This window comes from Channa argus, chromosome 3 (genome assembly GCF_033026475.1).
Source record: "Channa argus isolate prfri chromosome 3, Channa argus male v1.0, whole genome shotgun sequence".
Taxonomy (NCBI): Eukaryota; Metazoa; Chordata; class Actinopteri; order Anabantiformes; family Channidae; genus Channa; species Channa argus.
Window position 1 is genome coordinate 28,594,432 of NC_090199.1, and position 122,038 is coordinate 28,716,469.

Genomic DNA, 122,038 nt, shown 5'->3' on the forward strand with positions numbered 1-122,038 from the left:
ATCTGAGGACACAAGGTAGAAATGGCATCATGAGAAGGTGGTAAGGTGAAACTGGGTGTTAACTCAGAGGGACAATAAGTCTTGTCTAATGTATATTGATGTGTGCTCTTATCTTGAAAGTTCTGATGATCGTGTTTAGTAAAGTGGGAACTGTTTTTCGGAGGAACCCACAATTTTCCAGCACCTACAATGACAAACTCTCCATACTGTATAGGACAGAAGCCCATCATTTATTCATTTATTACATTATTCATATTCCTCTGTACTCCACAATTTGAGATTTGTATTAATAGAAATGTTCCCTTCGGCACACCTGTGGTTTTCTAACAGTGATTTAATAATGCAGAAAGATAAACAATTTTATCCAGAAAACAATGACAATAGGAATGTCCTGGATCAACCTTCATTTGTGAAGCAATTGGCCAAGACATTTGATTCCTGTAATCACAATGTACTGCACCATGACCAGTCTTTAAAACAAGAAGATTGTATTGTTTTCTTAACCTTCATCATCTGATGTTGACCCTATACAGTACATATAGAGCTGTAAAACAGCAAGAGGTAGTCCTACCAGGCGGGACATTTGCCCTTGTGGATGCAGATTTATAGCTTTTACTGTTCAGTAGAAATCCATAGAGTTCAATTGATTCACCTGATTGTTGATGGTCAGTCAATTCTACAGGGCACAAAATCCCCCCCGAAGGAGATTTGACAGTACAGCTGTTCTTCCATAGCTGTCATCTGTGCCTCTGTCCTTCACCTGCTCAACCCAAAAAATAAGAGAATCAAGTATTTACACAAATGTTTTTGTTATGTCCTGTGTGGACTAATGTATAATGAACAAGTCCACTAATCGTGAACTGCCCTCCTCATGCCTGCAACCAGACTGCACCTCTGTGTGTGTCTCAGGTAGGGCTCATATTTCAAGTATTACTCACTGTGGGCATGTCCCAACTCTACTCATGATAGGGAAAAAAAGAGAGACAAGCTCATAAGTCTTTGTATAATCCAAAGGTCAGTACTGCAGCGTATTTATTTCTCACATGGACACTCAAACCAAAACCGGGAAGGTTTATCTCCAACCACGCAAAGCTGGCAAAGTGAGTATGCCAATGTCAGGATCTGTTCTCCTGGTTTTCAGTTGAGCATTTTAACAATGTAAAGCTGAACAAAACAACCTTTTTTCCTAAATTGCTAAATAATGACTTGATATGCTCTGCTATAACTTCATAGGAATGATGTCAAAAACACTATCATCTTTCTGAGCCTCTGGCTCTGGAGTTTACTGTCTTGGTACATGTAGATAGCTGTGTACTTTATAAAGTTAATATGTGGGCTTTAACACACATACTATGAGTATTGTATTCAGATTGTGTGAGGGATTGAGACATGAGCAGTGTTTAGGAGATAAAGCTCCTTTGTGTGTGTGTGTGTGTGTGTGTGTGTGTGTGTGTGTGTATGTGCTCAGATGAAACCCCAGAGCAGGAATCTAAATGAACAAGTTAAAACACAGCACAGTTTCCACACTGCACATTCCTGTGCACCTCTGACAGACATCACATACTTATGGTACACCATGTCAACTGGGACAGAAATGTTGGACATGCAAACTGCAATGAATCTGATTTAATGCATTACATGAGATATGATATAATGTGTGGTTTACAGTATGTTGTTCATATTGACAGGCATGCATCTGTCTTTTATTTTGAAGAAAGCACCATGTCAGAGGTGTCAAAGGTTTTTCCTTTATGTCTCCTAACACTCATCTGTCTTCCAAGGTGTGTCTTTGTGTCACATGTGGGAGGATAAAACTGTGTATCCCATTTATGTGGAGCTGCCATACTGTAAACTATAGCTGCTGACACACACAAGTCACTTTCTCATTCCACTGTCATTAACCAGCTTTTTCTCATCTTAGAAATGGAAGCCAGTGTGGCTGTCTCTGTTTCCCCACAGCAGCAGTGCAGTGGGTCGATTGGAGATCCAAGATGTGGGAGGTACAGTGTAGTCTTTGTTTCAAACATTATTTGTCCTACAGTGGGTTAAACATGTAGTGTGTAACAGTTTGATGACTCCATTAGAAGTTGGAGGTAGTATTAACCTTTTAATGCATTAATTATGATGACCTGAGTTTGGATTATTTCCTACTGTATGTATTTGTGCACTCCTTTACATACATGTTTCAGAAATTAGATGTTACTTTATGTTAACATTTGCAGCCTTCTGTATCCCAACCTAGAGCTCTACCAGTGAACCACTAGGCCCTGTTGTTTTTCAGAATAGAAGGGTTGGCAAAATATCCCTGCAGTGACCTACTTTTCTGACTGTCTCATGGCCATTTTGGCTGAAAGTAATTTTAGTTGCAGCTATAAATATTGGCATCTAAATAAAGACCTAAAATCCTAAAATCATGTAGCATTTTTGAAAATTTTTTTGAGTAGATGAGTCTATAGAGGTTGTGCAGAACAATATAAGTCATCATGCTAAACACTGAGACTCATCTGTTCGGCCTCATTCAGTTGAAAAGTTGAGGACGTGCTAACTTCATGAATCTGCCCGTTGACATATTCACAGAAAACACAAACACTGAGACAGCTGAGAATGTTTCAAAGAAGATCTAGTTTGTTTCTTTTCTTTTTCTTATTTTATTTTTTTTTATATTGTTTTTTTTCCCACTAATTAAACACCCTTCAGCGCAGTGATTTTAGGTTTACCCCAGAAGACAGGATGTCAGTGTGAATCTGTTATAAGAGGAAGGGTGAACAGGATTTAAACAGACACCTATTAACCTCAACAAGAACAAAATGCCAAACCTACAGCAGCTCTGTGGAGATGTGCTCACCTGTTAATTATCACTGAAACTAATGCAAAATAACCTGCTGCTGTTAAAGAGCTGAATGTGAAGATGCTTTAACTGCTGTGTAACTACATATAAGAAGAGGGTATGAGGCTCTACTTTAAATTACAGCCCTCATTTGTTGTACTTATAGTGGAACTACAGGCAACAAAGGGGTTATGGGATTTTTGACAAAATAAATAGCAATTCTGGTTTTCTTTTTATTGCCTCAAAGCATGGAAAACCAATTTAAATCAGTTGAACTTTGGTGTTCTAAAAAACATATTGATAAATAATTCAATATTACATGATACAGTAGGTGCGATAGGTTGAAAGTGGAGCTTCTTACCCTCTTTGTTGTGGCACAGGAAGTAGAGCGGTCAGCCGCCAATCCCACAGTTGTTTGTTCAATCCCCAGCTTCTCCGGTCATGAAGTGAATTGTGGAAGTCTCCTTGAGCAAGACACTAAACCCCAACTTAGTTGCTCCCAGACAGTGTTAGCCAGCTGCATAGCAGCTCCCCGATTGGTGTGTGAATGGATGGATGAGAAGCAGTGTAAAGTGCTTTGAGTACCAATAAGTAAAAAGTACAATATAAGTGAAGACCATTTACCATTTCATCTAAAGTGTTACCATTGATTTTGTCCCTCAGGGGCCTTTCAGCATTATTGTAGTTCTGACTTAATGGCTTTCCCTTTTAAATCCAGCGGTATAGTCATATTTTCTAAAACAATTTCTTTTGAATGTAAAACAAACCAAAAAATAATAATTCAACAATAACCTTAAACCTAGGTTTACCTAGGTTTGGCAGATTAAAGTTAAATCACAGAGATTTTCCATAAATGGTGATAGTGTCGTGATGTGTAATGTTTACCTTTGTTGATTTCTTTTCATTTGTTATGTTATCTGCAGATACAGAATTATTAGTGATAGAAATTAATTTATTCTTGATTAATGATTCATTTAACAAAGTGATTGCTGACTGCATTTTTTTCTGATCAAGCCCAATCTAGGACTGACAATAATACACATCTTTTTTTACAATCTTTTTTTAGGATTTAAATCAACAAATCAAATCTTCTTCTTTTTTTCCTTTTGGCTGTTCCCTTTCCGGGGTTGCCACAAATCAACAAATGAAATATTTATGCGTATTTTTCCAATTTGTAATCTGTTACACAGAGCATACAGACAGGCTCATATAGGCAACATTTCCAGTCTGTGTTAACTAACTACCTCACTGACGTCCACTAAATATCACATGACCCTGTTGTAAAATAATTCGAATGAAACCATAAATATGAAAATGTCGACCTCTAGTGTTTAGTTTTAAAATGGATTAAAATTAGATTCCAAAGCACGTTATTTAGGTTCATGTATGTACTACATTGTTTGAATTTTACTCTTATAAATATTTGCTGTTATCCACTTTTTACTGAGAACTTACTGTAGCTGAATAATGCAGAAACATTTCTATTAGTGGTGTCAGCTCACTGTTGGTGGTCTACCATTGAGGCTTTCTTTTCTTGGTGTTTTATAAAGTATTCTTCACATCAATTCCTGCTCTTAACCTGTTTTTACTGTGTTTAGGAGAAGTTATTAGGAGAGGAAAGTTATTGCACTCAAAATTTTACTTTGTACCTCTATCAGAGAAAAGGGCTCAGCCAGAGCATCCAACAAATCTAAAATTAACAGCAGAACTCAGTAAGATCTGACAAGCTGAAACCCACCTTCTACCAAGATGGACTGGTAAGAGTGATGTTTGTCAAAAGCTTTTCAGACATTAAAGTGTTCATTATGTGTGTCTAAAGTCCACAGGGTGACAGACTTAGAGTATGATGTTTGTCAAGTAGGTGTGTGAGGAGCAGTATTGTTTGCATCACAGCAAAGTGAAAGATTTGTTCACTGATGTTGTGTAGTTTACAGCTTCCATTAGTTGGAACTCAAACCAATAGTTTCCAACTGGTGGATCGTGCTCCAAAAATGGATTCTTACTCAGTTGACCACATGTGTATGGCAAGTTTGTTTGTGTCTGACTGCAGGCTGCAGACTACAGAGCACAGCAGAAAGTAGCGTTGTAATTTTGGCAGAAAAAGCACCATGAGACAAAAGTGATTAGTGTTCGGCTATAATGTCAGGGAAAGCTACTGGTCTAGCTGCTAAGCCAAAGAAAGTAGAAGTTAAAATACTAATTTCTGAAAAAAGTTGACACATTCAGCTGAGGTTGAAAGTCAACCATTTTGTCGGCACTTTGTCCACAGCAAGGTGCTTCTCAAAAAAGAACAAATATTTTATTTAGAAACATTTTATGCACTGAATTTCTGAAAATAGTGTTTCCTGCGGTTGTGCTGCCAACAGATTTTCTTATTTGCCTGCGATGTTATGTTTTCTCTTTACCTTGTACAAAAGTATTTTTGCCCTATTCCTTCTTTCTTTTTTGACCTTCCTTGTTTTTGAATAGGCTGCGGTGCTGTTAATTTACACAGCGCAATAAAGAATCTTTCACTACCAAAACCTTTTCATCATTGAAGACTTTTTATTATTTTGTTCTTGAATGACCAGAACATGGAAACACATACTAGATAGTACACCTTTACATATACACATAGAAAACACCCCATAGATAGTACTTATTTAGCACGTTTCTACCTATTGGCACTCAAAGTACAACACTCACCAGCAGCAACTAAGTCGGGGTTCACTATCTTGCTCAAGGACACTTCAACATGTGACTGGAGAAGCCATCAACTGTGGGATTGGTGGACAACCACTCCTCATTTGCTCCGTGGACAAATGACTATGTCCCGCTACATATGTCATGTGGGACTAAATTTGATGTGTGTGCAGATATATTTGCTGCATTTGGATCTCACTATTTTGGCCATGGCTCACATCCTTTCATCTCTGAAGTACAATAAATGTTCAGGATTTTAATCTTTTGTTTTAATTTAACCCTCCTTCACACAGTCACTCATACAATTACTTCTAACATCATCTCCCATCTCCACAAAGTTCATCTGTCAAACTCTCAGAGAAGACACATGGCAACAAACAATAAAATCTAACAAATCTACAGTGATTATCCTGGTCTGTTTTTGTATCCAGGCTACCGTGTAAATTTTACACTGAGTTAATTCATATTTTAGTTAACGTTTTTATGAATAATCATAAAAGCAGTGGCATAAGTATAGACAGGCCTTTGGTAGCAAATTAACTAGAATCTTTAACTAGAATTTTCCTGATGTAAATGTTTGCAGATGAGCTCTGTTCTGCATTTTGAAATACACTTACAACAATGAAATAAAACATCATGTTAGACATCTTCTTTGGGCTAAGTTACCATAGTAACTGACTCCATAGATTAGGTTATGTTAGCTGTATTAAGAGTTAATAGATGAGTGCATGCACATTACAGTACATCATGCATTTACATGCATGCTTTGTCTCATAGTCTATGAGCTCTTAATACAGCATCCCATTGAGCTTTGAGGTTCATTTTGGTTGGTCCTCCTTGTCGCCCCACAGGTTTAAACATTTGTACTTGCTCATTTATAATTGGCTATACTTCTTTTTACATTTACATTTAGTTATTTAACAGATGCTTTTATCCAATGCAACTAACAAGTGAGGTGAAACTGGGGCGACTGTGCAGTGTATATCGCTTTGAGTGCCAATAGGTAGAGAAGCACTGTATAAGTGCCATTTAGAAGGCAAGGAGAAAACATCAAAGGAAAGTCCTATCAGAAGAAGTGTTTACATTTCATGAGATGCAAGTGCAAGAAAGATAATGAACAATGTTTTTTTTAATTTTTTTATAGAAAACACTGCTTACCTGCCTTTAAACAAGACTACAGTGGGTAGATATGGCCAGTGCCTCAGTCTGTTTGTAAAAGTATGAAGGAATAATGGGAAGTGATCTTTATTCTGTGTTTTTTCCTATAAATCATCTTCATACACAAGTTTCCAGATCAATTAGACTAATCTATGTCTGTGTGCGGATGGGTTCCTAATCCAACCTGACAGACCTGTCTCTGTCTGTCTATGATTTATACTCCAGGAGGTGGTGCAGGAGGTGATTATGGCACAGTGGTCAGGCGACACCACCTGTCTCATGGGGACAAGAAGGTGAAGATTGTCCGACTGTCTGAGCTGATCAGTGTCCTCAGGCTCCCTCCGAATGCTGAGGCCTGCCCCATGGTCAGTCTTTCTGGATGTCTTTATAATCTTGTTATGTATCAGGAGCAAGTAAGTACCTAGTTTGTGCTGCTTACAGGAGAACATGTCTGCATTTTGTGTGGAGACACACGACGGAATTATGGTTTTTGCTGCACTCAAAGATGAATGTGTGGAGTGGGTAGAAAAACTGTGTCACTGCACGTTTCAGGTGAGAGGGAAAAAGAAATGACACAAATTGTTCATATTGAAGCTAGACTATAGAAAACTTACTTTCCTGTCCCCTTGTTGCTGTGTTTGTCAGAAAGGACATGGCTCCCGCTCGACCCAGCTTCACATGGAGGAAAACCAGATATACGCCTCAACAGATGCAGGTAAATCTGATGGAGATAGGTGGTGGAATGTCAAAGGTATCAACATAGTGTCTACTTCTGTCAAAAGCCAAGTCTGCTGCATCTTGCAGGTGAGCTGCACTCAGGGACAATACAAAGTGTAGGTCATCAGTGCTTCATCAGAAAGTTGCTCTGTGTAAGGTTTCAGGCAGTTCAGGGACACACAGAGGATAATATTATATAATGCTTTATTGATAGCATGTAGAACAGAAGAAGAGAGTCTGATTTGTGCTTGGGATAACCAATTTTAAAATACCACAAAAATGTGTCTGGTGTTGCTAGTTTGGAAAACCCCTAGCCACAGAGCCTGGTGAGCAAAAAAGTTAATGTCAAGCCATGTTCACAAATACATAATTTACTACATAAAGAACACAAGATTCCAGTGAGTGAAATTACTGTCTAAAGGAGACTGAGCAGTAGTATTTTCAGAGGACAAGTATCAGTCTATAAAGCATTATGTTTTTTTGCTCTAGCCTCAGAGTTCTGGGTTGTGGTTCAGAAGACGGAGGCAGCAACACGATGTGGTCTGCAAGGATCATATTGGCTGCAGGTAGGACCAGAAGCACTGTTACTGAGAGAACAACAGAAGAAGAACATCGTTCAAGAATGGCCCTATGAACTTCTGAGAAGATATGGGAAAGATGAAGTAAGGTTTCATGCAGATTCTCTGCTTTCTTTTAACTGCTTATATCTTCTCCCTCACACCTGATTTATACAAGTTTCTTAAGTGTTAAACTGCTTTTGATGATTACAATATGAGCACGTGTCTCTTTGTGTTTTCTTACCAGCTCACTTTAACTATTGAAGCAGGCAGACGCTGCGAGTCTGGTCCTGGAACATTCATCTTTGAGACACAGCAGGCTGAGAAAGTCTTCTCTTTCATTCAGAGTACCATCAAAAGGAAGACTTCAACTGTTACTTTAGGGAGCCAGAACCAGACGAATAGGGCTCATTCCCCTCTCCCCAAAATACCCGACAAGATCGGCCTGGTTGCATTTGTAGAGAACAACTCACCAATACACGAGAAGAAATGTGCTGCCTCAGACGAGGGTGAACATCTTCAAGGAGATCAGATAAGTCAGTCAGATTGTGTTTCAGCACATCCTGCCCCTATCACCCTCATGCCTCTGCCATCAGTGCCCAGAATCAACAGCCTCTTTGGAAGCCATCATAGTGAGCCGTCAGATGTCATATATTCTAACCCAGCCGAGTGCATTCAATCTGTGCCAGTGCTGCATAAGACCACTTCTCTGTATGTAGACCCTGCAAGTGTTCTTCCACTCAAACCCCCCACTTCAAGAGAAGCTGCTACTCCAACACCTAGCTCCTCAACTTTACATCCCTGCTTCAACATTGATCATCCAGATTCGGGCTACTCAGAGGTGTACGACAAAATTAGTCCAGTGCAAAATAAAAAAATTCTTGAGAGCTTAGGAAAGACAAAGTGTTTTGCAGAAGGTGAACCCATTTATAGTGAACCACTTCATAAAAGAGAAGAGTTGATCCATAAAATTGAAACCAATTCTGACCCATTTGCCCACCTTTACGCTCAAGTCTGCAAGACAGGACCATCATCTAGTGCCTCTACGTCCTCCTGTGCCAACACATTGTCCTCTGCTACTGTTACCGCGACTACAACCACAACAAAAAACACTAAACAACCTCTGGGGGATGTCATCTATGAAAACCTAGGTACTATTTAGTGATGTGTTACCACAGTCTACATATGTACAATATGTTTGTTATTCGCTCAAAAAATATAAGAATAGCCAATTCGTTTGCTGTTGTTGTACAGTTTCAGGCCATCAACACATTAAAAAACTATGCCAATGCATAAAAAAATTTATAACTTTATTGTAATGGTATTTATTCCTGAATAAATTGAACAACATAAAACAATATACTTTCTGAATTGGACTAACAGCTGTTTCTTGTTGCCCGTGTGTGACCTGTGAGAGTAATTTACTATAAATAAAAAATAATAATAAAGATTTTAGCCATACATTTTATCTAAGAGGACCTTTACCGAGCAAGATACAGAGCCATTTAAGAGCTGTGAGGAAAAACAACTGTCAGCAACAACCTCCACAGGGCTGAGGTAAAGGTCTCACAATCCACCATTTGATAAAAACTTCATGAGCAGGCAAACAGAGGCCAAAACACTCATCAGTAAGAATCTGATAGGAATTTTCTAAAAAGTATAGAGATGATCCATTGTGTGAAGTTGTGAAGCTTTATGGTCTGATGAGAATTTTTTTTTTTCACAGGAGTCACAGGATTGATTCAGCTATTGCAAACAAGGGATTTGCAATTTTCAAATATAAATTTTTGATATAATTAACTTTTGTTGTCTATCACAATACTTTTGGATACAAAAGATGTTGGGCTTTAACTGGTTTAGCGGATCTTGGTGTAATGACTATCAAATAAAGATTCGAAACTCTTTATTCAACATTGATCTAAAACCCAAATGTCTCCAGTGTACAGCAAACACAAATGAATTGGCCTTTTAAAGGGGAGTGTAACAAACATTTTGTGCCCATATGTTGCTTATACCTTTAATAAACTTTATTTAATGAAATAACCATTTAGCTCATATTTACCAGAACTTTAAAAATTCCACCATTGGGGAAAAGGAAACACATCAAACAGCTTTGTTACATACTTTGCTCTAGTTTTATAAATTATAAATGAATAAATAGTTTTGTGTAAATCATGTGTGAATATTGTCACAAGATAAAAACATGCATAATCAAAGAACAACTTACTAAAGTTGCTCTTTGTTTCTCAGTCTATAACTGAGCTCCCTGCAAAAGTTGTTGTACAGTGATATTTTGGTGTTTATACAGTTATATATGTTTGTTTTTTTATGTAATACAGCATTTTACTGGCTCTTTTCGCAGTACATGCATGAGTTTTGATACGTTAAACATTTAAAGGTGTAAAATAAGAGCTCAAAAGTGTTCAAAAGTCTGTGAGCACTAGTTTTGCCAGTTTTTAACTTAATACACTTTAATTACAAACAAGTTATTGATTGTAACAGATTGAATGAAAAGCTGAATTTTTGAAAAATTGACATAAAATTTTGAATATTACTACAATTATATTTGTCCCCTTTTTTCTTATGCACTGAAGATGGTCAAGGTGACTCACATTAATCATCTGATAATATTCCAAAGATTATTTTGTGAATGTCTGGTTTATTTATACAACATAACTCTAACCATTTATCCTGCAGTTTCTGTCAGAAGTAACCTTTACAGGAAATACAAAGTCCTCGACTCCCTGAGGTGGTATGATTTTCGATCATGAGCATCATTTTTCTTCTGACTCTTCTTTTGCTCAAACTCATCTTTTTCTATTCTCATCTGCTGAAGTCTTCACAGATTCTTTACACCAAACTCCTGAACTGTCATCTTGGTCTCACTAATGGTAGTAAAGGGGCTTTTAGTCACCAGGGAAAGAATTCTTTGGGTAAGGCACTGCTGTTGCAGTTATTTTCCATTTGAAAAGCTGATTTGGCCAGACTTTCTAAGTGGTTTGTTTCGACTTTTCTACTACTGATGTCTGGGATGATGATGATGATTTATAAATTCACTAACAGCTTCAATCACTTTATCACCTTTATGTTCCTGTCACCTATTGTTTTTGTTATCACACTTTTCAATGCGCATTATCTGTTGAATTTATCAACACCAAAGCTATGGTCCAGTAGGTAGCTGCTTCACATGCTAGAATACCCATTCCAGCCCTATCTCAGTTAAACTCCAGTCCAAAACATCATAATTTAATGATAATTGTCCCACTATGTTACACACAAGTTTATTAGGAAGTACATGTGTCATGTTTTCACTTTATGTTTGTAATTTTTTTTAACATAACCTTAACCTTAACCTATTGTTGCTGCAACAAGCAGTGCCTTACCCAAATCTAACATACGCCTGATGTTCTTATGCTTAAACCTAACGCAAAAGGATTGCAGATTACTGCTTCTGGTGTTGGTATTTCACCAAAATGGGACAAGTAAACAAGCTGTGTGGGGATTAAAGGGAGGATTGTTGCTTGCTAAGCACCATTATCTGGTAGCCACCTTAATGTTACTCCTGCACAAGTTGATTATCTTGTTGACAATTCTGCAGCCTCATTACGTACAATATTCGAAACTGTAGCCCCTCTGAAAAAGAAAGCAGTAAACCAGAAGAGGCGATTTCCATGGTATATTTTACAACACGAAAGTTAGAAAGGAAGTGGCGCTCCACTAATTTAGAAGAATCTCATTTAGCCTGGAAAAACAGTTTAATAATATATAAAAAGTCCTCCGTAATACCACCGGTTTCTTTTCAGCACTGTAGCCAACCTAACTAGGAGCCATAGTTCTGTTGAGCCTAGTATTCCAACTCTGAGCAGCAATGACTTCATGACTTTCTTTATGAACAAAATTGTAGCTGTTAGAGAAAGAATTCATCACATCCTCCCCCCAAATGTTACAGAAGTGCTAGAACCATCAATAAGCCCCCAATCCCTTCTAGACTGCTTTTTACCCTTAGATCTCGCTGCGCTAACTTCGATTATTACCTCATCTAAACTAACAACCTGTCTTCTAGACCCTTTTCCAACTAGACTGTTCAAGGAAGCTTTAACCTTAATAGATACGTTCATATTAGATATAATTAATCTATTGTTAGAAACAGGCTATGTACCACAGGCCTATAAGGTAGCTGTATCCTGTCTTGATCCAGGGGTTTTAGCCAATTACAGACCAATAACTAATCTCCCCTTTATTTCTAAAATCCTTGAAAAAGTAGTTGCAAAGCAACTATGCAACCACCTGTACACGAATAATTTGTAAAAGACTTTCAGTCAGGATTTAGAGTTCATCATAGTACAATAACAACACTGCTAAAAATCACTAATGATCTTCTCTTGGCATCAGATAATGGACTCATCTCTATACTTGTTCTGTTAGATCTTAGTGTTGCATTCGATACCATTGATCACAACATTTTATTACAGAGACTGGAACATGAAATTAAGATTAAAGGAACTGCACTAGGTTGGTTTAAATCTTATCTAATAGATTTCAATGTGTTCATGTTAATGATTAATTCTCCATGCACACATAGGTCAGCTATGTTCCACAAGGCTCAATACTTTTTACTTTATATATGTCTCCTTTAGGCAACATTATTAGAAAACACTATATAAATACTTTAATACAATATAAATTTATATCGCTATGCTGATGATACCCAGCTATATCTATCTATGGAACCAGATGAAATAAATCAGTTAATCAAGCTTCAAGCATGCCTACGAGACATGGAGGCCCGAATGTCCCACAATTTCTAACTTCTAAACAAAACTAAAGTCATGACATGACTGTATCCTCCTGTACTACTGCAAGGAACCTTGGTGTTATTTTTGATCTGGATTTGTCATTTATCTCACATATACCTCACATATTTATGGGAAGCCAATGCCTTGACCACCTTGATCTCAGAATGCAGGCCTACTTGTGGTTCCCAGAATTTCCAAAGGTAGAATGGGAGGCAAAACCTTTTGCTATCAAGCTCCTTTCCTGTGGAACCAGCTCCCATTTCAGATTTGGGAAGCAGACACCCTTTGTACTTTAAGTCTAGGCTTAACACCTTCCTCTTTGATAAAGATTATAGTTAGTTGGTTATGCTGCTATAGGTTTAGACTGCTGGGGGACCCGCCTCCCAATGCACTGAGCTCCTTTCCTGCTCTTGTCCCTCTCTCTCCTCTCATCTCACAATTGTCACCACTGTATGACATTAACTTTGTGTGTTTTCTCCCGTAGTTGTCTTTCTCCTTCTCTGTCTCCCTCTTTCTGTCCCTTTCCCACTTTTTCCCACTTTGGAGCTGTGTGTCTTCCAGTGTGCAGCTACTAGTCCAACCAACCTGCCCGATGTTTTGTTGTTGCTTTTGTTGCTCTTTCCTTTTCTCTCTCGACTTTCCACTAACCCCACCCGGTAAAGGCAGATGGCCGCCCACCCTGAGTGTGGTTCTGCTGGAAATTTCTTCCAATAATGAGTTTTTTACTCTCTACTGTTGCCTAGGGTTTGCTCAAGGGTGAATTGTTAGGTTTTCTCTATACATCTTTAGTCTTGACTTTATATGGTAAAGTGCTTGAGATGACTTAGTTGTGAATTGGCGCAATATAAATAAAGTTGAACTGAATTAAATTGAATTGTACATTTCAAAGTAAGGGGATGTAAAGTTTTGCACTCAACTCTTCTAATTACATTAATCAAACAACATAATTCTATAAAATGTTCACAGGATCTACAAAGACAACTGAAAAGTGTTCATATTATTGTGAAAAGACGACACAAACTCAAATGTTCCCTTATTAACAAGTACACAAGTGTATTATTTTGTTTTATTTATATCTGCAAGCAAGTTTATGTCTTTACAAATAAAAAAGCCACTGTCTGCCCAAGCTGTTGGCACAGATATGTACAAAAATGGAGGAGTGAGTCAAATAAAGCCTGTTACTAAGCAACAAGAGTGAATTACAAAAACTCAACTACCAAGGGAAAACTGAAAAAAAAAACAAAAAAAAAAAAAAACAAAGAAACTACTCCCAACGTCCAAAATGTCCAATCTGACATAAAGCATATGGCTCTGAAACATGTGATGATCAGTTTAAGGTCACAGACAGAATTAGATCAGATCATCAGATCTATGGTTCAGCTCACGATGGACCAGAGCTGAATTTGTTCAGGCACAGAGGATCTGATTTTTCATTCTGTGATACAGAGCTGAGGTTTTGTAGCTGAAAACCAACAACAACAACAACAAAAGTAATCAGATCTTTCTCACAGAAGGTTAGAAACCAGATTTTATGTTATTGTTATATTCATGCGTTAATATGCTGACATGGTCCCTTTTATGGATCCTGCATATATGGTCAGGATCATGGAATGGTAAAGTGAGCCTATGTTCAGCCGTGTTCAGATGGTTGACAAGAAGGACGCAGGATTAGTAGGTGTCAATCCACATAATCACTTTTACAAGGAGGTTTGGGTTAGAGAGCAAATGAGGAGACTTAAACCAATGGAGCGTGAGCAGCTCACTTCCTCTTCGTCTCATGGCTGCCTAAACAGTGAATGCTGCAAAATCCTTTTTTTTCTCCACATTTGTATGTAAAGATAAATTTTATTGGGAATCTGATCTCCTCCCCTTATTTCTTGCATCCCTATGAACCAAGCTCGAATCAGTCATCAGCCGTCTTCACCTTCAAATGTGACTCTGCAGCTTTAAATTGACTTTGGCAAAAGCTTGAATGTTTGGTTTTGCCAATTTAGCAGTAACGTGTCATCCTTTAGAGAGGAAGAGGATGTGAGCAGAGGCGGGCGAAGGAAGATGGGTAGCCAGAGCAATACATTAGCCCACATCTGCAAATCTGCTTTATTAGGATAAACAATAGAGAACACCAAGATAATATCACTTAAGACTTGCAATCATAGATTCATGCACTTGAATGCCATCAATTTATGGGAAAAAATTTCATGTTAATATCTTGATTTCATCAAACTGCTACAATATATTGCTCTGGTAATCAACAACTGAGCAAGCAAGCTAGCTTAGCAACACCATTAGCAAGAGGAATTGCAATACTGCACACTGACAAGTGGGAAACAAAACAAAAAAAAAAAAGAATAAAAACAGCAGAACAGCGCCAGTGGGAATGATTTTTTTTGTATCATTTTAATAATTAAAATAATGACCATTGAATGCATAACCATGCCACGAACAACAACTAGAGTCACTGTCTTTTTTTTTTTTTTACCTAGTATAAGATAATCTTCATTATTATGAATTCATTCAATTCTTCAGGTTATAACCAATGCTGCAAGACTGTACACAGGTCCCACAATGGGGATCGCTATGCACTTACACACCAAGAAGAAGAGAGAGAGAGAGCTCACAATGGTCAATAAGTGCACAAAACTATTTTTTCCCTTTTATCTGAGGTTAAAAACACTGACAAGACATCCATTGTCAGGCAATGAAATGATAGAATACCGTTACTGTAAAACTAGACCCTTAAAAATACTGACTGTATGCAGCTGAGACACACCTGAACAGGACATGAGTCTGGTGGAGTCTCCTCATGTTGAAAACTGGTGGTTTTGTTTGGTGAAGTTCAGCTGCATTTACACAACACAGAGAAACAGATTTACACCGTTTGGTTTCTTTACCTGACAGAAATGAGTTTCCATTTGGTTTCTGGAAAATCGCAGACAAGCTCAACTTTAGGCATATCATATATTAACATTTATTCCTTTCATGCAACTGACAGCTTGTATAGTTTACATTATTGCCAAACCATTTTCCAACCATCACGTTTAGATATTTAAATGTTTAAAGTCACCCAATTTTTCCACTGATATCTTAAAATCATCTCACTGTGGCACACATCTGTCTCTGTGTTCCAAAGACTCATTTGTGTGTTTTCATAGGTGTGTAAATGCAGCTCTCACCGGACGTAGGAGTTCAGAACAGTGGCCCTGAACCACCTCCTCCAGACTCAGTAAGCAATAGGAAATCATTCTCCTGGCTGCTCAACCTCAACTGTTTCACATATATGTATATCTTTATACAGCGGTAATGTGGGTGCAGTGCTTATTACTGCCCACACAAAAAGAAAAAAGAAACAAAAAAAGTTTTTTTCTAATTCAATGATTTCACATTTACAAAGATTAAAAGTCAATAATAAAATAGTGAAATGATATTGGTGAAAAGTAAAAGAGAAAGAATTATGGCTCAGAGTGATGGCGGTGGTGGAGTGTGTATGTGTGCGTGTGTGTGTGTGTATATGTGTGTGTGTGTGTGTATGTGCTGGTAGTCTTATCAAATCAAACCAGTGTCATCACCACTATCACCATCATCAGTACAGTGACTCACTCTGAAGATGACCTGAATTCCCTCTCAGTCATCTCTACTGGCAGATAGAGAATAGAGAATCATCACTTTCCTTCACAGCTAAGAACAGGACATCACATACACTTATCTTATTCTAATGGCTGGCTCAACACAAGCTAACATATAATACAAAAATAACAGCCCTGAACACTGGTCACAGTGAAATTTCATTGGAACAATTTTTGAATATCAGTGTTTTTACACTGCATAAGAGCAAATTCATCCAGTGGGAACAACGTTACCCCAACTTTTGGTATCATAACTACAGATTCAATAGTAAATTGAAAACTAGCAGCAGCAAATTAACAGAAATTATATTTTAAAAATCAAAATCACAATCTGAACTATCTCAACTTTAAGATCAGGTCTATGCATTATGAAAAGCTTCAGCCACATAGTTCTGCTGACTCAAATGGGTACAGTATCCAGCAACGGAAATATAAGGACCTAAGAAAATGAACTGAGACACCAAATCTGATCTAGGGTCAGCCTTCGAAACCACAAACCTATTCAGTTAAACACGTCAATCTACATCCATGAGCTGGGGCATCATTCATGTTGGACTACATTCCTAATAGTGCTCTACTGTATCTGGTTGCTACAGCACCATCACATATTTTTTAATCCTGTAACCCACTGCTTTTATGACTGCAATTCATCACACCCATCAGTTTCATCTTTCTGTGCAAAGTCAGCCTATTTCACTGTTATCACACCATTTGATGAGGCAGCATCAGTTGTTTTCAGTCCATAGTTATGCTTCAGTGGGTGAACTTCTACCTCCCAGTCATCTAATAATAAGGGGCCCTCTAGTAGCAAGAGTGAAGGACTGCTGGTGAAATTTAAAGACAGAAAAAGGCAGTGTAGGTAAGACGATGAGGCAGATTGCTGGATGTTTCCTAACTGTAACCAAGATGAAAAAAGGGTTATTTGTGCCTAAAGTTAAGGATTTAGGTGAACATTTATAAATGCAATAAGTACAACAATGGTTTAGTGCAGCATAGCACATGATACGAACCTACTGAACCCACTCGGAAGTAGAAGATTGCCTAGTGAACCATGACTATGCACTGACAGGGACTGAAAACATCCCATTGACTGGTGTGATCATGTTCTTATCAGGTAAAAAAAGTCAACCACTCTCCAGACGATGTTACACAAAATCACACCATAAACTGCTTTTAAGAACTGAATCCTTGTTAAGCACTTTTTTTGGAACCTTCAATGATACCACTCCTGCAAATCCAAGACCCAAAACAGAATTCACAGTAATCATCAGTTCAGTTTCCCAAAGTTACATTTTAGGATTACATTTTTGTTTAATTCCACATACAAATCATTTTTGGTCTCATTAGGGCGTGTTGGAAGAAAAAAGAAAACATGAGAATGAAACTTGATAATCATAACTCTCAGGATTACTGGTGTATACGCTTGTGTATGTGTTTTTGTGTGTATTTGTGTGTGTGCAGAAGCACTGAAATACTGAATTCATCACATGAAAATGTGAGTGAGAAGAACCCAACCACCCCCCCCCCCCCCCAACCCCAAACCTACCCCATTTAAATACCCTGATGATAAAATCACACATAAATAATACTGATAAAAGTGTGGCAAAAAGTGAGAAGAAACATTATTTAACAGATCGATGAGACTAAAACACACGTTAAAAAGACTTTGTGCTGCTAAGATGTGCTGTTTCTGAGGACAAACCACAAGTTTGTACAAACTGGGGATGAAGGGGGAAGGAGACAATGCCCCATTTCAGTAGTTGTTTTTATTGGCCTCATTTAAATCCCCAATGCCATTTTAAGTGCTTTTACTCTTATGACAGAAGCCTGATATGTACAAATAAAGCAATATTAGCAGAATTTAGACTTAATAATTTAGACATAATTTATATGCATATTTTATCAGTCAACACACTATTTAATTATTAAAACTAAAAAGCTTCCTTAAGAAAATTTAGCTTAAAAAACCCGACACCCCACGTTCTGCGACATACTATACAGTATGTGTAACCACAATCTGTGCAACAACTAATGAAACTGGGCTCTGGATAAAGAGGTCACAGAGTGTCGAAAGAAGAGGCGGGTGGGGTTGTAAGGAAAAGGAGGGTAAAGAGAGGGGAGGGGCAGGAAAGTTAGCAGAGCTACTCATTTGTACCCAGGAGGTACATCTTTCCTCAGGGACCTTATTTCTCTGCAATACCAGTCATTATAAAGTGGCGAAACAACACGATACAGCATGATACCACCATACAACACTGCCTTCACAACACCGACCATTCAGCCACATCGATGTGTGTGTGTTTGAATGCATATGTAGATGAATTGTGTGTGCTGTGTGTTGCAGGTATTGAGGCTGTTGGGGCCTGTCCATATGGACAGCCACCACATAAAATAAAACATCAACCAAATCCCCCTTTCCACTGTACATCATTGACTTCAATCTCTAATGCTGACAGCTAATAGTAGTTGTGCTTTGATGATCCCAAATATGTAGAGCTGGTAGCACTGACCCAGTCAAGGTTTCTCATCCTTTTTTTTTTTATTTTATATTTTATATTTAGGTAATATTGACTTGTGAAATATTTCCATTGTGCTGTTTGAAACATGTAATAAACAACGTCAAGTCCAGTTAGACCAAATGGGACCCGTTGGTGCCTGTCGGTTCAGGTTGGGTTCAGACAGAAATTTAAAAAATGGGTTTGGGTTTAAGTTAGGACTTGGGTTAGGTTAATCAGGTGTTTACAATTAAAAACACTAAAATGAAGAGCCTACAGCCAATGCTCTATTTTAAACATATGGGTTTTGCAAATGTTTAGCTACTTTATGCAATTAATTGCTGTGCCTCTTCACACATTACAAAACTACCTTTAAAACAGCTGACTGAATGTATTTCAGGGTGTTGAAAAAAAAAAAAGAAATGCTTGTAGAGCCAAAATGGCTGACGTGTTGTCTTTAAAAAAATTAACATCACAAACTTAGTGCAAATGATTATTTTTATAAAGTACTTGAAGTGACTAATCATATATGTAGCTGTCATCCTGTGGAACAATTTCTCTGATGAAGGAATTTTTCTCTCTTTGTCGTTTTGGGATCCATTTTCACTGAGCCAATGATCTACTGCTGATACGAGGATCTGGATGGTGTTTACATCCTAAGTTTTTTGTTTTCAGCTAATTTCTGCCTGCTCGTGTCTGTGTGTTTGAATGTATGTTTGTGCTGTTTTTGTCTCCTGCATAAAGTGTATGTTTTTAATACAGTATCAGGCTCTCTCTCTGTGTGTGTGTTTGTGTGTGTGTGTGTGTGTGTGTGTGTGTGTGTGTGTGTGTGTGTGTGTCTGACAGGTTAGTGTGTATGTGCCGTTTCTTGCAAGGGTGTCTTTATGTGTAGGCATTGAGGCGTTCTTTGGAGCGTGTTGAGTGGATGTCATGCAGCTCCTGCTCCTCTTTTGACTTGATGTCCTCATACTTCTGCATCCGACTTGCGTCCTTCAGGTAGCCCCAGTTAGCAGCTAGAGCCATCAGGAAATGAACCTGATGGGCGAAGGAGAAGAGTACAAGTTAAGGAAAGTGCACCCAGAGGAAACCAGACAATACTGTAGTACCTAAATCTGATAGATGGACATTGAACACTGTGTACTTCGCACTAAGTTCCGATAAAGATTTAGTGTACCAAATGCTACTGAATCTCTAGTGGTATAAAGTAGTATAACTATACTGCTTTGCAGAAGTAGGAAATTATGTACATATGTCAATTGCAGCCTGTCAACCTGAGACCATTACATTAAATGTTTCTCTGTGATGGAGGTAGAGAGTGTTATTGGGATGGATGGAAATCAATGAATGTCTTTTAACAATCTGCTCATCATGCTGATGGTGGACAGGCGTGATGGCCAGACATAACATCAAGAAACATTTTGGGCACTAGGTTATTGAATACTATAGACATGAGTATCTGACAGAAGTGATCCGACGCCTGAGCAGCTTAGGGACTCACTGTACTGTCATCGTACTAGAGCAGATTTTCTCGCTTCTCTTTCTCTCTCCATTTTTTTTGCCTCCCTCTAGATGGGTTTAAAATGATACTTACTGTATTGCATCAAAAAACAAACTAAACTAAAATATTTTAAGTGAAACATCCTGTATGCATTTGAAAGAGCTAATTTTTTTAAGGTGAGATTACTGTTGTCACATTTTCACAACCTTAAATTTCTCTGTTGTATTTATTTGAACAGCAATCAGATTTACTGGTTAAAACCATGTAACCCTGATGTCTGAAAAAGATCAAGTAACTGTTCTGTAACATTCATTATTTGTTTCCTTCTTCTGCTTATTAGCTGTAATTAATAGGTTCTAAAAGTCTAAGATGGATTTCATTGCTAATGCCCTGATATTAGTACTGGCAGCACTAGACTTCCGGAAGAATGTAATCCGACTTCCCTTGTTAACAAATGCCAGCAGACGGTGCACCATAGGGCAGGTGGAGATAAAAAGGTTGATGGTCTTGGGTTCCTAACTGTTCCAGGCTGGTGAGACACCGGGTGTTTTCTTTTCAGGAGACTAAGCACAGCTCAGTGCATTGCTGCCTCCCACTGGCACAGTAGTGTTATTGCACCATCTCTTGGTCTATGATAATTTTATTGGTTTTATCACCCTATATTTAAGTCTGAGTTGATAAAAAAGCAGCGTTTTTGACAGTGGTGACATTCTGGTGAGCTTTGGTTCAGTTCTTACCAACTGGTACGAACTACAGCACTCTACTCACGTGCCAAACAGAAATGAGAATTCTGGTTCTCACCATGGCAATAACAGCAGCTCCTGCTCCAGCCAGTGCACACACAAACAGATGGAAGGTCAAGTCCAGCTGAAACACAAAAAAGACAACTGTCATTAGATGGAGACATAGTGTATTGACACAGGTATACACAGTACGTAGCACTTCAAATACAGGAAGACACAAAATGGAAACTGTGAACCTCCCTCGTCTTCTGTTGTTTTCTTACCTCATTGGATTCACACATCTTCAAGAACTTATCAGATTCTGTACACAACTTCTTCCCCTCAGAGATGGTCACCGCTCCTGGAAAAACAAAGACACACACATTAACACATACTATCTAACATAATCTATCCATCCAAGGCATGAAGGCTAATGATTACTTGCTCTCAGCTCTGAAAACCTTTTTCTTTGATTAAACTTAATTGAGATGACTGCTTCACTGCTCTTGAAACATGTTTAATCAAAACTTTTTAAACCAGCAATTATCCTTAAGTGAAATCTTGTAATTGTTCTCCTTGACAAATGTTCATTAGATACAGTAATGAGTTTCCTGACAGGAGACCTATTTTCACTTTCCAAGACTGGAAAGAAGCAAAAAGTGGGCCTGCTGGAGGACAGCATGATGTGCAGTGACTACATTATGTTAAATAATACAGTATTTATTAGTCACTGTTAATATTGCAACTACCGCAGCACATTTCATTCACCAAAGAAAAATAAATTAGAGACCTTATCTCAATTACAAGATAAGGGTCACGTAATTATGAGATAAGCTCTCTAATTTATGTTTCTTTGGTGAATGCAGTGTGCCCCCATTTGCAACAGATCCTAAGCTTATATCAATATAATTCCATTTAGATGTCAGTGTATTTAGTTGTGCATTTACAAATGGTTCACTTAAAATGCACTGAGTAATTATTGTGGTTTAATGATAGATTCATATTTTAATTTGGTTGAAATATTTCCAAAACAGCCATTAGCCTGCTATTGTACAGTCTCTGATTTGCTAACTTAATCTGCCTACTGACCCTTCTGTCATCTCTTACGTCATTTTTAGATTTTTGCCTTGAGTTTGAACTGAATCAGAAAATATCCCTGATCACACTACAGTCCACTATGATACATGTCATGTTAGTTAAAAAATGATCCATTAACCTATTGGATCTCTTTTTAAAAAGTAAAATAAATGCATAAAAGGATAAAAGTGTTACCTATGACCCTATGACCCCACAAACATGGAACACTACATATCCTTCTCTTTACATGAGGTGTTTGCTGAATAGTTCCCCTAGAGGAAAAAAACTGTTAAGACAGGCATTTTCTGTCACTAAACCACTAACAGTGTTGTAGATCAGGTTCATTCTGAGTACAGCACATGGTACACTGTAGGCATTCTACTGGCAATTTGGCAGTTCTGTCATGCACACACAGGTTTTCCATTGTCTGTGCCAGTTTGGTATTTTGATGAGCCGCCTGCACTAAGGAGGAGGAAATGTGCAGTGTGACAAATATAATTCTCCAGGATTGTGAGGCCCTGTATTTCACTTTGGGTCTATTTTAGGCAGGTTTGTATCTGAGTTTTGTCACTGTGAACCTTTGTTGAATAGTTTTAGGTAATCTTTCATAATTTGTGAGTCATTTTAAATCTTTTTGTGGTTGCTGTGTATTCATTTTAGTTTTTTTGTCTGAGCTATTACAAAGAAGGTAACTTTAGAGGCTCTGGCCGTTGGGTCATTGAGAAATCCATCTGTGGTTGAAGAGATACAAAAGTCTATTACTAGAGAAATTGTTTCTCACTTTTCTACTCAATGCTGGATTTGTGAAATTGTTTAGCATTCCATAGGTGAAACTTTAAGAACCAACCCCAAGACATTACAGAGATGGGCAATTTACTATTTTGTTCACAAGAAAAATACTGTGACAATGGATGTACATGCCACATGCATTTATCAAATTAATATCAATACCCATACCAAACTGACGCAGGTCCACGCAAAAGCTGGCCCCCGTAATCAAACTGGTGTTCTGACACATGGACCAAACGTTAAAGTACACGAAGACTGGCAGGCTGGTGAATGCTGTCACTCCAAGCCACACCAGGAAGAAGAGGTAGGCCAGAAACATCAGCTGTAAACACAGGAACAGGAGATACTGAGTCAACATGTGATTTAACCCTAAATTCATTTACTGAGCCACATGACAATGTGACATTAAAACACTTCATTCAAGTTCAAGCAGTTTTTCACTCTTTTGCCTTTTAGCTTTTTCTCACGAGGCACTAACCTGTGTGTGCGTGTGTGTATGTGTGTGTTTGTGCGTGCGTGTGCTTGTGTCTGCATATGTGTGTCTTTGTGTCTGTGTGCTTTCTCCAGGGGTCTGCACCAGGCAACAGTCCTTATCCACTGCACAAAGAACTACAGATGAGATGATTGGAAAGAGCCTAATCTGTCTGTCTGTCTGTCTCCTTCCTCCATTGGATCAGAAGTGACTAACAGAGAGATTTTGCAGTGATGATTGTAAAGAGTTAGATTTGAGGGAATAACTACACAAAGATCTGTCATGTTGATAGAGTAGTGAGATACAGATACATTCTCAGATTTGTTCCAAAGTAGCATCTATTTCTCATATACAGTCCCCATTTTTGTTTGTTCTGGTATATCTGGTAATGCTCTTTCACATTTCAATTTATGATATAATACACTGTACAGCAGGGTAAATCATTTCATACCTAATGTCAGTGAGCTAAGACTTCAAACTTTAGTACCTAAATAACATGTATGTTAAATGAATAATTGATACTGTAGCCCTACAGTGACACGTGAAGTGCAAAGTAAATTATTTGGAATTACAGCACCTGTAAAAATATATACACTCATTTAGAAGCTGCTGTTCACACAATCATCTGCTGATGTGAACCCTCCCTTGCTAAACACATTTCAGATAACTTAGGATCAGGTGTTGTATATTTTTATAAATCTACAAACTGGTTACAAAGTTTTCTCAGAGTCAGAGGCCAGTTAGCCTAATGTCAGACCAATTGTCTGTAACAGGAAATAATTTAGTTCTTGAGCTACTCTCCCTCAAAATGGGCAGTAAAATCAGCACATACTGTGGTGTTACATGATAAAGACCTACTGAGCCTGCTACATGTGGGGCAGGTACCTACTGGACCATAGCTATGCTCTGTTAACAACAGATACAACCAATAAATGATAACATTAGAACTAGATGGCCCATCAACTGAAGTGCAGTGGAAGTTAGAAGGTGCAGCAGGACAAGGACCGTAAAACTGGGGACACACCTGAGGACTAGTAAAGACTGTCAAAGAATGGGCAGTTCATACAGTACATAGCGACTGTTTCATTCTACTATCACAGATTTCTAGTATCAGACAGGGGGTAACACACTTAATGACTGATCCTGAATGACGTGACATTGTGGAGAGAGACAGACCCTCTAAATCCTGCAAGAGTAGGAAATGATTGCGTATTGTGCCCAATACAGTGGAAAATGGGAACTTTGACTTTGTAACTTAGCAAGAACAGAAGCAAAATCATGGATTTAAAGTTGAAGACAATGCGGACTATAGAGCCTACAAATGGAAATTAATGATTGTTTTACGCTAATGTTTAGGTACAGCTTTAGTCACAGAAGGTCTCCCTCAGTTGTGATGTCACTGGTTGCTGATACTGGTCATAATTATTTTACATGTTTAAATTTTGTAACCATGTCTAGCAGATGCTGGTTTAAGATAACACACACTTAACGATTGTCTCTGCCGACTAGCAGCACCGACCACGCCAAACTGGCACTGACTAGTATCAGCTACGTTTAACTAGTTGTCACGAACAAATCACAATTATAATCAGCCGTACAGTCCTTATAGGGCAACATCAACAAATTTCAACATGCTCTCTGTGGGTTTAGTTTAGGGTGTAAATGTACTTTAATGCTTTTAAACCTCCCTCTGACTTCCCTGTATTAAAATACTTCTGAAAAACTCCTCCAGATGACATCACCGGGAGAAGAATTACATCATTACGAGTTTAGATGATGTCATCTGGTGGAGCTCTGGAAAAGCAGGTTGACCATGATTACAAACTCTATAGTGCGAGCCACAAGATGACAAAATAACAAATTCTGAACTGAAGATTCCTCTAAATGATGTCATCTGGATGAATTTTTCAGCTAAAAGCAGATAGATATATTTTAATATAGGAAAGTCAACGGGACTTCTAATGGCATTTATGTACATGTACTACCCAAACTGGAACCATAAGAAGCAAGTTCAAAATCAGTGAAGGCGTCCCTCTAAGTGTGTCCCCATCTTAAAGTACATCTACTATGGAAGGTTTTCCAAAAGTTCTCAGTGGAGCTGCTGGGCAATGCAATGGTGCAGAAATCCTCATCAATGTTGGCCAGGTCTAAACCACAGCTACGGCTAAACCAGCTGGGCGCTGTCATTTCAAACACACGAAACCGGTAGAAATAGTGAATTTGTTGTGGACTGTTGTAGAGTATTAATACTCGTCAGTCAGTACAATTGTGTGGCTTACTGATGGGGTCGTAAGTTGTTAAGCCACCTTGAGCTCTATGGACTGACAAACAAGGTAAGACTTAGTCTGGTGAGATCAATTTATTAGTCATTTTTATCAACAGAAAAATTGAGAACATCACCAGACTTTTCCTTAACTACATAATGTGTACTACGATCTACTGTACCCAGCGGTCAGGAGAGGAAAATTAAACCCATGTTTGATCCCCCTCCAAAACAAACTTTGGTCAAAGGTGCAACTCATATTGGCACATTTTGCAATGACAAATCAACCCCCCTTAAACTGGATTCATGATTGCTATGGAAAACCCCACACGGTATGGCTACTTAGTGTGTGAAACTCTGTGTAGCCCTATTGTTGATAATTGGCAAAGTGGTCAGAGGGAACCCCAATCAACCACTTCCTTTCCCCCAATAGTAAAATAGCTGAAATAAAAGTGTTTGTACAGTATGGACCAAAAATTCTGCCCCAACTCCCCCTGAGTAGGGCCTCTTTTAGGTACCAAGGGGGTCTCATTGAGCGATGTCTGAGTCTAGAATCACCAACGACTGCCAGAACCCTATTTACTTCAAAGACTAATAATGTGTTTTTAAATATCAACATATCACATTAATTCTGTTATTCTGGAAGTTTTCTTACGAATGCAGTCAGACAGCGTCCACAGGCATTGATCTTGAACTCTCCATAGAGATCTCTAATTGCTCCAGTGGTGAAAAAGCCCTCCACCAGCAACAGCACTCCAAACACGAAGAATCCAGCTGCAAGGCCGTAGATGATATACTTCAGGATGTCAATACTGAGGAGAGAAGACACAGAGACACACAAACACACCACATTGTTAGTGATTGTATTTGTTTATTTTCCTGTATCTTGAAATGTCATTTATGGATTCTCTGCTAAAATCACTATGTGTTACTCCCATAAACAAGACAGAGTTAATCAGGAAAAGGAGTTTGGCTGCAGCTTGGGCAGCAGCACATGCTTTCAACTCATGGCCTGAATGTCACATAATCATGGGATTATTATTATAATTATTAAACAAGAAAAAAAATTGAAATGGGGATTCTATCTTTTATATTCTATCATATTGGTGACAAGTCGGCAAAGGAGTTGGGTCTGAACTGTCAATGTACTGACTAGATCACATTTACAAGTAAGTATGACTTAAGTATGTCACACCTTTTTAATGTCAACATGTTTGGAATTGTTAGAAACACTGTACATTAAGATGTAATGTTTAAAGTATAGATGGTACATGTATGATATGTGGTTTCTGACTAAATTAGCATGTTGATTGTTGTTTTGCTTCACTACTGAGCAATTTCAGGCATTTGTCAAAATTTCTGTACCTTTGGACAATTTCCACTATGTTTTTTCTCACTCACCAAACTTTATAACACAGGGCTAACTCAGGCAAAGCATTGAAGTTGGACCTGTATTTGCTCCAACTGTTGTCAACAGAGCTAACAGTATAAAACAGGACTTTGGCACAAGAGATGAAATAATCAGTGTTTCTAATTTGATTAGTGTCTTTTGTGTATTTTTACACACACCATCTTTTTCAAGGACACTTGTTACTGGTTATTGTGATAACCAGTCAATCTGTGTGACAAATGGAAGTGAAATCCCATCACTCACATGGTAAAAACATCCAGCGTTTCTCCAGGGGCTCTGATGACTTCAAAGTAGTTTTGGAGGATGGTGACGGTGCCACTTAAAGCCTCGTGGCCACACCCGCAGAACAAGGCCACACCCATGTAAAGGAGGATCGTAGCGATGAGGGAGGCCCAGGGCAGACTGCCCACACAGCGCTCACAGCACTCCTTACAGCCTGAGCATGCACAAACACACAGAATTAAGTACATTTAACGTTCTAACTACAGCAGGCGACAGAATATTCACATGTGCAATTCAGATGATCCAGTCCATCAGATTAAGCTGTGTTTCAGTAAAACAACCAAGAACAGCCAAAGCTACAAATTTAGCCACAGTCACAAGGAAAAGGTGAAGTTGAGATGAGCTTTGTGGTGAAGCATTTTGCAGCTTCATCACAAAGTGTGTTCATTTAGTTAAGAAATGATAAATTATTCATTTGTTTCTTTTTTGTTTTATAAAATTAACATACAAAAAATATTTCATACAGAGACTTAGGCACTGCTGACAGATGGTACTATGCTAGTCTGTAGTGGTGAACCTACAAGTGTAAAATATTCCTAATTTCTACCTTAAATATGTGTGGGAAAGCTGTATGTGAACCTTTAGGATGGTCAATTAATTTGAAGGAGAAATTAAAAGTTAGATATTTCAGTCAGTAGAATGACAGTCAGGTGTGAGTCTATAAGATGTAAAGATATAAAGAAAAATATGTTTTTCAAGTCTGATTTTGACAACACAGGTTTGTAAACGTGGGTCATGGGTCAAATAAAGATTTGTGAAGCCCTTTGAAGAAGAGTTTTTGATGCTCACCAAGCTGGAAAGGGGTACAGAAGAATTTGGACTTGTCAACTGTCAAGCAGATTGTGCACTAATACAGAACGTTCAACACCACTGTTGTCCTCCCCAGAGCTGGTCAACCAACAAAAATCACACCATAAGCAGAGTGTGGATTAGTCAGGTCACAAGAACCCACAGGGTAAATTGGAAAACAAAAGGTCTCTCTTGCAGTAGCTAATATCAGGAGTCCATGTTCAGGAGGACACTGAACAGTAAGAAGTCCCTTCTGGATCGTTTTTGTGATTGTTTCAGCCTAAAATTCACAATTTTGAAACAGCTTTTCCTAAAACATTTTGAAGCATTTTGCAGTGTTTTATTTTAAATCTTTTTATTTAACATTTTTTAAAATTGCAAGATGTATCAGAATTCACAGGGGATTTTTTAAAATAATTGTTGGAATCGCAACATTACAAATTCTTGGAGGGACTAGTGCACATGGCAGAGCTGCAAAAGGGAAACCACGACTCTCTCAAAAGAACCTTGCCACTACCAGTTTGATCAAGGGCCATGTGGATAAACCAGAAGATTGTTGGAGGAATGTTCTGTGGAGGAATGTTCTGTTGACAGATTAGACTTAGGTAGAAGTTTATGGCTCGAATAAGTAGAGCTGGTGACAACCAAAACTTTGCATTCAAGCATAAGAACATTATTACATCTGTGGAACACGGTTATGGCAGAATCAAGATTTGGTCCTGGTTTGCTACATTTGGACCAGGACAGCTTATAATCATTTATAGTTATGAATTCTAAGATGTGCAAGCAAATTCTACAGGAAGCTTTTAAGGTAGATCATTTATGGAGCCAACCAACTTGAGCTTTCAAGTTTGGCACTAACTAAACTAAAAAAGTACGGAATAAAATTGTACTGGCATTAAAGAGTATTAGTATTGAAAAAAGCTGCATTGAGTAATTAGACAGGTGGTTATAAAAAAACAAAGTGTTGAATAAACAAAGCATACTTGTTCATTTTATTAATTATACATTAATACTACATGGTAAAGGCAGTCGTCCAAGGACCACAGGGTGAGTGGTTCGATCCCCGGCCCTGGCTATATGTCAAAGTGTCCCTGGGCAAGAAACTGAACCCCTAACAGCCCATTCCCCTCCCCAGCTGTGCAAAGCCGGTCCAAGCCCGGTAGAAATTGGGGAGGGTTGCGTCAGGAAGGGCATCGGGCGTAAAAACTGTGCCAAATCAACATGCGGACAATGTTCCGCTGTGGCGACCCCGAACTCATGGGATAAGCCGAAAGGACAAAAAAACAACAACAAAAAAAAAAACTACATTTTAAATTGTATTATTAGAAAAAGGCAGTTAGTGAAAAACACACACATTTTAAAATACATGAAAGGAAAAGAAAATAAGACTAAGTACTTAATCAGAAACTTAAGAATGTCTTGTTTTATTCAAGGCTTATATTATTTTAGCATCTGTGTTTTTATTTTTGTAGTTTCATTCATCAGGGTGTCTCTGATGCTTTTCTTTGATGCCATAGCATCTTTTTACTGACACTGTTTTAGTTTTAAATGTCAAATATTAAAGGCTGCTATTGTGGTTCCATAATAAATGTTTACCTTAGGTCTATTTATTAAACTGTTGTAATATACAATATTATTTAGGCTTCCTTTAATTTAATGACATGAATATCTGATCAATTTAGGTCATATTATTGCAAAGTAAAGAAAATTTCTAAAAGGTTCACAAACTTTCAGCCACCAATGTACATTTATTTACTTGTGAGAACATTATTAGTCATAGTGTGACAGTCATCTCACATTACAAGAAAGGATTTGGGAACATAAATTAATTTGCAATCTAACCCAGAATCCGTGGTAATCACTTCTGTCTCCAGTCCATCCTCATTCATCCAGTGTAAATGTAGCTGTGCTTAAAAATTGAAATCACAGGAAAACTGCTGCCACCTTCCTGTTGCATCTATGCTCACTTATTATAGGCACTTATTATATCAGAGTTAAAGACATTGTCCAATGCCATTTTTTGTGACGATCAAAACTGGCTTTTTTTCCTATGCCATCAGTGTACCCAATCAATTCCACTTCTCTACCTGCCACATTACATAATTGTGCTGTGGCAACCTAGCCATTTTCAGATGACTCACTTGCGTGGCTGCTTTTGTAACTGTGATTTATTGTAGTTTCCTCTTTTTACAGAGCAAAGGAAGGAATTCATGACAGGGTGTTCTATTTAGAAACACCGCGAAGATCAATGGAAGTATACATGGAAGGCAGAACTACACCTACCGTCATAGGTCTGCACACAAAACAAAATGAATATTTTATGCCATTATTTAACATCAACATTTACATTTTGTCTCTTGTACAATTGGAGCAATAGGTGTGAAGGAATAATACCTTTTCTGTGGCGTATTTTATCATGTCATGTTTAAGTGATTTGTCTTGCAGGTGCACGGTTAGGACACAGTCGGGTTCACCAAGTTTAATCGAGTGGCAGCTGCTGTATGTGACTGGTAAGATCACTGTTCTGCATTTGTTTTATCTACGGCCAGATGCTGAATCACCACAACTCATAACTGTGCAGAAACTTTTCAAAAACAACTTTTACAACTTTTACATAAAAAGTGAAAAAGCGCACTTGAAAAAGTATGAACTGCATATCTTGTGATTTTTTTGAGGATCAATAGGAAGATGTTATGGCTAAAACTGAGGCCTGCTTATCTACTTGACTGATGGGTGTTTCAGCCAACCACAGCCATCTTTGCTGTTTGTTTCTTCATCCCACCTCAGCTACACCGTATTGTGCCAGCTTTTAATTCAGACTCCATTATGGACTATTATGGAAAAATCCGCCTTACCACACACACACACACACACACACACACAAACACATCAAATAGACACGCAGCCCTTCTGGCTCGCTGACTCCTATGTGTAGACAGAGGAAAGATCAAGGGACTTACACACATCCCTTCCCTTCTTCACCTCGCTGTTGCACTGAAAGAGGTTTGTGTGAGTCATTGTGCTGCTGAGGTTTAATTGACCAGTCTTGTTACCATGCCAACAGGGGTGTGGCAGGAGCCTGCTGACCCACTTTGCCTGTAGCGTTGTCATGGCAACAGTGCAGCTCTGAACGTTACAGTCACACTAATGCACATTTTCCAACAAGGCGTCGAACGCACACACTCAACCAGCCGCGCACATTTGCATAAGGACACAAAGTCAGACATCGTTTCATCAGTGTCTCCGTTCATGGACCCGATCTATGTGCAGGTTCATCGTGTTTCTCTCTACGAATATAGGCCAGGAACAAAAATGGCTGCTATGCCCAGTAGGAAGGTACCATTTTGCACTGAGTGACTCCATTTAATAAAACATTGATGGGCAATGTGCTTCTTTTGGTTCTTTATACACACATCTGAATCTAATCATGTTCATCTGAACCTTGTTTTTACACAAAAAAATAAAAAATCCTTCCACATTAGTCCAACGGTTCTGAGGCAGATGGACAGGCACAGGGAGAGGGTGTGTGAGAATGTGCAAAAAAAATGCTATAAGCATGTGTGAAGGTGTTTCTGTGAGGGTGTGTGTGGGTTATACAGTCTGTTTGTGTCTTGCATCTAAATATTTTCCTATACGTATGTGCAAATATCTGCATGTGTGTGACTGTTCACTTGTTCACTGTTCTGACAGCGTGTGTGTGTGTGTGTGTGTGTTTGTGTTGTGCTTCTTGAATTTCAGCCATGTTATAATCTTCGTCATATTACCATATTTGGGCTTTAAACCCAGGAAAGACCTAGTGACCTGGTAAAAACTGGGACAAGCTAAACACAAATGCTACTGCATTTTTATTCTGCATCAGTGGCTGTTATTTCTATAAACATTCTATTGATCTATTTTTTATTGCACTTTTCATCTTGCACTTTTTTTAAAGACAAATTTTAATATTTTACTAGCTACGGCTTCTCAAATACTTGTTTTTTTTTTTTTTTTTTATTGAATCTCTCAGTGGGCTGTCAGTCCAGGACAAGACAAAAGGTTGTGGGAGATTATTATGAGAATTTGGCTATTATCTAACAAATCAATTAGTCTAACAAATTAAACAGTAGATTAATGTACAATATAACTAGAATCAGAAGTAATGATTCTATAGTTATAGTGATTTTTGACCATTTAGTATGGTTTAAACAGAAAATGTTTTTTTTTCTGGCTTTTCAAACACACATTCATACTTTCACATGGAGGCTTGGTTGTTATTTGGCATCAATTTGGGCAAAGCTCTCAAGCCTGATTGTCTAACAGACAACAAAACTGAAGTATGTGTATTTGTGTGTGTGTGTGTGTGTGTGTGTGTGTGTGCTTGTTTGTGTGTGGATCACTGTGATTTAGCTCTGAGAGAGGATTAGTAAGGTCTTTCTCCCACAGACACACAAATAACGCACTCAAGAGTCAAAGTCCTGTTGTAATGGAAAATGACATAAATTCATACATACATATACTATATATGTGTGTGTGTGTGTGTGTGTGTACATATAATATATATACATATACATTGTATATGTATATATACAATATATATGCATACATATTGTCCTTTCAGCTTATCCCGTGAGGTCAGAGTCTATAGTCGATAATTTTGTTTTGTTCAGGTAAGAAGCAGATTTAAAAGTAGATTGTATATAGATTATATGGACACACACACACACACACACACACACACAAAAGCTGCCAATCAAACTGTTCATGCACAAATCTCTCCACACCCCTGCATCCCTCTGTCCTTTGCAGGAGCAGGAGCTGTGTGTGTTGCTGTTATACCAGAAATGACAGGAGAAAAGCAATGTCTTTCTCAAGTACTGTCCTACTGTGGGGGTGTTACATGGCATGACTTTTGTGATGATTTGACTGTTATCATGCTGTTTAAATAGTTGTCACTTGTTGTGGCCATAGTTATGCTTCAGCAGGCTACCAAAAAGTCAACTTATGTGGTACATTTTAGTGGTAGAAGAGGTACTCAGATCATTTACTTAAATAAATATTTCATTACTACAGTGAAGGTCAACACCGTCTTATCATTAATATGGTGTTTTCTTCGTCTGATATAAAAAGTAACTATAGTTATCAAATAAAGCTAGTGGAGTTAAAGTACAATAGATGTCTCTAAAATCTACTGAAGTATAAAATGCATAAAATGGAAGTACGGTACTTAAGTAAATGTACTTCAAGTAAATGTTACCTTACACTACTACTTATTATGCATCATCTTGCAGCCTTAGTATAATGACAGAAGTAGTTAGTTGCAGTTGGTGACGTCTTTTATAAGCAAGTTCGTATGTGGACAGGTGGAAGATAAAATAAACACCAGTCAAACCTCGATCTTTTCCCTGACTGTAATTAAATCATTACTGTGCCTATATTTAACAAAGTTGTAGCTCTGTGTTTTGTCTTATAACCATGACTACAAAGGTCCTGCACATGACAATGTCCCACCTTAGCAGGTGGAGAAGGGATCTACTATACCACTGTATATGGGCTAACAAATAACTGAATAACTGAATAACTTCATATCAATAAATCAGATCCCAAAACCTGTGAAACTGCAATCATGCATGAGCAAGTCAATAACAGAATAATGCTTAGCATCAGTGCTTTAGCTTTCAAATGCTCCACGTTCCGTATTGCTCCTAAATATTCACTGTGTACTGCTACACTGTTTGCAGGGCTTTTCGTGCCTTTGTCGCAGGTTGTGTCAGTGAAGATACTATTGTGACATAAGTATCCCAGAAGCCCACATATCATCACTTGTACAAACACATCCAGAGTCATAGTGCACCTGTAACACTCTGTAATGAGGAAGATAAGACCACAGCAATAAAAACTGAAGGAGGAGGAGGCCCCAGTGAGACCAATCACATCTGACTGATGAATGTCTTTTAGTCAAAGAGACACAGGCAGGCTGTAAACAGGGGAATTATTTTTATAGTTATTCAACAGATAAAGTTGTGACAGACTTCACTGTTGGACAAATCATTTGCAAGTGAATAAACGTATATTTATTTAAACCAGATATTTATTCAGACTGGAGCTGGAAGAATTGTAGCTGATAATTCTAGACTGTCACAAAAAGGTCCATAACTCCATCACAACCCAGTGGTAACAAAGGACATTTACTTAAATATAGCTTGGTTCTGAGAGAAATACTTACTTTTACTGAGCAACATTTATTTAGAATTTTACTTGTAACTGAATATTTCTAGATTGTCATACTGCTACTTTCATTTGAGTCAATGATCTGAGTACTTTTTCCACCAATGTCACAATCCGTTGCTGGTGCATGTTGCTGACATCATCTACAGGACGCTGAATGGTCCAAAGTGTCTGCATGAACTATATGTCACATACTGTATGTAAAAATATGCAAATCACAGCTCTTTCTTGAGTTCTTAAACACAAGTGCACTGTTTTTCTTTTCATGTATATGGAGAACGACATCTGACTGAAACGTAGATTAAATATCTTTATCCACTGTTCCATCCCAACCAATTCAACACTAGTGCAATAAAGTTCTTTAGCATAATGAGCATAGCATTAGATATATAAAGCAATTATAGGAAAAGCAGATTGTTCTAGAATGTGATCATAAAATGTTTCTCTTCGGTGCAAATGCAGATTTGAACCACTCCCTCTGTAAGAAGAGCAGCAGAGAGACAGACTGGAGTGATGATGTCATCCACAGTCTAATGTTGGAGCGGCTCCACAAAACAGTGAAAACTGGAAAAGCTGCCAGGACTCTATGACAGCAGGCCCGCGCACTTTACTTTGATATGGTGAGATTTTCAGGGCACAGCTGGAAACCCCACGTTGAACTACAAGTCATGATACTCCACCAAGGTTTATCCCCATGGCAGGATGAAAGTTTTGATGGTTACAGCAGATTTCATGGCCTTGCTAGAGTTTTAAATAGCTCATGTAAGATGCCATTTATCCCTGACAGTGATGCCAGAGAAAAGCTCACGAAAGTCCCGTGTGGAACTATTGGGGAGCATGGATGTGCTCTGTACATTTCCCAGCCCATAACTGAATATTTTAATATTTCTACTGTACAGGAGGAAATTTGGGGATAATGGTGGGAAAAGACACCTTATGGCCGTCTGCAGAATCAGTATCTAGAACAAAGAGCTATTTGGATGAACCAACCACTAGAAGAAGAATAACTTATCATGATCTACCTCTACCTCCGAGCAGTTCAGACAGCAGCATAGTTTGTGTAAAGCTACTTTTCATTCCTTGTGTCAGTTGAAGGCCCTTTCATTCCCTCCAGAGAGGGACGAGGAGAATCCCCTGTTCTAATGGCTTCTTTCCCTCCCTAGGATCTGGTTCTCTCCTCTCTTCCTCTCATGCCCTGCAGGCCTGTTAAGCCAATTTGTATTGACTTTCTCTCTTTATTAAGTTCCATTTTGTTAGTGGTCATAATAATGAAATGGATATGAAGCAAATATAGAAGGTCCACTCTTGGTTGAATGACTGCTAGCACATTCCCCATTGACTTTTATAATAAATTACTAATTAGTTTTACAAATCATCCTGGGCAGTTTATTATTGTCTCTGCAGGTTAGGGTAAAAGCTGTGCTCACTGGCCACTTTATTAGGTACACCTGTACAATCCAATGCAATAGAGCAGCTCTGCCATGCATGCTACTTTTACAATGATATAATTTCTCAGTTTTTAAGTTGAACCTGTCAGAAAGGTGAGAATTCTACTATGTTTTTATTATAGAGGTCAAAGTCGGTAATGGAGTCGTGCTGAAGTGCATTGTAAGAAGAGATGGTTTAATTGTTTTGGGTACCCTACTCAAAATGAATGATGTGGCCAAAAGCGGCTCCACTTGCATTAGATTGTACTGGTGTACCTAATAAAGTGGAAAGAAAAAAGTATATGACTCACCGATGCCATGATGGCAACATGTTTTCCAACTTTATATTCTATCTTACTCATCATTTACTTGAAAAGCAGATTGCAATTTGTAATTTTCATATATCGTATTTCAGTTCTTTACAGTGAGTCCTTATATAACCAGTTTATAACCATTTCCTCTGTGAAAGACCTAGCATTAAGTAGATCTGCCTTGACACAATGCTTGTGCAAATCATGATATTATGCGTTTCATGTTTTCTGTTTGACTAATCTACGTTTATCACAAACTGGATTATTAGCATGAGTTCTGATGTGCAGATTGTCTGTGCAAGGGTAAAGACTTCCTCCAAATAACTGATTCAAATCTGATGAGCAGAAAACTCAAGCAAGGACACATCAAATGGGAACAGATCAAGCAGTACACAGATCGCAGGAGGTTCCCTCTGTTGCTGTCTGTTCATCTGGTTTTTGTTATTTTGAGTTGTTATTTTTGTCATCGAATGAACAAACTTCCTGCCTCTCTCTGACTAAGTTAAAAACTAATAAAAGGTGACAGAACATAATTTCTCTGTGAGAATTACTTTGGAAACTAATAGCCCAGGTGATATACAGTACTGCCATGTGTGCAGACTAGACACCAAGTTCAGGGTCAGGAGTGTTATGTTAAAGGATGCCCATAGTGAGAATTTATATCCATCCTCTGATGGATACTGTTTTGTCACCCTTGTATTAATGGTGCATGCATGGAAATTAATTTATTTTGAACCCACATTGCCACCAATTGGTAACTAACAAATCATTCTCAGTATGCACTGACAAGTGGTGAGCAGTAGTATAATGCTGACAGCAGTAGTGAGATGTTTCTCTTTATAGTGTCTTCCTCCAAACAGTGAAACAGAAAAGAGGCTCTGTGTGAACTCTTTTCCAGTACTATAAATGTTACATATTGCATTATGCATCCATTCTTCTGAGCTCAGTGAGCAGGGTAGGGTCATTCCCATCCAATAAATACCAATATATCTAAATAGGTACATTTATGTAACATTTATGCCCCATACATCTCTAAAAGCAGTTACAGTAAGTCATTGTAAGTCATGATAACCTACCACGGGAAAGTTCACAGTTTAGTTTGAGTCCAGGTTTCTAAGAGTTGTGTATTTCCATTTGTATAACCCAGATTACAGCACATGTACCATACATTCACTCATTTCTATGCTGTACTTTTTAATCTGGCAAATGATAAGTTGTTTTATGCCCCATTTTTATCCCACTTTAGCCTATCCAAACTGTACGCATGTAACTTAAATGTCCAATGAGGTGTCCACTCAACTGACTTGTGAAGAATCAGCAGCAGACAAAATCAAGTCCATCACTGTGGAGCATTTAGGGAACATTATTGTTCATTAAGTTAATAATTAAAGCACGTTTTGCTACAGTGAACACATCTCAATACTACAACACCCATGAGTTGCTGTTGCAGTGAGGATAAAGCCAGTCAGTTGGGTGTATATTGCTGAGATGTATCTTAACAGACACTGTTCTCTTCCCCCTCCGAAGCCCAACGCAAACATGCTTGCACATTTGACTTCATACAGAACTCGATACACTTTATCACATTAGTACTGATGATTTCATGAGACTTTTATGTCAGTCCAAGTGGTCAAAGTGATCCAACAACAATCCTCCCACTCTACCTTTTAATGACCAAATGCTGCAAAGATGTTTGCAATTGTTGCATAAGCGATTCAGCGACTGATAAACTTAATGATGTTAGGCTTAACCAGAATTCACAATCTTAATGCTGCAATCTGCACCACTGAATTATCACTATCAATATCAATGATATTAGCAAGCAACACAGCATGTTTTAAAGAAATGTCAGGGTTATTAAAAGTGAAACAATTTCAAATAAAATACGTAGTCCATGTTACTCTTGTGTGTTTGACAGCTAGCCTGTGTCACTGCTTTTCTCTTAGACTCACATTTCTCTCCATCTCTGCTTACATATACCGCCATAAAACACCTGTGGTTTGCCATCCCCCGGGGGGCTAGGGTGTTGACGTGAAAAGTATCCAAGAATGTAAAAGCAAATGTTTGCAGAGGAATGGCGTGTATGTGGGATTGAAACTAGTTGGAACGGATGAACAGAAGGAGTGGGGGTGAAAGCTAGAAAATGTAGAAAAAAAGGTGGCTGAAATGAAAAATTATGTTTGCTTGAACAATCCTGTCTCCCACTTCAGCTTTATGATTGGCTAAAACAGGCACCTTCCAAAAAAAACTCATGAATCTGCCTATCACACAACAGAAGACAATTCCATAACGATGTTACCATAGATACAGAGTTAATAAACGTTAATACTTTGATAAATGTGAATACCTGTTTATTTTTTATCAAAGCTACCACCGGTATCGTGTGTGTTTGTTAATCTTGATGTGAGCCGCAGTGGTTATGTCTGATGGTATGAACAACATGGACACGCCCATTTTTAACACTGACAACAAAAATAAAATGAGAGGATGAATTAAAAAACACGAATATACTGTCTGCAAAACGACAAACACACAGAGAAAAATCAGCCATGGCTTCAATGGAATAATATCTGAAATGGTAAAACGTGAAAAAAAAAGGAATGGGAGAGGGAGGGAACCGTCATGAGCGAGATGGAGGTGAGCGAGCGAGAGATGAGTCAAAATAGAGTGTTTTTAGAGGAAGGGAGACAAAATGACAGAGAACAACAAGGGAGCCACAATGACTGTGGGGAAGGCTGAATTATACTGAGCCAGGACAGCAGAAGCAAAAAAAAGTGATAGAGAGATATTAGGAAAATATCTGGGAATGGATAGGGACACAGAAAAAAAAAAAAGGGGGGGGATGCAGAAAGCGAAGAACAGTGGAGAGGAAAAGGAATTCAGACAAGCGTGAAGCATCAACAATGGATGCTAACAAAGACAATCCCAATGGAGGCATCAATCACAGCTCCACTCTTCCCTCCTCCCTCTCATTTTTAGTCTTTATTTCAGGGTTTTGCCCCATGCACCCTCCTTCTTCCACCCTCTTCCACCCCTTTCCTCCCCACCCACCACTCCCACCTCATCCATCCATACATCCATCCATCTGTCCATCCATCTGTCCATCCAGCCTCCAAAACAACACTGACCCTCCAGTGTCTGCTACCTCCTCCCATCCTTAGCCCAAACAATCTGCTTATTTATGCATCCATTCATCGAAACACCAAACAACAACAAAAAAGGGTTGTGTAATCCCAGGTATTATCATAAGCAGAAATGTAGACGGCATAATTAACATTCCCAGCTCGTCTTTCCATTTCTGAGGAGAACTACGGTGTGAACAACAGCCTTTGTGACAAAATGTTCAAATTCCATGTACATACAAACTGAGATATGATGTGTTTTTATCTGTCATCTTCTTTCTCTCTGCCTACAACACAACACACACAAAAGAGTCCCATGACCCACACAGGTCTGGATGAACAGAACAATGGGAAAATGTCGAATCTGATGAATGATAAAAATGAACACATTGTTTTTCTGTCCTACCTTTCTGGCTTTGCGATTCATCCATGTTTTCTTCCATTGTGGCAGGTTACTGTCCCTTTGTCTGTTTTTCGGTTGAAGCACTTTAAACCCCCTTGCTAGCTCTCAGCACAGTGCGTGTGTGTATGTGTGTGGGAGGCTGTGAATGTGTGTGTGTCTTTTTTTCCCTCCCTGCAGATGATGGAGGCTCAGGGAAGTCCCCCTCAACACTTAGCTCCCTCTCTTCACTCTGCTTATCTGGGATTCTCTAGCATCCTATCTCTGCATCAATCTGCAGCTGAAGGCTTTAATACAGATATACAGAGATGTGTTTTTAAATAGTGTTTGTAAAAAAAAAAACAATTTATGTATTATAAATATAATATTAAACCTAACTAGAAAACAAAATTCCAAAGAGAAAATGCACTGTGAATTTGGTGCTGAAAGAATTTTCTAAGCAAAGCTGAAAAAAGGTTTTTTGCTGAAATATCTGAAATGAAATGTTACTTCCTTATATACTGGTTAGGCAAACATCAAAGCCAGTTAGCTTTAAAAGCTTCAAAGGAAAAAACTTCAAAGCGAATGATGTGATTCTTTGAATATGTCACTGATGACGTCATTATTTTTAAAAGTATAAATTTGTACAATCTTAAAAAGTATATTTACAAAGCTATAATCAAGCGATAATGTCTATTATAAGCTGAACATTTTTAAGTGTTTCTGGCTGATAGTATGCCAAAGCAGTTATGCCAAAAATGTATAGAAGACAGAAGTCACAATAATATAAATAAGGATATCATAGTAGATAAACAATAATTGAATTTATAAGTCAACATTTTCTTTTAAAATAGAAACAAACAACCAGTCAATTCCAGTCTATATTACAGTGGAAAACTACTGAAGTAGTTACACTGAAATGAAAAAGTTTCAAAATTGCACATGCTACAGCAGAGATACAGGCATTTTCACATTATTGTAAAAAAAAATTACTTTTGTTCTTTCCTTGCTATTGTTGTGTATGTGTTGTGTGGATATCTGCAGAAGTCTGAGATGAGTGGGAGGGCAGCAAATGTTCAAAATTATTGAACTTTGACCCACACTGCACTGACTTTTGTGGGCACAGCCAATAATCTTTTACCATCCATTGTTTTTCCCAAACTGTGCAATTAATAATTATCTTGATATTAAAGACTACACAAAGACATACAGCCTGTTTAATCTGTGAAAATTGTAGGTACATATATAATTAGAAAGACTGATAAATGCAGTACTAGAGTATCGAAAATGTCAATGGCCACTTAACACTTTTATCCAATGTGCTTTACAATGTTGCTTCTCATTCCCTCACACCAATGAAGGTGGCTGCCATGCAAGGTGCTCACCCGACCCACAGGGAGCCACTTGGGGTTTCATGTCTTGCTCAAGGACACTTTGACACGTAACTGGGACCAGGGATCAAACCATTGACTCCGTGATCTCTGCATGACTTCCTCATTAACTGAGCTATGTATTGTCAACAACACTAACATTGTCACCAAGGTGGTGTAGGTTTGTGTACAGCACCTCCAGGAGTTTCCCAGGAGCACAATGGTAGATCATTTTTGTTTAGTTAGGTCAACAAGATAAGACCTACAATTTATTCTGACTGTACTTTTATTTTTCCTCAATTTTTCGTCCACAGGTTATTACGAAATTTGCACAACAAATACTGTTTTCTAAAATATTTCCTCATGTCAGTGTTACCATCTACCATGGACAGAAAACTATGGTTGTATCTCCTATATGTACTGAAGAGGGATATAGTTTCATCTATAATAGGGCAGAACCAATATTAACTTTGTATGGTTTAATTTGCTAGCTGACCAATTGATCTGGCTTTCTACTGTGGCTAATGTAAGCTAATACTTTTTTTTTTTTTTTGTCCTTCAGGCTTATCCTGTGAGGTGAGTTTTCAGGTAGGTAGTAGACAGGAATGCAGTGGGCACCTAGAGAACAGAACAGGGTAGCTGGGCAGGCAGGCAGTATCAGAAGATCAGTCTGAAAAGGCTGGAGAGTCATTGAGCATAGACTACAGAAGACAATCTGGCAAAGTGACTGAGGGAGAGCGGGGTTATATAAAGGCAGGGAAACAGGAGAAATGAATTAAACTGATTAACCATAGAGGGAGCTGTGAACAAGACTGAAATCTCCAAGGAGTGGAAAACTGGAATAAGTGGGAGAACCACACCTTCTGTCCCACTTTGTATCTGAGTGCTGTTTTTAGCCCATTTTCACTAGGCTTGGAATAATCAAAGCAACATCCAGTGAGGTTTTCTTCATGCCAGGTGGCGTCTTTGTACTGAGGTTTGCTGTATAACACTTAAAGTAATTGCCATAAACTGTGTCCACCCCATGGCAGAGGATAGCAGGCAGTTGTAGGCATACTCAACCTAGACCACATTCTTGGCCCATGATGCAGGATCCTGGGAGCAGAGAGTCTCTAAGTCTGTCCAATATTTTTATGGATAGAAACCCAAGCTAATGAAGATGCCGAGCAACCTACAGAATCCTGCCCAGAACTTGGCTGTAAACTGGGGGCCGATGATGTTGTGGGGGAGGTCATGGGGTTGAATCCTGGACTAGGATTTTGGCAAGTCTCCTTGGTGGCTAGCTTCTCTTCTAACTCACATCATACCTGTGGGGCATAACCACTCACAACATTGAACATCACTCCTTCGATTTCCAGCTCAGTCTGAAGCTGGAAATCGAAGGATTTCCAGCTTCAGACTCATCAACCTGTCTGATGCTCTTTTCAGCTCTAGAATATTCCTCACAAACTCCTCTTTCAGGTTAACTTCTACTAAATTTATCTTCCTATCTGACCCATGGTAGAACAACTTGAACCCTGCTCCTAAGCTTCTAGCCTTGGTACCTTTCCACCTGGTCTCCTGGAAACACAGTATATCCACCTTCCCTCTCTGCATCATGTCAACCAACTCTCCAGCCTTCCCTGTCATAGTCCCAACATTCAAAGTCCCTACTGTCAGTCCTACACTCTTAGATTTCCTCTTCTCTCTGCCTATGAACACGCCTTCCTCCTTCCCTTCTTCGACCAACAGTAGCCCTATTTCCACCGCCACCCTGTGGGTCAAAAGCACCAGTGGTGTTCACTGTTAATCCGGGCCCTGACCGATCCAGTATGGAAGTCAGATTCGGTGTGGAAGTCATGATTTGCATGTTTAATTTTTGTTTTACACCGGATGGCCTTCCTGACACAACCATCTGTGGACTTACGACTGGCACAAGAAAACACTGGCTTGTTCCCCCTTGTGGTTGCATTTGTCTCATAAAAACTATAATTTATTAATATAACATTATGGTTGGTATTATTTTACAAATATCTTTTTCCCCAATGCGGTGGTGAAGTGGCTAGAAAGCTAGAAAGTCCCCGATTTGAATTCCTGGCGGACTGTAGCCTTTCTGTGTGAAGTGCATGTTCTCCGTGCTTGTGTGGGTTTCCTCCAGTTTCCTCGCACAGTCCAAAGACATGCATGTTAGGTTAAATGTGACTCTAAATTGCCTGTAGTGGTGAATGTGGGTTTGAGTGGTTGTCTGTCTGTTTATGACCTTGTGTTGGCCCTGGGATTACAGTAGCCTGGAGAGGTAAGATAATTGATAAATGGATGTTTGATCTCCAAATACGTCTCAAATCTGGATGTCAGCTCCTTCAAACTTACTGGGTTTGTGTTCATCTTCATGTCCTCATATGTTTCTTCTTTGGTGCCCCTTACAAATTTCTAGAAGACATAATTTCATGAGAATAATATTTGTTTTCTTTCTTTTTAAGTAGCAATCAGGATGCACATATCTCCTTAATCAATTTTTAAACAGGAGGAAAGTCCAAGACGGCATTTTCAGCTTATTGAGAATGAAAAATCTTTAAAGAAAACTAAACTCGTTATGTCACCTAATGTTTACTTCCCTCTTTCTATCAGGTTAGTCTGTTCCAGTGGACATGGTTACATGATGCATTTTCACTCTGATAGGTCTCTTGATCTGAATTTCAGTGGAATATTTGCATCCATATAAACTTTGCTAATGAGCAGCCAAAACATGACCAAAGCAGTTACCACAAATGACAAAACTAAAAGATCAAAAACAGACACAGAATAATTCCAGAACTGTATAATTTGAAATGTGGATGAATTATTTAGGTGTCTAATGCTGGAGTAAAACATCCAAATTCTCCGTAGAAACTAACAAATCTAACAAACAAAGTTTTCAGTTTTAAAATAATAGTGATATCAATGCATACAGGATCTTCTAATAGCTTCAAGAGCTTCAGAAAGTACTCAGTCTAAATTTCTAATTAAAATGTGTAAATTTTAACCCATAAGGCAGATCTCAGCACCTTTAGTTCTGCGCTAATATTTGAGTCAGTGATGATCTCAGTTCCTTAGAGCATGCAACGTGTGTCCTTCATTCCTGGGAACAAAAACAGCCTTATTTCATCAAACTTTGTTTTAACTTATCACTGGCTTTTTTTCACAGCATTTTAAAATGTTCTAATTAAATTTGGAAGATAAAAGCTGGTGTCAGAGTTCAAATACGATGTGTTGCTTACATTTGCCTGAAGGGCAAGTTGACAAAACGTGTTTCTTTGGATATTGAAAATCCGCACACTCACTAAATATCAATATAGGTTTACATAAATGTGGCCAGCCTGCGTTGCATTAAAGTTCCTACTGGTGGTGCAAATGAAAACAAAAAATAAGCCCCTAAAGGTGTGTAGTTCTGTGAAAATGCTCCTCAGAGGGTAGTCTCTAATTCTTATTAGTCCAAAAGTACTTCAAGTGATCTATGTACTAGTAAGGAGACCATCAATTAGGGTCCCTGGTGGAAAGGGCTCAGTAGGATTTATGGTCATATAAAGCTGAATGTATTTAGCACAACAATGGAAACAAACTCCATGATTTTCCTAATTCAAAAAGATATTTTGGTGCACCTGTCTGAATCCTGTTAAATGCAACCCCAATGGTGAATTAAATATTTTGTTGATGAAAAAAATATTTTCTTTACTCTTTTTTTGCCATTTTAAAATAAGGAGAACTTTTGCACCCAATTGCATCTAATGTAAATAGTAGGGGTCCCATGACAGGTCCCCAAGGCAATTCCCTAAAGATACAAAGGTCTTAGATTGATGAATCTACAAAACGACTCTGTCATTAAATAAAAAGTAAACTGCAAGTCATGGACAGTACCACAAATCCCAGTATCCAAAAGATGATCCAAAAGAACAGACTGGGATATTATATAAAAAGCTGCTATGGTCCAACTTGTATTTTTTTTATAATACTGCACTTTTGTCACTGCAATTGCTCTCTAAGGCTTTAGTTTAGGGTGTAAATGTATATTAGTAAATGTATTTAATATAACTTCCCTATATTAAAATATTTCTCTGCTCCTAAGAACTTGGGGAAAACTGTCAAAATGCCTCTAACTCCTCCAGATGACATCACCCGGGGATGTTTTTCATCATGAGGTGATTGGGTCATCTTGGAGAGCTCTGGAGAAGCAGATTGACCATGATTAGAAACTCCATAGTTTGAGCAACAAGATAACCTAATCTGAACGTAAGGCATTTTTCATCTAGAAGTAGATATTGATCTAGGGATATTTTGATCTAAGGAAGTCACTGGGAAGTTTAATGGCATTTATGTACTCCCCAAACTAGAACCAAAAACATGCGAGTTCAAAAATCAGTAAAGGCGTCTTTTAAGTTGAGCTTTCAGGGCCACCACAGATTGTTTTTGCCTTCATATTGGTTCTCAAATAGACCGTTATCTACAGAAGCAATATACTGCATTTCATCAAACCTCCTATAGAGAAATAAATGCTACTAATGATTCTTTAGTGGTAGATTTCTGTGGTAACCATTTTTCTGAAAATTAATTTGCTCAGTTGAAAAAAAACAACTTACAAGACTTTGGTCAAAATTTGAGTTTAATAAAAAATGAAGCTATACCAGAGGCCAAGTCAGAAGTGAAGAGTGATCATTTTCATTTTATCTCTCAGTGATTGACATGTTTGAGAGCTATACTGTAAATGTAAATAATCATCACTATAACACCATGACAATCTTATGCTAATTGCCACATGTGGTTATTGCAAAAATCTGATGAATGCATGAGAAGGAATGGAAGCAAACACCTTGACATTTTCAGCTTCACTTTACCAGGAGATTTTCACATCTTGGGCATTTGTCATGTTGAGGGAAAGCAATTACTGCTAACCAGCTAGCTTCAAACTGGCAGCACATATACCAGTCTCCCGGTGAAAGAAAATAGCAAACGAGTTCTTAAAAGCATACACTATACATAACAAGAACCACATTAAATACTGCAATTAACATTGTTAATATTATTCTTATTACTATCATTATTGAACACTAAAATGCAGCAAGGGACAAAGCTTCAGGCTGACAAGTTTGTCTGAAAGAAAAAACTCAAAGTGACATGCAAACATTTGTCTGTCTCCTCCTTGTCCTCTTCTTCTTGATCGTGCTTGTCTTCATAGCCATCATCAGTGCAGTATACTTAATAAAAGGAAGGTTTTTGTTCACATTTTTTTAAATTAGCCTCACATAAGTGAGAGCTCCGATTGGCTCAGGTTTCAGTATCAGCAGCTGCCATTGGCTGAGCATGGAGAGCTCTGATTGGTTCTCAGTCTTGTTTAGCACATTATTTAGTTGGCTTTTCAGAACTCCTACGACAAGGCTATGTGCATGTATGTGTGCAACAGTGTGTCAGATTTGATCATGAACTGTGCATCCGTACTGATTTACTGTCATTACAGATGTGTTTTTGTGTCTGTGTTGCTCTGTTGGTGTGGTGGCCTATAGACAGGGATGGGCAGTAACTCTTTATGTGTTTTAAAAAAATATATTTATAAAATCAGATATTCAAATTGGCACAACAGCAAATTAGTCCTGAAACATTTTCAGGTTTGAGAAAATATCCACGATGGAGGCATTGTAATATTCTCATATCTCATGTTGTGGTTTAATGCTAAAAACTGTTATTATTATTTTAGATGTATGTGTATCTGATTGTTTCATTTAATCTTAAGAAATAAAAATTGTCTTCGGTGGATAGAAACAGTCCCCCAAATAAGCTTCAGCTATTCATCCTATATACATTACATATTCATTACCTCTTCCTAGACTACAACAGTTATCTGATAAAATATTTCTGTGTTGTTCTTTATCCATAAATAAATGTACCTTCAATAAATGACTATTAAAATGTATTTAAGTATAGTAGTGCAGCAGCAGCCACTCACTCCAGTATTCACACACACTGCTGGTTCCAAAACAAAAACATTAAGTCATCTGCCTAAAAGATGAGCATAACAGATCAGAGGAGCATATTTACCACACTGTGTAAATTCAATACACTGTACACTGTAATGTGAGTACTAATATTAATAAACCATGCAAATGTACAGTTGAAACTTCCTTAAAGTGGCCATGTTGTGTCTGGAATAAAACTATTTCATTACCAGATCACCACTGATCTACAAGTTCTGTGCCTTTGCTCTTCTTCTCCCCCTTATTGCTTTGATGGTTTGGCATCAACTTTATAAACATGATGACAGCCAGCAGTTTACTACCATGGCAACTACAGATGCATTTCAGGCATGTGACAGTTGACCATCTTATGCAGAGCTGGTTCAACAGATAAACTTGTATTTTTAAGACTAGCTGTCTACATTTGCCGTATATTTTACTCTAAATGTGGAAAACTATAGTGACTCTACACTGAGCTGTGTTTCCTGTCAATCCTTTACTTAGTAGAGGTGATCTGACTGATCCAGGTATTTTTGTTTAAAGATTGATACAGGCAAAAATAAAATGATACTTTCTTCACACAACTCTCAAACATGTTTTCTCCATATAAACCTGCTAGTTTTGTGGTGCTGCTATCGTTCACAGCAGCATGTCCAATGTCAAATCAATATTGGAGCTAAAGAATCTGGATATTACCATCTCTGCCACCTTTGATCAGATCAGAACCATGTAGACAACCTTGCACAGCCAATTCTCCTACACATGTAAGAAATCATAGGACATTACATATTTTTCATAAAACTGGACAAAAAAGTTTTAAGAGACCATAAACCCTCTCATAACGTGCCCAGACCAAACCTACGCTGGAATTTAATTTAAGTGTTTAATTTAAAATTGTTCTTTAAGTGGCCATATTTTCCTTTTTTGCATTTTGGTTGTAACCTAACTGTTTGATGATCAAACAACACCAAAAGCTCAAAATGTGACTAGGATAAGATGCCCACACAGTACAGTCCCACCCACCTGCTCTCATTTATGGCTCACTGCTCTGAACGGACATTCAGCAGGCATTCAAAAGTAGACCAATCAAAACCAAGTCACCTTGGGGCAAAAATATAGTAATAGTAAAAGTAAAAAGGAACTGTATTAAGTCAAAACTACTTGAAGTAGCAAAAATCAAAACACTATGCAGTGTGGCTCATTTCACATCAGTGAATATAATAATATTGTATAATGATAACTGATGTATGTGTTCATCATTTTAATGTTGCAGCTGGTAGTATAGGGAGCTTGATGTATGAAGTACCAGAAAATGGAGTACTCAATAAACTTGAAATACTCAGGTAGTTATCAAGTAAATGTTCTTTGTTACTTTCCACAGCTTACTAAGCTAATATAATGCAATGCTACACTGTCTCTTTAGCTGTTCGCCAGGGCTTTGTGTATCGCACAAAAGGTGCAGATCACTGTTACAGTCAGAAATTAACAGATGTTTGTCTAACTTGTTAGAACAATAATATTACCAAGAACCACATGCTACAGTAACTGATCAAAAGAAAAAGTTTAAATACTTATGCTGTTAATGTTCTTTTCATTTGTTCGATCATTTATTGTGATTGGTGTGCTACATGGAGGGTCTCTATTAAAATGGCTTATATTTTTTGTTTGCAGATGAATTTGTCTATTGCAATTAAAACTGGTGCAATCTATGAGGGGCTTTTGACTATTCTCAATGACCCCAGGGTGTATTTGTTTGGTGTCTTTTGATTCAGTAAGTGTCACCAAACCCAGAAATGTTCAAATCTTACAAAGAACATTTCAAATAAATTCTATTTTGTATCAACATACATCTTGACAATACACACATACACATACTTTGCCCATCCCTGTATAGAGTTAGTATTTTGATACTGTTTTGTGCATGAGTGTCAGTCCATGCATTTCGTGGGTCTTGCCAAAGTTAAAAGTCTCTACTAATTAGGGATTTTCAGGCAGAAATAAGTAGAACGATTAGTAATAATAACAGCATTATCTCCTATCACAAATACAATTTTTTTCATGGATGTGACTTTTCAGGACAGTATTTCTTCCTCGAACTTCATAGCACTCATTTTAGCCAAGATTCTGCTTTAATACCCACAAATCCTGATCACGTCCCTGAATAATTTTGTTATTGCATTACCACTGGCATCACTGTTGTCCTTATTTTCTATACAAGAGGAGCCTCCAAGGCAAAAATCTATGAAACAATGATTTGTGTTTAGAAAACTGTCCACTGTGCTTGATTGTTTTTCATGAATTTGTACAGGACCAGCCATTTTTCTCGTGGATGATCAAGTAATTCACTCCATAAGTGGGCAGGTCTTTGCTGAAGCCTGACAGCCAAGTGGTGGGAGGACAGCATTTGTCCAGTCTTTCTAGGCTAGATGTCAAAGAGTGAGATCAGTAGTCCCTAGAGAGATATGATTGGCTTAACTTCGGATTGAAAACCACCCATGGTGTGTGGTAATTTTTCACCGAAGGAGATGACAAATATTTTCATTCACTTTCAGAGGGGTGGAAACGATGTGTGTTGATTGGCTGTAAGGCACTGGCTCAGGCCTGGTCAGGAGAGATCAGTCATGCTGAGGCTCATGGGTAATCCTGGACGAAGATAAGCCACTGGGACGCGACCATTCTCACTGGTCGATCCTGTGATGGACAGACGGGCTTTGGAACGCATTGCATCTGTGAATTTCATCTGTACAAAGAAAATATATGTAAGTTAACCATGTTTGAATAATTAACTTAAAAACTAGACAACTAACTGCTTCTGGTGAACCATCTGTTCTGACTGCAGGAAAATGTTATATTAATTCATGATTTTGGGAAATGTGCTTACTTGCTTTCTTTCTGAGATATGGCAAGACCGACACTAATTAACACTACCTGACTGAATGTCATTTAGTGAGTTTAGATGAAGTTACAGAACTAATTTTAACTCTTTTCTGAAAAATATTATAGCCTCCATCTATTCAGCCATTTGCATTTGTCTTTGGCAACAGGTTGCTGTTGGCTAACCGTGTCCTTTTACTGTACTTGGCATAATGACATGAGATTTTTATCTATCAGAATTTTTCATGTCAGAAAGAAAGTGTGGAAGCACATTTCCAGACCATCCATGCACTGACCAAGGTGTTGATTAATATAATACTAGACTGCTGCCACCGGACTTCCTATTTATTCTGATTCTGAAGTGTTGATGTTACCTGTGTGCTTCAGTCTTCCATTCGCTTTGAGAGTGTGAACACACTGAGGCACACATGCTGGGCAATATTGTGATTGCAAGTTCCTCTACTTTAATACTTAGACAAGCTATACATAATAACAATCCTCAATAACAAGCTGAAAATCATATAAAATGCTCTTTCGTGTTAGTTTATGCAAATACAAACTCAAATGCACACACACATACACACTCACATCAAATTTAACGTTCAGGCCTAAATGTGATTCAAAAATAACAACAAGCTGAAAATATCCAAAAGAGATACAAAATGACCAAATCAGACACAGAACAACATAAAATTGACACAAACTGACTTAAAGTAGATACAAAACTTGATGACTACTACAAATTGATAAGAAAAAATACAAATTGATAATAAATGTACACACAATTACTAGAGACAGACATCAAAAACACACAAATGCAAAATAAATGTACAACCCTAATTCGGAAAAGTTGGAAGGATGTGTAAAATGTAAATAAAAACAGAATGCAATGATTTTTAAATCTCATCAACCCATATTTTATTCACAATAGAACATAAACAACATATCAGATGTTGAAACTGAGACATTTGACCATTTTATGGAAAATATTAGCTCATTTTGAATTTGATAGCAGCAACACATCTTAAAAAGCTAGAACAGGCTGATGTTGTTTTCTTTTAACAACTGTATGTAAACCTCTGGGAAGTGAGGAGACCACTTGTTGGAGTTTAGGAGAGGAATGTTGTCCCCGTCTTGTCTGATGCAGGATTCCAGCTGCTCAAAAATCCTGGGAATTTGTTGCTGGATTTTTGTTTTTATGATGCACCAAATGTTTTCTATTGGTGAGTCTGGACTGCAGGCAGGCCAGTTCAGCACCCGGACTCTGCTCCTGCAAAGCCATGCTGTTGTGATGGATGCAGTATGTGCATTGTGTTGCTGAAATATTCCAGGCCTTCCCTAAAAAATATGTTGCCTGGATGGGAGCATATGTTGCTCTAAACCTCTATGTACTTTTCAGCACTGATGGTGCCTTTCCAGATGTGTAAGCTGCCCACGCCATAGGCATTATTGCACCCCCTTACCATCAGAGATGCAGGCTTGTGAACTGTCCACTAATAACAAGCTGGATGGTCCTTCTCCTCTTCCATGGTTTCCACAACGAAATTCAAATTTGGATTCATCTGACCAAGGTGCATTTTTTTATTTTGCTTCAGAGGATTTTAAATGAGCTTTGGCCAAGAGAACATGGCAGCGTTTCTGAATCGTGTTAACATATGGCTTTTTCTTTGCATGATACAGCTTTAACTTGTGGATTGCACAATGAACTGTATTCAGACAGTGATTTCTGGAAGTGTTCCTGAGCACATGCGGTGATGTCCAGTAAAGAATCATGCCTGTTTTTAATGCAGTGCTGCCTGAGGGCCAAAAGATCACACACATCCAGTTTTGACCTGCGCCCTTGTCCCTTGACAGAGAGATTCCTCCTGATTCTCTGAATCTTGTGAATATTACATACTAGAGATGGTGGGATCTTCAAAGTTTTTAATGTTGAGGAACATTTTTCTGAAATTGTTTTACAATTTTTAGATTTAGTTTGTCATAGATTGGGGAACCTCTGCTATTCTTCACATTTGAGATGCTCTGACTCTCTGAAATGTTCCTTTTATACTCAGTCATGTTTTAAATGCCAATTAACCTAATTAGTTGTCGAATGCTCCTCCATTTGTTTTTTTTATTTGCAGCAATTACCTTTCCCGCTTTTTGTTGCCACTGTTGCAACTTTTTTGAGATGTGTTGCTGCCATCAAATTCAAATGAGTTATTTTCCAAGAAATGGTAAAATTTCTCAGTTTCAACATCTGATATGTTGTCTATGTTCTACTGTGAATAAAATATGGTTCGATGAGATTTGCAACTCATCGCATTCTGTGATTATTTACGTCTTACACATTGTCCCAACTTTTTTAAAATTGGGATTGTAAAATCATGACCAAAATAAATCAAAAACAGGGTGATACTCTTCCGTGGTCTGTGCCCAGTGGCCTTTTTTCTCTAACTATGCCATTTACTGTGACTCCAGTCAGAAAAAAGAGAAAATTCATGGATCTAACCAAAACTAAATCATTTTTAGCACACTTTACTGGTATACACATTTAATATACAGAAAGACTTAAGTTTAGTTTCTTCTTCCAATGCTCTTGTAACACTGAGCTTTAAAAATGGTTTGGTACACCTGATTTATGCCTCACTCCACACAGATATCTAGACCTAGTGTTATTTTGGCACAAATACTGTATATACACATGTATGCACCTTTAATTAGAAATGTAATGGCACAATACATGTAATAAATCCCACAACATGCACCTGTACCCACAAAATGATCTGAATACTTTTCAAAATGAGATTGATGAAAACATTTTCAGCAATATCATTTTGAAAAGTAAAACGTAACATAATATTTTAACACACAGCTACTGCAAATGTTCCTTTAACATCTAAAGTAACAAAATTGATCAAGGAATATATAAAAGGAAAGTTAAATTAAATTATCTAAGTTATATCAGTGCTAAATTTTGCATTACCTTTGATAAACCCTCTAGGTAATTAACTTTCATTAGTAAAATCAGGTGTCTGATCATTAAAAAAAAAGACTGGCACCAGGTGTGTTAAACTGTGCTTGCACTTTAAATGTGCAAGTGAGTAGCTGGCACAGTAGCAAGCAGTCTGCTGAGAGCAACACAAAGAATGGAATCAGGAAAACAGCTTTTAGAAGATCTCAAAATAAATTGGTAAAAAATTATAAAGCTGAAGAGGGGTATAAAAATTATTTAGCTCATACTTAAGATCATAAGATCATACTTAAGATAGGAATAAACAACACACAAGACTCTTCAATGAAGTGGGAGACCAAGAATCGGATGCCTAACAACTGAAAGTGGCCTTGGCTGGAACCTGGCGTGTGAGCTACATAGGAATCCAAAACAAACATCAGGGGACCTCTGTCGATACACTTAAACGTTGATGCAGACCAATGCAGATAAGGGAATTATGGCTGACCGTAGGCCGCAGAGACCCCGATGCGCACACCTCCGAATCTCAACAACGCGTTGTGCAGAGATGTGCAACAAACACGCTGATTATTAGATGTCAGGTTGAACCAGAAATGAAGAAATGAAAAGTAAAACAAGAAACACAACCATTTATACCGGTCTAGATGTCTCACAATTTTCCATTTGGTCTGTGAAATGACCACTCCTGTTACCTCTCAAAATATGTATTTATGTGTTTATTCTATAACAACAATGGACATAACATGTTCTCTATGTCTATTAAATACTTTACATCCTCATCTGAGCAATGAATGCAAAAAACAAGTTAACTCCAGAGGCTTCACATACTTTCTGATGTCACTGTAATTTTGTACTCTCTACTTTTATTAAATTCAGCTCAGTATACAACACCTCACAAAAACATCTCCTGCCAAAAAAACATGTCTGCAGGGCTCTGAAAAATGTCATCATTTTATCATTGAAATCTGCATTTATAGTGTTGCTTATCATTCACACATACCAATATTGGTGACTACCAAGAAAAGTGCTCATCTGACCTGGGGTTCAGTGTCCTGCCCAAGCACAATTCAACATATCAGCATGTGGGACCAGGAGTAAAACCCTAACCCTGACCCTGTGGTCCATGGACCCCTGCCTTCTTTACTGCCTTCAAAACGGAGCTACATCTGCCTGAAACAAATCACTTAGAGGCTGTCCAAGGGGCTTGTTACTAAAGAGCGGTGCTAGGACCAAATTCCCTGGCTAGGAATAGACCTCAGGCCATGGCAGTGAGATCACCAAATCCTAGACTTAGACCATCAGGGAAATGGTCTTTACAATCAAGCGTGGCCTGCAGATGTCCAGATTGTTTGGGGAAAATAGCATGCAGAAGGGCATTGTACCCTTGGAGTATGCTAACCAACATGTGAAGAAACAATGTGAGTTTTAGAACAAAAATATGTACTCTGATGAAACATCAAACATGGTGGAGGTTTAGGGGTGTATGTCTGCATTAGTGGCTGAAGATTTTAAAGCAAAGTCCATATCACCAGTCAAAAAACTAAAATGCAGAGGCAGTTTTTAAAAAATAAGCTGAATATTTTAACATGGCCTTCCCAGTCTCTAGATTGAATATTATTGAAAATATATGGCAGACAACTACACAATCTGCTAGTGTGGGAAAAATTGGGCTGTAAAGAATGTGCTTAAATTACACCTTAGAGAGTATTAGAGAAAATTCACACTTTTATAATGATATACTTTTAATTAATTAATTTTACTATAAATTAACTTTTTTAAGCTCCTTGACCATTTTTTTTACTACTGATGCTACTGATGATGAAGGAACATTTTACTAATTGATGTGCATAAAATATTTTGTTGATGAAAAGTCTTTTTTGCCATTTCAGAGTAGGGGGATGCAAAGTTTTGCACTGTATAGACACACACACAGGCATATATATATAGAGAGAGAGAGAGTACAGTATTCTATTGAAGCGATTATTTAAAGTTATTTTTAAATTCTACATTTCACCACTTATACATTTACTGTAGTATTATGTAATGAGTGAATGGATTACAGGCATGAAAGCAAAAAAGCAATATGGTAGAAAATGAGAGATTTAAATTAAAACATTGAGGAAGAAACAGTGATACTATGTAAGTATGAATTCCGGTTTGGAGAAAGGAACCCTTGCACATTATCTCCTTGGTAAGAACATATTGCTACTAATACTGCTTTTACAATTTATCCAGGAATGAGGTATTTTTCAACAAAATGTCTTTCATTTAGAAACAAACGTTATGACTGTAACTCTGTCGCCCAAAGGAAAGAACGTAGAATTCTCTATGTATCTTTTTGTGGTCTGACTTTTTTACTGTTTCAAATCTGCTCTTCATTAAACCTAGTGATGTGAAGTGGTGTAGTATTTCACCTTACTCCTCTTTAAAAAACAATAATTAGAGGCATTTTTTATTCACATTCAGCTGATTCCCTGTATAAAGTACCTAATATTCCTTCCCCAGCGATGGGCCACTGATCAGAGGAACTTTTTCCATCTAATAAGCAACACACTTCCAAATGGCTGCTGCTAAAACATCATTTGCTCTCACACCTGGTCAGCGTGCCCTCAAATCATGAGGCAACAGAAAACCTTTGGCTGTTACAAGCCAGGGAAGGGCACTGCTTTGACAGGGCTTTGGTTGTTGCTGCATTGGCAATGCAGACATATACACATACAGTACTTTAAGTACTTTGAGTTTAGGTCTGTAACAAAAGGTATAAAGCTTCTGAAGAAGCTACAACAAACCTGTAGCACTAATATCAAATCAGATAAAGCACTGTGATACAGTATGTTTTATGTAAAAGGACAGGTAAACACATCAAGTAGCACCCTGCCAGAATGATCTTGTATCTAACAATATCTTGTAGGTCTACAATAGGGACGTTTTTTTTTCTTTAAAACAACCTAATTATGTCTATAACCTTTGCTGACCTCTCATACATGTAGCTCTAAGCCTTGTCCACAACAACTAAAGCTGAGACTGCACATGAACTTCACTTAAAGGAGCAACTGTAAGTCGTCTGCTGCCCCCTGGTGAGCAGGCTGAGAATGGCAGTATTTGTAATTGCTGCATTTATTAAGCATTTACTTTGTCTTTGGTGTATTTCACCTGCTGTAATCTAAGGATAAAAAATCACTGTAACTGGAGATACTGCTGGAAGACTGAGTCGCCTCTATGGAAAGGTTGGGAGAAACCAAAAGCACCGTGTAAATGTTCACATTATGCCAAACATGTGGTGACTTATGTTTACCTTTTACCTTTTTAAGATTTTGAAAGGGCATCTGAAGCCACACAGGTGTGTGATATCATTCATGCAATGTATCAAATAAGTCAACTGAAATGACGCTTCCAGTCCAAACCATTCCATCTTATAAATCATCAATCAATTAAATCATGGGGCTGCCTAGGGGAAAGTTGATATTAAGGCAAATGGGAGTGACCGGCCAATGAGTCAGGCTATTAAAGAGGATGATTGGCTATAAAGAAAGAAAGGAGTAACAAAACAGGGAAAGCACTGAGGCAGGAAAAAAGAAAACAGAAAAGTCTAGGAGAAAACAAGGATAGAGGGGAAGAGGGTAGAGAGAGGAGTAACAGAAGGAGAGGAGGAAAGAATTGTGCAATAAGGGGTGATAAAGTATAAATAAGGGGAGACGTTGGGACAGTTGACAAAAAAGGGACAGAGAAGGCAAGTGTTTTGGAAAATGACTGAATAGGGAAAGGGTGTATCACAGCCATATACAATTTTGAGATGATATACATTTTTATCAGTGTTTGTCATTGTTATGGCTTCAACGTTACCATTATTATAAAAAACAAACTGCTGCATTCACATCATGTCCTAAAAGTGCAGTAAAAGTGCAGTAAATAGTACCCAGCAATGCCAACCAACCAAAATAGCATAGTCCAAGCATTTCTTCAAAAGAGTTGTTTTAATTTGATATTGTTCACTCCAGAACTTTACTGATGACATTACTAACTAAATAGTAAAAAAAAAAACAAAAAAAAAACAGGGTCTGAGCTAATACATCTACCCTTTTTACAAGTAGTTCCACAAAACAATTTTTAATTGTTAATGCAGTGCTCACTGCAATGGTAGACTTATTGTTTGCATATTTCAAATTATACATAACCTTTATTCCCATGATTTAAAATAAAACTAGTGGACAGCAACAACTTTGACATAGCATCTTGCCAATAGCTATCACTTTACCACCACTGATAATAAATACTTCCTGAAGAGGGTTAAAAAGAGCTGCCTACAAACAGACACATTAAGCTACTGAAGGAAACTACTATAGTAGCTTTATACGGATCATATAAAAATTGTTTCTACAAGTGAATTTTTCTAAACTGAAGAGGCTAAGCACCACGACAATGTGAATGCAGCTGTTGTTGTTGAGATATTGGTTCAAAGTTCAATTGTCTAAACATTGTTAATGACTGTGAGCTGAGGGAACTTTTAGCCATCAATCATCACTCTCCTACCCGTGCTAGATCTTGACGCTCTCAATGCCGTAAACGTTGTAGCCCTCTTTATAGGTGGCGTAGTTTGGCTGGTGGCTGGGGGACACCAGGTTGAAGTTGGGGGCATGTTGTGGAGAAGACAGAGTATGTGTGTAGTTCCCTGTGTGCTGGGGTGATGACAAGGTGTTGGCTGTCACCTTTATAACAAAAATAAAGTCACTGTTATTACTAAACTGGTTGTGCTTGTAAAATAACCTACTGTACAATCTTGTGTCTACAACTGTGTACATTCTTCTAAATTAAATGACAAATAATTTTAGAACCAATACCACCAAAAGTAGATAATGCAAAAGCAGAGATAAAAAGAGAGTAAATGGCCTGTTCAATTCTGCATGAAAATGTTTAAAAATCTAGTTACAGAATACATATATGGCAAATATCCTGTTACAGAGTAAGCAATAGAAAAGACCATTTTGAATTGAATGTTGTGAAAATAATGTCTATTGTATTATTATAACATCTATCATTTCTTGCATTTCTTCAAGTCTTGCGTACTTTGCCTTCTAGCTGGATGGAACACATGGGAAAGACTCTGACTTGTTAAAACGGATATACTGGATTAAATTAAATGACATTTCTTTTTCAGTAATCATGATTGAATACAGCTTGTGGCTTCTGTGAGCCGAGGATTTGTTGAACAGCACTCATTTAAATTACCAACATCCAGCACTACTGTTAAGTCCAAGGACCTCATTGCAAATCTGAGAAAGAGAATGGTAAAATATGGTACCATCTACCATTTACATTTACATTTAGTCATTTAGCAGACGCTTTTATCCAAAGCGACTTACAAGTGAGGATCTGCCATCTACCATAGTACCAGAAGATGGTAGATATAATTATACATACATTTAGTTTATTGAGAGGTGGAACCACTTTCCAAAGACTGGGAGAAGACCCATCCTGTCATCATCAGATGATAGGGATTTAGTTTGGATAGTCAGAAACAACCCAGGAACCACCAAGGCACAGGGCTGCCACAAACTAGAAACTGCACCACCAATCACTCTACAGTTTACAGTAAGACAAGTTTTAGATAGTCTTAACATGAAAGGGTGTCATCCAAGAAGCCCCTCTCCAAAGCTCAAGCTTGACTAAAGTTATCAGCTGACCACATTCTGTCATCCAACCTGTAAGATGTTTTGTAGTCAGATGAGACAAAGATTACGTTGTTTGGCCACAATGAACAAAGGTATTGTATTATATCATCAACATATTGTATTTTAAAACCTATAACGTATGTTTAAATATATCAACAGAAAAGCATAATATCCCATTCCTAATATTAAACCACTGCACTATAGTGCACAATTTTTATGCTAATGATACCATCTTGTGTGTCTTCAGTAGTAATGCTAACTAGACATCACAAGGTTTCAGGATGATTTCGATGATCTGCGGACATCTTTATTAAATGTAGAACCGATCTTTTGAGCAATGAATCCTTCTTTATTGAGTGGTAAGAAGCAGCAATGAAGTTTGAGTTATTTCTGGCTTTACTCTAGCTTCTATACTGACATCTCATATAAGAAAGAAAATAATAAAAATGGCACTTTGTAAGTTATCTTTGTAAGGATCCATCATTTTCCAGTTCACAGGAGTCCATTAGAATCATTTTGTGATATTTAATTCTTTGGTACATTCCTCTATCGTCAGCTTCAGCACTTAACCAATACATCCTGTTTTTAACTCACACTAGGTCTAAAGATGGTTTAGGTGTACTGGAGGTATACAACACAGAGTCCTACAAAATAAGTCAGTGGTATTGGAAGTAGCCAGAACACAATAATTGTTGTTATATGTGTAAAATGCATGAAAAAAGTCCAAAACTATTATTCAGGACAGGATGTATGGGGAAAAGGCACACGTTTATTATAAGCTGTTAGATGGGCTAAAGCAGGATAGACTAAATGTGAGGTTATCAGTTTTGTCAGACACACAATGAAAAAACACCTGGAAAGCCTTCTGTAGACACAGAGTTATATATTCTACTGCAGCTGCTCAGTATATATATATGTTTGATATGCTTCATATGGTATTAGTATCAGTACAACACTATATGGACTGTAGATTCAAAAAATGCAAAAGATTTCTTTGTTTCCAGGATCAACTTTGACCATAAGACACCATATAATAAAGGTGTGGATATACAGTAAAGTATATGAAAGTGTGATGCACAGTCAAGTTATAAACTAAAATGCATTTTGTCCTGGATATATATCTTGTCCTTTAGTGTCACATTTTACATTCAAACTGTTGATGGTTTAGTAATGAGAATAATAAAAATCTGACCAGAAACAATAGAGTTTCAACACCATTTTAGTAGAAAACAATTAAATGTAAACAATGTTCTGTTGCTTTATGCTTCTAAACACTGTAGTGTGCTGTGCCTTTGAACTGTAATACATTATACTGAAGTGTTTTCCTAATTTTTATATATCCTCATAGATCTAATTAGGATGGACTGCATAACATAAAAACAAATAGCATAAACATATGACAAATAAATACATAAATAAACAACATCAAACAGCACACAAAGTGTTTTGAAAATTAACAGAAAGATTCACAACCGACTCACACCTTTGTAAATGAATACAAATAGTATTTATATTCAGAATCTTACCTATATATCACATTTATCTGCAAAAATAGTATTATAGAGTCACCGCCAAATATCAGATAAAAGTTTAGAATTTCAAATTGTATTTGATGCTATATACAGATGTAGTAATTCAAAGTGTTGTAAGTCTCTGTGTGCTGTATGTCTGTGGGACTCTACTGGCGGTGTTCTGTCAGGAATGAAGTGTTTAACTCTGAAGCAGGCTCCTAAAATCTTCAATTCCTTTTAGCCACCAGATGTCGCAAAGTATTTTCCTCCTCCCTAGTCCGCAGTACTGAATCCTACTGTCTGGTGAAAACTAATTTTAAATCTGATCTACTAAATAGCTTCTTTTATAAATCGTGTGTCTATGTTGACTTTGTCAGATGAAGTGATTGACATTCATCAATCCATCCATAATCTGTCATGCTTATCCTGTTTGGGTTGTGGGAGGGCAATGTTTGATCATCTTTGCTTTTGGTGTCTGATTAGCTGGAGCAGCTCCTTTGCAGCCTCCCTCATCTGAACACCTTAATTCTCTTCTGTCTGAAAATTTTCTGATAACCTTTAAATTCCACTACATCAGATGATACAAATTTAAAGAAACGATTCTTTAATCATTTGCTTCACCATATGTCAATACAATGGGAAGTAGCCACCTTAATGTTACTCCTGCACAAGTTGATGTGCTTGTTGACAATTCTGCAGCCTCACTACGTACTGTGATGCCAGAACAACATATTATTCATCATTAATATAGGAAAACAAAAACAAATCTGGTTTCTTTTCAGCACTGTAGCCAGGCTGACTAAGAGCCATCGTTCTGTTGAGCCCAGTATTCCCTTAACTCTAAGCAGCAATGACTTCATGACTTTCTTTAGAAATAAAATTGTAGTTATTAGAGAAAGAATTCACCAGATCCTCCCCCCAAATATTACAGATAGATCTTCATGTATAACAGTGATAGAATCATTAATAAGGCCCCAATCCCTTTTAGACGACTTTTTACCCATAGATCTCACTGAGCTAACTTCAATTATTACCTTATCTAAACTAATAACCTGTCTGCTAGACCCTATTCCAACTAGATTGAAATCACGTCATTGCGCGGCACAAAAGATGAGCACCTGTAATAAGAGTCATGAATTGATGCAGCAGAGATTGACAGTTTCCGTGACTGTACACTTCAATAGAATAAACAACATAGAACCACCTTTTTTACTGGATCAGCCACATTTGATCAATTGATTGTTTGCAGTTACTTCGTCAAGCATGTTACCTAGTGAGATAACCATATAGTCAGTATCTTCTTTTAAAATATATTTTCAGGCTTTCACTGAAGCTTTCACTGCTTGTATCCATATTTTTACCTTGAAGCTGTCTTTACTGTTATGTCCAGCAAAAACTAAGGAATAGCCTAGCAAACCCAATAATTTCGAAGGTGACTGTATATAGTGCAGAAAGTCAATTAAACAAAAAAATTTTTTTTTTTAACTGCTCCTTATAGACATACCTTCATTTTTTTGGCCTCAGCACGGCTCTTGTAGCAGAACTCTACTAGCGCAACCATCATGGCCAGACCAAGTCCTCCAACCAGGATGTAGAAGACTCCTGCTACGTTACTTAGAGACAAAGCGCTGGTCTTTTCCTGATACACAACACACAAGGGAAAAAAGAGGGCATCCCACCAAAAAAATTTTTGGTTAGTGGGGTATTTTCGATTTTATGGTTACAGTTAACATTACAGACTCAATACCAGTAGAGCATTTTCTCTTTATTTGACAGTATAAGTCTAAACTACCCTGTCTGCACAGTTTTCTCATCATAAAGGTAGATGACAGCTATACATGAGGACAGCAAAGCCAGACAAACAGGTGAAACGTGACCTGCATGTATTAAAAAAAATCTGTGTGCTAATCAGTATGCATCTTAGTATGTAGTACATATTTGTGTGTATGTGTGTGTGTGTCTGTGTGCGTGTGTTTGTATACAGTCACTTGAAAAAGTTATGACACTGTTTGCAATTTCCTGGTTATCTGCATAAATTGAAAAGATCAAACCGCTGGCACAACTTAAAGTTTGTAGAAAAACTTTATTGTTATATGTTCTACAATCTGTAAATTTTGCCGGCAGTTTGGTCTTTTCAGTTTGTGTCCCCAATGTGTGCAACTTAACAGTGCGTTTTTGTTTCTTAAGGTATCAATCAATGCAATATTTCTAAGCTGATACAACAGAAACAGTCATGACCTTTCATGTGTGTATTGATCAACAGAACCAAATAAACATACAGATTGGTGATAGAAAAAGTAATGTCAACACTAGGCTGCTGATGCTACCAAATGTTACCTGGAGTCAAGAGTTAGCAAACCTGGAGTCCAATCAATAAACCGAGAATGGAGGTATGGTTAAGTACCACCTTGAACAATTAACCAGTGTCACTGTGCTATTCACAAGCAGAATCATCTGATATGAGTCATGAAAAAGTCATGTAAAAATGAGAAAAATTAGAACAAGAGTTGTTAATTTGTATCTAAAACACTACTGAAAAAAATGTGTTCAACTACAATGGGGAGGAGCATCATGGTTTGGGGCTGCTTTGCTGTCTCTGAACCTGGACTGCTTGCCATTGTGAAGGGGACAATGAATTTCCAAATTTATCAAGGTGTTATACAGGATAAAGTCAGGGTGGCTGTCTACAAGCTGATGGTAAGAAGAAGGTGGGTGATGCAGCAGGACAATGACCTTAAACATCAAAATAAATCTACTACAGAATGGCCCCAGAGACACAATATCTGCCTTTTGGAGTAGCCCAGTCAGAGCACAGACCTTAACCTAACAGAGATGCCGTGGAACAACTTCAAAAGAGCCGTTCACAACAGATGTCCTAAGAATAAGGCTGAATCTGTTCTGAATGCTCGTCCAAAATCCTCCTGCAAGTCTAATTTACAGCTACCGAAAGGACTTGCTTGAGATTATTGCTACCAAAGGGGGGGCAACCAGTTATTATAAAACTGTTGCCATTACATTTTCCACCATAACTTTGTTTCTTGTATGCAGAAATATTGTGTTTGTTGTTATTTATTTGTGACTTTGATGAAGATCAGATCACATTAAATGACCAGTTGATGCAGAAAACCAGGAAATTGCAAACACTGCACTCACTTTTCCTTGCAACATTTAGATCTCAGCAAAATCCCTGCAGATTTATTAGAATAAACTTTCAGTCTAACAGATGAAAACTTAGTTGTCCTCACTTGCCAATGCCAAAACACCTCAAATCAGAAAAGGCAATATAAAGACCCGAAAAAACATGTTCATCGCTAAGGTCCGTAATGTGCATCACTGAAAATCAGTCTACTCTTAAACTGGACCTTTCGAAATAGACAACACTATATGGTTCTACCATGAGATGAGATTTGCAAATCATTGCATTCTGTTTTTATTTAGGTGTTACACATTGTCCCAATTTCTTTGGAATTGGGGTTGGAGTTATCTTGGACTGTCCAGGAATTGTAGTTTGGGCAACACACTGAACTCCATATGTTGGTATTTAAAACTTTTTTATTATACTTAATGGCACAATAAGAATGACAGCTAAACAGGATATCATGTTTTTTAAGTACATTTTAGCTTTGACTATGATTTTTCTAACTTTTCCTAAGTTTTCTCCTATGTGCATTAAACGACCAGCCTTAAATCGATGTGTGCCACTGCCGAAATTTTACAATGTATGTAAATGAATGCTCATGTTCAAAGTTACAGTAGGATCTGCAACTTTGTGCTCTGCTTCACCTCTATATATTTGGTTAATGAGCTAAAACTTGGCACCTGCTCTATCCTATCTTCTAACTTTCCGAAAACTTGTCAAAATATTACCACACTTTTTCAGGGCATAATGCTTTTAACACGTTGTGACTATCAATCCTAACCCACTCAAGGCACACAGGAATTAAAACGCACCATACAGGTTCATGCTAGCAGACTGTAAACCCAGCAGGGGCCACTTTGGCAGAACAGAGCATGAGTTCAGAGGAAAGATACATTTTAATTCAAATGTACTATGTCAAAATAAACATCACAATAGTTTTGAGTCCTTGAGTGATTCTAAAGGCATTTTTTCTAAGCAAAGCAAAAAAATCAAATGAGTCAGTAATTTAATAAAAAATAACATATAATAATAATAATAATAATATAAATAACAAACAATTACTCCTTTTCATGCAATCACTTTATATTGAATATTTATTCATTTATGTTACAGAATATGTGCTATATTGTGATATGTATCATTACTGGGATATGACACCACCTAAATGGGCATATGAGGATTCATCATATCGCACAGCCCTAATTAACTAAAGTTGGGAACACAGATCACAGATTTCTAGACTCTGACAATCTGGAGGGGCACACCTGATGACTGGTCAGAACAGCTGGACATTCAGGAGATAGATTCATGCCCAAATCCTGTGAGAGTGGGAATTTTCCCTTTTTAACTTCACAATTTGTCCATAAAAAACAAAAGATGAAAAGATAAACAAAGTCATGGATGTAAAGGGAATGAAAGCACAGACTATATGTAACATGTTAAAAAAATATTTTTGAGAACAACTCACAGAGGCTCGATCTTTAGACTAAAGAATATAACCTTTGCAAAGCACATACTTAATGATTTTCTCTGCCAGCCATCAGTGCAGACTGGGACTGACCAAGATCAACTAGGTCTGACCAGTTGTCATTACCAAATCACATTCTTAACATATATCACATAGTTCTACAATTCACAATAGTAAAGTGATTGCTTTTTTACCAGCAATTACATACTTTCATTGCAGATTGATTGCTGAATTCCACAGTTCTAATATTTAAAAGTGCCAAAAATGCAACATTGTTTTTTCCTACCACACATAAGAAGGAGTTAAAATGTAGGTCATGTTCCACCATTATTTGATAGCTAATTCCATTGTTTTCTTGGATTTCTTCGATGTCTCAAGTCCAGCTTTTTAACAAACGTTAAACAACAAACGTTAAAAAGCTCTGACTTAAACCTGAATAATATTATACTGTTTGGATAGAAGCATTTCTTTGATCCTGCATCGTGTGTAAAGCAATTGTTCATTCCTTGTTTAACCTCTGATCAATCCAACCGGAGTTTGACGTTCATGTACATTTATGTATATTAACTGATGCAAAATTTGTATTAGCAAGTTTAATTTCAACTAAACTCAGCATGGTCTAACAATGCTGGCATCCAGATCAGTGTGGTCACAGAGATCTGCTGCATAACCAATAAAAGATAATTGAGGAGTTTGCTGTTTGCTCACTTGGCATAATTATTTGACATTGGTTACACACCTCCTAATTGTTTTATTTCAAATCCATGTGGGTGGTCACAGGGCCAAAATAATGAAAACTGTGTCATTGTACAAGTACTTAGCTAAACAGGTTCGAAAACCCTCCTATAATATTGCCGCATCTATCTTACCTTTTTATGTAGTAGGATGGTAAAACCACCACCATTCTCCCATGTATGACTCATACAGTTCAGTCAATGCACTTCTATTCTACAGATATAGCCATTGAAAGTGTCAGTCTCTGCCGCGTGAGTTCTTCACTCTTGTCTTGCCGGACAGCATGTCTTTGCAGTATATGGACTGTAGGTGGCGCTCAGCTTGCACTCAGACTTGCAGCACCCAGTGCATGCACAAATCATGGTCCCTACCACAATGTACCGTACCAGTATTAGTGTATTTGTACACCAACAAGGTACTGGAGTAGAAGATATATCCAGTATTATTTAAGAAGCATAAGACCAGCAAACCTTTCCCAAACAAAGTTTCAAGGAACCTAAATATGCTCTAGTTAATCTGACTTTATCAAGCAATCCCACAGATAATTACGGTTCAGACATAATGGCTGCTTTCAGTCTTTAAAAGGGAGACTGTCTGACACCGAGGCAGGACAGGATTTGTAAAATCCTAAATCTATATTCACGTCCATCTCACCCAAAAAGGCTCTGGACATTTACTTCCCCACCTCTCCTGTGTCTGGTTAATCGCTAATACATGATCATTAACACAGGAATTGGATCACGCTGGTAGTTTATTAACCACAGATCATTCTTTACAAACAGCTTCAGATTAGTTTTCATGATTAGATTAGTTTAAAATAAACTGTTCTAAACAACACTGTTGACTACATGTTGGACACACATTAGCCTATGAGGAGATAATAATAATAATTACGGAGGAAAAGATGAAGAAAAGAGGCTGCATTAATAGTTACAGCTGATAACAACTTTTATCTTTCAAAATTATAACATATTAAAATGCTATGAACGAGCAAGCACCAGAAACCAGTCGCTTGTTCTCTAGCAGAGAGATCCGCATCAAAACTTAACACAGCATCAGTCCTGGGATGAAAATTAAACATCTTTGAGCCTGAAAAATCGCTTTTAAGTGATTTCTAATATTTAACTATAGTGAAAAATAATTACTTTTTTTTGTCATTGCGTGGAAAATTAGCTGCAGTGCATGTTGAGATGAGAAAGGAGGAGTTGCTCCAGCTAATCTCACACCAAAACCATGCCCAGTAAAAGATTACCAAAGAACATGATGAACAAATCTAATCCAAGCAATTCATGTAACATTTAAAAATATTTACACACAATCTGTTACAGTGCGCTGGATTTCCACCACAAGCATCTGTGTAGTTTGTCTAACACTGATGATCTGTAGACCTCTGCTTACAACTAGAGGAAGAGTGGAAAACTTATTTTAATATGTAATGAAACTACTTTAAAGCTGATTGATTGCTGGTATTTGTTCACAATGTTGGACTCGTACTCACAAATCTGGCATTAAAGCACTGCACTTTTAGTAATGGCCAAGTGTTCATAGGTCTGTAGGTAAATGTATCGATTCATTCATTCAAGACATGTTGCAGTGGGCTATAATTTCTTATAATTTCCTTCTTAATTCTTAATTAAACACACTGCACCCCTCACCACTAGTAGGGTACCGTGGACATACCACACACAAAAACCATGACACTTCCAATGGCTACATTTGTAGGTTATTTATTTGCATGTCACTCAGTCAGGGACTCATATGAATAAATTAACTCATATGCAGAAATCTAAATGTAGAACATACGATACAGGTGCTTTGTTTAGTGACCATTGAAATAATTTAAAGTGCCCTCTGAAGACTATGGGTACAAATGCAAACCCATGTAAATGTTTTTAAATCTACAGACATGGTCATCCCTTTCAATTTTTTGTCATGTAACGACACATCAGTGTCTTTGTATATAATGTGTGATCATTCTGTCTACATAGCGTTTAAGACAGACAGACAAACAGACAGACAGGCTTTATATGGTGTGTTGAAACAGACAAAATAGGTGAATGTTCAGCATGACAGCAACAACAACTGCCAATACTTAGTAAACTTTGTTTTCAGAACACAATGTGTTTTTTGGTTCAAAATTATACTTACAATTGTGGTAAATGAGCCCATATTCTTAAACCTAAGGTGTCTTTGGCATAACTTAAAGCTGTAATATTCAACCTATACTGTGTATATTACAAATACAGATACACAAATACTGTAATCATACAGTGCAGCTATGCTTTCTTTTCCTGATACATACAAAACCAAGCTTTCTGTGCACGTTACATATGAGAACAGTGTGTTTGATGGATCCACAGACAAATACAACTAACCTTATTGGTAGAGTCCTTGAAGCCACACTCTCCTTTATCGTACCACCACTTGTTTTTCATCTTGTCTAGGGTCCCTTGCTCATTCAGTTTCAAAACGGCAAGGTTTACTGGCACTCTTCAATGGGAATAACATAAATAACATCATTATAAATGTTATCTTATGTTATTAGTGGGGCAACGGTTCGCATACTCTTGTCTAGTAACCAAGACGGGGCCCAGGACTCAGGCTTATTTATTCACATTACATGTATGATAAAACATTAAACATTAGTTTGACAAGTTTTGCCATATTGCTTTGAATTTAAAGAGGAGGGGGATGTTTTAGAGCATTGGGTATTTTAACTCTTTATTTTTTAATGCAAGATACTAACAAGGCCCCTTGATTTGGCCACTGAGACAGAGAATGAGAGACGCCGCAGTGAAAAACCTTTCTGCTATTTCAGTAGCAGTATTCCTCCAGACCAGAGCCATAGATAAACAGAGTTTGGCCAGGATGTACAAACTCTTTATCAACAGCCCTTCTATTGCAGTGTTGCTGCCATCTGGTGTGAGGTCGCCTGACCCTGGCCTTGCCCTTAGAGCCTGCCCTAACCCTGACCTCAACCAAACAGGGTGCAACACATCATTGGAAGAAGCAGCACAGACTATAACACTACATGTTGGTGAAGCTTATTAACAACTGCTAAATCTAGTATCTACAGTATATGCATAATTTGTATTTGTATATTTACAGTATGTGTAGTGCATTATATTGCTAACACTACTAGCTTTTGTTTTCACATGTGGTGTTACGACTGTGTTACTTCTTCAGAATTTCTTACATGTAATAACCCAGTGTTACCTGAATTAATGTTTTTTAGTGCATACTGTATGTGTGTGCGTGTGTGTGTGTATTAACCTTGCTCTCCCCTCCTCCGCTGCCGCATTCTCCCTTGTCATACCACCACTTGTTTTTCAGTTTGTCCAGCAGCCCCTGCTCGTTCAACTTTAACACCGCCAGGTTCACCGCATTTCTACATGAACACAGTTGCTGTTAGCAGTTCAGTTATTGTCAATGTCAGTCCTCCTGCTGGTATGCATGTTAATAACTCTTAATCTTTAGCATAAATAGACACAAAGCTGTAATGCTATCTCTCCTTAGTATGACATTTTTCAACGTTACTTTAGTTTAGCTTTAAGATGCCTTAGCAGCTATGCTCAGCCTGCTGAATAACCATGAAAACAAATAATGGAAATGCAATTGTATGTTTAGGTCACAAGTGTGAACCATAAAGATTTTGGTTCAAATAGCTATAAACTGATAAATCACAATACTCTGATCAAATAATTCAGAGGATCCACTAATAATCTCTAGCTCTTGCTTATTAGCAAGCATTGGTACATAAAACATCTATTTGTCATTCTAATTTTTACCTGGCAATGACAGTTGCCAGCAGCATATTATATCTTAAAACATAATTGTAAGATATACTTGTCAAAGCCCAAAATGAATCTGTGCTCGTCTGGTTATTAGAAAAGTTTTTTCTGTAGCGTTAACCCTTAGCTCTGTGTTATGGTGACAAAAAATAATTGAGATCTTTGAGTCCAGTGACATTAGATCAAATAAATTATAAGCAAGCCATATTTTCCAAGAATAAAAGGACATGTACAAAGCTGCAGCAACTATGGAAGCATAAATTTGATTAGCTACACCATGAAGCAGTGGGATATTAACTCTGGAACATCACTAAACATAATGGTATGTCTATAAAGAAAGGATTAAGTTGTGTCATATCAATTTCTATTGACATTTAGCTGGCAGAAAAATAGCAAACCTGTATAATAAAAAGTATCTTTAACTAACTTCTGTCTGGGTTTTCTCTGTGGGATTTGCCTCAAACCTCCTACAAAACTACTTCTGTAAAATCCAGCAAAACATGCTGCCACACTAAGTGCTAAGTCAGCCTCTCTGTATTGGGTTCCCTAATTGCGGGCAAGACACTAAACTAGCAACAGCCCATTCCCATCCCCAGCTATACAGAGCTGGTCCCAAGCCCAGTAGAAATTGGGGAGGGTTGCGTCAGGAAGGACAGCCGATGTAAAAACTATGCCAAATCAACATGCAGACAAATGACCCGCTGTGGGTCTAACCCTTAACAGTGTTGTCTATTGAGAGCAGATGGTGGTGTACTTTTCAAGGTACTGCATGATGCATTGACCTCCATCTCTGGTCATTAATAAACCCGGCTGAATATGTCTAAGCTCTACTAGCTGTGACCCCAATGTATGTTCCCTATGTGCACTGGTGCCAGAAAATGTCCCAAAAGAAGCCTGAGAGTTGTAGTGCCTGATGATCAGGGCTCTTTCCTGTCACGAGCCACAGCAAAATTCACAACTAACACCCGTCAGCTGCAGTCCAGACCTCCCTGCACAACTGATGATGTTGCCCCAGTTTGCAACAGCTGATACAAGGTCTGCACACAGTCTGAAACAAATTATCCTCCTACAACATGGTAAAAAGCTTCACACTAGCTCTACTTGTTGCATGCAGTTCCAACCTGTGAAAAAGAAACAAGATGTTACTGGTGCAATTGAACCTTGAGTGGCTCACCTTTACCCGAACAATAATCTTCTTTCTGAAATATATGTTTAATAATTTTAGTGACCTCAAATCTGAGTACAGGTTTCAGGTTAGAGGGCTATCCGGAAACTTTGATGCACAAATGGCAGAGGTTTTCGATGTGCAACCTCTTCAAGGATTTGGCTAAACCAGACAACACTACTCTTACTACAGAGAAAGAGAAAGTATTCAGCCTATTCTTCTCCCAAGAAAAATGTCCCTTGTGTCTCCCTCAAGAACCCAAGGCTAACTTTGCTGCTGTAGCTGCAGCAGCATGGAGAAAGCAAGGTGATGCCACACAGGCATCTAGGAAACAGACAAACAGCCCAAAGCTGAGACCTCATGACTTTGACAACAGGCATTTATGTCCTCTCAGCATGAGCTCTATCACTCCAGCTAAAGTGAAGATAGTGATGACATTGGGAATATCTCTTGTTCTGATAACCCATTTTTGGCCAGGTGAAAACTCAATAGCTGATTGAGCCAGCAGAGGATAAACTTCTCTTCTTTAAGACAGAATTGTTTTTACCATCCAAATGTTTGCAGTTTACATCAAGGATTCTAAGGCATGTCTGCAGCCCAATACAAATTTACTTCCTAGGGCGTTGAATTGAGCCCCACAGTGGTGGTTTCAACTTTTTACACACCAGGTTCAGGTACATGTGAACAAGTCAGCATAATTCAGGAAACCTGATCAGCTGTTAATGACCTGGCCAACTTCCAAGATAAGCAAGCCACAAGCAGTACCATTGGATTGTCAGTTAAATCGTTGGTGTAAAGGTGTACACCATCAGGATTTGATGATCCATGCCACCAGGAGCATGGCCTTTGAAAGAACCAATCAGAGGAAGGTCACTAATGGCTTATGGCTTATGTAGAATTAGAAGCTAACACGTGTGACAATCCCTACATTGATCAACATTTATCGTTTCAAAAAATCTAATGCAATCCTATATTTTCCATAGTAAAACACCCAATAGTACAAAATGAATTTTGGGTTACTTAATATAATAATTATACATACCAGGAACATATCTGTGATTTCAGATTTCCAAGAATGCTTGAAATATTTCTTTTCTTCTCATTTCACTAATTTACACTACAGCAAAATTAAACACTCACTTAACTTTGTACAAAAGTTTAACATAAGACAGTGGTTTGTTATCATGTTTGTTTTCATTTTTTTTTCTAATCTTATAGACCTGATTATTTGTATACTCTGAAGCGTCTAAATCCAGCAGGAAGAGCCTTTTATACAATCATGATGAAATGGCAGACAAAGAGGCAGTGAAATAGTTACTAATGATGTGTGGTATTTCACGCCCCAGTAAATCAAGCAAGCTTGTCAATAGCAAATTTTATGTACTGTGTGTATTTATGTAGTATATGTAATAATGTGTAGTTTAAAATGGTACTTATAACAAAGGCTGGGCTCAGTTCACCTCAGATCTGATTGGTTTCAAATACAGTATAAAATTAGCAACTTAAATACTGAGCGGGTAGCCATGAATATGTGACCACAGTATATAATCCCTAAATAGTACTTGATTGGAAAGGCAAATTCATTTGTTTTAGCTATGCACTTAATCCATTTGGGTTTAAAATCTAAAGATGAACATTTGAACATTTGATGGTAAAAAAGACCCAGCCCTGGAAGCTTCACAAGCTAGTGAAGTCTTAGTGCTGGTCCCAAGGCCGGATAAATAGTAAAGGTTGCATCAGGAAGGGCATTCATCTTAAAATCAATGCCGATCATTAATTAGATTTCCATATCGGCTTAGTCCAGGCCAACGACTGGCAACAGTACTGTTAACCTGCAAGCTACAATTGGTAACTCTGATACCGTTGGGCAATGGAGGAGAAAGAGAGGGGGGAGATATATCTGGAGGCAGCAGGAGAGGAGAAAGCAGAGGAGTTCAGAAGTAAGAGTACATGTTGGCACTATGAAAGGTGAAGGAAGAGAGCTGGCTGATATGATGGAAATGAGAAAGGTATACGGGAACATTGGCGATGGGTTCAACCTGTTCTATCATGGCATGAATAAAAAGACAAATGGTGTATGGATAGTCTTGAAGGCAGAATATAGTAAGAGTGTATATATAGAGTTTATTGAATTGAAGATATTGCCAATTTAAAATCCGGAGAGTGAAACTGGATACCAAAGGAGTAATGATAAATGTCATTAGTGTATATGCCCTGCATGTTGGGTGTGAGATGGATGAGAAAGAAGATTTTTGGAGCAAGTTAGATGAAGTGGTGAAAAGCATAGCCAAGGAAAAAAAAGAGTAGTGATTGGAGCGGACTTAAATGGAAATTTGTATTGCCTGAAGATGGTGGCTATGACAAATGACAAGAGGTAAAGCTTGAGGTGGCAGAATTAAAGATGCTGTGATTTTTGTTGGGAGTGAGAGGGAGGGCAAGGGTTAGGAATTAGTATTTTTAGAGGGACAGCACACGTAGGACATTTTGGAGACAAAGTGAAAGAAGCAAGACTGGTTTGGGCATGTACATAAAAGTGTAGGAAAAGAATAATAAGGATGGAGCTGCCAGATAGGAGGAGAACAGAAAGGCCAAAGAGTAAGTTCAAGATGCTGTGAAAGGGAACTTGTGAATAATCTGTTTGACAGGGAAAGAAGCTAAGGTAACACCTAAAGCATGGGTGTCGAAGGCCTCGAGTGCAGCAGCCCTGCATGTTTTCTGACAACCCCTGCACTGCTGTTTACCTAATTCCGGTTGTGTTCAGTCAATCAGAAGGTAAGGGTTGTGCAGGAATCTGTTGCCTAACGTATCTAGGTGTAAATTCCATTGAGTAAAAGCTTAAATCATATATTTTCTCATATTCGTCTTTTGAACTCAAACCCAAATGTCTTCAGTTTACAGATTAAAATCTGTAAACTGCCAAAGAGTAGTTGAATTTTCAGCGTTTCTTTCTGAACTGAACCCACCATTGACAATATAACCCATCACCAATTTTAACTGTTAATAGTGGAAACATAGGAAACCCATTAAATGACAACATTGTGATCATGCTAGAAGCAGAGACATAAAAAAGTGAAAGATCCTAATCGCAGGAATTCAGTAATAATTTCAACCAGAGTTTTGCCAACTGAAAGCTGCAGAAACTTAAAACTATATTACCTATTTGCCTGAGCTTGTGTGCGCAGCATAATGGGAGGATTTAAATTAAGCGAGTGGGTGTGTTGATGATGTTTCTATCACTCAACTGCTGCTGTAGTTGAATGATAGAACCTTTTTGATGATGATTAACCTTTTTTAGATGCACGGCTCTAATGTGCTGTAAACAAAACACAACTTATATTTTATATCACGTTGTGGCTCCTGTGCGCGCTGAACGAACGGATGGAAATCGAGTGGATTTTCACACGCGAAGACGGTTTTCACTCAGGCAAATGCCTGCTGTCAGTTACATGTCTGAAAGGCCACTCCAGACAAGGCTGAATTCTCTGAGGTCATATGTAAAACAGTTCTTTGTCTCTGGTTCTGTCATGACATAGTACAACAACAAAAGTCATATAGTAGAGATACCATAGGGTTGGATTTAAAGCTCCATTAAGTAATATTTTGAGTCGCATAGTGTTAAGGGGTTACTAATGGGACTTAAAAACCACTGCCAAAGCCAAAGTTTACCAAAGTAAACTTAGATACTTTACTGGGTAAGATAATTCAAACCTTTTAAGAAAGAGATGACATTCTGACATTTTACTCAGAAGTTAGCTCAAGCTCGGGTGTTGTTCTTCATGGTTTAACTAATGCAGTATAGCTTCCTGTGTTATTTGTACTTCAGCTCACACAATTCTTTGATGAATATATTTCAAATGACTGAACACCTTTTTGCCTGACATAATTATGCCTAATCAGCCTAGCCAGATAACGCTGAAAGGAAAGCTCTTATTCAAAAATCACTAAATGAAGCTTTAACTACAAATTCGACAAACTCAGATAAGTGCAATCATCAATAATAACAATCTGTAAAAGAAAGTTAATTGTGAGAACTGTTGGCAGAGACACCAATACAGAGAGAAGGCAGGGTGGACACAACCATAAAGCCATGGGCAGTATGCTGAAAAGACACAATGTGAGAAAAAACAATGACATTCAGCTCAACACACAGACATACATTTATCATTATTTAAATTAAGACATAAAGATGAAGTGTGACTTAACCTGTATAAGGTAATTTTAGGACAGTGATAGATTTTCATTTAATTGCCTCTGTATTCCAAAATAATAGATTAATTAACTAGAAAATATCTTGGGGTAAAATGTTGACCTACGTTCACATATCTTACTGAAATGTTTTTGACTACCTATATCAGTCCCTTTGTTTGAAACAAGAAACTGGCTGTACAGACATAATGTAGCGTCACTGGGGAAGATACCACATGCTGATGTTTATGGGTCACAGAACACAAGCTACTGACAGCATGCTCAATACTGAATATTACTTACTATATTTGTTCAATGATGTTCTTATAAAATGAGGGATCGAAATGTATGTAGATGCATTTCCTTCACTATTCATCTGATTTGTGTATACATTTTATTAAATTCTATAAAAATAACCCATTATTCTGGAGTACAGAACCAAAAAGAAAAATGTCATGTCCTTCAATTTGCAGATTGAACTCGGATAACATCTAACGTGGTTAGTATTCCTTTTTATATTTATATTTATTTAAAAGGGAGAGTTAACATAACTAATTAAAAAGCGTAAGTATGATGTTATTTTATTTTGTTTTACTGTCAACTAACTCAAAATGAACATGTCTGAAGATGTTGATACTTCCTGACACTGAACTTTTTAACAAACACTCTTTCTAGAAACAAATCCTTTTCAGTGCAGTGAATAACATATACACTACTCATAAAAATTTAGGGATATTCAACGTTTGGGTGAAATTCCAGATTGCACCTAAAATGCACTATAACCTGCAGTTGAACTGCATTTGACCTTCTCTAAACATTTGAATGCAAATATCTAACTGTTCAATGTTTCAGTATTTATTGCAGAACACGCTGTTCTCTAACAAGGTGATTAAATGCAAAAACCACCATGTGATTCATGACTTATGTCTGATCCATGGGTTGACCACTAAAAGTTCTCATTCAATGACACTTTGTATTTAAACAGTCCTCTTCATCATGCTGTTCACATTTTGACATGAGACCAACATGGCACCTACCAACTGACAAGTTATTGAGACACTGACATTTTTTGTTGTAGTATACCCACCACTGTTGTTAGCTTTTGTTTCAATAATTCAATTATTCGAGAAGAATAAATTACCATGGCATGCTTCTACTTAAACGCCCTACTTTCATGATCTGATATCACTTTAGCATGAACCTTTTACGTTTTCCATAAATTCACCCAAAAGTCGAATATCCCTAACTTTTTGTGAGTGGTGTATGTTTTAAACTGTGCTTTCATTCTGCGCTAAATCACTGATTTGCATTTTTTTTAAACATCAGGCCAGTTTAGCTGTTGCCGTAACAGAATGGCCAATGTGACACAATAGAAAAAGATGAGGTTTGGTCAGATCAGATCTAGCCATTGAAAGGCCTTACGACTGTTCTTAAGTCAATTAAAATAATTCCTGAATTAAAAAAAATAATAATTCCTGAAAAGATTCGGAACCCAGTTCTTGCACATGGCTCAGTTTGAACCCTAAAGGCAATATTAGCTATAAACAACTCCACGGTGCACACCGTTTGTCTAAAAAAGGAATTTCTATATGCATTCAGTTTAAATGGAATGAGTTAATTGCATGTGTATTTGTTGAACAATATCTCAAATTCTTAAATTGATGTCAAATTTATAGAATTAATTTCTGAAATTTTCTGGAGAAACTACAGTTACATACAGTACTTAGACAAACATACATACAGACAGACAAGACAAACACACACACACACACACACAATATATTTAGATCTTACGCAACTATCCCTTGATTCAGGTCTTAAAGATATAGCTCATCATATTATTCAAAGCTCTAGCAATAAATGCATTGGACTAAGTTTACCTTACTAAATAGATTATAAAATCCTATTTAATGGAAATGGAAATGTTTCATATTCATTACTGTATCCCTTTAAATCATTTTATGGCAAAGCAAATTAAAATGATAAAAGTAACTCTATACCCAACACAATATTACTTACAGAATGGTTGTGATGAACTATTTCTTTTAAACCTGAAATGTCAAACTTAAACATCCTTCCCCCAGTTGTCACAGAAACCACCACTAGCCATTGGTCAGGGGTGGTAACCATGGAATATACAAACCACTGAGATGATGTCATCAGGGTAGGTGGATTATTATAACAACGAGTAAGCTGCCATGCCTCATTCATCACACTTGCATACTGCAACACCCAACAGGCACTAAGGCTTGGGACTAGACTACATCACTCCCCATAATGGGTTGTTTACCTGAGCAGGATTACACATGAACCCACAACTCATACAGTGGCTAAATACCACCTGACTAATACAGCAGGTGGGGTCAGCCAGTGTATTCTGATCATAACTGTAGAACACTGGATGAGGGATTGTCTGAAACCCCCTCACCACCGCTGAAGGACAAGGCTGTTACATTAATTTATTCTTTAAACTTTTAAGTGTGTACAGATTTCGTGTGCTAATGGGGAGAGAGACAGTATGCTAGGCAGCAGGTTAGTAGTGTGAATGGTACATGGCAGTGCAGGTTGGCTAGCATTGTTATACTGATCCACCCACCTTAATGGGGATCCTTTGGGTGTTGCAATGCCGTAGCCTTTAGAATCCAGATTTCCTCCAACTTTCATGGTGTCACAGGGTTTTCTCTGCTCAATGTATTCGTTCATGGTGGACTCCAGCAGGTAGGCATACTTCCCTTTGGACTTTCTGACACGCTGGACCCCTTCTGATGTTTTTTTCACGAAGACTGAAGGTTCTGCAGATTTCATGTACTGCCACATCTTGTCAAACAAGGCAATTTTAGAGCGCTAAAAAAGAAACACATAAAGATAATGTACAACAACTGAGTTTGTACAACTTAATACACACTCTAATACCCTTAAGCACAATGTACTTGAAGTTATACTGAGTATACCAAGCCCTAATAAATAAGGATGGTGAATTTCTTCTGTTTTGATCTATTTTGATGGTTACACAAATTAATTTTTTTTTTTGCTTTTATCTTAACTGTTGCAGATGTTCAAATTAAATCTAACATAAAAGGTACATAAAAAAAACACAAAATAAAAATTATAGAACTGTATTTACTGAAGCAAAAATGTGATATATATGTGATATTGTGATATTGTTTATGCAGTAAATTGTTAATGTTTGTGTAGACTTGGTGGTTTAGCAAAATTGAGCTCACTAGTTTTGCTTGATACCAGAGACATTCAAGCTCAGCAAGTTATTTTGGAATTTGATCTCAGACCCGCAGAAGCTGTGCTTAGCATTTTAATACAACCTAATCTTTTCCTGATTTCACATTTCCTCATTCTATTTTTACTGGGTAATTTATCTGTTATTTGTTATCATTTTCTGTTTTAATTTGTTAAAAGTATTTTATTTCATAAAAAGAACAAAAACTAAATACATTCAAACAGTAAAATGACCAACTATCACATGACTTCTTGATGAGCTAAGCTTGTAGAATTACTATTCATATTTCTTTTGAAACTGTTCAATTAAAAGACTCAAAATGACCACAAAGACAAATACAACAAGATGGAAAACGTATAAACAATGACTTAAAACTGTCCAAAACAGACACAAAATTACAAAAAAACAGACATAGGAGACAAAACTAGACACCTGTGTCTAGGGCCCATTTTCTAATAATTCATAATTCTTGGGTACGAGATACACACAAAAGTTTGATCAGCACTGGGTTGCACTGTGTCTTTGCGTTCTATTGCATTGTTTAATTTAATTTTGTTTAATTTAAGCACAAATCAGTGTGGTGGAAATTTCTCCAATAGACATGGCGCAAATAACTAGCAATTTGTAGAAGTGAAACCAACCAAATTACATCATAAGTGTTTATTGTGATTATTAAGTGTGATTATTAAAGAGAGAGCAGCAGCCACGGCCTCTCTCAGTGACCACAATGCCAGTGGCCTAGCTGCAGCTTTGTAATTAATGCCTTCCCTGTAGTTTTAATAAGAAAGTCATGCATCGTCAGCTCACTATCATATTCTTTATGTTTTACTATGAAATCTTTACTACAATAATAAACAATTAATAAACTACTACCAACAGGCCAAATACCTGTGGTTACAGTTGGAGCTTGGCAGTACTGTGACTATTATGATGTACAAATTCAGATGGAGCGCAGGAAGTGAAGAGCATAATGAGGAAGATGGAGGAAACCCCATGTGTTGCTAGTTAAGGCCACATAAGAGACAACTGTATAAACATAAAATCACATTATGTTGAAAATGATTCTTTTGAAGAGTAGTGACTTTTCAACTGGAATCAAAGACCTGACTAGTCTTTCTTAGAATCCAGCAACAAACATCCATAACACTGCATTGCGTCTTAACAATGTTTCTTAGGTTTTTAACACTATGTCTCTGTCCCCCATAAGTGGACATGAGGGCATCAACTGATGTTTGTGTGTTCATAAGAAGCTAATTCATTCACCTGTCACCTCCTTCAACTCTGCTTAGATCTAAGTCCCTTGACAAAAAAGACAAAAAATTCTTTCTGTAGGAGATTAACCTGATAAGACAATATTCATGCGAGCTTGCAGTACACCCATAGAAGACACTGAGCCATTTCATTAATCCAAGGGTGATTAAAGAACATTATGAGCAAACTGTGTGGTTTAAAGTGCATTTTGCATTTGTAGAAAATGTGAATATTGTCCTACTTGGACTGTTCAAAATAGAATCAAGGTATGCTTGATGCTGGGCTGCCATGTTTGTGACAAGTCCAGTCCAAAAGTGCAGGGTACACGTACTGCACTTTGGTGTATGAGGGGAATTGGTGAAGCAGACTGAAACATTGTTTTCTCCCCTCAAACTGTGAATTTCAAAAGCATGTGTAAATCTTTAAATACCAGCTTGCCGTTTTTACAGGAACAGTGCAGTTTTCATCCATTTTGGATGTGGTGACTGGCAAGCTGGCAAAGAGTGGTTGCAATTAACAGTGGGGGAACACATATTTTTAAAAACATATTCAAAGAACCTTCTTTAAATAACATTTTATGTCTGTTAGGGGTTTCCACTGTGTTTTCCTGTGTGTTGAACACAAGACGTCTCTTACTTATCTATACCTCACTGAAAAATAATTTATTAGTAATTAGAAATAATAGAAATCCGATTTCAACAAAGTAATTTAAAACTAGCGTCTTTCTTTGTGCTTTTTCATTTGACAGGTTACAATTTTGAATAACACTGTAAAATGTTTCCTCACTCTTATTCATCCTTGTCCTGCTAAAGGAACTCAAGCACTGCTTACAGTCCACTAACTTTACTGTGAAGGTGTCGTTTGTTTTGAACACTGCTTAGAATATGTGGGTGGTGGATCGCTCACTCCATGTTAACAGGAAGTGATAGTCCTAAAGGTTGAATTTTATGTTAAATAAACAAGTTCTAACATCACTAAATTAAGACAAAACCGACACATTTTTGGACACTAAAGCTATTTTAGAGTTTGAGAGGTGGCATAGTGTGAAATGGGCAAGTTGCTATGATGTTCCATTGCAATGGAATTGTAATTAAAGTTTTCCTGCCTTCAAGCACTTGAAGGCATGAATGGGAAACACTTATTTAAAACTGTATGTTACATTAGGGGTCACCTACAATCATGTTTATTTTTGTGTGCTGAAGCAGTCCTTACCCTGAAAAACTCCTTGGTGGATCCAGAATCCAGGGTACCATATGCTATCTCTGTCTGTTTGGCCAGGTCCTCAGCACTCTCAATGGGAGAAACCATTCGCTCCACCGTCAAGAAGGCAGCCAGATTGGCAGTGTATGATGAAATGATGATCAGTGTGAAAAACCACCACACCCCCCCCACTATGCGTCCTGACAGAGACCTGGACAGACAAACACATCTAAGTATGCTATTATTGCTGGTCTCATAAAGTGGGATCAGATCCGATAGCTTAAAAGAATACTAAACCTTGGTGAGATGTCACAACCCTGTCGCATGAAAGCCCCCAGAGAGAACCAAAGGGAATTAAAGATGCCAAACTCGTTGGTGGATTCAGTAGTTAGAGGCAACACTCCATCCTCTGGCTCCTCTAGTGTCCATTCATAAGGGCTGAATCTGGATACCTACAAAGTAACACGATGAGTAATTGCTTTATAATTGCTTTAGTTTTCATTGTTGGACTCTACTAGATGAAAAACGAGCTCTTGCTTTGATATAAAATATTGACTTTCATACAGGAGAAGGCACATACAATACATTTTGTACAGACACTAGCAAATGTCAAATGCACAGGGAGCATGAAAGGTCATTTAACAAGCTGTCAAATCACTACAGGCAGTGACACATTCACACATGATTTCTGGAGCAGTTACCCAGGTGTGTGATTTTGTTATTGTGGATGAAAAGCTTCAACTGCAACCTTGTTAAAAACAAGTGGTTTATAACGATGTATGCATATGCAGCACGCATAAGAAAGGTAATTCCAACCATACTATATATACATTAAAATGTACTGAAGACCCTAAATCAAGTCCTCTTAGTGGCTTTTTCCAAGCAATATTATGAGTGTCATCAGGAGATAGTCTGAAAACTGAGAATGTAACTTGTGTGTTATGTAAAGTATTTGTCGTCCCAGTAGACAAAGTAATGACAGCTGGTGATCTCACACCAACCGATAAACAAGATTTTAGTCTGGTCTATAAACAGGAAGCTTTTCAGTGTTTCACTTTTCTGTTACCAGCACCTGAAAGAACAGAGTCTATTTTAGGGATATGCTTGTCACTACAATGAATCTGTGATTGCCAGTGAACATTGCCAAACCCAAGTTATCAACACTCTGTGGTGAAATCAACTGCTTACCAATTTAGGCTGCTTTCACAGTCAGAGAAGCTGCATATGAGAGTGCAAATGTCAGAGTCAGATGGCCAAGACATAACTTTCATTTTAATTTGTCTTGCAAGCCCTCTAGTACAATGTCTGCATTATGTCTGAATGTGTGGATCGAGCATAGCATCCAACTCCCACGGGGTGTCACATATGTGAATCCACAGCTCAAGACAGATTCTGCAGACATTGTGTGGAGCTCATATGTGAAAAAAAACTTTAGTTTTGTATTTGCATTAGTTTGCATTCGAGCATTTGATTACTGCCACTAAATATAAAGTACAACTGAGGAAAATAAGGGTCAAGTCTGAAGATAAAGAAAGAATTATCCTCTAGTGATTATAAATGTGGTTAGAGCATGTGAAGGAGCCCTGTGTGAGTAGGTGTGCTGGATCAAGGAGCCAGAAATGTCATTGTTCAAACAGACAGAGAAGGGTTCTGCAAACATACTGCATACAGCATATTTGATTTAGGCATCACAGGAAATGGTAACAAGAGGATATTATGTGTAGATGTTTTTATCATCATCTTTATCATCAAGGTGGGAGTACTCTCCATAGTTCTGTAAAATCTGTAAATCTGTACTTGTGTTATTTTAATAAAGCCCCTGGCCCTTTCAAGAGTATCTGTGAAGTTCAGTAACACTTTTCACATCCATGGTGATGCATTACATAAACTTCACACACACACACACACACACACAAACACACACACGTGTTGCATTTTTAATCTTTTTTAGGCTTTAACAACATTCAGTCCAAGCATCTCAGGCAGAATATACATGCAAGTTCACGTTAGGAACCACTAAAGGTCATCGTGACAGTTAAGCACATGAGAGCTTACACATAAGCAGAATCACTTACCAGAAAGAGAACAACACTAACTCCTATATATGCAAAGACAATGCACATCCAGATCTCATAGGCCAGTGGGTCAAGAAAAGAGAAGACTCCCGGTTTGGATTTCTGTGGCTTTTTGATCATGATGGAGATTCCCAAAGACATAAAGGGTTTGGAGAAATCTATCACCTCCTCACGAACAAGGGTTATCGTCAAAGGGGCAATTGCTATATCTGCTTTCTGATGGAGAGAAAAAGACAAAGTGAGAGTATTTGATAATTTGGTCTCTTTCGTGGACTTTGGAAAGGGGACAATAAAACACACAAGACAAATCTATACATATTTCTTATAAATATATATATATTTTTTTAAAGTGGTGTGACACCCCTCCCTTGTTGTAGGAGTCTCTCCTTGCCTTAGTTTTGGCATCTGAAAACAAAACATATCTCCCATAAAATAAATCTCAATAACGCAAGTTATTTTTTGTGTCATTTTGGTCCTCTAAGAAATATAGCCTACATAGCGCTTGTCTTTTGCTTTCAATATATCCACCCTATTTGCATTTGCACAATGCATAACAAACCTGTCACTCATCCATGCATTCCTTCCACTGCTAATGTTTCTGACTTCTTAAAATTTTAAATCCATACTAACTAACAGCTCCACTCACCGACTAGTTTTTATCAAACTATTTTATCTAGCTAAACTATCCTGGTATATGGCAAAGACATCACATCCCTAGTCACTCAATTTACTAAACTCCCTCTAATTACCCTAGTTACCTACCCTAGTATATTCCAGCTAGTTTTACTAATTAGGTGCTTACACTGGGTTTGAGCCTCTGGTTTTATTGCAGCTACCTTTGGTATGTACTGTTTCATGTATAGGGGACAACCATGCTTTTTCATGTCACAAACACAGTTGCCACTGACCAATACAAGGAAGAGAAATAACGGTGGTAAATGCTTCCCACCAGAGGCTTGTCCTGGTTTGTGGCATATCAAATCATTAATAGATTGGGCTGCCAACATTCAAACCCAATCTAAAGCTGATTAATGATGTCAGGGTGCAGCTGGAGTGGAATCTCTAATGAAGGTACTCAGACTGTGTACAGATGGAGCGGCTCTGAACTGCTGCCCTTAGCTGCCTGTCAGGGAGGTGTCGGCATAACCCAAATGCTATGCAGTTTCAGCTTTCTATTAGCAGCCCCCCTTCTGTTGCCTGACAGGGGGTGTATACATTTCAAAGTTACTGCCCCTATTTAGGCTCTATTCATGCAAATCCAAGGTACCACCATAAGGTGGTGCTTTTCTCACAAAAACACATTTACATAAAACCAGTGCTTGACCTGTTACTGTAACTACTGCAGACACATCATATATTAGAGTCAGTGTTGTTTGTTTATGTCACCAACCCCTACATTTATTATTCAGATAATTTAACAGCAGAAACCCTGGAAACACATTTTATTTTTAATTTGAATGTTAAGTAATCAATTTCTTAGTTACACAAAAAAGTTTAACTAAGTTTAATTTTTTAAATATTGGGGCATCAGTGCAGGCTGTTGATGACTTAATAAAGTTTAAACAATGTAAGGGCTTAAACTGTGCATCTAGCAGAAGTATCCCAGCAGATAACAAGAGCATTCATGACTAAAGCTCTTACTGTATGAGTCCAGTCAAATTTTACAGCGGGAAGAGAGTCTGGGTTTATTTAGCAGCATAATGTTATAGCTTTGTTTTGTGCTCATAGTTGCTGAAACTTTAATGTCACCATCATTCACACATTCTGACAGAATAAATTTAGATTTTTCCCTGGGTTTGCATTTCAAATATTTTTAGTTAAATGTGTCTGACATTGCTGTATGTTATAAAGTGTTTCACAGGCTGAAACTTAGTGGCTGTCTGCCTTTCATGAGTTTCTCATAGTAGAGATTCACATTTCTATCAGTATGGAACTATTTTCTGTTATTATAATTATTAAATATAAATACAATGATTTATTTAATTTATTTTCTGATCTCTTGTGGTTTTAGGTATAGGGCATTGTAGTGGCACTCACAAACGAAAACAAGGCCTGATGATTAAACTTAAAATGAAATCATAAAGTTTAATTGAAATCTAACTTGCCGTTTCAGTTATTATAAAGAAATGTGGGCCATTCTGCATTTGTCCAGTGGAGACAGAATTGGATTGTTGTCTCTAAAAAACATTTTGGGCTGTATCACATGTAAACTTTGTTACATGCAACGGCAGAGTAATCCGATTAGTTGTATTTTCTGTCTGACTTAGATGAACTTTGTATAATCTGTCATTCATTCAGTCAACTTGAATTTCCGTCTGCAGCCTCGTTTTTAATGTACATGTGCTGTTGGAGAAGCTGATCAGAAACCTGGTTATGCCTAAACAGGGCAGGGAAATCTGCAGTCTCTGTGATAAATCTGCCAGGTTTTCCTAATCCATTACCCCCACTTCAGAAACCAGCTCTCCCACTTGTCACAAAAGTTAAGCTCAAACTTTACTGTTGTTTCATCCTTTCATGGCAAAAGACCTGGTGCTGATAAAGAGACCAGAGCAGTATTAACTGCAATAATCCTATTTTTAAACCTAGTTCAGACACATCTGTTGGTTGGAGAGTTTTGGATAAAAATAGTTTATTTAAATAGTAAATGTGCATAAATATGTGCATTTGATGCTACAGCAGCAAAAAGTAGAATGAATGGAGAGCTCATTAACAGAGCAATGCCATATAGTGACAGCATTTTCTGTCACTATACTGTTAAAAGTAGTGTCCCGCTGCGGCTGTCTGTAACTTAGAGAAAGAGAGTGGAGTGTGTTACTGACTAAATGAAGAGAAAAAGCTATGTTAACGGGACAAAGCAGTAAATCCAAGAAAATTTTTGATTTTGATTGAACAGAAAGTTCCGATCCTCACACACTCAGCAGGATTCTAACACTAATTACCGCTCTACCTGGCAGATCAAAACAGCTTTTGCCACCTGATTGTGAGAAATTGGTTTAGAGGCAGTAACAAGGCGGGTCTGAGTTTATTCATCACGGAGGGTTGAAATTTACTGGAGAGCCTGTATAAGATTCGAGCATAATTCATTCAGCAGCTTTAGGCTCCTCCATCTGTAGGATTCATCAGAAGTCACATCCTAAGGATCCTCACTTACCCTCACTGCCACTTTGAATGGCAGCAAAACAGAAATATCATTAGTTATTGCACTGCTGACTGAGCATATGTGTGTTTCAAATCTTACCCCATACACCAACTCTCCAACCATGCCATTCCATATCTTTGTTTCTGCATCTCTTGCTCCATATTTGCCATCTCCCACAATCTTTAGCTGGTAGCGTATACCACAGTGCTTTGCAATCTCTGCAGCCAGATCAACGCAGTAACCTTTATTCCAAGAAAAATAAATAAACACACAAATATACAAAGCACATTAGTAGTGTCGTTCACTGTGAATTACTTCACATACACATAATTTCTGGTTACAGAAGAAACGAAGTCTGAAGTCCAGTATATAGGTATTCTGTATATAGGTCTTGAAAAGCTAACTCACATGTTTTCTGTCACTTCGATTCAACATATAATTGGCTAAACATAGCACTATTAAATTCGCATAGACACATACATCATACCTTCATAACGGTCGTTGTCCTGAAACAGCTCAGCATTCTTCTTCAGCATCACATAGGGAGCCTCCTACGTGAAAATATATACAGTGTTTCATTTTAACCATCTCTATATATCAATGTGACTTTGGTTTTAAAGGTGACATGATGTCATGTCTGTTCTCTGTTTCTATTGAAAGCCTCAGCTTATGTGCCTTTGCTTATTTCATTCTTATTGGTCTTCATTTTTTTTGCTCGTCCTGCACAGTGTTTAGTGTTTTACCAGTATAGTTGTAACGATGACTGTCTTGTTCTCCATTCCCACTGTGTCATTAGGATAAAGGTCAGACTTTGTCACAACCATCTTGTCCACTTCATTCCAATAGCCAATCTAAGAACACACACACATGGTTACAAAGACAGATAGAGAAAGATGTTATATATCTTTTGGAAAGCTAGGTACTATCATAATTTTCACTGTATTCATGAGAAGAGCTTGATTCTGCAGTTACCTTAACCGGTCCGCTGTTCTTTAGCTCCATAACTGTTACAGAGTAGTTAATCCTCTTCCCATACTGGTCAAACTGAATGTTTCCTGTTAAACCATCTACACGCACCTACGTACAAACACACACTTATATTGAAGTTTGTTATTTAAGCATTGTTAAATATAATTAGTATTATTTGTTGATTATATAGCAGGTATACCAAGTTTGATTTTAATTTGAAATATGTAGTTTAAAATACATGTCATTGGTTACAAATAGCTTTTCCACTGTGACAATACCAGGTCCATTGATGAAGGAAGTCTAGGACCTTATTGGTCTGCATGGAATTTCTCCCCCTACCTGTGTTGGTTTTCCTCTGTCTACTCAGGTCTGCCTCCAGAGACCTCAGATTTGCAGATTAGCCAATGACTTGAAACCAGTGGTGAACAGGGGTTAGCATGGACAATCTGACTGGTGTGCTGGTAGGACGCTCCGTACTTACACTCCGTAAGTATGATAGATTGTTGTGTTCTTGCATCAGTTTATCATGACTAGCATTGCATTTTTTATATGCTGACCCCTGTCCACCACATTTAAATCCACCATGGGTGATCAGTAAATTTCTCATAGTTTTAAATGTAAGTCTTTATGGTCTGCCTCTATGTGTCAGCCCTTTTATAGCATGATAAGCTGTACACGGTCAACTCTTGTCCAGTGTCATCAGGGATCAGCTGTAGCCCCCTGTGATTCAGGCCTCTAAATCCATACTTTAGATTTCAGTTTTTGGATTTCAGTTACAATTTGGTCTTTCAAACTAAAAAATATCTGGCCTCCATTTTATTTTTGCATACACAAACGTTAATCACTAACACTTTTATATAACTATGTCAGTCTACCTCACTACTTGGTGAGGAGTTGTAGTTCATGGTTACCTGTTTAAGGGCACGTTCAATCTCCACCCCCTGTGCCCAGGGCACTGCTGGATTGGCCAGACAGTCTCCACTGTTGCCACGACGACTCATGTCTATTCTCTGCTTGTGAAGGAAGCGAAATGCCTCAGTCATAACATGGACAGCATCATAGGTAAGGGCTGATGTGTACTGAAAGACACAGAAACATTAACATAATTAATTATCACCCAAAAAACACCATTTAGCAAAGCTGAGTTGAGGCACACATGTTTGACATCATCCTTGTGATATCCTCATTAATGTAATAATGCATGTTGACAATTTAACCTCATTAAAACTGTCAACTCTTGACGAATTTCCAAATCTTACTCTGATCCTTGTATCAGCTCCAGGATACTCCTTCTCTTCCAGAGCTTCCCACCTTTGGTCAAACTTTGCTACCACAGGATCATCAAAATCTACTATTTGAAACCCAGACACATTTGCGCCTCCATACTGGATTTTGGAGAGGTCACCATCAACAAAACCCTGCAACAAAATCCCAACAAGAATGAGATGTGAACAATACAGGGCCTGGTATACATTTCCAAATTTGCAATCACATTTATAACAGCGGTTCAAACTGTCGAGGGTGGAAAAAGGTGACCTTTTTTCTAGCTACAATAATAAGTAGATTAACATTGTCCTTTTTAGAAATACAATAAAATGAAATTATAATTTAAGACAAGCAAGCTAATAAAAGAAGACGTTAACTCTACACTAATATATATTTTATGTGCCACTGGTTTCTGCAGATAAAAAATCCAGGCACATCTATTTATCCAACCAAAGTCAGTTTTTGAATTTGCTTGTTGAACTGAGCCCTTGCGGGCCTCTTCATATTTACTTTTAAACTTATGAAAATACTAAAATTATAGACAAAAATAAAAAGGCTGTAGGTTAAGAAGAGTTCTTAGTGGAATTCTGACTGATGTTTGCAATCAGCAGCTACAACCTGACATGACAATAAACTGTGAACATCCTATGCCAGGATGCCCAGTATACAAAATAAAACTCAGCTTCAATGAGTTCAATGAGGTTTAATGAGTAAGCAAAGCATCAGTACTGGCTAAAAAAAGAAGCCACCTGCTGTATCTGAATGTACACTGCTATTTGCTAATAATAGGCAAAATAGTCAGAATTAGTGGATCCATTTTCCATCGGTGTCTGAGAGTCAATATTCACTTTATACAAATAAATTTTCACATTCTCAAACACTCAAAATGTTATTCCTCTTTACAACGGCTGTAGAACTACTGTGAAAAGTATAGGACTGAAACAAGAGTGTAGTAAAGCAAGGATAAGATTTGTATTGGCACAGATAATTATTATCCAGATAACCAGAAGACTTTATTTTCTTGAAGGCAGCTTCATGCCTCTTTACCCACCTCTCAAATTCAGAAGTGTTACACATTGCAGGACCGCACTGATTGCCTCACATATAGTATTTGTGTGCCTCATTTTAAGTGCTTGGTCTGACTAACCAAAAAACAGACTCACCAAGTTTGCAATAATATAGTGGTATCCCTTCACGTGACTTCCTATGGTGATCACCTTATGGGAAAGAGTAAAAACTGTGTCAATGGTATACAACAACAAATTTCAAACAACATTTGCCAATCTGCTGTTGTTGTCCCATGAAAACCATCTGACTCCAAAACATAAAGTTTTTATCAGTGTAGTTTCTTGAGAGCTTTTGGTAAACAGGCTTTGCATTTGTCAATCTGCTGACACACTTTAATGTAGAGTGGCTGGCCCAACTTGCTTCATAAGCAACTTCATTAGAGCCAAGACCAAACACTTCTCAAAACATAACAAAATTTTTAATTCCACAGATCTCACCAAGAACTGTGACTAGCAATGTCTCTGAAGGAAACTGATATACAAAACAGAGACCAGAAATTTTACAAGACATTTGTTAGCCTCAGACCTTAGAGTAGTGAATATTTCATCATCTTAGTATAAAATCCGAAGTGAAACTAACTCAAAAACTCAACTGTATTCCTACAGTACCTTGTGTAGCAAAAAAGGAACATTATATCATATACAAAACTGAAGCACAGTAAATGTACTGTGTGGTGAACAGATTTTAGAAAATATGTTACGTTAAAATACGTTAATAAGAGTACAACAAATGTAGAAGAAAAGGAAATCTTTAGATCTGCTTTTAAATGCCAGATGACACTTAGCAGACAAGTAGAAATAGTATTTGACAGAGACTGAGGAACAAAGCAGAGGATGGATCTAAAGATGTTGAAGGATTGCAATCTTAGTTATGACTATGCAGTAGTCATAAAAGTAAAACTGAATCAACCTGTTCCACGATGTCTTTGACTTTGTCTTGTTCACAGTCTAAGACGATGCGTCGCTCCTTACGAATCTCCAGGTCCTAGAAGACAGATCCATAGTAACAATACTCAACAATAAAGTATTTAATGTTGTGTAGTCATGTAATAAGTCGTGTTTTCCTGAAGGAAAGATTTTTAACCATCTTTTACTTTGATGTCGCCATGTTCAAATCATCTAAACACAATTGAAAACTTGAATCTTCCACAAATAAATCGAGTTTTATCTAGTACATTTACTTTAGAACTTAGCAACAGCATATAAACTTCACTCGTCCTGTATTCGTCCAAGTATTTGGTGGGTATCATTATCTCTGCATTCCCTAGAATATATTTTAGCACATTTAAAATGTCTAGTGTCACTATTTCCCCTGCTGAGATTGAAATATCCTGGTAATGAGTGAAACTTCTATGGTAGTGGTGTCTATTTTATTGTTTCTAAAAATGCATTATGAGATTCCTTTCACAGTCTAGCGTTGAGCATGAACAGAACTTCAGTACCTGAAACAGGGAGCGATAAGATTCATCTTTCCTCTCATCTTTCAGGTTTCCTACATTTATTGCTGTGACGACCCATTTTTTTTCTGCTGCTGTATCCAGTATTACCTGAAGTGTAGAAAGACCTATCCACAAACATGCATACACATTAGTTACTGGACGCGCAATGTCAAGCAACGCAAAATAATTCCAATACATCAGGCTACTTTTTGGTTGATACAAAATGGAAATTCACCCAGTTCTTATTTTTCACAACACCTCCACAATAAAAGGCTGAGGGGTCTCCTACTTCCTTCTCCTGAGACAATTCCAGGAGTGCTACTGTTTTGGAACATTAGATCTCTCACTCCGACCCTTGTATCCTGTTAACAAGTACAGTAGGTGGCTATTAATTCACCACCTACTCATGCTACACAGGAATTTGAAGTGTCACTTCACCAATTTTCAACTTGCTCTCTATGGCTTTAGTTTAGGGTGTAAATGCACATTAATGCTTTTAAACTTCCTTCTGATTTCCTTACATCAAAATATTTCTCTGCTTCTAGCTGAAAAACTCATCACCCAGATGAGTTTTTCATCATTAGGATTTCAATTGATGTCAACTGGAGGAGCTCTAGAATAATCTCTCCCAGGGCACCAAATATTTTGGCAGATTGAGACAATGCCTGATAAATCAAGGTTGTCCCATGTAAAAGGTCACTGAACAATCCAACATTGCCTACGATAACCCAATATACCCAACCAGGCCAATGCAAAAAAATTCAGTATTGTAAAAAATTATCATGAACACTAAAACCTTTAGTTCTATACCTCTATCACTGTCGTATAGATAGGCAAACTGCTCCCATTTGTAGTACTCCACTAATGAAACCAGTGGCCCCTTGATGTCTGGCCTCATCTGGAGAACAAACTGATTCATTCCTTCCGCTGGAAAAGACGGTGTGATGAAGGAGACATGAAGTGTCTCACAGAAGGATGTGATGGTGTTTACCGACTTCTTGTCATAGAAGCCAAAAATAGCGTAGACACCCCGGGAGAACTGGGAACAAACTAGAAGAGAGAAAGAGAAAGAAAAATGTAATCAAATATTAAACTTAGACAAAAACAACTCTGACACAGGAGGAGGGCAAGATGTACAATGATCTCAGAATGCAGCAGCCAGATGTGTAAAATTGGAGCATTGTGTTTTAAAAACACCCCTAAAAAAGTTAAGCACAGCACTATAGTATCCCAACTTGAAAACTATAGTTTTTAACTATAGTTGTCCTTTCTCTCACACTCATTTCATTTACCATGAGTCCCAACTTGAAAAGGAAGGTATGAAGTACAGTATGACAAGGAAATGTCCAAAAACAAAACCTTCTGGGGATTTAAAAAGATTTCTTAGAACTCTGCTGATTTTACAAATCAAAATCAGTTTACAGGTTTTGTCTCTTATTTTTGACTTGATTTAAGAAAGAAAGAAAACTGTGTGGAATAAAAATTTGTGAGTCTGCTGCATGCAACACACAAGGCCCTAGTAGACACCTGCTAGGAAAGTAGAACAAAGAAGACTGACTAAGCAATTCATTGTCTTGGAAATGGAGTTTCAGATGGTAATATAGTACTATTACTATTCAATAACTAGATCAAGCTCAGCTTAATATGTTATTTGTAACGTCATGTGACAAATTAGTGGTTGCTGTTGAAGACAGAAAAACTGAAAAGATAACTCACTGACTGACACAAACCTTTTTATAATCTTTGTTTACAGATGTGTGGAAACTAAAGTTATTTTTCTCATTTAATTTTTACATAATTTTAGGTTATTAAAGGCAACCCTTGTTTGATAGAACATGTGCTTTTCAACTAAAGGGTGGACACATAGAATTCTTCTGTATGTGTGTGTGTGTGTGTGTGTGTGTGTGTGTGTGTGCTATATTTAGTTGTCCTACTTTAAGGACCTTGTTCCCAACTCTAGAAGTAAAAAGTCCAATTTTATCTCCCTTGGTAAAATATTCCATTCACTTGCATCATACACTGCAAAAACATCTATATTTATTATATTTGCATAAAAACTTGTCTTCCTTTAAACATCTTTAGATCAAATATCTGTATTTTCAGCAGAATAGTAGCCGTCATTTCAGTATAATTTATAATTATAGTATAATGTCTTCTAACTTTTAAATTTGTTTATAGTTGAGTCTAAAAATAGTGATTGACTTGGGTTTACATGGAGGTAAGTAACACACTGTAAGTAACACACCTCATTGCAGAGGAGGAAGAGATAAATTACCCATCAGAAGCAGGTGAAAGTTAAATTAATACACTGTATAACATAGCTGTAGCTAATCATTGAAAATAGTTTAATATCCTATTACTTTTTTGAGTCCAACTGGAACTGTGAACAGAACTTGTTGATCAATATTTAGTAATACTAATTATCTGTGATTGGGGCTGCATCTAACATTGTTTTTATTTTATGTCAATTAATCCATCAATTATTTTTCCGATTAATCGATTAATCTTTTAATTATTTTCCCATTAAGCTCTTTTATTTTTCAATTAATATGTAATAATATATTAACATAACTTAATATAACAAAGAAACTTAATTTACTAAAAAAAAAACTAGTGATAGAAATGCAAACAACTAATAATACGTGCCAAACCAGAACTTGTTCCATCTAATTGTCTTGTGTGACTGTCTGTAGCTTTTGTATGTTTAATTAGTCCAATTATACTGTCATAGAACTCACAAGTTTATTTACAAAGCAAAGAGATTTCTCTTAAACCCTGCACGGTGCTGGTTGCACAGAAAATAAGCACCAAGGCTGCCAATGCCATTTCACTTGACAGTATGCATTATCAGTCCAATTAGAGACTACAAATGGAATAGATTACTGCCAACTTCCTGTGGCTGTGAGTGACTTAAAGTCACAGCGATAAAGAAAAAGCTTTCAGTACAGGCTACTAGCGGGTGTGGGATGGCTGATGCCACGAAGAAATACTCATTAATCTTTCCTCTATCTTGCAGACGTATATGCCAAAAATAAAATTACTTTTCTGTGATCACGTTAGCTGGTTTAAACACCTATAATGTAAATGCAAGGGTTTGTGGACTGTATAGAAAGCTCAAGTGGATGTGCCTTTACAAAATGAAGTGCATTAAGCTGTCTGAGCTGGGAAAGTGATTAAGACACTAAGGCTGCAGCACTAAGGCTGCAGCACACCACTTCATGGGTGTCATGATCTGGCCCTCATACTCACTTGAGGACCAGACCATCAGCCACTGTGTTTGAGTTTGTTCGAGTGTGGGTATGATGTGTTTTCTAGTGTGCATTGGTTTAATTTACGGTTACATGAATGTCTAGCTTTTCCATTGTTCTGTTATGTCTCGGGATCATTGTTTTAGTTCTCGTTTAGATCATTTTTGGTACCTACTCCCCAGGTTTATGTTTAGGTTCCTGTGTTTTTGTTTTACAATTTATGAGTGTTAGTTTCCCCTTCTGAAATTGTCAGCCTTGTCCTCCTTTACAGGAGTGAATTTATGTTAGTTGTTTGAATTGTTTTTTTTCCTTCCAGTAAATAGGGTATAGGGATATAGGGGTATATTCTCCTAAAATACAGCAACCCCTGGGAGGGATTAATCATGAAACCCACGGAGGAAGTTGAGTATGGCTAATATATAGAGAGCGGATTGATAACTAAAGTTATTTTTCAGGGATCAAGTCAAACCCAAGACCAAATCAATCATCTCGGGTATACCTCAGTCATCAGTTCCCCGGCTGGTTTAGGAACATTACCCGTTCCTGAACCAGTCTCTCGGTCGGCTGATGCTGCTGTTGTTCCTGCATCAGCTCCTGAATCAGCCACAGTCCCGCCTGTCCCCAGGCCAGTCATCTGCCCACCTGTTCCTGTTTTAGTTCCTGAGGACTCCATTTACCAAACCACAGCCTCCACCCAACCTGTTTGTGAAATATCTGCTTCTGAGCCACAACAGGCTAGGACAAGTCTTTGTAAACAGCCCGCCACACCAGTTCCCCCAGACCTCAACCTCTTAACTATGCCCCTCAGAGCAACACCACTCCAGTAACGCCCTCACCAGCAAATACAATGTCGGACTTAGACCACAACCAGAGCAATATCCGGTAGTTCATCAGATCCTGGTAAGCCTCCAACGAAACATGGAGACCTCCGGAGATCCCAAGGTCTGGAGGAGATTATAAGGTCCAGATCTTCGCTGTTGGATCGGGAGGGGAAATCCCAAGTTCTGGCCTCCTTAGGGGAATTCAGGGCAAGGTATGGACGGTCACAACCTCCCCCAGCCCAGGACTCCTCATCTGTTCACATTTTGGACCCCAAGTTTCCCGAGAACCATGTTCCTGTTCCTGCTCATCCAGTTCCTGCCTGGTTCTGGCCCTTTTCCTGTTCCTGTCTCCGGGTCAGCTTACTTCTGGTCTGGTTATGATCCGGTTCCTGCCTCCGGGCCAGCTGATGTAGGGCCTGGTTCTAATCCGGTTCCTGCCTCCGGACCGGCTGACGTCTGGCCTGATTCTGATCCGGTTCCTGATCCTGCTCCTGACCCCAGGTTGGCTGACATGTCACCTGTCTCTGGTCCCGAGCTGGTTGCCACCCTTCTCCTGGAGGTGGTCATCGCATCTCCTGTTTTCCAGCTGACCAGCGCAGGAACGGTTTCTGTTCGTGGGTCAGCAGACATCCCTTCAGGTCCAGCTCCTGGTCCTCCTTCGCTGAGTTCCAGCCATTGACGCAGACCTTCACGCCAGTCCCCGGAGGGCATCCGCCACAGACGCAGGCCACCTGCCCCGCCCCCGGAGGGCTTCAGCATCATCGCCGGGCACCGGCCCGGTCTCTTGCCAGAACTCCTGCCCAACCTACTGTTGACCAGCAGTCCCATACAGTGACAGATGAACTACTAACCGCTCATTCTTATCCGCAGAATTGTTGTGCCAGTCCCAAGCCCGGTAAAAATAGGGGAGGGTTGCAGTAGGAATGGCACCCGGCCTAAATATGCGCCAATTCAATGCAAATAAATAAGCAAAGAATATTAAGTACTGCAGTCACACTTTTTTGACAAAATTTACACCTCCTAGTTAAAAAGTCACTACCTTAAATTTTTTACTTAGCAAATAGTTTAACAGCCTTTAATTAGAAAATTAGTTTGTGTCAGCTGGTAACAAGTTAGTCAACCTCAACTGAGGCAATAAGGAGCTAACCACCTGAATATATTGAATGACAAGGTTGTTCCATCAATGGAATTTTTCTCCTTGATGGAATAGGCATACTCTAAGATGACAGTCCCAGGATGTACCAGACTCATATCATGAAAGAGTAGTTCAGGGAGCATGATACAAATTTTTTAAACACATGGATTGGCTAACACAGAATCCAGAAGTTAACTGAGAATCTTGGTAGTGCAAATGAAAATTTATGCAACTCTGGATGGGAATAAATAAGATCACATTCGATAGCCTCATTGAAATTATGCCACAGCAAATGCATGCCTTAATTAAAGCTAAAGGCAGCTCAACACAATCTTAGTGTATGAGACTTTTTGTCTAGGCCATGTATATTTGTAACAGATGCAAAACAGGAACTTAAACGGCAGAAAAAGAGGATTCCATGCATTCAGTGCTTCACATCACACTGCACTTAAATAGCAGTGCTGTGAACCTCAGGCCATCATTACATCATGCTCTGATAAAGGCACACTATACTGCATGGTTAGAGTCCTTGTTCTCTTTGTCTCTGCTGTTTGTGCCACAGCTAGTGAATCTGAATTGCAACATAGTCCTAGTTACAAATAACCAAATTAATTTCTTAGACAAATTTATATGTCTTCTAATTCACCAAATGTTGGGCACTTTAATTAAGTTATTATGAATAGGAATCTGACACTGTGTAGTCTTACCCTAAACCCAACTCTAACCTAATCAAAACTTACAGGTTTTGATCCTCTGCTCATAAAGTGTTGCTCAAATGCAAACTCACAACCTCTATCATACTGAGGCTTGGAAAATGTTGATCAGATAAACACTATGAGTTGTCTTAATCCTTCCACACTAACAAATACATTTGCAAAAAATATTTATTAGTGAAATTGTGTTGCTGCCTCTTTATTTAGCAATATTTTAGGTTTTATTTGTCATATTACCAAATCAGGGAGCAGATATGCAAGTCAACCAGCTGGTTGAGCTGCCAATTTAGGGTAATTTCGGGCATCATGTTGACTTGTCCTGTTAGGGTAGGCATGCTAGGCATGAATGGATTTCATTCAGTTCTGCAACAGAATTGTTATTTTTTATTATGTAAAAACATCACAGAAATTAGAATAATACTATTAATACAATTAAGTATTGCAAAATGTGTATTTTGGCATATCATTATCAAAATGTTCACACAATTGTACAGATTGATCCAATATAAATACTGAAGGTTTATGATGATGTTTTTTGAGCAATGATCAATAGTTCAACACCAGTGCTCACCAATCAAATGAATGGCACTAATCTGCAATCCAGAACTGGATGGGTGGCTTCAGACAGCTAAAAAAACCACAGCTTAGATATTTATGAATGAGGATTCGTGGATTCATAAATAATAAGGATTCATTTGTGAAAAGCATTCACAAGTAGGCAAACATTTTGATATAATTATGTCTGTGTAACTTACAAATTGAATGACTAACAATGACTAAAATGTGTACAAAATTAGAAATTAACCTTGAGCTAGGCTGTTTAAACGGCCTCCTCACACTGGCAGCTCCACCGAGCAGTTGACCCTGTTTTCTGATGAATCATATATATGTTTTTATTGTCTGATTTATGCTAATCTACTTAAATAAGATTTTCACACGTATCCCATGTCATTTCTGATGAGCTGCGCAGCGCCGAGTCAACAGCTTTCAGACAATAATATTTCTTCACAGCATCGCCACCCAGTGGATATAATTGATGTTGCATACACTACTCAATGAGGTGAATGATGATAAATAGCCAAAGATAGGTTTTCAGAGTTTTTACTATAGCAAAATAATGGCATAAAGAGGTGGGTGTACCCTGCTGTTCGACAAAGAACAGCTGGAAATAGTGGGAAAGTGGTTAAGATAATGGATGGATGGATGAATATCCTCCTACATTGCTAGTTACTGGTCCAATAGTAATTAAAAAGGTCTTTTCAAATTGGACGTGCTCTTCAAGTGTGATCCAACTGTGCATTTCCTACTGTGATTACCACTGTTATTCATGGTACTGTGAACAGAACTGAACTCTAGTATTTAAAATATGCTTTGTACTGTATTTAAAACAGGCTTGTTTTAAGAAAGAGATAAATAAAATTCTTATTGTCACTGTTGTCATAGTCGGCTAATGTGAAAATTCATCTGGAGATTATGTACTGTTTATAACTCTGGATAAGCGGAAGATGATGGATGGATGGAAATAAAAAATTGCACTCTGGTTGTACAGCCTCTTCCCTCACTAATTATCTTTGGCCCAGTGTAGACATTGAAACCTATAGTAACAGGTTGAAACGCTGATAAGAAAATACTGATAAAAACCTACTACCTCAATGTTTCATTCATTGCTAATGAGAAAGATATAAATGAGACCATATGTAATTTATCATACGGTGTTGAAAATGAGATAACACTTACAGCAGTTAGTGACAGCAAAGCTGTTGGCCACCTCCAGGTTGTCTATGTGTGGAGTCAGTCTGAAATCTGCCATTCCAAACTGTACCATGCCAACTCTAAATGCACTGTACTCCTGGTCTGCACCCCTAGGGAATAGACCACCTGGCACATGCACACGCACACGCACACGCAAACACACACACACACACACACACACACAGAGTCAGACAAGTAAGAAATCAACAATAAAAGCAGAATTACTGTAGATATTATAGAATATATTATATACACTGATCAGGCATAACATTATGACTACCTATGCAATTTAATGTAATCCAATGCATTGGCTCTGTCATGAATTCTATTTTTGACTAATTTATTTTAAATAGGGTGGCTAAAACATTACAACCACCACTTCTTATAATGCACTCCAGTATGACTGCACCACCCACGTTGACCGCAATATTAAACACGGCGTAGAATCATCACTTTTCTGACAGCCTGATCAGTGTATATGTACACTATTACACAGTTTTCGAGAGACAATAAATACCACAGCACTGTACACAATAAAGTTATGTCACATTTGTCGCAGGCAATCTAGACTAAAATATTTTAAAACAGCAGTATACTATTTTTTCATCAGTATACTGTATATTAAACGAATGTATTACGTTTAATGGCAAATAGATTAAAGGGCATGAAAAATTTATAATTTATGGTAAATGGTCTGCACTTATATAGCGCTTTTCTACCTATTGGCACTCAAAGCGCTTTACACTGCTTCTTATTTACCCATTCACACTCACATTCATACACCGATGGGGAAGTTGCTATGCAGCTGACAGCCACTGACAGCCACCCACTACAGCCACCCCTTATCAAAGTCTTAATTGATTCTACATAAATTTCAAAACTTAGTCAAATTTAATAGTCTAATTTGAGTTGTCACTCGGCACTTACATATACTTACATGTAAAGCCAATCATACTGTCCCACCCCCTGCTTACGCAAAAGGATTATTTGACAAGGTGTTAATCAAACACTGTGCTGCTGTTAAGCTTGATGAGCCAGTAGTGATGAGTGTTGTCAACTTTGTCACTACATTTAGTGAGTATTTTGTCCCCAGAGTCTTTTTCAAAAAAGCGACTATTGACAAATCTAGTTACGCTTTCTGGTGTTATTGTAGACTTTTGGAGATTGACATTAAGCAAATACATAAGCAATACATGCTTATGTATTTTTCTCACTCTTCTCAATTAGCAGCGGGTATTGCCATAGGACCCTCTCACATCCCAAAGTAATCACAGGTGCCCAGTCTCCACGAAGCACCCGCACCTGCAGTCAGACCTGGAGATGTTCACCTCTCCTCCACACCCAGATCACAAATGAAATGAATCGCACATGCACCGAATCCACCGGTGGTACTCATACCAGTAAGATATTACAATAGAAAGAAAATCATACAGAAAATACAAAATATAAAAATATATACAAAAATATTTTTTGTGATGCAAAATGTGAGCTGTGGACACCAATTTTTGTAAAGGTTCAGGAAGACAGCTAACCAGTTTGTTTTGGTTGCAATAAGCTGAGAATAAATGTTACAAACATGAGTAGCTCTCTGTCATTTTCATTTTATAAAAGTACCTCTTATTGGAAAAAAGCAGGAGACCCCTGACTTAGAGGAATATCTACAGATCTCGATGCTTTTGCAGCCCAACTGCTCTGGTTGTCTGCTCTTGCTACTGCTGCTACCAAATAACTGGAACTGATGCAGAACTCATTTTTCATGAGCTACACAAATTAGTGCAGTCAGACCAACATTCACTGACTTCACAAACACTGACTAAATAGCTTTCTTTGTTCATTTGCTACTCACCTACAGTATTTCTCTCTTTCCATCTTACCAACTAACTGCACCACTATCATTGTTTCCCTGGAAAGACTGATTGAAAAGTTGTACTGTAATTTGTGTCTCTTCCCTCTCTATGAAAGCTGCCTTTTCACTTTGCTTCCAGTGTGGCTGTTCAAAATAGCCATAAACACTATCAATTCCAATGTGGTCAGACACCATGGTTTAAGTTCAGAGTTGTTGGTTCGATCATTGACTCCTCCGGTCACATATGCTGAGTGCCCTTGTCACTGAACCCCAATTAGTTGCTCTCGGTGAGTGTTGGCCAGCTGCATAGCAGCTCCCCTATCAGTGTGTGAGTGAGTGTGTGATTGTGAGTACGAATGGGTGAATAAGAAGCAGTGTAAAGCGCTTTGAGTGCCAAGAGTTAGAAAAGCGCTATAAGTGCAGACCATTAACCATTTACAAAGCCTGCTACGTCAAGTTCCTGCACATAAACCGGTTAGACTGTGGGAAGCCATCCATTACAGGTAAAGTTCTTGCAGTAGGGTTGTCATTTTCTTTATTTTATTCATTTTTTCTGTATAAGTCTATCTCTGTCCTTTCACCTTAAATGTATGTCCAACATTACTTTGCTGTAGCAGCAGTACATGTTGGAAATTTAGGAAATTTGTTTTGATAAAAACAAATCCTACAAAAGGCTACTACGTTTTGGAAAAAAAAATATAAGAGGAACCATGCTTCTCTAGTTTTTTGAAGTTCAAATATACAGTGAAGGACCTCCAGGGATCAATCTGCACTAGCTGCCCAAAGACACTTCCTGCATGACTACATAAACAGTCCCACTATGCCCTAGTAGTAGCATTAGGAAACATTGTGAAGATCCCTCCATGTGACAGAGCTCAGTCATAGACATAAAATATTTAATTATTCTTCTCACCTATTTTACAACCACCTATTACTGCTCATCCAGATTTCTTTATATACATTTCACAACCCCTGGCACAGTGACTATCGTCCAATCCTGATCAAAGTGTGGGTCAAAGGGAGGGGGCCCAGTTTACAACTCATTGTTTTTCATTAAATCATTAACATGCACTGCAGAAGAAGAAATAAATCAGTATCAATTTAAAAACTTCTACCTCAACTGAGCAGCACTACTATTTGTGGAGCTGGCAGAATTAGGTCATATTTCCACACATACACTTGTTGGCCCTGAGCATTGAGGCTGGGACTATATAAGCAGAGCATGGCCTCTTGCATCAAAGCAGAATTACAAGCTTCTGTGAGTATTAACATGCTAACATGAATTAAGGTCACTATTAATAATGGCAATTAACCTTTGTCATATGGGCTCCTTTTACTTTCATGCCCTGCTGTCAAACACAATTAACACATTAAGGCTGTGTAAGCTGAAATGTAGTTACTGTTATAAAATCTTTGTTTTTGCCTGCTTCCTGTGCCTCATAGGAGCCCCCTTTAATTCCCTCTAGCCAAGTCAAGTCTGCCCTAGCTGGTCTTTCACTCCCCATTTTTCCTGCATCTGCCTTTGTCTTTAAAGTGTAATAGCTTTAAAGACAACCAGAGAAAGACTTTAGAGACTTTTTCCATTATGGAATTAATGTATCTGCTCAGCTGACAAATGTTGTCCCTCTTACTCATAGACAATGAGCAACCTGCTGATCATGGTTTTGAGTGTTAATATATATGTTCTGGACAACAACCACCAAAGTGCATAGTCATATAATTAAATAATCCTAGATAACCTTATGCAGGATTATACCATCCAGGATAACTAATTTGATCCTAGAACTGTTCACTGACCTTAGAAAAACAGGGCTCAGATTTGTGATCAGGAAAAACAATAGAAATGAAAATTACTAACTCTGCAAGCAAGATAACATGATGTATTTTGAAAAGAAGCATAGTTGATGAAATATATTTTGCTTATGGAGCTCAAAACAATATAAGTGTCTCAATAATCATCCATAACATTAAACACACTTGGGGGTTTTAAGGTTGCAGTAGACAGGTGTCAGTCTATCCATTGACTGGTTATTTCAGCAGCGCTACAGACTCATACACTGTACTGCCTAGACAGGGGTCAATATAGAAAAAATCTAATGCTGCAACATTGTCAGTGTCAGAACATCACAGCTGGCTGCATATGGGGCTGTGTAGCCACTAGCAGTGTGAACCTCTCCCTCTCAAAGGATTCTGCATTGCATAGAGAAAGTGTTCACGTGCTTAACTCTATTCCAAAATGGATGAAATTCATTATTAAACTCAAAATTCTCTGGTGGATACTGTTTTCACTGATCATCCTTGAGATGTTTCTACAACTTGATTAGAGTCCACCTGTGGGAAAGTAAATTGATGAGACATGATTTGGAAAAGCATATTAAAAAATCCTGTCTATATAAGGTACAACAGTTAACGTTGCATGTCAGAGCACAAACCAAGCCCTGAAGTCCAAGGAATTGTCTTTACACCTCTGAGACATGATTGTATATCGAGACACAATTTTTCAGTCAGCACTGAAGGTCTCAATGAGCGCAGTGGCCTCCATCATCCATCAAGTTTGGAACCCATAGCACTCTTTGTAGAGTAGGCCAGACTTCCAAACTGAGCAATCGAGAGAGTAGGTCTTGGTCAGGGAGATGACCGTGAACCTGATGGTCATTCTGAAAGAGCTCCAGCATTTCTCTTTGGAAAGAGGAGAAGCTTCCTGAACATTCATCTCTGCAGCATTCCACCAATCAGGCCTATATAGTAGATTGGCAAGGCAGAAACCACTCCTTAATAAAAGGCACATGAAACCCCACCTGAAGGACTCTCAGACCATGAGAAACAAAATTCATGATACAAAGATTAAACTCTTTGGCCTGGGTTATCCTTAACCCACAATACTGTAAAAGACTTGAGGCTGTAATTGGTGCTAAAGGTGCTTCAACAAAGTATTAAGCAAAGTGTATATATATTTATATACATGTGATTTTCTTCATTTTTTATTTAAGCTTCCTTTATGTTGTCATTCTGGGGTATTGTTTGTAGACTTTTGAACAAAATAATAAATATAATCCATTTTGAAATAAGGCTGTAACATAACAAAATGTGGAAAAACATAAGTGAATACTATTAAGTTATGTGATTACTTTCTGGATGCACATTCTGGAAGCATCTTGATACATGGTCCACAATATGATACAAAAATGGTACAGATCAATAAGAATTAAGAATGTGGGGACTGTGGCTAGAAGAAACTAGACACTTTTGTCTTGGAACATCTTGGCTTTCGGACACTGTCTCACTCTGACAAACAAATGTAGCAAATTTTTCTTAATATATATTGGGGTTGATTTGCTATGTATGTTTCCTATATTTGTTAGAGAATGACAGCGGGTAATTAATGTTCATTAATAATTCAAATGCGCTGTATCTGCAATAGATCTAAACATTTTTGAACATACAGTGTCAGTACAACACCATTAAAGCTTTCCCCACATTATAAATTACAGTTTCTTGTGTTTCAAGCTGATTATTAAGGCAAAGTTTCAGTTTTGTTTTATATACACATATTTGCAGTAGTGAAAATAAATGGGCTGCACTTATATAGCGCTTTCCTACCTTTTGTCACTCAAAGAGCTATGCAGCTGGACAACACTCACCATGAGCAACTAGGCTGGGGTTCAGTGTCACCCTAATAAAACTACTAGCACAATAATCTAATTACCAAAGCAGGAACTGGCAAGGTCTGGGTCAGCATTTACAGACAGGAATCACGAATAGTGACTACACAGTCTGTTTCCTATTTCCCTTTATGCTCCTAAAAACTATATGCCTTTTCTGTATATTTATTAGCAAAGAAATGTAAATAAAAGAAAACATAACTAGAACATAATATATCTTATTAACATTTACAATGCAATTAAAAATATACAATAGTAATTTAAAAATGACAATGACTGATAATATTAGATTAATAGAACATTTTATGACTGTGTCCTTTAAAATGAGGGCACTTTAATAATGTTAACTCATTAGTACTTTTAGTTAAGTACATTTTCCATTGCATATTTCTATTTATGATATGGTAAAGATGATGAGATGAAGTCCAACAATTCACCCTATCATGCAGTGCTGAGATTTTCTCTCACACACGCACACACACACACAAACACACATATATTAATCTTTACACCCCTAGATGCTCTGCAGAAGTCTGATTCCTGTCCAGCACTCCCCCACAACATTTATATCGATATAATATTGTTGCTGATCAGTGTATATATAAAGCCCATAAACAGTCAGCAGTTAAAACAACCTTCTATACAACATTAAAACAGACCAAACTACCGCCTACCTAATAAAATGATAACTAATCCAAATAATGATTAAATATAAAGTGGAATGTCTGTCCCCACCACATTTATTTCTGCTCAGAATAATACTTTTGAAACTATTCATACAAATGTCAAAGTGATGCAATCACCCATAGAAAACCCCTACAGTGGTGCATTGTTGCCTAAGAAAGTGGTGGTTTTATAATCCACTTTCTGCATAACGCAGAGACACTGCTCACATGTTCACTTCACTCTGATGAAGTTCTCTCTCCTACAGCTTTCTGCAGTTACAGCCAATTTTGTTCTCCATTATTTGCATTTACAACCCCAATTCAAAAAAAGGTGGGATGATGTGTAAAACATAAATAAAAACAGAATGCAATGAGTTGCAAATCTCATCAACCAATATTTTATCCACAGTGGAACATAAACAAGATATCAGGTGCTGAAACTGAGACATTTTACCGTTTCATGGAAATTAGCTCATTTAGAATTTGATGGCAACAACACATCTCAAAAAAGTTGGAACAGGGGCAACAAAAGGCTTGAAAAGTCACTGTCTATGAACACAGTTCACTGCACATTCCAAAAATGTTAGTTAAACCTGTATCATGCAAAGAAGAAGTCATATGTGAACACAATCCAGAATTAACACCATGTTCCCTGGGCTCATTTAAAATAGTCTAAGGTGAAATGCAAAACATGGATGCTGTGTCCTGCTGACTAAAGAGGAGGGGGACCATCCAGCTTGTTATCAGTGGACAGTTCAAAAGCCTGCATCTCTGATGGTATGGGGGTACATTAGTGCCTGTGGCGTGGGCAGCTTACACATCTGGAAAGGCACCATCAATGCTGTAAAGTACATAGAGGTTTTACACCAACATATGCTCCCATTAACACAACGTCTCTTTCAGAGAAGTCCTTGCATATTTCAGCAAGACAATGCTAAACCACATACTGAATCCATCACAACCAAATGGCTTCACAGGAGAAGAGTCCAGGTGCTAAACTGGCCTGTCTGCAGTCAGGACCTTTCACGAATAGAAAAAATTTGGTGCATCATAAAACCAAAAATCCAGCAACAAAGACCCAGGACTGTTGAATAGCTGGAATCCTGCATCAGACCAGAATGGGACAACATTCATTTCCTAAAACTCCAGAAACTTGTCTCCTCACTTCCAAGGCATTTACAGACAGTTGTTAAAAGAAGAGGGGATGCTACACAATGGGAAACGTGTTGCTGCCATCAAATTCAAAATGAGTGAATATTTAACATGAAATGGTTGTAAATAAAATATGGGTTGATGATATATGCAAATCATTGCATTCTGTTTTTATTTACATTTTATACATCATCACGACTTTTTTTGAATTGGGGTTGTGAATGTAAAACAGAAGAACAAAATTGGCTGTATCTCTGCAGACAGCTGTAGCAGAGAGAACTTCATCATAGTGAGGTGAGCAGAGGCTCTGCGTTATTCGGAAAGTGGATTATAAAACCACCACTTTCTCAGGCAAAATTAACCCTTCCACATACTGTAGTATAAGTTAACAATAGTAAATGGCAATGATTAAAAGTACATGCCTCCCCTCTCTGATTGCAAAAAATGAGCAGGGTTAACAGGTAATCCACAGTGCAGTACTGAATCTGTACGGCAGCAATATTATTTATTTAAGCGATAAATAAAATAAAAACATTTTCCAATAAACAAATGGATGATAACTTAATTGGCCTTGTTGTTTTCAAAGGGACTATAAGTGAACAAGAGTTGAACATGTAATTGCAACATAACCAGGCGACATGGATGGGCTCCCATTTAGTCACAAGGGCTCTGGTGAGATCCAAGGCCTCAGTCAGGACAGAAGACACACAGAGCATCAAACATACACTGATATCTAAAATATAAGCAGGGAGAGAGGATGTTAACCCTAATGTTGATGGGTAAAAAATATTATTTACAATTTTAGTCAGCTTTATTTAGGACAATGCTGATCCACTTATAGCACATGCAAGAATAGAGAACAGACAATAGACAGAATAGAAAACTGTTCCACAAGTGGTTATTTTGCCTACCCTTGCTGAATTCCTTTACTATCTTCACCACCTCATGGTTTTATTATAAAAGTATTATATGGGATTTAAACAAATATTATGAACTAATAAATGTTGATTTACCATTATGGGTTAACCACTCATCAGGACATATAAATCAACTCTGCCTTTACCAGCTGTGATTTTTGACTCCTATTTTTCAATAATTGCTATACATTTTTATACATGTGTTTATCCTTTATTGCCATAATTGGTATTGTTTAAAATACACTTTTCTTAGCAGCGCATTTTGACTTTTGTACTTGTAAAATGTAGATATTGTATTACTCATAGGGTTTGCTCATGTCTCCTGTCTCATTCCTCACTTGCTTTCACTATAACTGCTTAAAATACAGAATATTTCTTTGTCAACAATTTAGAGAGATAATCCAAGACCCCTATTTAGTATTTGCACTTTTATGCTTAATTTCAATTTTAGAACATGCAGCGCATTAAATGAACAAAGAATTTAAAGTGGTACTTCTACCTGTGGTGGAGTACAAGTTCACTTTACTTGAGTATCTTGTTTATGTAAGCTACTTCTGCCACTTTTGCAATTTCAGTATTGCAGTGTACAATATTTTATTGTTGAACTTGCTCAAAGTTTCAATTTGTCACATGCTAACACACTAAACTAATACATGTAAAGGCAATGTCTGTTTAACATCTGGTCAAAGAGAGCATGTTAGAATCATGTCAGTCACCAAATTAGAATTTACAACCTTGTTTCAAAAAAGTTGGGACGCTGTAAAATATAAATAAAAAATAAATGCAATAATGTACAAATCATCAACCTATATTTGATTTTAAATGTTTCAAAGACAACCTATCCAATGTTCAAACTAAGACAAGTGCCTGATTTTTCTTAGGTTATGACAACAAATAATTGGGAACATTTTGTAATGTAAAATAACCTGGTGGAACATCTCACAACTAATGAGGTTTACTGGCAACAGGTCAATATCATGATTGGGTATAAAAAGAGCATCCCTTAATAGTTCACTGTTTATAGTCCAAAAATGTTTTTTACTGGAAAATTGCTAAGAATTGTGGGATTTTATTATTTATAATCCATAATTTTAGTAAGTAAGATTCAGAGAATTCAGAAAAATCCCCATAAACAAGAGATAAGGCTTAAAACCAGTATTGGCTGTGATAACAACAACAACAAAAACAATAATAATAATACATTTTATTTATCAGCGGCTTTCTTAACATTCAAGGTCACCTTACAGACAAGATAAAGCAACAAACAAATTAGCAGAAGTAGAATATAAGAAAACCAACATAAAATAAACAGAAAAAAGAAGAATGTTTTGATTACTGATTTTAGGTGGAATAGGCAAGACGGAAAAGGTGAGTTTTAAGACGGGATTTGAACATGGGAAGAAAGTCTTTGGATCGGAGGTCTGATGGAAGGGAATTCCAGAGATGGGGACAAAGCAACTAAATACTCTAGCCCCAAAAGAAGACAGGTGAGCTTGTGAGGGGACAGGAGGTGGGCTGAGGATGAATGTAGGGAGCGTGAGGGTGTATATTACTGAAGGAGGTCTGACAGGTTTGGGGATGCTAGGTTACGAAAGGCTTTGTAAGAAGTAAAATCTTATAGTTAATGCGGAGATGGACCGGGAGCCAATGGAGTTTTTGATGCAAACCAAACAAGAGAGAATAACCATAAGCTAACTCTTAAAAAGTGTATTTGAGCAACTGTTGGTCGAACTTGAGTTTTTAATATACAGTAGGTTTATTTAGATTTTTTCTTTAGTGACTTTTCAGTGTCTAGTGTTCAGTTTTGTGGTTTCTATCAACTTAAAACCCCCATTAGTCCCATTAACCTGACATTACCATTTGAGCGGAAGTGCTTTAAACGGATTTCCCCTAGAAGCTTTCATATAATGTTGATAGAAAGGCGCGTTTAAACATTTTGTGCCAATTAACTAAGCATTTTTACATAGCTGCACAAAGTTAATTAACAGACTTGACAGCAGTGAGGAAATGTGCTTATTGAAACCTATCTGCGTTTAACCAGTCAACATAGGTATCATTAACTTTAGCTAAGTCATGCTATAGTTAGGAATTTTTTACACAATTCCAATAAATAAACTCATATCCTCCCCGAACACACTATTCAAAGGGTTCCTTTCCTCCCCGGCTCAATGAGCGAACTGGTGGTCGAGTGACGAAAACAATGAATGCAGAGATGGAGCACAGATTGTGAGAGCAAAGTTGGAAACTTGAGAAATAAAATGCTGTTTTTGAGTGTTTTGCAGTGGTTGGGTCCTAAAAGACAAATGGAAACCGCAACACAATCCTGCAGTAAGGATTTCATGCAAATTATTTTCATACTTCTGATGGGCAAAAGTGGTCATAGTTACTATGACTGCCTGTTGATTTGGTATGTTCGTGTGGACACAGATTTATTTAAAAATTGTGCTTGTGTCGACGAAGAGAGGGATTCCCCCAGGTTAAAAGCCCTACATCTATGTGTGTACTAGGCTTCAGAGAGAGCTGTGTTGTTTTTAGCTGTTAGCTGACATGTAATTCACTGAGGGAGCAAGTGAAGTTAGTTTAGCAATAGTATGCAGCAGCACTGTGAAAGATTACCCAAGGGGCAGCGATTGTCAAACCAACTTCTGCTCGCTGTCTGCCCAGTGGTACAGCGATGCTCTTTTCCTTGTTTCACCTCTCATACACAAGGACCTGATTGTCTATCATTACGCTGCTTCTTTAATGTTTTTACAACTTGGAAAGACTCAAGAGCCCTTTTGCTTTAAATATTTCTACATGTACTAAAGCACTAAAGAGAATAGAATGTATTTCTCCTGCTCTGAAAGAGTTGTTTGTCGTTTAACGCAGATTGGATACTTCAAGCCGGGGCGCAGCCTACTCCTTTTGGTAGAACGTTTTCTACTTGCTACTAAGGTAAGCATTATACACCATCAGACACAACATTACCACCTGTGCAACTTAATGCAATCCAATACAGTGCCTTTATGTTTATAATTGTGTAGTAAAAAGTGCATTATGAGAAGAGGTGGTTCTAATGTTCTGGCTACTTTATTGTAAATAGGGTGGCCAAAACTTTAGAAATCTCCTCTCATAAATGACTCCACTACCCACTTTGACCTCAATAATAATCACATAGTAGAATTATCACCTTTCTGACAGTTTCAACCTAAAATCTAAGAAATTATTACCTTGCAAAAGTAAATTCATCGGTGTATGTCTTAAGACTATTTGATATGGATTACAGAATTGTGTATTTAGAAAACAATACATTCTACAGCTGATTTGTTCTTTTTTTGTTCTTCTCTATTTTGAAGCTCTGCAGAAAAACTGGATTTTACTATCTGATGGAGACTGGGAAAGGGAATATTAGATAGGTTATTGCAGATACAATGGATGACATTTCCCTACATGTGACAGGAGGTGGTGAAGCAACAAGCCAGGACCAATCCCCTAATCAAACACATGTACTGTTCCACCAAAGAGGTAGTAATGGGAATAAACTGGTTACAGTTTGGGTTAAATTACAATAGAGAGTAGTAATTTGGCATATCTAGTGGTGGGTTGGCAAGATTGGAATAAAGCAATGCACTGAGCTACTGTCAATTCACTTTTTGTATCTGCTCCTGTAATTGTTGTAATGTATTGTTGTGTTAGTTAGGCACAAGTTACATTCCACACTGGCCAAATATTTCCTTTATAAGCTTATTTTATTATTTTTTTCAGTCTACTGCAGAGGTCCAGCTGATGTCCAGCTCAAGAGAGCAGATCAGAATGACCAAGAAGAGAAACTTGTGAAATGACTGCAGACACCATGCAAACTTTGATCAGATACAGTACATCTCTGTCACCTAAAAGGGGCCCGACTGATGGCTAATACAGTAGTAGCTATTTGTGCTGTCTGTTTATCAGCATTTAGTGCTAACAGTTAGATATTTTAATTGTCAGAAAATTATTATGGACATACTTCACAAACAAAACAGCTTTTTCTAGCCTAACTATTGTAGTTTTTTCTTTCTTTTTGCTCTCCCTATGTTATACTAAACTAAACAATTTTGAATAAAGGTATTTTCAGATAACAAAGTCTTTGAAAACCATACTTGACATTTACTGTCAGGCATAGCCATTGGCAGTTTGACAATTTTGTGTTGTTTAGACCAAAGAAGTGAGAAAAGTTGCAGCCTCGCTGTAGAGATTTTACAACAATTGAATCAATAGACCAGGGGCTGTCAGTGACTTTAATATTTTTACAGTAATAATCCAATACAAACCAATTTCTTTTAATCGTGCACCTACAATCATGCCTTTTTGTGAGAAGTTATGTTCAGCTTGGTGAGCTCCGCTAGATGTAAACATGTGACCATGACTGTCTTTAAAAATGTGGAATCATAAAATAAATCGACAATAACTTGACCTAGGCTGATGGCATTAATGTTCAAAGTGAGTGTGTCCTTAAGGCCCCTAACCATGCTCTGGGAGATGATGCAGATGACCACATCAGGGGATGGCATGTAAGTTTCAAAAGTCATGTGCATGTCAGACTGCCATACTGTGGGGTTTAGTGGTGTAACTTATTATAGCTGATCTGTGATCCATACAGATCACCTTCCACAGTTCTGACCTCAGATTAAGAATCTACAATATGCAATTTAGGATAATGGTAGCATAAATCAATCCACTCTTTGTCCTCCTTCTCTTCAGTCATTTAGAGATTTTCTTCACTTTATATGCTCCACCACACTTTGCACAGCCCTTCAGGTATTAAATTTTATCAAATTTAAATCAGAATGCATCAAAAACTCTACCCTTACACTGCCATGATGGCAAGACACTACAGTGGTCTGCCTGGGAGTTTCTAGAATGTTCTCTATGGCAGAGGACAGTAAATAAAAAGAATGTGAAGTTATAAGATCACATCTGCTTTATTTCTGTTATATTTATACCCCATTTTTTTCCTCTTAATGTGAACAATGATCTGATCTGTGACCTAATAATTGTGATTCAAACTGATCTGTGAATCTGTAAATTGAATTAAAAAAGGCGGCGATTTTTAAAGCGGGGGTTCACCCTAATTCCAATAATCTCAATGTATTTTCAAATCCTTAGTGATTTTTAAATGCAGATTATTTGTTTTTTTTTAAATCACCAAAGTAGGACATAATTCTCAGATTACTGACTTGAATAGTTTGTGCTGCTCAGAGTATTAATAATGTCATTAAACAGCAGTAGTGTTTAGCACCTGTTAATCTGGATACTCTACAGCAACAGTAGACGTTCCAGGTCCTTGAGAATTGCAGCCCTGATTGTTTTCCAACTATCTCTGCTCTAACCACTGCTGATTGACTTTATTAGGTGTGTTCAGTCAATAAGAATCTGGAAGATACCATTTTAGATTATGGTGGAGTGAGGAAAGACAAAGTTATATGTTATCTCTTCAGGTTCTGATTGACTGAACACACCTGACCCAGTCAATTAGCAGTGGGTTGTGCTGAGATGAATGAAAACCAAGCAGGGCAGTGATCCTTGAGAACCAGATTTGAGAACTACTGCTCTTCAGATTACAGATACTACAGATACTGTATTTTTCAGTGTAACAGGGATACAGTTTCTGAAAAAGATGTTTCTGGGGACTGATTGAAATTGGTGAGAAGCATTAAAGAAATGTCATCCACTTCCATTGTACTGAGGTGGAGGTGTTGTTGTTGAGTAGTAATAAGTCAATAAAATGCTGTTTTATGAAAAATTCTGTGGGTTTAATGTTATTTTTATTGGTTTACGACTTTAGTATTTTTATTAAATAATTGCAATTATTATACAAAGCCCAAGAAAAACAGTTTTCAGAGATGGTTAGAAGTTCCTGGCTCAGCTCTTCATAGCAATGTTTGCCACACTGCTGGGGAAAGGACTACAAGATCCACTAAAGACACTGGCCTCATCATAAAATTGCGTGTGCCTTATCCAACACTATTTTCTTTCACTTTTAAAATGCCATTAAAAATCATGGAGCTTTTGAACATCAGAACATAATCACCAATATTTAGAAACAGCATGGGTACAAAGCTGGTTGTAGTTGTGTGAATGGGTGAATGGGAAGCAACATTGTAAAGCGCTTTGGATAAAAGCACTATATAAGCGACTATTTATTTACAAAGACCGAAGTATTCAGATTTTGCTATATTACTGATATGGGCAGAAAATGAGAGGGTACTGTCCAGCATGACACCCAGACTCTTAACCTAAGGGAATGGTGGGATAGTCAGTCAATGTATACCAAGAAACTATTGGTTTTGGAGAGTATGGATTTAGTTCCTACAAGAAGTGTATTATGTTTGAGATCGTTGTGTGAAAACCAGTCTTTAATTTCCAACAAGCAGTTGGAAAGGGAAGGAGGGGGGTTTGGTGGACAGGTACAGGTGGGTGTCATCTCTATAACAGTGGAGCTGGATATTATGTTTTCTAAATATTGAACCAAGGGGTAGTAGATATATGTTGAAGAGGAGGGGGCAGAAGGACTAATGCCCTGAGGGACAGCAGTATTGACAGGGGCAGGTTGAGATGAGTAGTTCTGTAATTGAACAAACTTAGACTGGCCAGATATGTATGAAGTGAACCAGGTGGGCACATTGTCTATGATACCGATAGAAATTAAATGGTTGAGAATAAGGTGATAAATTGTGTCAAATGCTGCAATTAGGTTGAGGAGGATGAGAATAGTAAGTGGTCTAGAATCTGCAGCTAACAGGAGATCATTTGAGATCATTTGTGATTTTTACCAGGGCTGGCTCTGTGCTATAATCGGGGCAGAATTTTTTTCAGATTGGAATTGTTCATACAGATTATGGTTTGATTATGGATTATGGACCTGAAAAGCAACTGTTTTTTCCAGAACTTTTGAGCGAAATTGTAAATTCGTAATTGCCCTGAAATTATTCAAATTGGAAGGGTCTGAACCAGGTTTTTTTGTTTTGTTTTTGTTTTGTTTCTTAGTAATGGAAGTAATAAGTCCAGTTTTCAAAGAGGATGGGAGATGTGTATAATGTTGGTGATAAAAGTAGGCAAAGAAGGGCCACAAGCTTTAACCACATCTTCACTCTGTTAGCACTGTATTAAAACCAACATGATTCTGATTCTGTAGTTGAAATCACTGCATGTTAAGGAACACGTCTGAAAACCATTGTCAAGAAACACAATTTGTACAGTAACTGTAACAAGATCCAAAAACAGCACCACCTTCTTTGAGACCGACCTCATTTAAAATGGACTGAGGTAAAGCAGAAAAAAGTAAAGCAACGCAGTTACCTGAGGAGGCAGATTGTTAAATACGAGGTGATGCAACACAGTGGTAACCATGGTCATGTCCTAACTTTTTTAAAAGATTTTGCGGGCATCAAACTCTACATGATAATTTAAACATTGGAATTCAACTGAATTAAACTTTCAATTATGTTTTGCACAGCACACAGTATACTTAAAGGGTCGTAGTTCAAAGCACCACTGTGCACCCCAGAGCCCCGAGCATGCCAGTCAGTTCTGATGATCATTTTTTGACAATGGAGCTCTATGGCACAGAGGACTAAAACATATCATATATGAATATGGATATGAACACAAGAAACAGCAGCGTGTACTCTTTGAAATAATATGTACGTTTTCAATGTACATATTATATCTTACAATCATATCTTACAACCTTTGTAAGATGATATAATATGCATTGCCATACATTTTGTCAAATCTTTGCCACAAGGAAGTATAATATTTTAAGACAATAGAAAACATTGTAGGAATTCTAGGCTATGTCTAGTTAAGGCCTATGCATGTGTTAATGTAATGGCATGTGACTGAACAATCCAACGGTACATTCTGTTTGGGGGTCGTTCTACCAACACTTGCGGACCAACAAGGAGCTATAGAAAAACTAGACCTGAAGTAATGGGTTAGATCTCGTGCCAGTTAACGCCTTAATGCCACGCACATAGAAGCATATACACAAACGAACATGTTGACATAATTAGAGCACTGCAGCAGCAGCTGAGCGGTCAGGAGGCCTGTCGTTTATGAGAGCGGTGCAAGGAGACCATAAATGAGGCAGAGCCACATTACTGGAAGGAAGACGTGGGCAACGACGCAGGGGGTAAGAGGAAAAGCGAACAGTAGGAAGAATTTTGACAGACGAATGAGACACAGAAAACGGTCGGGTGGTGATAGAAATACAAATCCTACCGATTTGGACGCTGGGAGATCCGCACAACACATCGCGCCATAGGAGTGTGACCACAAACAGCAGCTTCATGGTTGATGTTCAGGCTCGCCAACGCGACGCCACTGCAGCCTACGGTAGCGGTTCCTACCAAAACATCTCTTCCATCACACGGTGACAGTTCATGGCCTCATTCCAGCTTCCTTCAGGAGCGTCTCGAGCTCTGCGGATGCTCTAGATTCTCTCTTGAGATGCGCGTGCCGCTGCTGCTGCTGCTGAACCGAGTGCGCGCGCCGAGGATTGCCAAGGAATACCGATGAGGCACGACTGAGAACCGAGAGCAGCCGACAGCTAAACGTACTGCAGCCTTTATATCACCAAGATGAGGCTAAAGGAAACTTATAGATAGTTACCTACAGTAGTTTATAGATCATGGTCTTCACCTCTTCATATAATGCATTCCAGTACAAATATATATATATATATATATATATATATATATATATATATAAAAAATTTTGTGTGTGTGTGTGTGTGTGTTTGTATATATGTTCATTTAAATTTTATTCCATGTATACATGTATACATAATAAACTTTTTTTGTAATAAACTTTTTTCACATTTGAATTTGAAAAAAGTGTACAAAAATGTTTATTAAAAATGTATACATGGAATAAAATTTGAATATATGCAATGAATACATAATGCAGTCCAAAAAATATGTATATGTAAAAATATTCAAACAGATTGAACATGATATGTTAAGCCATGTAATGTATACTGTACTAAAAAAGAATGTAAAGCATATAAAATGTGGGGATGGCTTTTATTTTTCTAAAGACATTACAAAGGAAGTGATGGGGCCACAATCCTTGACCTTTGGAAAAAACAGTCCCACTAGAAATTCATAATGTTGCAATCACAACAACTAATTCATTCAATCCCCTGTGAAACGATATAAAAACATTGCACAACGCGACGATAATAGTGCATATATATGGTTGAAGGGGTTTTGGATGGCAAAAGTGCAGTTGGTTTAGTTTATTTTATGTTTCCCAGTGTTTTTGTTGTACATGTGTCGAGACCAGTCAAACCACAGCATAACACTGTAGTGGTCATGGTCTTTCTACTGCATGTCTTACTATCTGGGTTCTTGAGATGACCACAAATGCTTGTCAATGCCTCTGCATTATCTGCAGCCTTGTGTATTTTGTCTAAATTGGTTGTAACAAGCATCTTTTTAAAAAACTTTGTGCTATAAACAGAACCTAATAATATTACACATTTCTGATTCAGTATGGAACTGGAAATATTTGCAGAAGATAGCTGGTTACTGGTGACTGCTTGTCTTATATGATCGGGAGACAATCTACGCTTACGGTGTAGACAGAACTAGGCGTTGTTTATCGGCCTAATACATATCTGACCTCACCAAGACATACTTTGTTCTTGTGATGGGCTTCTTTGTCATCATATGGGGCCATTTAAACCTTAATGCATCCTCCTTCTCTGTCATGTAATACCAGACACATAAACCAAAGCAAAGGGTGTCCAGATGTGCCTACTCAGAATGTCACAGGCCCAGTGGGCAGCCTACATGTAACCTGTGTAGCTCTATTTTCAGTAGGGAGAAGGACACAATATAAATTTGTTAGTGTTACTCAATGGACTGTCTGCTGGCCTCATTTCTGCAGGCCATGCTCCTGCCTCAAGTTCATAGCCTGTAGGCTAACTGCAGCAGAAATGGATTATGACAGCATGCTTCAAAGCCTGAGTGGAGTGTTAGGCATGTTGTATCAGGTTTGGAGGTAATGTTCTACACCACGTCCTAGAAAACATTCACCTCCCTGCAGCTCACACTCATTTACCTATCAAATAACATTTTCATCAGGAAACTGTGTCTAGGTAAAAAATCCTACTGTTTTAGGTAGTGTTTTAGTATTTTTACATAATATACTACCACTACTACATGTACATGTAAGTAAATTAACCAAAACTACAGGTTAGATAATTTAGAGGAAAGTGAGGTAAATTACATTCTTTTAAACGACGCAGATTGAATATCCTATTCCAAAATATATAAACATTTTCATAGATTTAGACTTAGTTTTCTATTAATACACTGTATATTTGTGCCTGGATTTTGGAGAGAAATGTCACCAATAAAGAGAGAGAATTTATTAAAGACAAAAACACAAGAAATAGCAGGATAGGCAGAGACTGTTTACAATGTTAACAATAATAAACATGTTTTTAAAAACTTAAAATAGCAGGCAACTGAAATAAACCTTACATAATAATAATGATAATTTAATAACATAATGTTCTATGGGTTTAACAAAACATTTGAAAGTGACATTAATAAAGCCAAACCATTAATAATTCCTTATGTTATGCAGCTGAAACTATTTACATCCACAAGAAAACACTTTCCACCCTTTGCAAGTCTGGCTGATTATTAGTTTTATCAGTCTGACAATAAAGTAGTCCTTGAACCGGATGTTCACTATGACTTAGTGCTTTACTTAGATAAAATCTCAGAGGCATAGGTAGGTCCATTCAGTATCATTGATCTGTAATCTTTGGGCCTTAATACTAGGGTACAAGATCTCATAATGGAAAATAAAGATGTTTGTTTTTTGAGCTGGCTCAAAGTTAAGGTGGAGGTGGTCCTATAACTTCCAAGGGGTCAAAAATATTGAATTACGCTCACTGACCCCTACAACTTCTTAGGCATAGGTTTTTTTTGCCTTTTCTTTCTTCTTTGAAAGTCACAAGAGATTCAAAGAGGTGCTGGAAAAACTTTTGATCCACATCGACATGATTGCATCACATTGTTGCTGCAGGTTTATTGGCTGCACATCTATGCAAATCTCAGATTCCACCACATTCCAAAGGTGCTCTACTGCATTAAGATCTGGTGAATGTGGTGACAATTTCAGTACAGTGAACTCATTTTCATGTTCAAGAAACCAGTTTGAGATGATTTTAGCTTTTTGACACGGTGCCTTATCCTGCTGGATGTAGCCAGAAGATGGGTACTATGATGGGACTAGCCCATGGCCTTTAGTGAGTAAGGTGCAGATTTACCATACTACACTAGTACCTCCAATTCTATTAGTTAGTTCCATGTAGCTGGCAGAATACAGTTGTTGTTGTCTAGTTGTGTGGACAAATAGAATGCACCAGATAACAACATAGACACATTTTCAAAAAACTGTTGTCATTGTGATACTTACAAAATGTTCATGTGTGCTTCAGTCCATCCACCAACAGGACACAGGTCAAGACTGTCAAATAGAAAGTGGGAGGTTTCAAAGCTCTTTACAGCAGGGGGAACTTAGGTTATACCACATTGGCATTAAAAAGAGAGAAGTTTTATGCTTTTAGAATATAGTCTGTCTAAACAACATCCATTGTTCCTGTATTATACAAATTAGAATAAAATATTGAAGGGGTTTATGATGTTTCCACATATTAGTACTAGTAGTAATAGTAATAGATTGCCTTAATTGATGATTAATTAGTGGTGATTTGTCTTTGTAGGAGACAAAATAGAGCATTATAGAGTATATAAGCCGGGAGTAGTAGCTCCTAGAGGGTGATTGTTGCCGTTCAGATGTAGAACTGCTGCTAGTTGCACATTAGCAAACCTTATTTTCTCTTTCTGTTGAGTTTTAGTTTTCTTTATTTTGTTTTGACCAATTTTAAGCTTTATTTTGTATGTTTATTTTTTTATTTTTTAGGAAAAAAATCAATTTAAGAAAATGTCACAAACAACTACCCCAATATATAAAACATTCCAAAGATTCTGTGCTACATTCTACTACTTTCTTGTAATATCGCGCTTTTCCCCTTTGGTTAAAAACATTTTGGACATGTGAACAAGAAGAGAAAATAAAATAAAATGGCAGGATGATAGCTGTTGAGATTATAAATCTACATGATTCTCACCTAGAATCCTCATTTTGGATGTCCACTGTCTCTTTAGTGCTGTGTAAAGAACACATATAGACTGTCAGATTATTGCCCTGTACATTACTATGTACAAATTTACATTTTGGTGACCAGTTACCTGTTTGTCAAAGTATCCAAACATTACACCCATTTAGACAAACCTCAGGCTGCAGACATCCTTTCCTTTCTTACCACATTTGATTGGAATCTGGTCCCAACCCCACGAAGTCAACCACCTAAAATCCCATTTTCACCCAATACTGCATCACTGACAACATTTTGGTAATTTCTCTGCATTTATAAGATCACTTCTTTATTAAGATCAGCTTCTTTTTTCCCTAACCCTTTCTATACTTTGGGGCAACTGTGGCGCAGGAAGGTACAGCAGTTGTCCACTAATCTCACAGTTGCTGGTTTGGTCCCCAGCTCCTCTGGTCACATGTCAAAGTTTCCTTGAGCAAGACACTGAACCCCAACTTAGTTGCTCCCGGTGAGTGTTGGCCAGCTGCATAGCAGCTCCCCCACTGGTGTGTGTGTGTGATTGTGAGTGCAGATGGGTGAATAAGAAGCAGTGTAAAGTGCTTTGAGTGCCAATAGGTAGAAAAGTGCTATGTAAGTGCAGACCATTTACCATATACTCCCACCCTGGGCATTATTCTCCACCAGAACCTCAGGTCTCTAAATCCACTTTTCTTCCCAGGTCTCTGCAGCCGTAGCACAGGTCTTTTTCACTCTTGACATGGACACAGCCACTGACAGCTTCTCCATCACACTCTCAACCTGTCTGTATAGTCTCTGCTCCCTGTCTTCCAGACTTGCCTATCCCTTACCTCCTAATCTCTGGCTCATTGAGCTTATCGATGAACAAGGCACCATGCTCAGAATGGCTGAGCAGAACAAGACCCCATCTGTTCAAGCTAAATAGCAGAAACTGCTTTGTGTCTCACAGAGCAGAATAACCAAGGCAAAAACTGAATACTACCAGAACAAAGTTAGCAACAGTACTGGCACCAGGGAGTTGTTCACAACTTCATGTTAATCCTTTAGCCCCCTCCATGTCTTCCGTCTTCTTCATTAACAAGGTGGCAGCCATTAGTTTACAGTTCTCCCCACTAGATGAACACATCCTGCTAACTTCATCAAACAGTGATTCACTGGTTGTTTTTCTCATCCACACTCCTCCTCTTAAACCATCCTATTACCTGTTCTCTGGATCCCATCATTTTTACTATCCCACAAATAACTACCCCCAAACTAATCCCAGCCACTACACAAATCCTTTAATACAGCTCTCACAACAGGCCCTTTCCCCACCACAGGCCCAGATTACCCCACTGCTTTAGACGCCTAATGTAAAGTTTCTAACTCTTATAGCCTCTTCACTAATGTCTCACAGGGCTCACTTCTTGGTCTCCTTCTTTTCTCGATGACACACAGCTCTAACTACTGTTTTAACCAGGTTTCAACCATTCCTCGAAAGACATTTCTGCCTGTTCCTACAATCAAAAACACATACAAAAACTCTAGTTAAGCATTTTCAAAAAATGTTGTGTTCTTAAAACTACAGAATGCAGTTTTATTTGAATTAATACAGTAAATATTTGTATGAAATGTGGTTATTAAGAAGTAAGAAATGAAATCAATAAATGTCATAATAATTAACTGTATAGAGATCCGGGCTTTTGAATTTTTTGAAAATAATGGGAGCTGGGTGCTACCATTTTCTTGTTGACAAAAGGAGACCTTAGTATCTCCATCAGTCTCTGTTGTCAACACCCATCTTATCTTCCTTGCTATTTTTCGTAAATGGTATATGTCATTGTGTTGTCATAGATGTGGAAGTGTACAGAAGAAAAACATCCAGAAACCTCTGCCAGCCTTTCCATATCCACCTACTTCTCTATGCATAACATTATGACCACCTGTACAATCTAATGCAATCCAATAAAAATCAATATAATGGGATAATGATCTAGGATCAGAACATCCAGCCTTACTCATTTGAACTTTGATCTGTTAAGCCATAGAATGGGCCCTTGAGTAAAGCTGGCCTGCCACAAGAACTGTAAAAGCTCAACTCCAGTTTCCCAAAAATAACTAATCTTTACAGCTTGACAATTTAAACATTAAAAATCCTCTAAACTCAAAATCCAATTCACAAATGTGAAAATAAACCCAGCAAAAAGTACAGAGTATGTGGACTTCTGAAAAAGTATTTTCTAGTATTTTTTAGTTAGGTGTACAAAGACTTAAAGATGTAATCTCCTCTGGTATGTCATCCTGTGAAATCAGAAAGTAAAATATAAGACAAGGGAAAAAAAAAAACAACATTGTTGGCACAGAGTATTGTATAGTAGGAAGGAGCCCAACTTATTTTTTCTGCATACACTATGATAATGTAACTTTTATTTAAAAAAAAAAACACACAATTTTGAGACCTGTGCAAGCTCCAGTGGTATAATACGCTCAAATAAGTAGCCTTCTGTGCAGCCCATAAAGGTACATGAACAATTCAAATATATATACAAAGATACTGACAGACACTTTCATTATATTGGCAGGCTTTATAATGTTTAGTTAGCATTTAACAGAGCATGGGAACGGCTTAACATGTTTATGCAAAGTCCCAAGTGGAACGGTGAAGATACAGGGAGCAGAGGTGAAGGATGTGTAGGACTTGAAGTACTTAGGGGGAACGTTTCAGAGCAATGGACAGTGTGGTGAAGAGAGATGAAGAGGTGTGTGCAAGCAGGTTGGAACGGGTGGAGAGAAGTGTTGTATGCGTTGTGTGATAAAAGAGTATCAGCAAGAATGAAAGGAAAGGTGTTCAAGACATTGGTGAGACCAGCGATGTTGTACAGCTTGTAGAGACAGTGGCACTATAGAAAAGACAGGAAGCAGAGCTGGAGGTGGCAGAGCTTAAGATGTTGAGGTTCTTTTTGTGAGTGACGAGGATGGACAGGAACTGGAATGAGTACATCAGAGGGAAAGCTCATGTTAGATGTTTTGGAGATAAAGTCAGAGAGGCCAGATTGAGGTGGTTTGGACATGTTCAGAGGAGAGACTTTGAATATAATGGTAGAAGGATGCTGAGTTTGAAGCTGCCAGGCAGGAGGTCTAAAGGAAGACCAAAGAGGAGATTTATGGATGAAGTGAGAGAGGACATGAAGTTAAATGGTGTGAGAGAAGAGGCAGAGGAAAGGGTTAGATGGAGGCACATGATTGACTGTGGCGACCCCTGAAAGGGAACAGCCGAAAGGAAAAAAGAAGAAATAACCTAACATGCATGGCTTTGTACTGTGGGAGGAAACCAGAGTACCCAGAGGAAACCCACACAAGCAGAAAATGTTACCCTCTGTAAATGCAAACTCCACAAAGAAAGGTCGCAGGACTTGAACCCACAGGCTGTGAGGAGCTGCTGCAGCAAAAGGACCACCCCAAAAAATGTGTTGTGTGGGTGGGGCAAGCCCCCCTGGCCACCACCTAGTGCATCTGGCTGTATGCAAATACACACACAAACACACACACACACACACACACACACACACACAAGGTGAACAAAGGTAACTAACATCAACACAACAGTTCCAAGTTTACATTTTCAAAGCACTGAAAATGGTAATGGGTGGAGGGGTGGATGTGTTGCTTTTAAAATGAGAAGCATATTGAATATACAAATAGAACACAGCATCATCACATAGAGTTATATTTGTTTTTTTTTTTATAGTGCTCATGTGTATTATGTATATTTTGGTAACTATCATTCTTCTGAAGGTTGTGCCAGCTAATGTGTATATTTATTCACGATTTGACCACAAGATGGTGCTCTAGGTCCTTAAAACAAGGAATTGATTACTAGAGTATGCAATTACACTAAAAGCTGATTT

The 122,038-nt window shown here is 37.8% G+C and overlaps 3 protein-coding genes across 12 annotated transcripts; 1 reads left to right on the forward strand and 2 right to left on the reverse strand.

Moving 5' to 3' along the window:
- Positions 1–969: 969 nt before the first annotated feature.
- dok1a (docking protein 1a) lies at positions 970–10,495 on the forward strand. Of its 3 annotated transcripts, XM_067498682.1 has the most exons (8): positions 970–1,100; positions 1,922–2,000; positions 6,654–6,692; positions 6,893–7,032; positions 7,109–7,219; positions 7,313–7,382; positions 7,874–8,046; positions 8,189–10,495. In XM_067498682.1, the coding sequence occupies exons 1-8, from the start codon at positions 1,044–1,046 to the stop codon at positions 9,101–9,103; spliced, it is 1,584 nt and encodes a 527-aa protein (XP_067354783.1). In that variant the 5' UTR covers positions 970–1,043; the 3' UTR covers positions 9,104–10,495. The 3 variants fall into 3 exon arrangements, with proteins under 3 accessions (XP_067354783.1, XP_067354785.1, XP_067354784.1); XM_067498684.1 differs by lacking the exon at positions 7,109–7,219; XM_067498683.1 differs by lacking the exon at positions 6,654–6,692.
- Positions 10,496–13,765: 3,270 nt separating this feature from the next.
- Positions 13,766–39,853, reverse strand: gpm6ab (glycoprotein M6Ab). Its single transcript, XM_067498685.1, has 7 exons — positions 39,632–39,853; positions 27,331–27,523; positions 26,332–26,488; positions 23,110–23,263; positions 21,360–21,436; positions 21,155–21,220; positions 13,766–19,890 (listed from the first exon to the last, which is right to left on the reverse strand). The coding sequence occupies exons 1-7, from the start codon at positions 39,666–39,668 to the stop codon at positions 19,738–19,740; spliced, it is 837 nt and encodes a 278-aa protein (XP_067354786.1). The 5' UTR covers positions 39,669–39,853; the 3' UTR covers positions 13,766–19,737.
- A 6,654-nt stretch (positions 39,854–46,507) lies between these two features.
- LOC137124065 (glutamate receptor 2-like) lies at positions 46,508–114,620 on the reverse strand. 8 transcript variants are annotated; one of them, XR_010913904.1, is made up of 20 exons: positions 114,218–114,612; positions 97,720–97,860; positions 90,876–91,115; positions 90,069–90,190; positions 89,537–89,611; positions 88,723–88,776; positions 87,553–87,711; positions 87,205–87,372; positions 86,297–86,401; positions 86,068–86,175; positions 85,812–85,875; positions 85,424–85,566; positions 82,186–82,401; positions 80,408–80,562; positions 80,123–80,321; positions 77,021–77,268; positions 68,557–68,671; positions 61,446–61,580; positions 48,506–49,674; positions 46,508–48,431 (listed from the first exon to the last, which is right to left on the reverse strand). XR_010913904.1 is itself a non-coding variant. In XM_067498687.1 (20 exons), exons 1-19 carry the CDS (start codon positions 114,285–114,287, stop codon positions 57,297–57,299), a joined length of 2,688 nt encoding a protein of 895 aa, XP_067354788.1. In that variant the 5' UTR covers positions 114,288–114,620; the 3' UTR covers positions 49,534–49,674; positions 57,292–57,296. The 8 variants fall into 8 exon arrangements, 6 of the variants coding, with proteins under 6 accessions (XP_067354789.1, XP_067354792.1, XP_067354788.1 ...); XM_067498687.1 differs by lacking the exons at positions 46,508–48,431; positions 68,557–68,671 and adding exons at positions 57,292–57,467; positions 67,659–67,773 and having other exon boundaries at positions 49,534–49,674; positions 114,218–114,620; XM_067498686.1 differs by lacking the exon at positions 46,508–48,431 and adding an exon at positions 57,292–57,467 and having other exon boundaries at positions 49,534–49,674; positions 114,218–114,613.
- Positions 114,621–122,038: the final 7,418 nt, after the last annotated feature.

What these genes read in the sequence shown, in the direction of transcription:
- dok1a (XM_067498682.1), top strand. Translation starts at nt 1,044, where the DNA reads ATGGACACTCAAACCAAAACCGGGAAGGTTTATCTCCAACCACGCAAA. An exon ending in GGAGATCCAAGATGTGGGAG is followed by an intron (nt 2,001 to 6,653) that starts GTACAGTGTAGT and finishes ATTTTTTTATAG; the next exon opens with AAAACACTGCTTACCTGCCT. An exon ending in TGTGTCACTGCACGTTTCAG is followed by an intron (nt 7,220 to 7,312) that starts GTGAGAGGGAAA and finishes TGTGTTTGTCAG; the next exon opens with AAAGGACATGGCTCCCGCTC.
- gpm6ab (XM_067498685.1), bottom strand. Translation starts at nt 39,668, where the DNA reads ATGGAAGAAAACATGGATGAATCGCAAAGCCAGAAAG. An exon ending in TGAATCGCAAAGCCAGAAAG is followed by an intron (nt 27,524 to 39,631) that starts GTAGGACAGAAA and finishes GTGCATGCTCAG; the next exon opens with GCTGTAAGGAGTGCTGTGAG. An exon ending in GAGCTGCTGTTATTGCCATG is followed by an intron (nt 19,891 to 21,154) that starts GTGAGAACCAGA and finishes TTCGCCCATCAG; the next exon opens with GTTCATTTCCTGATGGCTCT.
- LOC137124065 (XM_067498687.1), bottom strand. Translation starts at nt 114,287, where the DNA reads ATGAAGCTGCTGTTTGTGGTCACACTCCTATGGCGCGATGTGTTGTGC. An exon ending in TTGAACGTGCCCTTAAACAG is followed by an intron (nt 86,402 to 87,204) that starts GTAACCATGAAC and finishes GTTTGTACGTAG; the next exon opens with GTGCGTGTAGATGGTTTAAC. An exon ending in GGTTGTGACATCTCACCAAG is followed by an intron (nt 80,322 to 80,407) that starts GTTTAGTATTCT and finishes TTGTCTGTCCAG; the next exon opens with GTCTCTGTCAGGACGCATAG.